At 38.9% G+C, this 115,981-nt stretch overlaps 1 protein-coding gene and 1 pseudogene across 3 annotated transcripts; both read left to right on the forward strand.

Annotated features, from left to right (window-relative positions):
• The first annotated feature begins 4,906 nt into the window (after nucleotides 1-4,906).
• LOC131838881 (beta-galactosidase-1-like protein 2) lies at nucleotides 4,907-79,324 on the forward strand. 3 transcript variants are annotated; one of them, XM_059185654.1, is made up of 18 exons: nucleotides 4,907-5,046; nucleotides 5,206-5,317; nucleotides 6,208-6,300; nucleotides 6,444-6,641; nucleotides 25,990-26,058; nucleotides 28,644-28,739; nucleotides 29,970-30,078; nucleotides 32,928-33,020; nucleotides 39,319-39,400; nucleotides 40,609-40,673; nucleotides 73,030-73,176; nucleotides 75,476-75,547; nucleotides 76,276-76,363; nucleotides 76,695-76,782; nucleotides 77,145-77,256; nucleotides 77,952-78,068; nucleotides 78,179-78,242; nucleotides 78,927-79,324. In XM_059185654.1, exons 3-18 carry the CDS (start codon nucleotides 6,209-6,211, stop codon nucleotides 78,932-78,934), a joined length of 1,500 nt encoding a protein of 499 aa, XP_059041637.1. In that variant the 5' UTR covers nucleotides 4,907-5,046; nucleotides 5,206-5,317; nucleotide 6,208; the 3' UTR covers nucleotides 78,935-79,324. The 3 variants fall into 3 exon arrangements, with proteins under 3 accessions (XP_059041637.1, XP_059041654.1, XP_059041645.1); XM_059185671.1 differs by lacking the exon at nucleotides 75,476-75,547 and having other exon boundaries at nucleotides 4,907-5,317; XM_059185662.1 differs by lacking the exons at nucleotides 4,907-5,046; nucleotides 5,206-5,317 and having other exon boundaries at nucleotides 6,083-6,300.
• On the forward strand, nucleotides 37,238-38,755 carry LOC131838892 (elongation factor 1-alpha 1-like; annotated as a pseudogene).
• Nucleotides 79,325-115,981: the final 36,657 nt, after the last annotated feature.

Here is a 115,981-nt window from a genome sequence, read left to right on the forward strand (position 1 = left end):
ATAACTGAGATGCAGTCCCAAGTAGAAGTCATATAAATGAAGATGAATGAATCAGAAGAGTGAATCAGTGATACAGAAGATAAAATGATGGAAAATAATGAAGCTGAAAAGAAGAGGGAAAGAAAGCTATTAGATCATGAAGGTAGACTTAGGGAACTCATTGATTGCATAAAGCAAAATAATATCCATATTATAGGACTCCCAGAAGAAGAGGAGTGGGAAAAAGGGGCAGAAGGTTTATTTGAACAAATTAAAGCTGAGAACTTCCTTAATCTGGGGAAGGAAACAGGCATTCAAATCCCAGAGGTACAATCAAAATTAAAAAAAAAAAAGTTCACATTTGACATATTATAGTGAAACTTGGAAATTACAAGAGAAAGAAAAAATCCTAAAAGCAGCTGGAGACAAGAGGTCATTAAACTACAAGGGTAGACATACAGGGGTTGGCAGCAGACCTGTCCACAGAGACCAGGTAGGTAAGAAAAGACTGGCGTGATATATTCAATGTGCTAAATGGGAAAAATATGCAGCCAAGAATATTTTTTTCAGCAAAGCTATCATTCAGAATAGAAGGAGAGATAGTTTCCAAAACAAAAACTAAAGGATTTCATGACCACTAAACCATCCCTATGAGAAATATTAAAGGGGGAGCTTTGAGTGGAAAGAGAGCCCAAAAGACCAGAAAGGAACAGAGATGATCTACAAGAACAGTGACTTTACAGGTAATACAATGGCACTAAATTCATACCCTTCAATAATTACTGTGAATGTAAATGGAGTAAATGCATTAATCAACAGACATAGGGTATCAGAATGGATTAAAAAAAAACAAGACCCATTGCCATGTTGCTTCAAGGAGACTCATTTTAGACACAAAGAAACCTCCAGATTAGTAGGGAGATGGAAGAACATTTATCATGCTAATGGACATTGAAAGAAAGCTGGAGTAGCAATCCTTATTAGACAAACTAGATTTTATTTCATTTTTTAAAGGATTATTTATTTGAGAGAGAGTGAGAGAGAGTGTGTGTGCACACACAAACGGAGAGGGAGAATCAGCCTCCCCAATGAGCAGAGAGCCCAATGTGGGGTTTGATCCCAGGATTTTGAGATTTTGACCTGAGCTGGAGGGAGATGCTTAACTGACTGAGCCACCCAGGTGCCGCCAGAGAAACTAGATTTTAAGCCAAAGACTGTGATAAGAGATGAAGAAGGACACTATATCATAATAAAGGGGGTCTATCCAACAAGAAGATCTAGCAATTATAAATATTTATGCCCCCAGATTGGGAGCACCCAAATTTATAAATCAATAATAAAAACAAGAAATGCATTGATAATAATACAATAATACTAGGAAACTTTAACACCCCACTCACAGCAATGTACAGGTCATCTAAGCAGAAGATCAACAGGGAAACAATCGCTTTGAATGGCACACTGGACCAGTTGGACTTCACAGATATATTTGGAACATTTCATCCTTAAAATAAAAGAAGACAAATTCTCCTTGAGTGCAGATGGAACATTCTCCAGAATACATCACATACCGGGTCACCACTTAGGCCTCAATAAGTACAAAAAGATTGAGATCATACCATGCATATTTTCAGACCACAATTCTATGAAACTTGAAATTAAGCACAAGAAAAAAAAAATTGGGGATGATCACAAATACATGGAGATTAAAGAACATGCTACCAGAGAATGAATGAGTCAACCAGGAAATTAAAGAATTAAAAAATTACATGGAAACAAATGAAAATGAAAACAAGACAGTTCAGAACTTTTAGAATGCAGCAAAGGCAGTCCTAACAGGAAAGTATATAGCAATACAGGCCTTCCCCAAGAAGCAAGAAGAAAAGTCTCAAATATGCAACCTAACCTTACACCTAAAGGAACTAGGGGAATAAATAAATAAATAAATAAATAAAGCCTAAATCCAGAAGTAGAGGAGAAATAAAGATTAGAGCAGAGATTGCTGAACTGGAAATTAAACAAACAGAACAGATTAAAAAACAAAACAAAACAAAACAAAAACGAAAAAACCCCTCAGAGCCTGTTTTCTGACAAACTGCAGAAAAAGAGATACTCAAATGTCAGCAGGGAACCCCACTTCCTGTCCTTGTTTCTTGAATTTGACCCAGAAAGAATTCAGAGTCAAACGCTTAGTAAGCAAGCATTTATTAGCAGCCAAAACAAAAGGAAGGTAGAGCAGACTATGAGACAGACAGACACACACACAGAGGTAAGGAGAAAGAGAGAGTGCAGGAGCCCTAAGGTGTCAGCACTTCCATCTTTTTAGCTACATTTTCTTTCTTGTTCCTTTGGTCCCCCCCCTCCCTTCACCCCCCCTTCCCCATTTCTGTATTTAGTCTCCTTAGGGTGAGCCATTTTGATTATTTGCCATCATTTCTTATGAAAATGGGGGTGGGGAGGTGAAGGGTATGGTGTGTGTGTGTGTCTCTGTGTGTGAGAAACTGCAATGTAAATGTATTAAAATGAAGCTGTGGGTCCTTTGAGGACAGTGGTTACAGGGAGTTGCATCTGCATTTCTCTCAGGGATTTCTCCAACTATTTATGCTCTGGAGGTGATTGGTGGGTTCTGGCTTTTTCAACATTTGGAAAAAACCCTTCCCTGCTCATGTCTGGCTAACTGCCTACTCTTTCAAGAAGACTGGAAATTCAAAGATTGATAAGAACAAGTTTGGAAGATACATTGAAAAAATGATTGTAGCCAGAAAGCAGAATTTTAGAATCTTACTTCTTGGTGATGAAATAAATTTTATTGCAAGTGAAATTATATAATTTGGTAGGTGAAACAGTGTGGGTAATGATATGAAAATGTTGGGATTCAGGAGCAAATGGTCCAGAAAGAATTCTTGAGGTGACTTTGGTGCAAAAAAGGTGGTTTTATTAAAGCACGGGGATAGATCCTTGGGCAGAAAGAACTGCACTGGGGTTATGAGGAGTTGGTTACATACTTTCAAGTTGGGAGAGGGTTAGGAATAGCATAAGTCTCTAAGAAATTTGGAAGCAAGGTTCCAGGACCTTGAGGGGCTAGCTATTGTTAGGAAAGGTCATTTACTACTGTCTAATAAAATCTTAGTCATGAGACCCTTCAGGTGTATATTTTCAGGCCCTATGCTTGGGGATGATTACCAATACATATGTTGGGGGGCAGGGATAAACCAAGTTTCCAAAGGAATTTTTATATATTAAAGTAGACTTACAGACTTACAGGTTCTGGGGCGGGGAAGAGGGAAATGTGTGGAGGTCGGACTAGGATTGTCTTTTTTTTTTTTTAAGATTTTATTCATTCACTTGACATACAGAGATCACAAGCAGACAGAGAGGCAGGCAGAGAAAGAGAGGAGGAAGCAGGCTCCCCGCTGAGCAGAGAGCCCAACATGGGACTCGATCCCAGGACCCTGGGATCATGACCCCAGCCTAAGGCAGAGGCTTTAACCCACTGAGCCACCCAGGCGCCTCCTAAGATTGCCTTTTGCCTTTAGCAAAGTACAAACATTCAGGGGCACCGGGGTGGTTCAGTCTGCTCAGGCCGTTAAGCATCTGCCTTTGGCTCAGTCCTGGGATCCTCCTCCCCATTGGGCTCCTTGCTCAGTGGGGAGTCTGCTTCTCCCTCTCTCTCTGCTGCTCTCTCTGCTTATGCTCTCTCTGTGTCAAATAAATAAATAAAAGTTACAAATGTAGTGATCAGAAAGAGGCACCTGCACCCCAAAATTTATAGTAACAATATCCACAACAGCTGAGACTTATCAATGGAGCTTGATCTCCCATCCAGAGGGAGCCAAAAGCTGAAAGAAGGAGCAGCACAACCACACAGGTGCAGTTGCACCGATGAAATTAATTTAGAGCCTCTCCACCTCTACTTCGGACCACCCATTTTGCCTCAGATGTCCTTTTTCCTGTGGAGACAAGGGCGAGGGGTGGAGAGGGAAGCTGTAGACCTGTAGTCCCCAACTTTAGCGTACATTAGTATTGCCCAGAGTTTCAGATTCTGTAGGTCCAAAATGGGACAGAGCATCTGCGAGTTGATAAGGCTCACCCACACCACACTTTGAGCCGCTACTCCCAGCCGAGTTACTAGCAGTAGGGTAGGCAGGGTGAAGGAAAATGGTCCTCCTCCTGCAGGATGTAGATTAGCCTTGTTAGGCGTTCCCTGCAAGGGGAAAGGGATATTCCTTATCTGTGTCCTCAGCACCTAGCACCCGGTGGCGGGGGGGGGGGGGGGGCTGTGGTTAGTGAACGCGCGCTGAAGCGACCCAGAGGGAGGAGCTGTGGTCGCTGTGGAGAGGAGGACACCCCTGTCCCCAACCTGGACGCTCCGGGAATGAATCTCCTGCTGTGACCCAGCGAGTGTGCCAGTGGCTCTGCTGAGCCGGCTTCCCTCCCGCAGCGCCGGGCCTGGGACCGCGCCTAAGTGGGTCCCGCGAAAGAAAAGGGGCGGAGGGGCAGGCGGCCCCGAGTCAGCACTCGGGGTTAGCAGCTCAGGACTTGGGGGAACGGATGGAAAGCCGTCCGCACTCCGCTGACAGCGCTCCTCAACTATTAGCTGTCACAACTGACGGAGTCCCCGAAGGCCAGAGCCGGACTCTGGCTGACCAAGAGGGCACAGAGGGCCCGCTGAGCTCACTACGACGGCCGCACTTCTCTCTGCAGAGTCGGGGCTGCGGCTTATCAACCCCCCGGGCTCGGAGGGCAGGGAGAGTACACGGGGAAGGATGTGCTCGGCTGGGGGGTGGAAGCCGTTCTGCCGTGGAGCGGGGGCGGGTGTGGGGGAGGATCTGCCCGGGGCGGGGTGGGGAGCGGGTCCGCGGAGAGTGAGGCCTGCGCGGGGGGGGGGGGGGTAGGGGGGTGCTAGTCTGAGGTCTGGGAAGGGCGCGGGTGGTGGGAGGTTACTGCCGGCGGAGGCTACCCCGGGAGAGCCCGCAGCCGCTCTTTTCCCGCTCTGTCCCCCGCCTGGCGGCCGCTGCCGACCTAACGCTGCGAAGTTGGGGAAGGAGCAGTCCGGCCCAGGGCAAGGTAGACTCTGGCCCGAGCGCCCACCGGAGCACCCACGCCCGCGACAGCCCCGGGGCCTCTCCGCACCTCCCGCGCGGTGGCCTCTCCCAGCGCTGGGGCCACCGGCAGCGTGTCAACCTAGACAGCCCCTCGGGTTTCCTTTCTGGAATTTTTCTCTAGGCCCTTCGGTCAGGTTCCCTGGAGGTTCTGCTTTGTCCCGTCTGTCTTCTCCCCGGAAATCTCGGAGCGTCGTCTGATCTCAGTCCGTTGCCCCGGACTCTTCACGCCCACAGTAAGGAGTCGAGTGGTGCCCAGGGGGTCTGTCTTCTCTAATCCCTGGGCCCCATTCTCTTTTCCATCCTATTTCCCTACAGAAAACTGTTGCTTTCTACCCTCCCAACTCTGCCTGAGGGAGTCCTCAAGAAGCTCATGATAAAGCTGAAGCCTATGGAAGCGACACAGATGTTTTACCGATTGCGGCGACTCTTGTTCAGAAAACATTAGTTGAGCATTCCTGTAATTCAGGCGCTGCTCCGGGTAGCCAGCACTCAGCCACGCCCCATGCAGAGCGCTTCCCCACGCTGGAAGCTGCGCTGCGCCGGGGCTGGGCTAGGCCGCCCTGGTTCTGCCTACATCGGACCCATAGAACTTTTGATACCTAAGGAAAGAGCATTTGCCCCTGGGTGAGCAGCATGAAGAAGATCAGTAGCCACACGAATGCTGAGTGTATTCTGGGAGCTAATTAGATGGCGTCCTACAGTAGCAGAGAAGTAGAAAATTGGGATGGGGATAGAAATTGGCACCCAGCTACGGCTATGGAGAGAGTGCTACATTCCAGGGAGTGTTCTCTGATAAGCAGGGCTCATTCCTTACTAGTAGAAGGTCTCTCGCATATTTTGGAGAGATTATATTCTATTCTGTGAAATTTACTGGACTGACGCTTGATCTTCTCTAAAATGTAACAGGGGTCAGAAAACCCAGTTACTATCAGGAGGCTCTTCGTTGAAGCTGCAACACCACCCCCCCCCCCCGCCCCCGGGTCTGTCGTGGGTCCTGGTCCTGCCTTCCAGTGAGGCCACTTCTGTGCTGCTCACCCACCTCTGCAGGCAAGGCCTCACTCAGCTCCCACCTTCTTCTCTGCCTCCAGGATGTCTGACTTCAGTTCTGTCCTCTCTTGTTTAGCATGCTGACCTTTTTGTTGAGACCTGTGAGCATCCTGTACCTGTCTTCAGGGTTATTGGTAACAGCTCAGTTTGGAGGAGACTTCTCACCCAGGTATGTTGGAGAAGGGTTGGGAAGTTCTCTTTGCACTGGAGGCATGCCTAGGGCCCTTGAAGGAAAGGCCTTTTGGATTTGCCCAAACTGTGTGCCACATGGTAACATCTTGAGGACTTCATACACCTTCTTTGTCCTTGCAGGATGAATCAAGTTTCCCTGACTCCCTCCCACATAATAAATCGCAATGTGGGTCTGAAAGTTGAAGGCTCAAGCTTCACACTTGATGGCTTTCCTTTCCTGATCATAGCAGGTACTATTCACTATTTCCGGGTGCCCAGGGAGTACTGGAGGGACCGCTTGCTGAAGCTGAAGGCTTGTGGCTTCAACACTGTGACCACGTGAGTGTTGGCATCTAAGTAATTAGTTCAAGAATTTGTAGTCTTAATTTCTAGTTTTGAGACTTTATTAGACCAGTATAAGGGTTGACCCTTTTTGTATTTTCTTCATTATTCTTAGGATGTCTGAGTCTCCACTTGTTATCTCCAGAATATCCATTCTGTGGATAGAGCCTGCTCTGCTTGCTCTGAAAGGGCTCCCTTTAAACAGACTGTGGCCTGCATGTAAAAGTCTAACTTTCAAAGGCATTGGTCAGTACAGATGGATGTAGGTCAGTGGTCCCTAACTACTGAAGGAATTCAGGCACAGAGAAGTCTCTCTCCTCCTTGGATATCTTCACTTGCTATAGGAGTGATGAATCCTAGGATAGAATTCTGTTCCAGAAACCTTGGTCTTTGAGGATAGATTTCACGGAGAATCAGGCATGGCGAGTAACAAAATTATCCTCATTCTACAAGCTGAAATTAACAAAAATTAGTAATTTCTTTCTAGGCTTCAAAGCTTGGAAAGTACTTATCCATTACTGTTTTGATATCAGTTTTAGCTGTATTCTCCTTTTCAGTGTTTTGATTTTTAAGATGTAGGTTTAGAAGAAAAAATATTTGAGTGGAATTTGATTTGGTGAATGATGGAAGTGATATTTATTTATTTTTAAAAAATTTTTTATTTTTTAATAAACATATAATATATTATTAGCCCCAGGGGTACAGGTCTGTGAATCACCAGGTTTACACACTTCACAGCACTCACCACAGCACATACCATAACCCCACCACCCTTTCCCGAACCCCTTCCCCCAGCAACCCTCAGTTTGTTTTGTGAGATTAGGAGTCTCTTATGGTTTGTCTCCCTCCTGATCCCATCTTGCTTCATTTATTCTTTTCCTACCCCCCAAGCCCCCTGCATTGCATCTCCACTTCCTCATATCAGGGAGATCATATGATAGTTGTCTTTCTCCTATTGATTTATTTCGCTAAGCGTAATACCCTCTAGTTCCATCCCCATAGTCCTAAATGGCAGGATTTCATTTCTTTTGATGGCTGCATAGTATTCCATTGTGTATATATGTGTATATATATATATATATATATATATATATATATATCTCACATGGAAGTGATATTTAAAAGCATTTACCCTGGAAAGAACCTAGATGTCAATCATCAAATGAATGTATAAAGAAGATGTGGTATATATACACAATGGAATACTATGCAGCCATCAAAAGAAATGAAATCTTGCCATTTGTGACAACGTGGATGGAACTAGAGCATATCATGCTTAGTGAAATAAGTCAATCGGAGAAAGACAACTATCCTATGATCTCCCTGATATGAGGAAGTGGTGATGCAACATGGGGGCATAAGGAATTAGGAGAAGAATACATGAAACAAGATGGGATTGGGAGAGAGACAAACCATAAGTGACTCTCAATCTCAAAAAACAAACTGAGGGTTGCTGGGGGGAGGGGGGTTGGGAGAAGGGGAGTGGGGTTATGGACATTGGGGAGGGTAGGTGCTTTGGTGAAGTGTGTAAACCTGGCGATTCACAGACCTGTACCCCTGGGGATAAAAATATATTATATGTTTATAAAAAATAAAAAATAAAAAATTTAAAAAAAAGCATTTACCCTCTAAACTGTCATAATGCTTTTTACACATCACATCAAATATTTCTTTTCTTTTCATATATACATTCTTTTTAAAGGGTTTTAGGTTTACAGCAAAATTAAGCATAAAGTGTAGGTTGTTAATTAACAGTGGCCACTGAGAGTTTTTATTATGAATGGTGTTGAATTTTGTCAATACTTGGATCCTGTCTTCATTTCCTATAACATTAATATCGTAATTTTCTTCCTGAAACATACATTTGCCAGATATGGAATTTGTGTGATACTATGTGATATAATGAGAAATATATATTCAGTCTTCATTCCCAGTTCTGCTACACAGCTCCTAGAATACTTGGACTTTCCTGAGTGAAAATGATCAGAAGAGCATTTTTTGTTACTCATAACAAGACTTTTTCAAGCATGTTCGAATTTATGTTAATGAAGTAACTTTTAGAAAGCCTCTCAGGATGAGGAAGAACTGGTTGCCAGGGAACTAAACTGCGTGATTGGAGAGTTTGAACTTTCAGCATCTGCCCCTACCAACTCTGACATCTAGAGAGGGGAGAGGGGCCAAAGGTTGAGTTACCAATAACCAATGATTTAATCAACTATTCCTACATAATGAAGTCTCCATAAAACCCAACTGACAGAGAGATTGGCAAGCTTCCACGTTGGTGAGCACACTGAAGTGCTGGAAGTGTAGTGTGCCCAGAGCAGGCATGGAAGCTCCATTTACCTTTCCTATACTTTTTCCTATGCATCTCTTCTATCTGTTCCTGAGTTGTATCCTTTATAATAAACTGATAAAGCTAAGTGTTGCCCAGAGTTTTTTGAGCAGTTCTAACAAATTATCAAACTCGGAGAGGGGGCCATAGGAACCCCTAATTTGTAGGCTGTTGATCAGAAATACAGGTGATAACCTGGGACTGGTATCTGAAATGGAAGAGTGAGGGGAACATTATGTGGGACTGAGCCCTTAACCTGTGGGGTTGTGCCAACTGAAGGCAATTAGTGTTAGAATTGAGTTAAATTGTAGGACACTTGGTTGGTACTGCTAGGAATTGGAGAATTGCTTGGAGTGGAAAAACCTACATATCTGGTGTCAGAACTATTGTGAGACAAAAATGAGACAAATTTTCCTTGAAACTGGCAATTTTTGTAGCACTTAAAAAAAATATTGTGCCACTTCCTTCTGGCCTCCGTAGAATAGGGTTATATTCCATGTCTCATAATTGACTATACTTCCAAGTGGGATTCCTCCCTAAGTAGAGCATCATTTCTCTCTGTCTGCTTCCAAATTTTTTCTTTTCTTTTTAGTTGTCTGTCTGTCTTCTTTTTTTCTTCCTTCCTTCCTTCCTTCCTTCCTTCCTTCCTTCCTTCCTTCCTTCCTCTCTCTCTCTCTTTCTTTCTTTCTTTCATGTTTCCATTAAAAAAAGACTTTAATTTTTAGAGTAAGTAGTTTTAGGTTCAAACAAAATTAAGAAGAAGGCACAGAGATTTTCCATATCACACCAGCACCTGCCAGTGCCAGGACTTCCCTCATTGTCAAAATCTCTCATCAGAGTGGTCAACAAACCTACACTGACACATCAGCAATCACCCAAAGTCCATGGTTTACAGTGTAGTTTACTTTTGGTGTTACATATTGTATGGGTTTGGACAAATATATAATGACACATATCCACCATTAATAACACCATAGAAAATAGTTTCACTGTCCTAAAAGTCCTGTGCTCCACCGTTCATCTTCCTTCTCCACTAACTCCTGGCCACCATTGATCTTTTTACTGTCTCCATAGTTTTGCTTTTCACAAAATGTCATGTAGTTGGAATCATACAGTATGTGGCCTTTTCAGATTGACTTCTTTCATACAGTAATATGCATTTAATTTTCCTCTTGCATATACTTTCATGGTTTGATCAGTTACTTTTTCAGTGATGAATGATTTTCCATTGTGTGGCTGTATCATGTTTACTTATCCATTTACCTATTGAAGGACATCCTGCTTGCTTCTGAGTTTGGGCAATTATGAATAAAGCTGCGTGTCTATGTGCAGGTTTTTGTGTGGCCATGTTATCAACTCATTTGGGTATATACTTAAGATTATATGATAAAAATAGATTTAGTATTATAAGAAACTGCCAAACTGTCTTCCAAACTGGCTATATCATTTTTCATTTTTAGAAAAGATTTTATTCATTTATTTGACAGACAGAGGTCACAAGTAGGCAGAGAGGCAGGCAGAGAGAAAGGAGGAAGAGGCTCCCCACTGAGCAGGGAGCATGACGCGGGTCTCGATCCCAGGACCCTGGGATCAGGACTTGAGCCAAAGGCTGAGCAGAAGGCAGAGGGTTTAACCCACTGAGCCACCCAGGCACCCCTCATTTTGCATTCTTATTATAAGTGACAGAATACATAAAAAAGAGAGTTCCTATTGCCTCATAGCCTTGGGAGCAATTGGTGGTGTTATTGTTATAGATTTTGGACATTCTAATAGGTGTGTAGTGGTATCCTCATTCTTTTTTTCTTTTTAAAATTTTATTTATTTATTTGACAGAGAGAGATCACAAGTAGACAGAGAGGCAGGCAGAGAGAGAGGGAAGCAGGTGCCCTGCTGAGCAGAGAGCCCGATGCAGGGCTTGATCCCAGGACCTTGAGATCATGACCTGAGCTGAAGGCAGAGGCTTAACCCACTGAGCCACCCAGGCGCCCTGTGGCATTTCATTCCTATTTTAAAATGCGATACCCTAATGAGATAACATGTTGAGCATTTTTTCACATGCCCATTTTCCATTTGTATAGGTTTTTGATGAGTTGTCTGTTCAGATCTTTTATACATTTTACTTGCATGTTATTTTATTGTTGAGCTTCAAGAGTTTTGTATATTTTAGATAATAGATCTTTATGAGATAAATCTTTGGCAAGGGTTTTTCTCCCAGTCTGTGGCTTGTCTTCTTATTGTCTTGACAATGTCTTTTGCATAGCATGTTTTAAATTTTTAACAAGGTTCAACTTAATTATGTCATGCAATGTGCTTTTAGTGTTGTACCTAAAAAGTCATTGCCAAACCCAAGGTTATCTAGATTTTCTTCTATATTATCTTCTAGGAGGTTTATAATTTCATACTTTACATTTAAGTCTATGATCTATTTTTAGTTCATTTTCATGAAGGTTATAAAATCTGTATCTACATCATTTTTTGGTGTGTGCATTTCTTGGTTGTCCTGTTGTTGCAGCACCATTTTTTAAAAAGACTTCTTTTTTCTCTTTACTGTATTGTTTTTGCTCCTTTGTCAAAAATAAGTGGACTGTAATGTTTGGATATATTTCTACACTCACTATTCTGTTTCCCTGATCTACTTGTCTGTTCTTTCATCAGTGCCACACTTTGTAAAAATTTTTTTTTATTTGTATAAACATATATTGTATTTTTATCCCCAGGGGTACAGGTATGTGAATCGCCAGGTTTATACACTTCACAGCACTCAGCATAGCACATACCCTCCCAATGTCCATAACCCCACCCCCCCAAACCCCCTCCCCCCAGCAATCCTCAATTTGTTTTGTGAGATTAAGAGTCACTTATGGTTTGTCGCCCTCCCAATCCCATCTTGTTTCATTCATTCTTCGGCTACCCCCTTAATCCCCCATGTTGCATCTCTACTTCCTCATATCAGGGAGATCATATGATAGTTGTCTTTCTCTGATTGACTTATTTCACGAAACATGATACCCTCTAGTTCCATCCACATCATCGCATATGGCAGGATTTCATTTCTTTTGATGGCTGCATAGTATTCCATTGTGTATATATACCACATCTTCTTTATCCATTTATCTGTTGATGGACATCTAGTTCTTTCCATAGTTTGGCTATTGTGGACATTGCTGCTATAAACATTCGGGTGCACGTGCCCCTTCAGATCACTATGTTTGTATCATTAGGGTAAATACCCAGTAGTGCAACTGCTGGGTTGTAGGGTAGTTCTATTTTCAATATTTTGAGGAACCTTCAAGCTGTTTTCCAGAGTGGTTGCACCAGCTTGCATTCCCACCAACGGTGTAGGAGGGTTCCCCTTTCTCCACATCCTTGCCAGCATCTGTCATTTCCTGACTTGTTATTTTATCCATTCTGACTGGTGTGAGGTGATACCTCATTGTGGTTTTAATTTGTATTTCCTTGATGCCGAGTGATGTGGAGCACTTTTTCATGTGTCTGTTGGCCATCTGGATGTTTTCTTTGCAGAAATGTCTGTTCATGTCTTCTGTCCATTTCTTGATTGGATTATTTGTTCTTTGGGTGTTGAGTTTGCTAAGTTCTTTATAGATTTTGGACACTAGTCCTTTATTTGATATGTCGTTTGCAAATATCTTCTCCCATTCTGTCAGTTGTCTTTTGGTTTTGTTAACCAAAACCTTTTGCTGTGCAAAAGCTTTTGATCTTGATAAAATCCCAATAGTTCATTTTTGTCCTTGCTTTCTTTGCTTTTGGCAATGTTCCTAGGAAGATATTGCTGCAGCTGAGGTCAAAGAGGTAGCTGCCTGTGTTCTCCTCAAGGATTTAGATGGATTCCTTTCTCACATTGAGGTCCTTTATTCATTTTTAGTCTATTTTCATGTGTGGCATAAGGAAATAGTCCAATTTCATTTTTCTGCATGTGGCTGTCTAATTTTCCCAACACCATTTATTGAAGAGGCTGTCTGTTTTCCATTGGACATTCTTTCCTGCTTTGTCGAAGATTAGTTGACCATAGAGTTGAGGGTCTATTTCTGGGCTCTCTATTCTGTTCCATTGATCTATGTGTCTGTTTTTGTGCCAGTACCATGCTGTCTTGATGATGACAGCTTTGTAATAGAGCTTGAAGTCCGGAATTGTGATGCCACCAACTTTGGTTTTCTTTTTCAACATTCCTTTGGCTATTCGAGGTCTTTTCTGGTTCCATATAAATTTTAGGGTTATTTGTTCCATTTCCTTGAAAAAAAAAAAAAGGAAGGTATTTTGATAGGAATTGTATTAAATGTGTAGATTGCTTTAGGTAGCATAGACATTTTCACAATATTTGTTCTTCCAATCCAGGAGCATGGAACATTTTTCCATTTCTTTGTGTCTTCCTCAGTTTCTTTCATGAGTACTTTATATAAGAATCTATAGTTTTCTATAGATTCTTAGCCTCTTTGGCTAGGTTTATTCCTAGGTATCTTATAGTTTTGGGTGCAATTGTAAATGGGATTGACTCCTTAATTTCTCTTTCTTCTGTCTTGTTGTTGGTGTAGCGAAATGCAACTGATTTCTGTGCATTGATTTTATATTCTGACACTTTACTGAATTCCTGTACAAGTTCTAGCAGTTTTGGAGTGGAGTCTTTTGGGTTTTCCGCATATAGTATCATATCATCTGCAAAGAGTGATAGTTTGACTTCTTCTTTGCCAATTTGGATGCCTTTCATTTCCTTTTGTTGTCTAATTGCTGAGGCTAGGACTTCTAGTACTATGTTGAATAGCAGTGGTGATAATGGACATCCCTGCCGCATTCCTGACCTTAGCGGAAAAGCTTTCAGTTTTTCTCCATTGAGAATGATATTTGCGGTGGGTTTTTCATAGATGGCTTTGATGATATTGAGGTATGTGCCCTCTATCCCTTCACTTTGAAGAGTTTTGATCAGGAAGGGATGCTGTACTTTGTCAAATGCTTTTTCAGCATCTATTGAGAGTATCATATGGTTCTTGTTCTTTCTTTTATTAATGTGTTGTATCACATTGATTGATTTGTGGATGTTGAACCAACCTTGCAGCCCTGGAATAAATCCCACTTGGTTGTGGTTAATAATCCTTTTAATGTACTGTTGAATTCCATTGGCCAGTATTTTGGTGAGAATTTTCACATCTGTGTTCATCAGGGATATTGGTCTGTAGTTCTCTTTTTTGGTGGGATCCTTGTCTGGTTTTGGGATCAAGGTGATGCTGGCCTCATAAAATGAGTTTGGAAGTTTTCCTTCCATTTCTATTTTTTGTAACAGTTTCAGGAGAATAGAAATTAGTTCTTCTTTAAATGTTTGGTAGAATTCCCCCGGGAAGCCGTCTGGCCCTGAGCTTTTGTTTGTTTGGAGATTTTTGATGACTGTTTCAATCTCCTTACTGGTTATGGGTCTATTCAGGCTTTCTATTTCTTCCTGGTTCAGTTGTGGTAGTTTATATGTCTCTAGGAATGCATCCATTTTTTCCAGATTGTCAAATTTGTTGGCGTAGAGTTGCTCATAGTATGTTCTTATAATTGTTTGTATTTCTTTGGTGTTCGTTGTGATTTCTCCTCTTTCATTCATGACTTTATTTATTTGGGTCCTTTCTCTTTTGTTTTTGATAAGTCTGGCCAGGGGTTTATCAATCTTATTAATTCTTTCAACGAACCAGCTCCTAGTTTCTATGATTCTGTTCTATTGTTTTTTTGGTTTCTATTTCATTGATTTCTGCTCTGATCTTTATGATTTCTCTTCTCCTGCTGGGTTTAGGGTTTCTTTCTTGTTCTTTCTCCAGCTCCTTTAGGTGTAGGGTTAGGTTGTGTGCTTGAGACCTTTCTTGTTTCTTGAGAAAGGCTTGAACCACTATATATTTTCCTCTCAGGACTGCCTTTGCTGTGTCCCACAGATTTTGAACCGTTGTGTTTTCAATATCATTTGTTTCCATGAATTTTTTAAATTCTTCTTTAATTTCCTGGTTGATCCATTCATTCTTTAGAAGGATGCTATTTAGTCTCCATGTATTTGGGTTCTTTCCAAATTTCCTCTTGTGATTGAGTTCTAGCTTCAGACATTGTGGTCTGAAAATATGCAGGGATTGATCCCAATCTTTTGATATCAGCTGAGACCTGATTTAGGACCCAGGATGTGATCTATTCTGGAGAATGTTCTATGTGCACTGGATAAGAATATGTATTATGTTACTTTGGGATGAAATATTCTGAATATATCTGTGATTTCCATCTGGTCCAATGTGTCATTTAAGGCCTTTTTTTCCTTGTTGATCTTTTGCTTGGATGATGTGTCCATTTCAGTGAGGGGAGTGTTAAAGTCCCCTACTATTATTGTATTATTGTTGATGAGTTTCTTTGATTTTGTTATTAATTGGTTTATATAGTTGTCTGCTCCCACGTTAGGGGCATAGATATTTAAAATTGTTAGATCTTCTTGTTGGACAGATCCTTTGAGTATGATATAATGTCCTTCCTCATCTCTTATTATAGTGTTTGGCTTAAAATCTAATTGATCTAATATAAGGATTGCCACCCCTGCTTTCTTCTGATGTCCATTAGCATGGTAAATTGTTTTTCACCCCCCTCACTTTAAATCTGGAGGTGCTTCGGGTCTGAAATGAGTTTCTTGTAGGCAACATATAGATTTTTTTTTTTTAATCCATTCTGATACCCTGTGTCTTGATTGGGGCATTTAGCCCATTCACATTCTCGGTAACTATTGAGAGATATGAATTAAGTGCCATTGTATTGCCTGTAAGGTGACTGTTACTGTATATTGTCTCTGTTCCTTTCTGATCTACTACTTTTAGGCTCTATCTTTACTTAGAGGACCCCTTTCAATATTTCCTGTAGAGCTGGCTTGGTGTTTGCAAATTCTTTCAGTTTTTGTTTGTCTTGGAAGCTTTTTATCTCTCCTTCGATTTTCAATGATAGCCTAGCTGGATATAGTATTCTTGGCTGCATGTTTTTCTCGTTTAGTGCTCTGAATATATCATGCCAGTTCTTTCTGGCCTGCCAGGTCTCTGTGGATAAGTCTGCTGCCAATCTAATATTTTTACCATTGTATGTTACAGACTTCTTTTCCCGGGCTGCTTTCAGGATTTTCTCTTTGTCACTAAGACTTGTAAATTTTACTATTAGGTGATGGGGTGTGGACCTATTCTTGTTGATTTTGAGGGTGTTCTCTGTGCCTCCTGGATTTTGATGCTTGTTCCCTTTGCCATATTGGGGAAATTCTCCCCAATAATTCTTGCCAATATACCTTCTGCTCCCCTCTGTCTTTCTTCTTCTTCTAGAATCCCAATTATTCTAATGTTGTTTCGTCTTATGGTGTCACTTATCTCTCAAATTCTCCCCTTGTGGTCCAGTAGTTGTTTGTCCCTCTTTTGCTCAGCTTCTTTATTCTCTGTCATTTGGTCTTCTATCACTAATTCTTTCTTCTGCCTCATTTATCCTAGCAGTGAGAGCCTCCGTTTTTGATTGCACCTCATTAATAGCTTTTTAAATTTCAACTTCGTTAGATTTTAGTTCTTTTATTTCTGCAGAAAGGGCTTTTATATCTCGCGAGAGGGTTTCCCTAATATCTTCCATGCCTTTTTCGAGCCCAGCTAGAACCTTGAGAATCGTCAGTCTGAACTCTAGATCTGACATATTACCAATGTCTGTATTGATTAGGTCCCTAGCCTTTGGTGCTGCCTCTTGTTCTTTTTTTTTTTTTTTTGTGGTGAATTTTTCCTCCTTGTCATTTTGTCCAGATAAGAGTATATGTAGGAGCAAGTAAAATACTAAAAAGGGTGTCAAAGACCCAGGAAAATATGCTTTAACCAAATCAGAAGAGACCCGAAATCATGGGCGGGAGAAAGGAGATTAAAAAGAGGTTCGGGAAAAAAAAAAAAAAAGAAACAATTAAAAAAAGAAAACGAATAAAGAAAAATATAAAAAAGAAATATATATATATATATATATATATATATATATATATATATATTAGATAAACTAGGTAAAAATGTTAAAAAAAAGAAAAGGGTAAAAGTTTATAAAAGAAATTTAGCAGAAGAAAAAGAAATTGAAGAAAAAACCCAACACAAATTAAATTAACTGCAAGAGTAATGAATCATGGGGAGAAAGCCATGAGTTCAGTGCTTTGCTTTCTCCTCTGGAATTCCGCTGCTCTTCTTGGTATTGAACCTGCACTCCTTGGTAGGTGAACTAGGTCCTGGCTGGATTTCTTGTTGATCTTCTGGTGGAGGGCCCTGTTGTAGTGATTCGCAAGTGTCTTTGCCCCAGTCAGAATTGCAGTGCTTTTACCATGGGCCAAACTGAGTAATCTGCTCAGGATCGCTTTTGGGAGCCTTTTCCCTGAACACTTTCCATAGAGTTCTGGAGGACGGGAATGAAAATGGTGGCCTCCTAGTCTCCAGCCCAGAGGAGCCGAGAGCTCGGGGCCCCACTCCTCAGTGCACTCTCAGAGATGGGAGTTATTGGGCGCTTTTCTCTGAGAGTGCACTGAGGAGTGGGGCCCCGAGCTCTCTGGCCGCACTCCGAGCTCACCCAGGCTGCAACCGGTTCAAGGTAACCCTGAGCTGAGAGCTCACTCCTCGGCTCTGACTCTGTAGCCAGCTTCCCCATTCTAATACCTGTAAGCTCTGTGACACAGACACCCCTGATCCTTCTGTGACCCTGCGGGACCTGGGGCCACGCTGATCCTGTGTGGGCGTCACCCTGGTTTAGCGTCTAGAGTGATGTCCCTCAGCGGAACAGACTTTTAAAAGTTCCGATTTTGTGCTCCATTGCTCCACCTCTTGCTGGGAGCTGGCAACCCCCCTTCCCTCGGTCTATCTTCCCGTCGCTTTGGATTCGCTTCTCCGCCACTCCTTTCAGAAAGTGGTTGATTTTCTGTTTTTAGAATTGCTGTTCTTCTTCTCTTCGATCTCCCGTTGGATTTATAGGTGTTTGCAATGTTTAGATAAGCTATCTAGCTGATCTCCTGCTACCTGAGGTGGCCTCAGCCTACTATTTCTCCGCCATCTTGACTCCTCCCCTTCAGTGCCACACTATCTTGATTGCTGTAGCTTTATGGTGAGTTTTGAAGTTGAATAGTGTTATCTGTCCAGTGGTTCATTGCTCTTATGTAGGAAAATGATTAACTTTTGTATATTAACCTTGTTTTCTGAAATCTTGCTATTGATCACTTAGTAGTTCCAAGAGGGTTTTTTTTTTCCTTTGGTCTTTTGAATTTTTTTTCAGATATTTTATTTATTTATATATTTGTCAGCGAGAGAGTGAGAGAGAGAGCATGTGCCCAAGCAGGGGAGTGGCAGGCAGAGGAAAAAGGAGACTCCTATTGAGCAAGGAGCTGGATGTAGGACTTGATCCAGAACTCTGGGATCATGATCTGAGCCAGAGACAGCTATTCAACTGACTGAGCCACACAGGCATTCCTCTTTTTAGTTTTTTAATAGACAATGCCACTAGTGAACAAAGAAGCTTTCATGTTTGTCTTCCCAATCTGTATGCTTTTTATCTAATTTCTTATTTTATTGCATTAACTAGGCTTTCTGGTACAATGTTGAAAAGACCAGAGATGGGAGAAACTTCTGTTTTGTTCTTTTTTTTTTTTTAATTTTATTTATTTATTTGACAGAGAGATAGAGATGCCAAGTAGTTGGGGGGGGAGAAGCAGGCTCCACATTGAGCAGAGAGCCAGATGTGGGGCTCGATTCCAGGACCCTGAGACCATGACCTGAGCTGAAGGCAGAGGCTTAACCCACTGAGCCACCCAGGCGCCCAAGCTTCTGGTTTCTTATGATTAAGTTTGTTGTTAGCTATAGGTTTGTTATAGCTATTCTTTATGAAGTTGAGGGAGTTCTCTTTTCCTAGTTTACTGAGAATTTTTTGTCACGAATGGGTGTTGGATTTTCTCTATAGATGCTTTTTGTGCATCTATAGGTAAAATTATGTGAGTATTTTCTTCCTTAGCCTGTTGATGTGATGTATTGTATTAATAATTTTTCAATTTGAGTCTTCAGTTGACTGGATGAGCCCTATCCCATTACAGAGGGCAATCCATGCTACTCAGTCTACCAGTTCAAATGTTAATCTCTTCCAGAAACACTTATATACTGTTTGGCCAAGTGCTGGAGCACCTGATTGCCCAGTCAAGTCAACATGTAGGATTAACCATTACATCAGCTGTCTCTCATTCTAGTTTTTGGGACAGCAGTTTTCCCTGTGACCTGTCTTCTCTGATGGATAAGTGAGTTGTTGCTTTTCAAAGCTTCCAGCTTTTCAGCTTTGTTCTTATTGTGAGGATGGAAGTGACAGCTTTGAAGCTCTTTACCTCTTGGATCAGAAAGCAAAAGTCTTTTTGATGCCTTCTGTAACTTAATGAAAAACTTGCTCACTTTTTCTTGTTTTCCTCATTAAAAGGTTTGGCCGAAATTACCTACTACCTTAATGGTAGTAAATATTCTCAATTCCTTTTTTCCCTGTTCTTCTTCATTTAGTTTTATTTTAAAGTAATATTTGATTAAATCTTAACATTTGGATTATAAGAGTTTAGCTCGATGAATTTTGGTAAAGTGAACATACTTCTGTAACCAACCCCCAAAGCTTTGTAGTACACCAATATCTCAGAAGCTCTACCACTCTCCTTACAGTCATGACCTTCCACCAAAAGATAACTACTACTCATTATTCTTGGCCTGTTTTTGAGTTATTGTACTTTTCTTCTAAGAAAGGGAGCCTGATGCGGGGCTCCATCCCAGGACGCCGGGATCATGACCTGAGCCAAAGGCAGAGGGTTTAACCCACTGAGCCACCCAGGCGCCCCTCTTCTATAATTTCTAATTTAATAAAATTTTATACTTTTATTCAAATAAGCAATTTCTATTTTTTAATAAAATTTTCCATCAACTAGAGTTTGAAATTCCTTTGTAAACAATTTTGGCATTATATTCTAAAAGTTATTTTAATATCTTTTGCCATATTCTATTTCTCTTCAATTTCCAATTTATCATGCATTATTTTCATTATTTTCCTGTTTTATAGATCATTTTTTAGCTTTATTGAGGTATAACTGACAAATTAAATTGTAATTGATAATTAATTAGCTAATTAATTAATTTGAATAGCATAGTGTAATTAATGTTCCCCCTTTTGGCGACAATCTGGAGGTTATCTGGTACTTTGGTATAGAAAGGATTTGGTCCCATATCTTACTGGCTTAAGACACTGAAAGGCAAATAAAGTTGGTAGTTCAGACGTCCGTGGTCTGGAGTGGAGTAGGAGGTGGATAGGGTAATAATTTAAGATAAATGAGCAGAACTTGGATGTGGGCTCCACTTCTTGTTCACAGAGGTAGTTTGTCCTGGGTAGGTGCTGGGGCAGCTGAAGGCACGTTTTACTCCTCAGGCTGGGTAAATGTTGATGGGTGGTTTCATCTGCTCAGTCTGCCAGCTCATTGCTCCAGAACCACAGCTGGAACTTTCTCTGGGTCCTTTCCACAGAGTTTCTGGTGTGGATGACTCTCTTGTTGATGTGGATGATAAAGTCTCCACAGTGGTGCCAGGGGTGGCCTTAACTGAGTTGGTGCGGACCATGTTGGGGCCTTCCTAGATGATGGCATTATAGACCATGATCATTATAGGGCCAAGCTCCTGTAGCTGTGGAGGGCCTGGTAGAAGGGTTCCTCTGCAGACTATAGGTCATAGTAGTACTCAGCAAAGATGCTCTCTGGAACCTGCAGCATCTTTTATTTATTTATTTTTTTAAAGATTTTATTTATTTACTGGAGAGAGAGAGAATGAGCATGAGAGGGGAGAGGGTCAGAAGGAGAAACAGACTCCACACTGAGCAGAGAGCCCGATGTGGGACTCGATCCCAGGACTCCAGGATCATGACCAGGGCGGAAGGCAGTTGCTTAACCAACTGAGCCACCCAGGCGCCCTGGAACCTGCAGCATCTTTATCCCCAGCTTGAAACCTCTCCTCTCAAAGTCCCGGTCCTTTCCCTGATGAGTTACTTTCACACTCCATGTGGCTTCACTCTGACCAAAGTCCACTCTCAGGTCCAGGAGAACCCTCCTGAACTGAGGTGCACGAGTAGGCTCAGCCTGGGCAGTTGCGTCACACATATGCCCCATAGTGGAATGCTCCTGAAGAGGCCACCTTGCCACTGGCTGAACACTGTGAGTAATATTCTTCTTGATGTCAGAGTCCCCCTTCCCCCAAAGGGAGCAACTGTAATATATTTAAAGTATACCAGGTGATGATTTAATATATGTACACATTGTGAAAGAATTCCAACCTATAATCTACTTAACACATCCGTGATTTACATATTTATCTTTGTTTGTTTGTTCTGGTGAGAACACTTAATTCCTACTTCCTTAACAAATTCAGTTGCACAATATAGTATTATCAATTATAGTTACCATGTTATACATTAGATCCACAGACTTTATTCATCTTATAATTGAAAGTTTATATCCTTGTACCAATCTCTCCCCATTTCCCCTTACCCTCAGGCCCTGGAAGGCACCACCATATTTTGTTTCTGTGAGTTAATTTTTTTTAAAAAAGATTTTATTTATTTATTTATTTGTTTATTTAATATTTTCTTTTCTTTCTTTTTTTTTTTTGTGGTCTGTGTATTTTAAAATTTAATTTAATTTATTTTTTTTCAGTGTTCCAAAATTCATTGTTTATACACCACACTCAGTCCATGTAATATGTGCTCCCCTTAATACCCACCACCAGGCTCACCCCATTTTATTTATTTATTTGAGAGAGAGAGAGAGATTGAGAGAATGAGTGGAAGGAGGGGCAGAGGGAGAGGCAGACTCCCTGCTGAGTTTAGACCCCCCCCAACAATGTGGGACTCTATCCCAGGACCCTGGGATCATGATCTGAGCCAAAGGCAGATGCTTAACTGAGTGAGCCACCCAGGTGCCCCTTTTGTTTGTTTGTTTGTTTTTGTTTGCTTTTTAAAGGTTTTTTTTTTTTTTTAAAGATTCCACATATAAGTGATATCATCTAGTATTTGTCCTTTGCTGTCTTTTCTTTCACTTAGCATAATGCCCTCCAGAGTGATTTAAATTGTCACAAGTGACAGGGCTTTCCTTCCTTTTTTTTTTTTAAGGCTAAAACATATTCCTGTATATGTGCATGTGTTTGTGTTTCACATTTTCTCAATCCATTTATCTGTCATCAGACACTTAGGTTGTTTCTATACCTTGGTTAGTGTGAATAATGCCACTATGAGCATGGGAGTACAGATATTTCTTTGAGGTAATGATTTTATTTCCTTTGGCTGTATACCAATTTGAAATAGGATTGAATCATATGATAGTTCTATTTTTAATTTTTGGAGGAAACTCCATACTGTTTTCCATGGTGGCTGAACCAACTTATACTTCCACCAACAGTGCTTTAAGTATTCCTTTTTTTCCACATCCTTACCAACCTTTGTTATATCTTGTCTTTTTGATGATAGACATCCTAATAGCTGTGAGGTAATATCTCATTGTGGTTTTGATTTGCATTTTTCTGATGATTGGGGATGTTGAATATCCTTTCATATACATGTTGTACATTTATACATCTTTGGAAAAAATGCTTACTTATACAGTTTCTTTGTCCATTTTTAAATTGGATTATTTGTTTTTTGCTCTTGAGTTGTGTGGGTTTCTTGTATATTTTGGATGTTAACCTCTAATCAGCTTTTGCAAATTTCATTAGATTTGCAGGTTTGTAAATATATTCTTCCATTCCTTAGATTGCCTTTTCATCCTGTTGCTGGTTTCTATAACTGTGTAGACCTTTTAGTTTGAAGTAGTCCATCTTGTTTATTTTTGGTTTTATTGCCTAGGCTTTTGGAGTCAAATTCAAAAAATCATTGCCAAGATTGATGTCAAGGAGCTTACCTTTGTTTTTTTCCCAGCACTTCTAAACATTTAGGTCTGTAATCTATTTTGAGTTAGTTTTTGTGTGGTGTGAGATAGAGGGCTAGTTCATTAATTTGCATATGGCTCTCTAGCTTTTCCAACACCATTTAAGAGACTCTTCTTACCTCATTGTATATTATTGACTGTTTTGTCATAAATTAATTGACTATATGGGCATGGGTTTATTTCTGGACTCTCTATACTGTTCCATTGACCTATATGTCTGTTTTTATGCCAATTCTATACTGTTGCAATTACTACAGCTTTATAATATAATTTGACATCAGGAATTGTGATGCCTCCAGCTTTGTTCTTTCTCAAGATTACTTTGGCTATTCAGTGTCTTTTGTAGTTTCAAACAAATTTTAGTTTTTTTTTTTTAATTTCTGTGAAAAAAGCTGTTGTAGCTTTGATAGAGATTTCACTGAATCTGTAGATTCTTTTGGTTGGTATGGGCATTTTAACAATATTAATTCTTCCAATCCTAGAGTATGGAATATCTTTCCATTTTTTTTAAAGATTTTATTTATTTATTTGACAAAGAAAGAGATCACAAGTAAGCAGAGAGACAGGCAGAGAGAGAGAAAGGGAAGCAGGCTCCTTGCTGAGTAGAAAGCCCAATGAGGGGCTCAATCCCAGGACCCTGAGATCGTGACCTGAGTCTAAGGCAGCAGCTTAACCCACAGAGCCACCCAGGTGCCCCTATCTTTCCAGATAATCATGTTGTTTAATTTCTACATATTTGTGAATTTTCCAGTTCTTTTTTTCTCAAAATTGATTTCTATTTTTCAGACCATTATGGCAGAAAAGATACTTGGAATGATTTCATTTTTCTTGAATTTATTAAGACTTGGTTTATGGCCTAATATGTGATCTATCCTAGAGAATGCTCCATGTGCACTTGAGAAGAATGTGTGTTCTCTGCTGCTATTGGATAGAGTGTTCTATATTTGTCAAATAGGCTCATTTGGTCTAATGTGTAGTTCAAGTCCAGTGTTTCCTTATTGGTTTTATGTCTGGATGATGTACTTATTGGTTTTATGTCTGGATGATCTACCTGATGATCTACCTGTTGTTGAATTAAATCATTTTTTAAGGATCCTGAATTCATTTCCAAAGTTTTTATATAAAGTTATATATCTAAATTCTTAAATTCCTAATTTGCTCTCTGTTTTTTTTTTAATATATAAAGCTATCACTATAGAGTCTTAAAACTCGTATTTCCATTTTACTCTTCTTACCTTTGTACTATATTGTGTCATAGGTTTTGTTATGAACTACAGAATTCATGATACATTATTATTTTTCTGCTTTGAACAGCTAGTTATATTTGAAAGGAATTTAAAGTGATAAATATCTTTTTTATTTACCACATATTTATCATTTTTAGTGCTCTTCAAGACCTTTGTATAGATTATAATTTCCATGTTGTATTTCCTTCTGTGGAAGGACTTCCTTTGACATTTCTTGTAGTGGAAGTCTGTTAGTAATGAATTCTTTTAGCTTTTGTTTTCTTGAAAGTTGATTTTTTCATCTTCTATTTTGAGGGATAATTTCACTGAGTATAGGTAGAATTCTAGGTTGACATGGTTTAATTTTGTTTTCATTTTTTAAGTTCAGTATCTTAAAATGTTTCTTCATTTTCTCCTGACCTGCACATTATCTGATGACAAATCTGCTTCTTATCACACCTCCCCTTTGTTTGCATTTAAGATTTTCTCTCTTTCTTTGGTTTTTAACAATTTGATTCTAATTTGCTCGGGTGTAGATTTTTTTTCCTAAATTCTGCTTGTGATTCACTGAAATTCTTGAATCATGTAGGTTTATAGATTTCATTAAATGGTAAAATTGTGGCTCTATTTCAACTACTATTTTTGCCTCCCCGCTTTTTTCCCCGGAGTGCAATTCCATGTATGGTAGACTTCTTGGTGAGAAAGTATAGGTCACTGATCCTGTATTCATTTTTATTTTTAGTTTTCCTTTTTTCTACTTTCCATTTTGGATAGTTTCTTTTGTTCTGACCATTTATTCTGTTGTATGTACTCTGTTATTAGTCTCAGCCAATGTGTTTTTAATCTCTGCTATTAATAGTATCAAGTATTTTTTATTGCAGATGCTATTTTTTAAAATTTAGAAGTTCCATGTGAGTCTTTTTAGTATCTTCTATTTTTCTCCTTATCATGGTTATGCATTCCATTACTTATTAAAGGTATGGTACATACTTGTTATACCTTTTTAGTATTTTATTTTTCTGCTCCTTTCATCCTATATGTCCTTTCTGGGATTGTTTCTATTGCTTGATTTTTTTTTTTCTGCTTTGTGTCACATTTTTCCGATTTTGCATTCCTAGTAGTTTTCTTAATGTATCCCAAGTATTGTGAATCTTGTTTTGTTGTTTGCTGGATTTCATTTTATTCATTCAAAAGTTCTATAAACTTTTCAGCTCTTGCTGGTTTCCATTTTATGGCTAATGGGTTTTTCTTTTTTGCTATTATAGATATGGATTTAAATTTTCATATATTTTCATTAGTATTAAAAAAAAGAAATTTGTGGTTCCACCTCAGAGGGTGTTACATATATATTTATCTACCTGAAGTTCAGCATCAAGGAACGCTATTGGTTGCTTGGATCTGCACTGGGGATTTGAAGGATGAAAATTTTTTTTTAAGGTTTTGTTATTTATTTGACAGAGAGAGACACAGTGAGAAAGGGAACACAAACAGGGGGAGTGGAAGAGGAGAAGCAGGCTTCCTGCCGAGCAGGGGTCTCCATGCAGGGCTCAATGTGGGGCTCATCCCAGGACCCTGGGATCATGAACTGAGCAGAAGGCAGATGTTTAATGACTGAGCCACACAGGCTCCCCTGAAGGAGTAAATTTTTAAGCTAATACAAAGTTCACTCACACACAGAGTCTTGGCTATTGAAATCTTCAATTTCCTTCACAGTAGAGATAGGCCAGGTGCTATATTAAAACTGGAGGAATCAATATGGAATAAGGTCAAATAAGGTAAAATATTTTTATATTTCTCTTTTTTCCACTGCAGGCATATTCCCTGGAACCTTCACGAGCCAAGAAAAGGCTGGTTTTATCTTACTGCAAACCTGGATCTCACGTATGTCTTAGTGCTGTGGTTGCTTCTTTCCATGGATTGAAGACAGGGGCTAGACTCTGGGATCAGATGAATAAATGCACCTTACTTTCTGTTTGGGAAATGATCAGGAAGCTCTGATAATTCTTTTCCCTCGTTTGAAGCCCTCTTGAGCAGTGAATCTGTTATTTGCAATAGAGTGTAGAGCTTAGTGTTTTTGGTGTATTTTATTTACAGTGTGGTTTAGGAAGTCTGCATCTTAAGTGCTGCAGTTTTAATCTATTATGAAGAACCTGCTGTCTCAGTTATAAGAGGATATTTCTGGGTGATAGTTTACAAGATTTCTAGTATATAGCACAGAGTATACATGGTCCCCAACTTACAGCGTTTTGACTTACAATGTTTTGACTTTACGATGGTATGAAAGTGATATTCATTTAGTAGAAACTGTACTTCAAATTTTGAAGTTTGGTCTTTTTTCAGGCTAACAATATGTTGTACTATACACTTTTATGATACTGAACAGCACCGGCTAACAATAGTTCCCAGTCAGCCTTGCAATCATGAGGGTAGACAGTGATACACTTACAACCAATCTGTACCTATACAACCATTCTGTTTTTTCATTTTGAGCTTAGTAGTCAGTAAATTATAGGAGATATTCAACACTTAAAAAGGCTTTGTGTTAGATGATTTTGCCCAGCTGTAGGCTAATGTAAATGTTCTGAGCACATTGTAGAGTAAGTTAAACTAAGCTATGATATTCAGCAGGTTAAGTGTATTAAATGCATTTTTTTACTTACAATATTTTCAACTGATGATGGGTTTGTTAGAAAGCAACCCAATAGTAGTAAAATACATGTAGCAAATCTTCAGGAAGATCTATAATTGTTTATTCAAAAATATGTATTAGCTATCTGCTAGAGTTTAGACATTGTCTTTGGTGCAGGGATAGACAGATAATACTCTTTGTACTCTTAAGACTAAAGATTCCCTATAGAGAAGGAGACAAATATTATACTAAAACCACACAACCCAATTTATGGGAACAGATCAGGAAAGGTAACAGTGAAGTTATAGCTAAAGTAATTAAAATGTTGAGTAGGAGATTGCTAGAGGGGACTGAGTGGAATTTTAGGAAGAAGGTCCAGCAAGGGCAAAGTCAGAGATGTGAGAGAACATTTTTAAGTTACTTAAGGTGATGTTAGCTGCTATAACAAGTAAGCTTCAATGTCTTTAACAATAAAGATTTTTTTCATTTAAGTAAAATCTAAAATAGGTATTCCTGGTAAGCATTATGTCTCTTTTCCAAGAAATAATTGAAAGATTCAGGATCTTTCTATATGTGACTTCACCATCTTCTTCATATAGCTTCCAGGCTGCTACACTGCATCAAGTCAGCAGTGGAAGAGAGAGAAGGAAGAATCTTTTTAGGAAATCAGAACACATTGCTTGTGTTCACATTCTGTTGGCTTGAAGTCAGTCACATAGCAACACCACCTCAATGCATGCGAGGCTGGGATATGCAGTTGAGCTGTATGCCCAGGAAGAAAAGGGAATGACTTTGGTGATTAACCTTCTGCCATACATTCTATTTTCTGGGAACTGCAGATAATGCTGTCTGGTTCTCCTATTAGTTTAACTAGAGATAATGCCAAAAAATGAAGCTGAATAGATAGTAGTAGATAGTAGAACACAGCTTGCCTTTATATTTACTATGCTTCACCATTTGGAATCTTTTCTGAAGTCATTGGGAGTCATTTGAAGAATTTTAATTTGGAAAGTTTGTATGTACATTTAGAAAGATTGTACCAGCAGTATTTTAAAGAGGCAGTATAATAATATAGTAGTTGATATTTCATTTCTGGAAGCTCTCTGATTGTACTTTTAGTTCTTCCATTTTCTGAGAATATGACCTGTAGGAAGCTCCAACTTATTTAAGCTTTTATTTCAAGCTTTATTTAAGCTTTTTATTTCATTGTAAAATGGAGATGATATTGATACTTATCTCACTGAACTGTGAAATAAAATAATAGTCTTAAAGAAGGCTATAGTGCCAGATGCTGATACAAGGTAAAAATTAATTTTTACCTTGTATCCTATTTTTGTTGTTGATGATGATTATTGATGGGACTGGAGAAGCACTGGAAGAAGGTAAGAAGAAGGAAGGAAAGCAGTCAGAAAACCACTGTCATAACTCAGGTGTGAAATAATTAGTGCTTTAATAAATGTAGTGGTACTAGAAATTAAGAGGAGTTTCATATTTGAAAACATTAAGTTGGAGGAATAAACATGATTTGGTGACTGACTGAAAGTAGGAGACATAGAAGAAGGAGGAACAAGGTTTGTAAGAATCTGCCTTAGCATGGCTTTCTTGCATGGTGGAGGCAGATGTATGGGGAGGAGTAGTCTTCTGGACTTGTTTTCTAGAAACATAAATGAGCCCCTTTGTAAGTGAGTGTAGGGCTCCATGTCTCTCTGGTTCATGCCACCTACAAAGACTTTTGTAGACCAGGCTGGGAGTTCCACCCATTCTAACCTCAGAAGAGAACTCAGTGATTCCAGTCTCAGCCTGAATAATAAATGATCCTTATTGCTTCGCTTCCCAGGACTTTTATATCCATGGCTTCGGAGGCAGAGCTGTGGGTAATTCTGTGTCCAGGTCCTTATATCGGTAGCGACTTAGACCTTGGAGGCTTACCCAGGTAAGTTCCTCTCTGAGGCCCCTGACCATGACTCCATATGGGCCCCTAGTACATACAAATGCAAGTTAGAGCAAAGGGTTTTGCTGGTTTTCTGTGTACATTTTTAACCTATACTATTTTCCTATTTAATGACATAGAAAATAAACTTCGATTTATTGGGATTTTGTAGTATTTTTTTTTCTATAAACTTCCATCACAATTCTGCAGTGTAAATAAGATAGAGCATTTTTTTAATTTTAGTAAAAACTAGTGGCTGCCACATAAGCAATACCTTTGTAAGTTCTAGTTTTTGTGATGGAGGTACAAGTAGTAAGAAATTGGGTCAATTATCTCTTTTTAAAAAGGGGTATTCCCTCTTGGTAACTTCCAATCATTTTTTATTGTAGTAAAATACACATAACATAAAAACTTACCATTTGAAAGTGTACAGTTTTGTGACAATTAACTACATCAAAAATGTTGAACAACCATCACCACTGTCTAGTGCCAGATTTCTTTGTCACCTGAAAAGGAAGCCCTATGTCCAGTCAACTCCCATTATTCCTTCCCCCAGCCCCTGGCAACCACCAGTTTGCTTTCAGACCCTGTCAGTTTGTCTATTCTGTATATTTCATATAAATTGAATTAGAGAATATGTGACCTTTTGTTACTGGCTTCTTTGCTTAGCATAATGTTCTCAAGGTTCCTCTGTGTTGTAGCAGGTACAGTTCTTCATTCCCATTTTATGGCTAAATAATATTCCATCAAAGAGCATTTTTTAAAAACTTTGAAACAACTTTACAAAAGTCTCACTCCAGACTAGGGGTTTGTAAAACTTTTCTGTAAAAGGCCAGATAATAAATACTTTCGGTTTTGAGAGCCACATACATAGTCTGTTATGACTACTCAATCCTGTTCCTGTAGCATGAACACAGCTGTGACAACATGTAAACAAATGGATCTGGCTGTGTTCCAATAAAACTTTATTTTGGAAATAGACATTGGCTCTGATTTGGCCTATGGGCTGCAGTTTGATTTCGGGGCTCTGGATCATTTCATCAGTACACAACTCTGATGTGGTTAAGGTGCTGAGCTATTTGCAGCTAGAATGCAGATTGCTTTTTTAAAGATGGATTAAGATCTGGCAATACACTGTTCTAGTGTGGCTGTCCTTGTTTTCCAGCCTCATGCTTGAGCATTTCTTATTCCTGTTTCCCACCACAAGAGTAATTCTTACCTTTTCAATCCTAGCTGGTTACTCCGGGATCCAAAAATGAAGCTGCGAACAACTTACAGAGGCTTCACTAAAGCAGTGAATCACTATTTTGATAAGATAATTCCCATGGTAGTACAACTCCAGGTAAATCCAAATTCACCATTCTTATGACCAAGAGAAGTAATTGCTTCAGCTGATTTCCTGGATAAAGTTAGCCCATTTTCTATCACACAGAAGCAGGAAGTGCATATATAGCAGTTCGTTCCAATTCCTTATTTAAGAAATACCAGGTTTTTATTACCTTGCTTTTCTGCCTATTTCCTATCTGCTGCCAACTGGAAGCCTTTTCTCTGGCAGTGGACTTGAAACTGGACTCTGTATATTTTTGTTTTCTCTTTCCCATTGTATCTTTGCCCTCAGTCACCATAAATGGGAAATTAGTGGTAGTCCTCAAAATGTCTAAATATGGCTTCTAAAGGTAACGACTTGTCAGTCCTTCACACATAATAGATTAGATGGGTGACCTTAAGTCAGCGATTTTGTAAAAGTTGAAATTTATTTGTTTTTTAACATCCCTCCACCACAATAAAGCCATGATGCCAAACATAATCATTGTTTAGTGATACTATATTTCTAAAATGGCTGGAAAACAAAACAAAACAAAACAAAAAGGCTATAAACCAGATAGAAAATGAACAAAGGGAGAGAACAAAAATTTAACATCTATTAGGCATCAAGATTTCTGTGAGGCAATCAACAATTACCTAGCATATTTCACTGCCACAGTAATCATTTGAAGGAGATGTTATCATAGATTAAATGGAGGAAATGACAAACTTGTATGTGGGTAGGAGAGGGCTTCACAGAATGTGAATCTGAATTTACTATGGAGAGTTGGTTCTTAACACTGTTCTCAACACTCAGTTGATCAGACTCAAGAAAGCTATTAAAACTACTAAGTGACTAAAGAGAATCTGTGTGCCATTTGGGGAATGTGGAGATAATCCTTCAAAAAGATTAGAGCTATGCTATCCAGTACAGTAGCTATATATATATGCTTTAATTTGATTTAATTAAAATCAAATAAAATTTAAAAATAATTTCCTCTTTTATACTAGACACATTTTTAGTGCTCAGTAGGCATGTGTGGATACCTACCATATTGGGCAATGCAAACACAGAAATATTCATTATCAGAAAGTTCTGCAGGACAGCATTGTACTAGCCCACCCCAAATCAGACTTCTCAGTCTTGCAACTCCTGGAAAACTAAATTAATAATCAGAACTTTGCTTAGTTAACACAAAATCAGGGTCTGAGGCAGTTTGGAGGCCTTAAAAGCATTTTATAATGGTGTTATAAATCAACACTTGCAATGAGTAGCTGCCTTTTAGAACTTCTAGTTGTATTGATCTGGTTCTGGATCTGTCAATTTCTGGATCTTCCCTCTTTATCTATTCTATAACCTGCTATATTCATAATTGGATAGATGGGAAAGGGGAAGAGAGAAGCAGGTTTTGAAAAAGTTTTTCAGTGTTTGTTAGCAGAAGATTACATTTACATTTTTCAATGTTTGTCAGCAGAGGATGACATTTAAAGGTTTGAGAAACACTCTTGTGGGCCTTTTGTCCTCTTTTTTCCCTATCAGGATATAATGCAGTCATTCCTTGCTTGCTAAAGATTCTTCCATTTCAACTCTTTCCACCCAGTTGATCCTCAACCATGATGAACACAGGTTTTGATGTGCAAACACTTCAATGACACTTACACATGGTGCTGGGTGTTGTCCAGATTCTTACTTGCATGGTTGGTGTGGAGTTTAATCCTTATAAATCAACACTATTTCTATTTTTGTATGCTGGGAGGAGTATCTCACGCTTCCCCATGTATCTCCGAGGGTAGGTTGAGGAGTTGCTGAAGTGGGCATGATAAACCTCAACTAAGGTGTGACAGGTGCAAGATATGAAGAGAAAATATATTGGCTAGACTGGTGAGAACTATAAAGATAGGGGATGACTGAATATGTTACCATCAACAGACAGGAATGAGTAGGGATGGGAAATGTGAAGATATTTGCAAGAGGGCATAATTACAAGAACAGAAGGGATGTGACTTAGCACAAAGTTGGGATTAATAAAGAACCATGAGAAACATCAACATTTAAGAGGTGGGTAGGGCAAGAGGAGCTCACAAAAGAAAACTGAAGTGTAGTGACCAGGCCAGAGGCAGGCCAGAAACTAGGAAAGAGCAATAGGAGACCACAGATGAGAGGTTTCAAGAAGGAGAAGGTAGCCAAGGATGCCAAATGTTGCCTAGAGAGATAGTAAATTTGAATTTAAATTTATTGCTTGAACTTAGCAAAGATAAGGTATTGTTAATAACATAGGTGGAATGGAAAGAATGGGAATGAGTAAAAGAGTAAATGAGTAAATGAGAGAAAAAGAAGTCAAGTGTTAGTTCAGGAATATTTCAGAGTTTGTCCATGAAGATGAAGAGGGCAAGATAGTGGGCACTGGAGGGGGAAGTGGTCCAGGCAAGTTATTTTTAACAGAGGACTTTGTGTCAATTTAAATGATAATGGGGAAGGTTTAGTAAAGAGGGAGATGATGATATAGAAGACAGAAGGGTAGTCCAAAAAGAGTGAAGTTCCTGAGAAGTAAGGAGGATGAGAGATATTTGACTCATTTAACTGGTGCTAAGATAGAAAGGATGGAAGTGGAGGTGTGAAGCATCATGCTTAATGCATTGAATTAAGAGGGAAAAGAGTGGGAGTCCATTAATAGGGAGTACTAGAAAAGGTAGGATTCTAGGAGCAGTTGACTGCTGACTGTGGAGTGAGAGAAATTGCCTGAATTATAGTGTAACTTGCAGTTGAGTTTAGGAACGTGTTATTTTTATGGCACTCTAAGTATGTGTGTGCAACAGCAAAATTGAGAAAATCTAGCCTTTCCCACAGTAACTTTACTCTCAAACTCTCATCTCCTTGACCCTCAGTATGGAAATGGAGGCCCCATCATTGCTGTGCAGGTTGAGAATGAATATGGTTCATATCATCGGGATAATCGTTACATGTCTTATATTAAAAAGGTAAGTGCTCCTTTCAATTTCCTCCATGTTCACATATTTTTTTTCCTCATTTTGTTAGTTTGTGGAGCAAACTAACTATCCTGAGTAGCTATAGCTTGCATGATACCATGGAATATAAAGATGAATAAGGTCCAGTTTAATTTTTTTCATGCATTTATGTCCTAAGACGAGAAAAGAAACTACCTATATAACTCTCAAGTTAAGACAGACTGATGTTAAAATATTTTTCTTTTCTGTGAACATCATAGCTCTCTTTTGGTTGGTGTTTGTATAATACATACTTTTCTATCCTCTTACTTTCAATTATTCTGGATTCATATGCTTTTTTTAAAATTTTTTATTTTTTATAAACATATATTTTTATCCCCAGGGGTACAGGTCTGTGAATCGCCAGGTTTACACACTTCCCAGCACTCACCAAAACATATACCCTCCCCAATGTCCATAACCCCACCCCCCTTCTCCCAACCCCCCTCCCCCCAGCAACCCTCAGTTTGTTTTGTGAGATTAAGAGTCACTTATGGTTTGTCTCCCTCCCAATCCCATCTTGTTTCATTGATTCTTCTCCTACCCACTTAAGCCCCCATGTTGCATCACCACTTCCTCATATCAGGGAGATCATATGATAGTTGTCTTTCTCTGCTTGACTTATTTTGCTAAGCATGATACGCTCTAGTTCCATCCATGTTGTCGCAAATGGCAAGATTTCATTTCTTTTGATGGCTGCATAGTATTCCATTGTGTATATATACCACATCTTCTTGATCCATTCATCTGTTGATGGACATCTAGGTTCTTTCCATAGTTTGGCTATTGTGGACATTGCTGCTATAAACATTCGGGTGCACGTGCCCCTTTGGATCACTACGTTTGTATCTTTAGGGTAAATACGCAGTAGTGCAATTGCTGGGTCATAGGGCAGTTCTATTTTCAACATTTTGAGGAACCTCCAAACTGTTTTCCAGAGTGGTTGCACCAGGTTGCACTCCCACCAGCAGTATAGGAGGGTTCCCCTTTCTCCGCATCCTCGCCAGCATCTGTCATTTCCTGACTTGTTGATTTTAGCCATTCTGACTGGTGTGAGGTGATATCTCATTGTGGTTTTGATTTGTATTTCCCTGATGCCGAGTGATATGGAGCACTTTTTCATGTATCTGTTGGCCATCTGGATGTCTTCTTTGCAGAGATGTCTGTTCATGTCCTCTGCCCATTTCTTGATTGGATTATTTGTTCTTTGGGTGTTGAGTTTGCTAAGTTCTTTATAGATTTTGGACACTAGTCCTTTATCTGATATGTCGTTTGCAAATATCTTCTCCCATTGGATTCATATGCTTAAAGAACATACCTTATAAGCAGTATATGATTAGAATTTGTTTTTGTTACTTCATTATGAAAATTCTTATCTTTTAAATGAGTTATTTAGCTAATTTAAATTTAATATAATTACTGACAGTTGCATTTATTTATTTTTTTAAAAAAAATTTATTTATTTATTTGACAGACAGAGACCACACGTAGGCAGACAGGCAGGGAGGAGGAAGAGGATGCGGGGCTTGATCCCAGGACCCCAGGATCATGACATGAGCCAAAGGCAGAGGCTTTAGCCCACTGAGCCACCCAGGCATCCCATTGACAGTTGCATTTAAATATACCATCCTGTTAACTTTCTATTTGCCCTACATGTCTTGTGGTCTTTTCTTTCTCTCTTTTTTTTTTTTTTCCTTTTGGATTGACTGAGTATTTTTTTTTTATTCCATTTTTTCCTGTATTAGCCTGTTAAACACTTTTTACTTTTCTTTTAGTATTGGCCATAGAGACTACTATTTATGCTAGACTGCTGTTTATACTAGACTACTATTTATCCTAGAAATATTATTGTCTAATATAAATTAGTGTGTTTGCTGGTTCCTAGACAAATTAAGTTTAATTGCATTTTCCTCCTTTCTTTCCTCAGTACTATTGTTATTTCTTTTAATGCTAAATATATTTTATGTCCACAAGATATTATTTTTATTATTACATGGAGTAATTTAGATTTATGTACCTAATTTACTTTTTTGTTGCTCTTATCTCCTCTCTGCATCTCTGAGCTTTATCTCTCTTATCATTTCCTCTGCCTAAAGAATACCTATTTGTATTTTCTTTGTTGCAGGTATGCTATTAACAAATTCTCTCACCTTTTGTTTACCTGAAAATGTGCCTAGTTCATCATCCATTTTGAAGGATATTCGTACTGTATGTAGAATTCTAGATTGGCAGTTATTTTCTTTGATGATTCTCTGGCATACAATTTTTTTATTAAGAAGTTAGGTATTGATAATATTATGGTTCCATTGAAGGTAAAATGTATTTTTCTTCTGGCTTCTTTTAAGATTTATTTTTTGGTTTTCCTCAACTTTACTAAGATTTGGCTAGGTGTGGTTTTTATTTTTATTCTGCCTACATTTGTTTGCACCCCTCATTATGTGGCTTGAAGTCTTTAATTGGTTTTGGAAAATCTCCACCAACTGTCAGCTTAATTTTTTCTCTCCTTTCCTCTAGGACTTCTGTTATACAAAACTAGATATTTTCATCATATTTGTTTTGCTCTTTTCTGGCTTACTTTTTTCTAAGATATCTTGTGATTTATGAATTTTCTCTGCAGCTTTGTCTAAATTGATGTTAAACCTAGTTCTTAATTTCACATATAGTGATTTTTAGTTCTAGAATTTTCATTTGATTCTTTTCTGTGGTTTCCTTTTTTTGGCCAAAATTTTTCATTTTTAAAAGATTCCTTGAACACATTAATTATAATTATTTCAAAGCTGTGTTTAAGAAACCTAATGTCTAATTTCCTATCTATCTCTTCTGTTGTCTGTTTTTCTCATGTTTTCAGTAAATAATATCTTTTGGTATGGCTAATAATTTTTCAATCCTATTTATTTATGAAAGCATGACTGAGATCATTTGAAGTTCTTCAGATGGATTTATTTTTGCTTCTAGAAGGTAACAAATGATTTGGAGCTGGGCTTTAATTCTTATGAGAGTAAGTCTAATGCTTGCTCACCTTCTATCCTAGGGGATAGATAATCCTTTGTGACCCAGCTAAAAGTCTAAAATTGTTATGGCACCTCTTCTATTTTGGAAGTCTATAAACTGCAATTTCTTTCCCAACATCCCATAAAATGCTGGGGAATCTAATCAGCTTTTTAGCCTCTCAACTGATGCTTGGGGAATCAATGTCTGAAGGAAAAAGTTTAAAACATGCTAGTTTCACCTCTCTCAGCTGCCTGCCTCTCTGAAAACTTGACTCCTCAAGTCCTTCCTTGGCATATGTTTAGTATTTGTCCAGCTCATCTAGTTGCTATTAGCAGGATGTTTAGTCTGAAACAAAATAGCCCACTGTGCCTAGAAGTGGAACCTATTGCCCTCCCTATCAGTAGTGGTCCATGAATCCCAGTTAGCACCCTTTTCTTTACCAAGTGTTCTAGTTTAGATGAAAAGTTATATTGTCCTCTACCAATTTGCCATATTGCTTGCTGGTCCCCAAATTGGGAAACATTACATCTAATAGGACCTATGGTAGTAGAAGTTTGGCTGTTATTAATATATGACATGCTATCTCCTCTCACTCATTCTGTTCACCTCTCAGCCTTCCCTGTTTTTCAGAAGAGTTCAGGAGAAGCAAACCACCTTCTCATTCCCAACAAGAATAATTGCAGGAATAGTTTCACCTTCAGAATATTGCGATCTACAGGCCCAGGAAGACATACCTTTGGCTTTTCTCAGTATTCATGGCCATAGTCTCAGTATTTGATTTATCAAATAGATAAATTTCTTAGCCTCTTCTCTCTCTCTTTGATTTAGACTATCTTGGATTTATTTCTAGTTGAAGTAGAGACATTAAAGTTTCAGGCAGCAACAAGTGCAACCATAGACTGACTAAATAAAAATTTACCTGTGCATGCCATTGACCAAAGGAAAACCAGCAGTTGTGCGTGTGTTTCCTAATCCACCCCGTGAGCTGGGTCCCGGGCATGTAGATAATTTGCATATGAGTATGGAGGAGAAGTTTGTCTTAAGCTCTCTGATGCACTATACAAAATCTGGGATTCAAGGCCTTAGGGGAAAGCACTGTATTAAGGTGAATGAAAATAGTCTCACTGGCTTTTTCGCAATGGGTTTGCTGCCAGAACACAGGTGTCGCGAAAACCATCGCTCAACCTAAACCAGAATGGGGAAGGAAAAGGCTCTATCTACATTGTTGTCATTGGACACGTAGATTCAGGCAAGTCTACCACTACTGGTCATCTGATCTACAAATGTGGTGGGATCGACAAAAGAACTATCAAATAATTCGAGAAGGAGGCTACTGAGATGGGAAAAGTCTCCTTCAAGTATGCATGGGTCTTGGATAAACTGAAAGCTGAACATGAACGTGATATCACCATTGATATCTCCCTGTGGAAATTCGAGACCAGCAAGTATTATGTGACTATCACTGATACTCCAGGACACAGAGACTTTATCAAAAACATGATTACAGGCACATCTCAGGCTGACTGTGCTGTCCTGATTGTTGCTGCTGGTGTTGGTGAATTTGAAGCCAGTATCTCCAAGAATGGGCAGACCCGTGAGCATGCCCTTCTGGCTTACACACTGGGTGTAAAACAACTAATTGTTGGTGTTAACAAAATGGATTCCACTGAGCCACCCTACAGCCAGAAGAGATATGAGGAAATCTTTAAGGAAGTCAGCATCTACATTAAGAAAATTGGCTACAATCCCAACACAGTAGCATTTGTGCCAATTTCTGGTTGGAATGGTGACAACATGCTGGAGCCAAGTGCTTACATGCCTTGGTTCAAGGGATGGAAAGTCATCCATAAAGATGGGAATGCCAGTGGAACCACACTGCTTGAAGCTCTGGATTGCAACTTGCCACCAGCTCGTCCAACTGACAAGCCCTTGCGTCTGCCTCTCCAGGACGTCTACATTATTGGTGGTATTGGTTCTGCCCCTGTGAGCCGAGTGGAGACTGGTGTTCTTAAACCTGGCATGGTGGTCACCTTTTCTCCAGTCAATGTTACAACTGAAGTCAAGTCTGTTGAAATGCACCATGAAGCTTTGAGTGAGGCTCTTCCTGGGGACAGTGTGGGCTTCAATGTCAAGAACGTATCTGTCAAAGATGTTTGTCGTGGCAATGTGACTGGTTACAGCAAAAATGACCCTCCAATGGAAGCAGTTGTCTTTATAGCTCAGGTGATTATCCTGAACCATCCAGGCCAAATTAATGCTGGATATGCACCTGTGCTGGATTGTCACACAGCTCACATTGCTTGCTTGCAAGTTTGCTGAGCTGAAGGAGAAGATAGATCATCATTCTGGAAAAAAGTTGGAAGATGGTCCCAAGTTCTTGAACTCTGGTGATGCTGCCATTGTTGATATGGTTCCTGGCAAGCCTATGTGTGTTGAGAGCTTCTCTGACTATCCTCCTCTGTGCCATTTTGCTGTTCGTGACAAAAGACAGACAGTTGCTGTGGGTGTCATCAAAGCAGTGGACAAGAAGGCAGCTGGAGCTGGCAAGGTCACCAAGTCTGCCCATAAAGCTCAGAAGCCTCAATGAATATTATCCCCAATACCTGCCACCCCAGTCTTAATCAGTGGTGTTTGTGTCAATTGGCCATTTAAGTTTAATAGTAAAAGACTGGTTAATGATAACAATGCATCGTAAAACCTTTAGAAGGAAAAGAAAATGTTTTGTGGACCATTTTCTTTTTTTGTGTGTGTGTGTGTGTGTGGCAGTTTTAAGTTACTAGTTTTTAAAATCAGTACTTTTTAATGGAAACAACTTGACCAAATATCTGTCACAGAATTCTGAGACCCATTAAAATAAAAGTTTACATTGGGGAGGGTATGTGCTTTGGTGAGTGCTGTGAAGTGTGTAAACCTGGTGATTCACACACCTGTACCCCTGGGGATAAAAATATATGTTTATAAAAAATAAAAAATTAATTAAAAAAAAAACAAAAGTTTAATGAGGGGGAAAAAAAAAGAAAGAAAGAAAATAGTCTCACTGCCTCTTACTTTAGGTCCGATATTTTAATTGTCAGTTTTACCTTTCTGAGTGTGGCTGAGGCAGGGATGATGTTTTTTGGTTCTAATTTACTAACTTACAATAAGTTGGATGAAAGAATTAGGCTTGTTCTCCATTCCTCAGCTTCATTCCAGTATTTTTATCACCATCATTTTTTTTCTAGAGAAAAGCCATTCCATGGGATAAGGGACAGTTCATTTACCTTACTAAATTTCTTCACAGGCTCTGATCGCAAGAGGAATCAAGGTGCTGCTTATGACCGCTGATAATGGAGATGAACTGACAAGAGGCCACTTAAAACGGGGTACAATTTCTCTTTATTCTTTTTCCTGTACTAGTGAAGTCTGAAACAGTACCGCAGTCCTTCTGATGCTTTATTTCTCCCATTTCCCATGGATGCTTTATTTCTCCCCATAGTTTTCTTTTTAAAGATTTTATTTATTTGAGAGAGAGAGAGAGCATGAGAACATGCAAGCCCACAAGTTGGGGGAAGGGCAAAAGAAAAGGGGGAAGGAGAAGCAGATTCCCCACTGAGCATGGAGCCTGACTATGGGGCCTGATCCTCGGGACCCTGAGATCACAACCTGAGCTGAAGTCAGATGCTTAATCAACTAATCCCGAGGCCCCATAGTTTTTTAGGAGAAAGTGGTGGGGTGAGTTAAGGAACAAGTTCTTACCCTACTACCCCACCAGCTGTTACTTACAGAACCAACAATGCAGAACGCTTGCTCGATCCTTTTCAGTCCTTAGTGGTCAGAGTGGGGCCTGGCTGAGACCTGAGTAAAGGCTATCTTTGTCATTGCCAAATGTCTATGACTGAACAATAGGAAGTGGAGGCAGCGTCAGAGAAATCGTACTGTCATGGACCAAGACCCCAAACTCGGAGGATAAATAAGTTTGGGGAATAAATGTATTAGGGAAACATGGAATAGAATTCTAAGGAGGGAATATGGATTGACACTTAAGAAAATGAAAAAAGACGATGTGCAGACAGATTGAATCAGAGAAAACCGCTATCTGCAGTCCTTTCACACACACAGCCTGTCAGGCATGTTCTCTTCTGTTGGCCTTTCTCCCATCTTTTGGTGTCCTTCATCTTGTAGGAGAGGCAGGAGAACATTCTGAATTAGAATTCAGGAGATCTATAGTCAAGTTTTAGGTCTTAGGCTATTCATCTCTTTGGGCTGAGTTTTTTCATTTGACTTTTGTTTATTCATCAGCATAACTTAATTTATTTTAACCAGTCTTGTTGTCTGGGTCATTCATTGTAAATGCTAAATGAAGGGATGTACGTGAAAACACTTTGTATGGAGCAGGTATGGACCCACATGCAGGAACATATCTTTATTATTAACCGCAATCAATAAAGTGTTAATGAGAACTCCCTCTGAGGTGTATGTGCAGAAGTTGTGGAGGCCCACATCTTCATCCTCTGTCTGGGAGTATAGTCTCTCTCTGCTCAACAGTGCTTGTAGGAGGACTTCATACACAGTGTCTCCTTTTCCTCCACAGTACTTTCCACTGTCCACATGAAAAATATAAAGAAAGAAACTTATGATACACTCTTATCAATTCAGGTAAGGATTTTTGAGAGATGAGAGATGTTTTGATTCTGGCTCACTCTGGGACCTCTATTTCATTTGGTGGGGAAATTCTCAGCAGTGATTAGTTCAGTTAAAACCTGGATGTGTTATGCCCTTGAAATGCCTGCTGTAGGTGGTTTGGGGTATAACTAAATCAAGTTCAAATGCTTACAATGTCTGGGCCATAGCCCTTTAGAAGAAACGGAATGAGAAACATAGCATACTAGCAAAGCAGCGTCAGTAGGAATCCTCACAGCAGTCCAGGGGCAGTCCCTACCCCCAGTGACAGCTCAGGTTTTAGGGAATGGGAACCATCCTTGCAGAGAAGCCTCAGTCTCAGTGGGGGAACCAACCAGTATCCTTTTTCACAGCTCTATAGGTATAGATTCCAAGTCTGCCAAAGGGAACTCTCGGTTTCAAGATACACTGCATGCAGGCATCTAGGTCTACACTAGGAACTTGAATATCATTCATAGTTCTCCAGTCCAGATACAATTTGCTAATCAGAGATCATTTTAATCATAGCAATCTACCTGATAACGTGCATAACATTTGACTTTATCTGGTTTTCAGGTAGACCTGAAGTTAGTTTGCATGGGCAAAGAGAGAGGTTTTTGTTAACCCCTTACACATGGCCCCATTCACCTGTAAGTACTTATGATCCAGTGAGAGAGACAAGGAATGTAAATAAACACAAGATAGGAAGTGCTAATTGCAGTAAAACTAGTAATGGGTAACTGGAGATCAGAGGGTGGTATAGATTCCTACCACCAGTTGAGATCCATGGTCATGTGTTTCATTTTGCACAGGACTGAGATATGTGGTATTAGGAGCAAAAGAAGAATATGTTAATTACCATCAATATAAAATAACGTCTGGAACTCTAAGAACCGTTAAATCCCTGATTCTCCTCCCCTATGGTCTGAGATAGCACTTAAGATTTAGAGAAAAGATACAAAGGGAGATGTCCAGCTTTGTAATGACTAGGCCAACATCAGGAAGTGGTACAGGAAGCTCAGAGATGTGCAGGGATTAGGGTCAGTGCATTCCAAGGGAATATGAAGAGGTGCTATAATTCCCATGACAAAGTAAGCACTCAGATAGATGTTAACATTATGATAATGGAAGAAGAATGGGGGGGGGCAATAAAACCAGTGGAATCCAAAGTTAAAAATGATATGCTGTCTATAATTAGCAAAGTTCTGAAAATGAGGTAATTTGTTTATTTATTGAGTAAGTCAGCAAATGTTTTTAACATCTACTGTGTACCAGTTAGGTACTTTTCAAGGCACTGTGTATAAAGCAGTGAATGAAATCTATAAAAGCAGAACTTTTGGAGCTTATATTTTAGTGGTAAGAGGCAGACAATAAACAAAGGCAAATACAGAGTATGAGGTATTAACAAAAGCTAGAAAAACTTGTGATAATATTTAAATACACAACTTTATGTAATCTTCCTATTTTTTTCATGTTTACTTCCTATATTACCATGTTAAAAGCTATTAATCGTACTCTCATTTTGCAGATGAGGAAACCATGACTTAGGTTAAATTACTGATTTGAGATCACAGGTTGATAATCAGACCATGTAATAGAATAACCCAGGCTTAAACTTAAAACTTCTGCTCCCAAATCCCATGCTCTTCTCACTTTCTTATATCATTAACTGTTTAAACTTCTTCTGTGGTAAGAAAATTATTTGATACAATATAGGAGCAATCACAGGAATTAAATAACAAAAATAAGTACCCATAGCTTTAGAAAGTTCATTATAACTTGCTTCTAATACATTTCTTATGTGAGAAATTGAACATGAGAGAAACACAATTCTTAGGACAGATGTAACTAAATATGGGGAGAAAGCGGAGCTTTTGAATCCCTATTTTGTTTTTGTATTCTCTATCAAAAGAGATTCCTCTCCAGACTGGACAAGGTAGAGCATACATAGTTAAGGGGGAGCTAAAGCTTGAAGTGGATGAGAAGTTAGATGTTTCAAATTTAGATCAGAATGAGCACATTATTTTGAGTGGGTATCTTGTGCCAGATCCTGTGCTAGGCTCTGGATATATACTGATGATGAAAAAGAGATCTTCTTTGTCCTTGTGGAGGCTATTTCCAGGATTTTTCAATGAGTATGGGGGCTCTGTTGTTGGTTCTGTTCTGACTGATCCTCTTCTGAGGGAAGATACAGAAGCTGTGCTTGTCAAAGGTCTAGATGAGACAGTGCTGGAAAGGAGTGCTCATACACCAAATGATGGGATCTGCTGTATTAGAGTAGGCTGAAATCAACACAAATAATTATAAAGTCCCTGCATTAAAATTAACAAAACAGCAGCCGCAGAGCTGAAATACCAAAATGCAGAAAGGAAGAGATCCATCCTGCTGGCAGTTTATACGAAAGAGATTTAGAATGCTATCTGATGGCAGCTTTCACTTAAATAAAATCTGTGACATCTACTACCAAGTTTTGAAAACTTGGGTTTTATTACTATGAGTGATATTACCATATTTTTTCATACTGGTTGGAGCACAATTGAAGAATTTGTTTTTGTGTTTTTGTTCAGGCTATTTTGTTTTAGGAGATATTTTAACAAAGTGGAATGCTTCCAGGAAATGTAATTTAGGATTTCTCTGAAAATAAATGAAAGGTACTGGGAGTTCAGTTTGAAGTTGACCAAGATGGTGACAGGAGACTGCTGAGCTCCCTTCCTCCCACACATACCCCAAATATACAGCCACCCACAAGCAATTCCCTCTGAATTAGGTATAGAAACTAGCTGAGTGACTTTACATATTGTGAGAATGAAAAAATATTCACACCAAAATAGGTGGGAAAGGCTGAGACATGTTCTTATCATAAACCTCATCCCCTGATATAGTGTCAAAATTGAGAGGGAATCCTCAGCCCCTAGCTTCTCCCTGAGGAGTGGAGGATTCGGAACCCACATCTAGTGTCCCAACTTTTAAGACTCCCACTGGAGATATGGGCTTCCAAACACCTAGCTCTGAAAGCTGTGCCCATGAAACCCATAAAACTCTCTATAAAAAAGGAAGCAATTGTAATGGCCACATGAGCACTAATCATGACTGCCCCCCCACCCCACAGGGCTCAGCACAGAGGGAAAGGCAAAATCATCTATGTCCCAATCTGTCACCTTTAAAGGTTACTGTTTGAGGGCCAGCCAGGCTTCTAATTTAGCAGGCAGCTAGAAGCTGACTGCAATCTCTCCAGTCCTGGGGAGCCAGCAGACACATTTCATACATTCTTCCAGTTCACTCCAATAATAAAACCAAGTCCCCGAGATCTCTCTGGATGGAGCTTGTGCACATATCTGGTACCTAGCTTGCAGCAGTGACCTGAGGCTGCTGGATCACCTGGTTGTAATAGTCAATAGCACCTCTACTCATGAGCACTACAGTACTATAGCAAAGAGTCCTTAACAAGGACAGAAGCTTCTCCTTCCCAACTGGCTATACATACCTAGGCCCAACACAGAGAAAGCAAGCTAAAATGCCCATCTCCCAGTTTCTCCCTGAAAGGAGCTTAGCAATATATTTCTCGCTGGTGCCTGAGCTTCCAGGCTCTAATCAGTCTGCATCTGGCTGCTGATTGTGATCCTCTCCTTTGGGACAGTGTCAGCTCCTGGCACTTGCTCAACTACTATGAGCCACTAAAAACAAAGAAGACGGCTCAGACAATCTCAAAAGTTTGAGAGACAACTAGGAACCTGGGCTGGGATGATCAACAAGGCTCATCTACATGAGATCATTCTGTCAAGATGGGGAGAGATGATTCTTTGTATATAATACACAGGAGTTAACAGAGAGTAAAAGAAAATGAAAAACAAACAAACTAAAAACCAGAGGAATATGTCCCAAACAAAAGAAAAAGAAACTCCAGAAACAGATCTTAATAAAATGTAAGTAAGTGCTTTGCTTTATAGAGAGTTCAAAATAATATCATAGAGATACTTATTGAGGTCAGGAGCACAACGCATATGCAAAGTGATAATTTCAACAAAGAGATAGAAAATATAAAAAAGTACCAAGCAGAAATCATAGGGCTGAAGAATATAATAGTTGAACTAAAAATCTAATAGAGCGGCTCAACAGTAGAGTTGATGAAGTGGAAATAACAGATCTGCAAACTCAAAGACAGTGTGGTAGAATTTATCCAATCTTAAGAGAAAAAGAAAAAAGAATGAAAAAATAAAAAATGTTCTGAGAGCTTAAGGGATTTATGGGGCACCTTATGGGACAAATCAGAGAATATACACATTATAAAGATCCTGAAGGGAGAAGAGAAAAGGGAACAAAAAATAATGACTGGAAACTTGCCTAGGTTAGGGAATGAAACAGACATCCAGATCCAGGAAGCCTATAAAGTGCCAAATAAAATGAATCCAAGGAGTTTTATACTGGAACATATCAATATAAAGTTGTCAAAAGGTAAAGACAAGGAGAAAATCTTAAAAACAAGAAAGAAGCGACCTGTTACAAATAAGGGAACCTCTATAACGCTATCACAGATTTTTTTAAAAGTTTTTATTTAAATTCAATTTAATTGACATATATTGTATTATTAGAATTCAGGGATTCATCAGTTGCATATAACACCCAGTTCTCATTACTTCAAGTGCTCTCCTTAATGCCCATCACCTAGTTACCTGATCCCCCCATCCACCTCCCCTATAGCAACCCTAGGTTTGTTCCCTATACTTAGAGTCTTTTATAGTTTGCCTCCCTCTTTTATTTTATTTATCCTTCTCTTCCTCTATGTACATTTGTTTTGTTTTTTATATGAGTGAAATCATGTAGTATTTGTCTTTCTCTGACTGACTTACTTTGCTTAGCATAATACCCTTTAGTTCCATCCATGTTGCTGCAAATGGCAAAATTTCATTCTTTTTGATGTTGAGTAATAGTCCATTATAGAAATATAGCACATTTTTATCTGTTCTATGTTGTCTGTTGATGGACTTCTGGGCTCTTTCCATATTTTGGCTATTGTGGACATTGCTGCTATAAACATTGGGGTGCATGTGCCCCTTCGAATCACTGTTTGTATCTTTTGGATAAATACCTTGTAGGGCAATTGCTGGGTCATAGAGTAGCTCTATTTTTAACTTTTTGAGGACCCTCCATACTGTTTTCCAGAGTGGCTGTACCAGTTTATATTTCCACCAACAGTGTAAGAGAGCTCCCTTTTCTCCACATCCTCACCAATATCTGTTGTTCCTGACATGTTAATTTTAGCCATTCTGACCAGTGTGAGGTGGTATCTCATTGTGGTTTTGATTTGCATTTTCTTAATGACAAGTATGGAGCATTTTTTCATGTTTCTGTTGGCCATTTGTATGTCTTCTTTGAGGAAATGTCTGTTCATGTCTTCTATTTCTTGACCAGATTTTTTGTTTTTTTTTTTGGGGGGTGTTGAGTTTGATAAGTTCTTTATAGATTTTGTATACCAGCATTTTATCTGTTAAGATAGTTGCAAATATTTCTCCCACTCTGTAGGTTGTCTTTTGGTTTTGGCAACTGTTTCCTTTGCTGTGCAAAAGCTTTTTATCTTGATGAAGTCCCAAGAATTCATTTTTGTTTTTGTTTCCCTTGACTTTGGGGACATGTATAGCAAGGAGTCGCTGTGGCCAAGGTCAAAGAGATTGCTGCTTGTGTTCTTCTCTAGGATTTTGATGGATTCCTATCTCACATTGAGGTTTTTCATCCATTTTCTTTTTATTTTTATGTATGGTGTAAGAAAATGGTCCAGTTTCATTCTCCTGCATGTTGCTGTCCAGTTTTCCCAACACCATCTACTGAAGAGATTTTTTCCATTTGATGTTCTTTCCTGCTTTGTTGAAGATTAGTTGAGGGTCCATATCTGGATTCTCTATTGTGCTTCATGGAGGTGTGTGTCTGTTTTTGTGCCAGTGCTATATAGTCTTGATGATTACAGCTTCAAATCCAGAATTTTGATGATTCCAGCTTTGTTTTTGTTTTTTTTTTTAACATTCCTTTGGCTATTTGGGGTCTTTTCTGGTTCTGCAGAAATTTTAGGATTGTTTGTTTCAGCTCTATGAAAAAAAGCTGATGGTATTTTGATATGGATTGTATTGAATATATAATTACTTTGGGTGGCACGGATTTTAACAATATTTGTTCTTCCAATCCATGAGCATAGAATGTTTTTTTTATTTCTATGTGTCTTCCTCAACTTCTCTCATAAGTGTTCTATAGTTTTCAGAGCATAGATCTGTACCTCTTTGGTTAAGTTTATTCCTAGGTATTTTATGGGTTTTGGTGCTCTTGTAAGTGGTATCAATTCCTTAATTTCTCTTTCTTCAGCCTCATTGTTAGTGTATAGAAATAAAACTGACTTCTGTGCATTGATATCCTTCCACTTTTCTGAATTCCTGTATCAGTTCCAGCAATTTTTTTGTAGAGCCTTTTGAGTTTTCTACAGAGTATCATATTGTCTGTGATGAGTTAGAGTTTGACTTGCTCTTTGCTGACTTGGGTGCAGTTTATTCCTTTGTGTTGTCTGACTGCTGAGGCTAGGACTTCCAGTACTGTGTTGAACAACACTGGTGATAGTGGACATCTCTGTTGTGTTCCTGACCTTAGGGGAAAAGTTTTCAGTTTTTTCCTATTGAGAATGATATTTACTGGATTTTTTTTTTGTTTTGCTTGTTTGGCTTTTATGATATTGATATTGATATGATATTGAGGTATGTTCCTTCTATCCCTATACTGTGGAGGTTTTAATCAACAAAGGATGCTATATTTTGTCAAATGCTTTTTCTGCATCTGTTGAGAGGATCATGATTCTCACCCTATCTTTTATTAATGTGTTATATCACATGGATTGATTTGCAGATCTTCAACCACCCTTGAAGCCCTGGAATAAATCCCACTTGGTCATGGTCAATAATCCTTTTATTATTGGATTATAATAAATAAATAAATAAGTAAATAATTATTTATTACTGTTGGATCATATTAGCTAGTGGCTTGCTGAGAATTTTTTTTAATCAATGTTCATCAGGAATAGGTCTGTAATTCTCCTTTTCAGTGGGTATCTTTGGTTTTGGGATCAAGGTAGTTCTGGCTTCATAGAATGAGTTTAGAAGTTTTCCTTCCATTTATATTTTTTGGAACAGATTTAGAAGAATAGGTACTGGGACGCCTGGGTGGCTCAGTTGGTTAAGCAGCTGCCTTTGGCTCAGGTCATGATCCCAGCGTCCTGGGATCGAGTCCCACATCGGGCTCCTTGCTCAGCAGGGAGCCTGCTTCTCCCTCTGACTCTGCCTTCCACTCTGTCTGCCTATGCTCGCTCTCGCTAGCTCTCTCTCTGACAAATAAATAAATAAAATCTTTTAAAAAAACCGATATATTAAAAAAAAAAGAAGAATAGGTACTAATTCTTCTTTAAATGTTTGGAAGAATTCTGCTGGGAGGCCATCTGGTCTGGGACTCCTGTTTCTTGGGAGATTTTTAATTACTGATTCAATTTATTTGCTGTTTATGGGTCTTTTCAGATTTTCTATAGCTTCCTATTTCAATTTTGGTAGCTTACATGTTTCTGGGAATTCATCCATTTCTTCCAGATTGCCTAATTTGTCAGCATATAATTGCTCATAAGTCTCTTATAATTGTTAGTATATCTGTGGTATTGGTTGGGATCTATCCTCTTTCATTCATGATTTTATTTATTTGGGTCCTTTCTCTTTTCTTTTTGATAAATCTGGCTAGGCATTTGTTGATCTTACTAATTTTATTACTATTAATTTATTGATCTTATTAATCTTATTAATCCTTACTAATCTTATTAATTCTTTAAAAGAACAAGTTCTTAGTTTCATTGTTCTGTCTTACTGCATTTTTTAAAAAATTTCTATATTTTGATCTCTGCTCTAATCTTTATTATTTCTCTTCTTCTCCTGGATTTTGGCTTTATTTGTTGTTCTTTTCCAGCTCATTTAGGTGTAAGGTTAGGTTATATATTTCTTATTTCTTGAGAAAGGCTTGTATTGCAGTATACCTCTCTCCTACAACTGCCTTTGCTGCATCCCAAAGGTTCTGAACTGTCATGCTTTCATTTCATTTGCTCCTATTTATTTTTTTAAAGTTATTTTTAGTTATTCCTTAATTTCCTAGTTGACCCATTCATTCTTTCTTAGGATGCTCTTTAACCTCTGTGTGTTTGTGGTCCTTCCAAATTTTTTCTTGTAGGTGACTTCAAGTTTTAAAGCACTGTGTTTTGAAAATATGCATGGAATAATCCCAATCTTTTCATACCATTTGAGACCTGATTTGTGACCCAATATGTGGTGTATTCTGAAGAATGCTCCATGTGCACTCAAGAAGAATGTATATTCTGGTGTTTTAGGATGAAATGCTCTGAGCATATCTGTGAAGTCCATATGATCCAGTGTGTAATTCAAAGCCCTTGTTTCCTTGTTGATCTTCTGCTTAGATGATCTTTCCATTGCTATGAGTGGGGCATTAAAGTCCCCTACTATTATTGTATTATTATCAATATGTTTCTCTAATTTTGTTATTAATTGGCTTATATATTTGTGTGCTCCCAAGCTGGGAGCATAAATATTTATAATTGTTAGACCTGGTTGGACAGATCCTTTTATTATTATATAGTGTCCTTCTTCATCTCTTATTACAGTCTTTACTTTAAAATCTAGTTTGTCTGATATAAGGATGGCTACTCCAGTTTTCTTTTGATGTCCTTTGACGTGTTAAATTTTTCTTTGCTCCCTTACTTTCCACTTGGAAGTGTCTTTGGGTCTAAAACGAGTCTTTTGTAAACAGTATATTGATGGGTCCTGGTTTTTTTTTTTTAATTCATTCTGATACCTTGTATCTTTTGATTGGAGCATTTAGTCCATTTATATTCAGAGTAATTATTGAAAGATATGAATTAGTGTCATTGTATTATCTATAAAGTTGCTGTTCCTGTAGATTGTCTCTGTTCCTTTCTGGTCTTTGTTACTTTGGGGCTCTCTCTTCGCTCAAAGTATTCCCTTTAATATTTCTTATAGCGCTGGTTTAGTATTCACAAATTGCTTTAGTTTTTGTTTGTCCTGGAAACTCTAACTCTCTTTCTATTCTGAATGACAGTTTTGTTGGATAGAGTATTCTTGGCTGCCTGTTTTTCCCCTTTAGCATGTTGAATGTATCATGCCAGTCCTATCTGGGCTGCCAGGTCTCTGTGGACAGGTCTACTGCCAGCCTTATGTTTCTACCTTTGCAGCTTAAGGACTTCTTGTCCTGAGCTGCTTTCAGGATTTTCATGTTATCTTTGAAATTTGCAAGTTTCACTATAATATGTCCAGGTGTTGACCTATTTTTGTTGATTTTAAGGGGAGGAGGTTCTCTGTGCCTTCTGTACTCAAATGCCTGTTTCCTTCACCAGATTAGGAAAGTTCTCAGTTATAATTTGTTCAAATGTCCCTCTACCCTGCTCTTCATTTTCTGGAACCCCCATTATCAGGATATTATTTTGCTTTATGGAATCACTGAGTTCTCTAAGTCTTTCTTCATGATCCAATAGTTGTCTTTTTCTTTTCTTTTCAGCTTTTTTATTTTCCATCAATTTGTTTTCTATAATGCTGACTCTCTTCTGCCTTATTTATCCACATTATTAAAGCCTCCATCTGTTACTGCATCTCAGTAACAGCATTTTTAAATTTCAGCCTGATTAGATTTTAGTTCTTTTATTTCTATAGTAAGGGATTCTCTAGTGTCTTCTGTGCTTTTTTCAAGCCCAGCTAGTATCTTTAAAATTGCTCTTTTTAAGTTATAGTTCAAACATTTTTTAAAAAGATTTTATTTATTTATTTGACAGAGAGAGATCACAAGTAGACAGAGAGGCAGGCAGAGAGAAAGGGAAGCAGGCTCCCCGCTGAGCAGAGAGCCCCATGTGGGACTCGATCCCAGGACCTTGAGATCATGACCTGAGCCGAAAGCAGCAGCTTAACTATATTGATTAAATCCCTGGCAATGACTATTACCTTCTGTTTTCTTTTAGGGTGAATTTTTGCCCTCATAAAGATGATCCTGCCAGATGCAGGGTGTCAGGGTTTAGTGTAGGGTACTCCAGCTTCCACTGGAGGTGGAAGTCTGTGCTCGTGGGTGGGAGAGAATGATGTGAAGGAATGAGAATATGGTGTCATCCCCCATCTTGTCTCTGGGAAGCAGAATTCACAGATACCCCTGTTCAGGAGGCCCTGTTAGAAGAGCAAAGAATCTTCTGTGTGCTGGGATTTCATCAGTTCCTTGTCTTTAACCTGTCTGTACCTGAGCCATCAGCATGTCTGGAGCCACAGAACTCCTGGATTTTCACTCTGGTCAGTGGCTTGGATTCAAAACTCCAGGTTTTAAAGGATCTGGTAAGGTGTGGGCCTACTCCTGTCCCTCAGAGGAGAGGCTCATGGTGTGCCCAGCACTGTCCTACCCCTGAAAAGCCATTATATAGTATGCACTCCGACTCTAGAATTTATGTAATGCTCAGCAAAAAGCTGGAGCCAGGTTATTGGCCATCTGCACTTGACTCAGTCCCCTACTTCCTTCTGTCCCAGAGAGACCATCACAGAGGCTTGCATCTATTGTGGCAGACAGTAAGAAGTGGTGGCTAAGTTATCTGCAGTCTGCTCCTTTCTTTACTTTCTGCTTAGTTCTGTTGAAGAAAAGCAGCCACTTGATGTGTGCACAGAGATTTAAACCTATTGTGACTCCTAGCAAAAAGTTAAGAGGCTTTCTGTCCTCTGCATGCACCTCTGACTCTGCTATTGAGCACCACTCAATGTCTCCTGGCTGGCCTTTTGTCCTTGGAGAAGCAAAATATTCTCTTCCAAATGCCCTTTAGGAAGGGAAGTGATCTCTCACTGTGCTACCCAGAGGATATCCTTACCAAGATTTATTGTGCACTCCCGACCCACTGGGTTCTTTCCCACTTTCTCTCTCTTCCTGATTTGCTCCATGCAAAGGGTTTCCTCCCATCAATGACCATGAGGCTTTTCTCGCTCCCAATTCATGATTCCAAACATTGCATCTGCTATGTTCTCTCCCTCCATCTGTGCAGATTTTCTTAATCCTCGGATCATCTTCCTAGTTGTTCAAAATAGTTGAATGTTGATCTAGCTGTATTTGAAGGGAAAGGCAAATTCAGGGTCCCCCTAATACTCCACCATCTTAATTTTGCCCCCTCCTTATGGCTGCCATAGATTTTTCAACAGAAATCTTGTAGGCCAGAAAAAGTGGGGTGATATATTCAAAGTACCAAAAGAAAAAAAACAAACAAACCCACCAACCCAGAATACCCTACCCAGTGAGGTGTCCTTCAGAATTGAAGGAACAGTGGATTTACCAGACAAATAAAGCTAAAGGAGTTCATCACAACAGACTAGCCTCACAAAAAATGTTAAAAAGAGTTCTTTAAGCTGAAAGAAATGGTAAGTTAATTAGTAACAGAAAAAGCTAATTTGTAACAGGAAGACACATGAAAGTATAAAACTCACTGGTAAAAGTAAATGTATAGTTAAATTTAGAAAATAATGTCATGGGTAAATAAATTTAACTCCAGTATGAAAGTTAAAAGACAAAAGTATTAAAAATAATTATAGCTACAATAATTTTTAAATGATCCATTAGGTAAAAAGAGGTAAATTGTGACATTAAAAATATAAAAGGTAAGGAGAAGATTAAATATGTAAAGTATATGTTTGAAGTTAACCTGTTATTAGTAGTATAGACTGCTATGAATATGCGATGTTTTATGTAATCCTCCTGGTAACCACAAAATAAAACCCTGTAGTAGATATACAAAAGATAAAGAAAAAGGAATCAAAGCCTACCAGTACAGAAAAATCATCAAACTACAGAAGAAGAGATAAAGAGAGGAACAAAAGAATTATAAAAAAAATACAACAAACAAGAAAAGCATTAACATAATACCTATCAATAATTACTTTAAATTTAAAATGGGACTAAATCCTCTGATCAAAAGACACAAAGTAAATGAATAGATTAAAAAAAAAAGACCCAACCATCTGTTGGCTATAACAGACTCACCTCAGCTTTGAGAATACACACAGACTGAAATTGAAGGGGTGGAAAAAGATATTCCAAGCAAATAGAAACCAAAACAAATAAAACAAATCAGGAAGTAGCTATACTTATAGCAGACAAAATAGGCTAAGACAAGCTCTCTATCAACAGTTAAAGAATGTCTTTATATGATGACAAAGGGGTCAATTTATCAAAAGAATATAACAATTGTAAATATTATGCTCCCAACATAGGACCCCCATATACATAAGGCAAATATTAACAGTTCTGAACAGAGAAATAGACAGCAATACAATGCCAGCAGGGGTCTTACATTCCTCAGTTCCAACAATGGAGTACTCATCTAGATAGATACTAAATAAAGAAGCATGAGACTTAAATTATATGTTGGACCAGAGGGACCTGCAGAATATATACAGAAATTCCCACCAACAGCAGGAGAATTCACATTTTTCTTAAGCACACATGGAATATTCTCCAGAATAGACCATATATTAGGTCACACAACATGTTTTAATAAACTTAAGAAGTTTGAAATCATACTTTCTGACCATAATGATATGAAACTAGAAATAATTACAAGGAAAAAACTGAATAATTCACAAATATTCACATGTGGAGATTATACAACATGCTCCTGGACAACCAACTGGTCAAATAAATGGAAAAATAAATTTTTAAAAATCTTGAAGCATATGAGAATGGAAACACAACATCTCAAACTTATGAGAAGCAGCAAAAGCAGTTCTAAGAAATAAGTTTATAGTGATAAACACATACATTAAGAAAGAAAAGACCTCAAATCAAAAACACAACTATTTACCTCAAGGAACTAGAAAAAGAACAAATTAAGCTCAAAGTTAGTAGAAAGAAAGAAATAACAAAGATCAGAGGAGAAATAAGTGAAACAGAGATGAGAAAGACAATAGAAAAGATCAATGAAACCATGTTTTTTTAAAAAAGATGAACTTGACAAACTGAACTATACTAAGAAAAAAGAGATCAGATTCAGTACATAAAATTTTAAGCGAAAGAGTGGAATTACAACTGGTACCACAGAAATATAAAGGATCATAGCTTCTACTAGTATGAACATTCATATGCCAAAAAATTAAACCACCTCGGAGAAATAGATAAATTCCTGGAAACATACAGCCTACTAATACTGAATAATGAAGAAAGAGAAAATCTGAACAGACCAACCAAGTATTAGTAAGAAGACAGAATCAGTAATCAAAACCTCCCCAACAAAGGAAAAGCCAAGACCAGATAGTTTCACTGCTTATTTCTACCAAACATTTAAAGCAAAACTAGCACCAATCCTTCTCAAACTCTTCTACAAATAGAAAGGAGAAAATGCTTCCAAACTCATTTTATGAGACCAGCATTACTCTGAGACCAAAGCCAGACAAGGACACTATAAGAAAAGAAAATTACAGGCCAAGATCTATGATAAGCATAGATGCATAAATCTTCAATAAAATATTATCAACCAAATTCAACAATACATTAAAAGGATCACACACCATGATCAAGTGAGATTTCCTCTGGGGAGAGGAGGTGTTGGGAAAACTGGATATCCACATGCAAAAGAATGAAACTAACTTCCATCTTATCATGCACAAAAATCAACCCAAAATGGATTAGAGAGTTGAACATAGGATCTGAAACCACAAAACTCCCAGAAGAAAAGATAGGCATAAGCTTCTTGATATTGATCTTGGTAGTAGTGTTTTGCATTTGACATCAAAAGCAGAAGTAAACAACTGGGACTATATCAGAGTAAAATGTTTCTGCACAGCAAAGGAAATCATCAATAAAATGAAAAGGAAACTTATGGAAATGGGGTAAAATATTTGCAAATCACATATCTGATAACAGGTTAATATCCAAAATATATAATATCTTGTACAACTCAATAGCAAAATAAGAAATCCCAAGTAACCTAACCAAAACTGAGCAAAGGGCCTGCATTATGCATTTTTCTAAAGAAGACCTGTAGATGTCCAAAGGGTACATGAAAAGCTGCTCAGTATCCCTAATAATTAGGAAAAGGCAAATCAAAACACAATAAGACATCCCCTCACTCCTGTTAGGATGTTAGGATACAACAAATGCTGGCAAGGATGTGGAGAAAAGAAAACTCTCATATACTGTTGGTAGAGATATAAACTGGTACAACCACTATGGAAAATAGTATAGAGGTTAATAAAGAAATTAAAAATAAAACTGCCATATGATCTAGAAGTCTTATTTCTGGGTATATATGCTAAAGGAAATGAAATAACTATCCTGAAGAGATATCTGTACTCCTATGTTCATAGCAGTATTATTCATAATAGCCAAAGTATGGAAACAGCCTAAGTACATGATAATCAATGAACAGATAAAGAAAATGTGATTGTTTCATATGTATATAATGTATATGTGTTTCAATAGTGTATATATAAAAACGTGATTATTTTATAATTACATGTGATATTCCATGGTGTGTCTAAACTCATATATATATGTTCATATATATATTCATATATATTCATATATATATTAAATCTTGCCATTTACAACAACATGGATAGATCTAGAGAGTGTAATGCTAAGTGAAATAAGTCAGAGAAAGGCACTGATATGACTCGTGTGGAATTTAAGAAATAAAATAAATGAACAAACAAATAAAAAAAGAGACAACAAACTTAAATACTGTTTTTTTCAATCCACAGTCGCCAGGGTGGTGACTGGGGGTGATGGGTGAAATAGATGAAGGGAACTAAGTATACAGGATAAGAAGTGAGAAATGTACAGAATTGTTGATTATTATATTGTACACCTAAAACTATTAGAACGCTGTGTGTTATTTATACTTGAATAAAAACAAAACACAATTCTGAGACTCAGGGATTCTTATTTAATGGGATTCAATATTTTTAGCATTCATTTATTGAATATTTTTAGTGCTTCCCCTGAGCAAGATGCTTCTATACTAGACCTCTAATCTGGTCACTAAAGGGAATGAAGAGATTCTACTGTTCCAGAAAGGAAAATGTGGCAATAGCAGTTGCTTTTACCAAAGCCTGAGGAATAAGTCCATTGAAACTCCAAAAGGAATAATAAGACCAGGGAAATGACCTGAGAATGAAGAGTAGAACTCAGGGTTTGTGAGCGGTGAGGGGATGCTCCTAATTATACAGGAGCTTTGTGAGAACTGGACCTCACAATGCTCTCCTAAGCAATTCAGGGCTTCTAAACTGTACCGAACTTTACTAAATTGACATTTCATTTTTCTCAGGGTCGTAGCCCTATAATGATGACGGTGTATACAGCAAGTTCTTTGGATGGATGGGGCACTGCCCCCCATTCTGTGAATTCACATTGTGAGTACTTCTTAGATCCTTTCTCAGGAGAATAGATAACAGAGATGACACTGGCCTGTTTCTTTTTTTTTTTCCCTGCTTGTTAGAGTACTTTGAATATCAGATTTAGGGGGCTAGGCTGAATGGAAACCCCAGAGTGAGTTGAAACTAAAATTTTAGCAGTGTTTCCACTCCGCTTATATTTTGTGGAGGCTATTAAACATTAGAGTGAGTCGTTCTAACAGATAGGGCAATTCAGTGAAAGCGTATTGGGTGGAAGTAGTGTGTTCTCTGGTCCGAGACTATCTGCCACAACCTTCCAGGAGAGTTGATGAAGATCAAATCTGGTTTGAAGTAAATGTTTCTGGTGCCATGATTTTAGGTTACTAAAGAAGTTACCTAGAATTTACTGAAAAGTTACTAAGTGCTCCAGAAACACTGAGCTTGACATCTATTTACCTGAGACTAAGACATAAACAAATATTTAATGCGTACAGTTTGAACATCCCACAAAGGTCTATTAATTCTCCCAAACTTTGTTTTCTCCCCCATTTCTCCTTTTCATCCTATCTATGTGCAGTGTTAATGAGAGATGTGCATGAAATGTTCAATGCTAGTTTCTCCCTCAACTTCTATATGTTCCATGGTGGCACCAACTTTGGCTTTATGGGTGGATCTGCATCTTTGGACCAGTACCTCCCTATGGTCACAAGCTATGGCAAGTACTTGACCCCCACAGCTGTCTCCAACCTAGGCCACCTGCCATTTGAGCCTGGAGCTTCCTAGGGTGGGTCTCTGGGAACAATCTCTGGGCCTGTTCATATGTTTTGCCTTTAACAAGTGCTGGTGATTGAAGGTTTGATGTTTATTCCTCTTGATGGTACTAGAATTTATCCACCACTAGAATCTGGGCTGTCTGAGACTTTGCAGGCAGAGGCCTTGGTAGCTTAATCTTATCTATCCACTGTGCAGGCCCTTATTCTTAGAAGTTCACTGTGAAACCAGTTACTCTGGATCTCTTGATAACACTAGGGCTTTTGTTAATGGGTCTTCCCCAGTCTATAACTCCACTGAGAGATCAGGTGACAAGTCAAGGGTGAAAGAGAGATAGAAAGGAAGAAGGAAAGAAAGAAAGAAAGAAAGAAAGAAAGAAAGAAAGAAAGAAAGAAAGAAAGAAAGAAAGAAACTTAATTAGAAATTAAATAGAAAGTAGAAACCACTGGATTGGAGGATTGGAGTCGCCTTGGGCTCTCAGCCAGGACTTACTAGATACCAGTTGAAAGCCCTGCAAAGTACAGCAGATGGCTCCTGGTTTGGATTAACTGGGATGTGGTATTTTCTTATTTAATGCCCCAAATCTTTCCTTCCTAAGCTTCTGTATTAAGGATCCTTTTGCTCACTACTAAACTCACATGTCTTCCTTTACTGAAGTTGAAGATTTCTTGGGGGAAAGTGACAAATTTCTTTATATTTTTCAGACTATGGGGCACTGCTGACAGAGAACGGAGAACGTACAACTGAGTACCTTGCATATCAAGAGTTCTTTAGCTCTTCTTTGGGTACCAACAACAATCTCAATCTGAATAGTAACTCAGATGAGAACAGTAACAGTAACTCAGCATCTCAATTGGTCTCTGTCCTATGAAGAGGGGATTGAGGGAATGGATAAAGGTGTACTTTTGGGGAGATATCCAGTTTGTTCCAGTTTATTTTATCATAAGGCACCAGGGATTCAAATATGCCCCAATACAGGGCCCACCCTCTAGGTTCTCAGCACCTAAGGCCATGTGTATCATGGGCTGTGCATCAGAATCCTCTGTGGAACTTGTAAAAACCAGAGATGCCAGGTCTATCCCAGAGCTATTAGAAAGTATTTCTTGGTTGAAATGGGGAGGAAGGGGCAGAAACTGAGCATATGTATTTCCTCATTGGACTTTAGGAGATTCTAATGAGTGACCAGGGTTGAGAACTAATTACTGGTACAGCAGTGGCATTGATGTGCCACCTTCTTTTCCTGGACAGCAGGGCCTCCTGCCTCAGAGCCTATAGATATGGAAGGAATCCCACTCACTCTCTTCCTATTATGATTCTTCCTGGAATTGGGAAGGCATGTCCTGTGATGGCCTGGGCCCTTCATCCTTGGTGGTTTGGGGTGGTGCCATTGAAGGGGGTTGGAGTAGGATCTCATAATGGTCCAATCTCCTGTTTTTCATTGCAGGGATTCACAAGCCTCCCAACCTAGATTCTATACCTATAGCTGTATATAAGTCAGTGATAACAGAATACTACATGTCACTGTGGGATGTCATGCCCTACTTGGGGGAGGTAAGCATCTCCTGGGAGTAAAAGCATGGGATAGGCTTTGGACAGAAGAGAGAAGGGAAAGGCTTAGCTCAGAAAATAGGATGTAAATTAGTGGGGAGCCAAAAGCAATTCTTTGTTGTGATGACTTTTGGGTTTTGTTTTGTTTTGTTTTTGTTTTGGGGTTTTTGTTTTTGTTGTTAGTTTCAGAGGCAGAATTTAGTGATTCATCAGTTGCATATAACATCCAGTACTCACCACATCAAATGCCCTCCTAATGCTCATCACCCAATTATCCCTTCCCCCACCGTTCTTCCCTCCAGCAACCCTCAGTTTGTTTCCTAGAGTTCAACATCTCTTATGATGTGCCTCTTTCTCATTTTTCATCTTATTTTTCCTTCTCTTCGCTTATGTTCGTTTGTTTTATTTCTTAAATTCCATATGAGAGAAATCATATGGTATTTGTCTTTCTCTGACTTATTTCACTTAGCACAATACCCTCTAGTTCCAACCATGTTGCTGCAAATGGCAAGATTTCATTCTTTTTGATGGCTGAGTAATATTCCATTGAAAAATATATATCTATATATACATATATGTATGTTCGTGTGTGTGTGTATATACACACACACACACACACATACCATCTCTTCTATATCCACTCATCTGTCAATGGATATCTGGGCTTTTTCCAGAGTTTGGCTGTTGTGGTTATTGTTGCTATAAATATTAGGGTGCATGTGCCCCAAACTGGCTGCACCAGTTTGCATTCCCACCAACAGTGTAAGAGTGTTCCCCTTTCTCCACATTCTCACCAATATCTGTTTCCTGACTTTCCTCCATTCTGACTGGTGTGAGGTAGTAGCTTATTGTAGTTTTGATTTGTATTTCCCTGGTGCCAAGAGATATTGAACATGTTTCCATGTGTCTTTTAGCCACTTGTATGTCTTCTTTGGAGAAATGTCTGTTCATGTTGTCTGTCCATTTCTTGACTGGATTATTTGGATTTTTGGGGGTGTTGAGTTTGATAAGTTCTTTTTAGATTTTGGGTACTAGCCCTTTAGTGGATAAGACATTTGCAAATATCTTCTCCCATTCCAGAGGTTTTACAATTCAGAATAATAAACCTGGAATAAGAATTCAGGAATATTCAGAAGATTTAAATGTAAAGAAACAGTGTAAACATTCCAGGATACTGGGAAAATCTCCTTTCAATAACATAGCCAAGAAGATATCCCTTGCCTTCTGAAGATGGTTAGAATGAAGGCACGCTGACTAGATCTAGGACAATGATTTTGAAACTTTTGATTTAGTAGAATGACTCTTCCTTTAAACTTACTTCAAGTGTTCAGTACATAAAACATGCACTAGTTAATCGGGGGGCTGGTTCTGAGGCTCTGTACTTGCATTGTAAAGGTCAGTCATCCTTTCTTTAGGGTTGCACATATTAGAATGACCCATATGCCACTTCTGACTTACTTGTAAGATTTAAAGGAACATAGTTTGAAAACCACTGGTATAGAGGAAAACCTGCATAGTTATTCACACAATACTCAGTAAACATTAATTTTTGGGGGAATAGTATTATCAAGGTGTTGTTTGGGGGGAACTTCCAGTCTAATGGGAAGGAGAGGTGAATAGAGATTAGGGGGTTGTAGGTCCCATGGTAGAGGAACGAAGGCAGCACAGCATTGTCAAGGGAACATAGTATTGTGCTAAAGAGTATAAGTTCTGGAGTCGAGTGGGTTTGAATCTTTACTCCAATATTTACCTTGGGGTGGTCATTTAGCCTCATTATAAGTTTCCATATCTAGAAAATGAGGCTAATAATTGCACTAACCTCATAGGATTGTAGTGTGGATTAAACCCATACTATTTGAACCTGACACATGGAAGTGCTAGCTGCTGTTTCCTTATTTAGAGATATGTTCAGCATGCAGGACTGTCATAAAATCTAATATTATATCCCAGGTGAGATGATTTTGAGATCCAATGGATGAATAAGAGCTTAATGAGATAAACTGTGGGGTAGAATGAGGGAGGGAAAGGAATGTGAGGCATAGTGGAAACCATTTGTAAGGACATGAAAGGAAGTGCATGTTTAGGGAACTGCAAATATGACTGCAATGAAAAGTGTTTGTGGGTTAGTGCCAAGTGAGGGACAAGGCACCACGTGTCAGAGGACCTTTGTGGTTTTGTTTTAAGTGTTTTCTGATGGAATTTGGAAGACACAAACAAATGGCACAGAGAAAAGTAGTGAACCCCTATGTGCTCAACATGCAGCCTCAATTTATTAACATATGGCTAATACCCTTTCATTTATACCCATACCTTCTCTTCCTCTACTCTTTCTAAGATTATTTCAGAGCAGATCCCAGACATCATATAATTTTAGCTATAAATGGTTTAATATGTATCTGAAAAGATAAGAACTCCTTAAAAACACAACTACAAAATCATTATTGTCCTTGATGATGATGATGATGATGATGATAGTAATAATAATAATCCTTTAAGTCAGTGATTTCCTGGGAAATACTTAGTAATAGGCTCTCTAGAAGAAAAAACTCTGTTAGTAGTGCTTGCCAATTCCTGTGGCATAAGTACTCCCACAATGTCTAATTCCAAGCCTCTGGCATGACAATACTGAATACAGAGACAAAATACAGGGTTGGGTATAGATGTGCACAGCTGGCACTAATGAACTGGCACAGACTGGCTATGTGTGTGTTTCACCACTGCTAAAAATCATAAAATATCCAGATTTTCAGATTTTCTCAACTATCTCATGACTTTCTTTAGCACTGATTTATTTATTTATTTTAAATTTTCTTTGCATTTATTTATTTATTTATTTATTTATTTATTATTATTTTAAATTTATTTATTTTTTTCAGCAGTATTCATTGTTTTTGCACCACACCCAGTGCTCCATGCAATCTGTGCCCTCCATAATACCCACCACCTGGTTCCCCCAACGTCCCACCCCCCACCACTTCAAACCCCTCAGATTGTTTTTTAGAGTCCATAGTCTCCCATGGTTCACCTCCCCTTCCAATTTCCCTCAACTCCCTTCTCCTCTCCATTTCCCCTTGTCCTCCATGCTATTTGTTATGTTCCACAAATAAGGGAAACCATATGATAATTGACTCTCTCTGCTTGACTTATTTCACTCAGCATAATCTCTTCCAGTCCTGTTCATGTTGCTACAAAAGTTGGGTATTCATCCTTTCTGATGGAGGCATAATACTTCATAGTGTATATGGACCACATCTTCCTTATCCATTCGTCCATTGAAGGGCATTTTGGTTCTTTCCACAGTTTGGCGACCGTGGCCATTGCTGCTATAAACATTGGGGTACATATGGCCTTTCTTTTCACTACATCTGTATCTTTGGGGTAAATACTCAGTAGTGCAATTGCAGGGTCATAGGGAAGATCTATTTTTAATTTCTTGAGGGATCTCCACACTGTTTTTCCAAAGTGGCTGCACCAACTTGCATTCCCACCAACAATGTAGGAGGGTTCCCCTTTCTCCACATCCTCTCCAACACATGTTGTTTCCTGTCCTGTTAATTTTGGCCATTCTAACTGGTGTAAGGTGGTATCTCAATCTGGTTTTAATTTGAATCTCCCTGATGATATATTTTTTATGCATTATATCTCAGATACATAGTGGCTGGTCATTTCTGTTTTCATAATTGATCAGTGGGTTCCGGAGCCTTTAACTCAGTCTATCCATTATCCATTTTCCCATCAGCCTTTTACTTAATGGCTTTAGCAATTATTACCTATATCCAATACTTATACCAATTACCTATGTCCAATATTTCATTAAGGCTTTCAAAATAGTATCATTCTTATTCTGTAATTCCTTCTTCATTTATTTTACAATTGAATTATTCTATGTAGAAGAGCTTTCCTTTACTATTGTCTTGTCACCTTAATGTACTGTTTATAAAGAAAAGTTAGGACAAATTTTCAAGTATTTTCTTTTATCCGATAATGAATTTATTCCTGGATATCCTCCAAAGGTGGCCAGTGAGTTGTTTTGCTGCTGTTGTCTTTATTTGATTATAAACTTATAATTTAAAAAATTTTGTTTTCAATTACAGTTGATATACAATACTATATAAGTTTCAGGTATACAAGATACTGATTTGAAAATTATACACATTACAAAATACTCAGCACAATAAGCTGTGTCTGTCACCATACAAAGTTATTACAGTATTTCTGACTGTAGTTTCCAGGCTGTACTTTTTATCCCCATGACTTGTTTATTTTATACTTGGAATTTTGTACCTCTTCATGACTTTCATCTATTTTCCTCAACACCTCTCACCCTGTGCCATCTGACAATTGCCAATTTGTTCTCTGTATTTATGAGTCTGTCTTTGTTTGTTTACTTTGTTTTTAGATTCCATATATGAATGAAATCACCTGATATTTGTTTCTCTGACTCATTTCCCTTAGTATAATGCTCTCTAGGTCCATCCATATAGTTGTGAATGACAAGATTTTATTCTTTTTATGGCTGAGTAATATTCCAATATACACCCCCCCACATTTATTTATATATCTCCCATCTTTTTTATTTTTTATTTTTTAAAATTTTTCAGTGTACCAGAATTTATTTTTTAAATTTCTTTTCAGTGTACCAGAGTTCATTGTTTATGCACCACACCCAGTGCTCCATGCAATACGTGCCCTCCATAATACCCACCACCAGGCTCACCCAACCTCTCACCCCCCACCCCTTCAATACCCTCAGATTGTTTTTCAGAGTCCATAGTCTCTCGTGGTTTGTCTCCCTCTCCAATTTCCCTCAACTCCCTTCTCCTCTCCATCTTCCCATGTCCTCCATGTTATTTCTTATGCTCCACAAATAAGTGAAACCGTATTATATATCCCATCTTCTTTAGTCACTCATATATCAGTAAACACTTATGTAGTTTCCATATCTTAACTATTATAAATAATGTTATGGTAAATTTAGGGACACATGTATCTTTTCAAAGTAGTATTTTTATTTCCTTCGGGTAAATATTTACCCTTCGGGTAAATACCCAGTGGTGGAATTACTGGGTCGTATGGTATTTCTATTTTTAATTTTTTGAGGAACCTCCATACTGTTTTCCACATTGGCTGCACAAATCACATTCCTACTAACAGTGCACGAGGGTTCCTTTTTCACCACATGCTCACCAACACTTAGTATTTATCTTTTTGGTATTAGCCATTCTGACTACTGTGAGGTGACACCTCAGGGTGGTTTTCATTTACACTTCCCTGGTGATTAAAGACATTTAACATCTTTTCATGTGTGTATTGGCCATCTGTGTTTCTGCTTTGTGAAAAATGTCCGTTTAGATCTTCTACCCATTTTTAGATTGAATTATTTGGTTTTGATAATGATTGCACAAGTTCTTTGTATTTTTGGATGTTAACCCTTTATCAGATATATCATTTGCAAATATCTTCTCCCAATCAGTGGGTTGTTTTCTCATTTTGTTAAGGGTTTCCTTTTCTATATAGAAGCTTTTTAGTTTGATATAGTTTCCATTGTTTATTTTTCCTTTTGCTTCCCTTGCCTGGAGAGATAGATCCAGAGAAATATTGCTAAGGCTGATGTCCAAGAGTTTACTGCCTATGTTTCCTTTTAGGAGTGTTATAGTTTCATGTTTTACATTTAGGTATTTAATCAATACAATTTGAGTTTATTTTCATGTGTGATGTAAGAGTGGTCCAGTTTCATTCTTTTCCATGTAGCTGTCTGGTTTCCTCAACACTATTTATTGAAGAGACTCCTCCTTCTTGTATAGTCTTGACTCTTTTGTCCTAGATTAGTTGTAAGACTGGCTCTCTCCTCCCCAGGCAAGGAATTGCTTTAGAGGGGCACTGGTATAGGCCAGGGCTGCCCAGCAGGGGTGGAAGCCAACTGTCACTCTGAGGGGACTCTGATCTCTGGACTCTGGCTGTAGTGGGAAGGGTGCCTACTAGATCTGGTCTGTAGGAGAATTCCAGGGTGGGTCAAGCCATGCTAGCAAGGTCGATGGATAATGTTAGAAATGGCTCCACAAGAATAGGACTATCTAGGCTATAGGAGGACCAGAAAAATGGCTTCTACCTGCTCTTCTATTCTAGGAGAAACTTCTACAGATCCTTACCCCTCAGGCATATGTTCTAAAATCAGACAGTAAATCTTTATGTATAACCCAGGTGCTTTTCAAACTGCTGCCTCTGTGCTAGGTCTTGGACCAACTGATACCAACATTCTGCCTCTACATGGGTAGACACTTGGTTTCCTATTGACCTTTGATTTTCCTGATATTAGGTCCTGCTGATTTTCAAAGCCAGAGTTCTTCTTGGTACAGGTCTCTGGGATCAAGGGTGTCTGATAGAGGGCTTGATCCCCTCCACTCCTCAGGGATGACCTCCATGCCTGGAATCCTCTCCCTGCTTGTGAGTTGCTATGCCAGGGATTTGATTCCATTGCTTCTTGCCCCTTCCACCTCTCTCAGTGTGGCCTTCTTTTTATGTCTCTAACTGTGGAACATCAGTTATGCCAGTCTTCATATCATTTTCAGAGTGAGGTGCACAATGTGCAGCTATAGCCTTGATATGTCTGTGGAAGGAGGTGAGGTCAGAATCTTTCTGACACCATCTCCCCAAGATCATTCTGAAAACTTACACTTAAAACAAACAAACAAAAAAAAAAAAACAAAAAATAACCAAAAAAAAAAAAAAAAACCAAAAACAAAAACCAGAGAGGAGTCAAGATGGCAGAGAAGTAGCAGGCTGAGACTACTCCAGCTAGCAGGAGATCATCTAGATAGCTTATCTAAACATTGCAAACACTAATCCAAAAGGAGATTGAAGAGAAGAAGAACAGCAATTCTAGAAACAAAATCAACCCCTTTCTGAAAGGTAGGACTGGCGGAGAAGTGAATCCAAAGCAACGGGAAGATAGACTGCGGGGGAGGGGCCGGCTCCCAGCAAGCGGCGGAGCAACGGAGCACAAAATCAGGACTTTTAAAAGTCTGTTCCACTGAGGGACATCGCTCCAAAGGCTAAACCAGGGTGAAGCCCACGCAGAGTCAGCGTGGCCTCAGGTCCCGCAGGGTCACAGAAGGATCGGTGGTGTCTGAGTGTCGCAGAGCTTACAGGTATTAGAACAGGGAAGCCGGCTACAGAGACAGAGCTGAGGAGGGAGCTCTCAGCTCGGGGTTACCTTGAACCATTCGCAGGCTCGGTGAGCTTGGAGTGCGGCTAGAGGCCAGGGAGACGGGAATAATTGGGTGCTGTTCTCTGTGGGCGCACTAAGGAGTGGGACTCTGGGCTCTCAGCCCCTCCAGGCCAGAGACTAGGAGGTTGCCATTTTCATTTCAGTCCTCCTGAACTCTATGGAAAGCGCTCAGGGGACAAAAGCCACCGAAGCAAACCTGAGCAGATTACTCAACCTGGCCCCTGGTAAGGGCGGAGCAATTCCGCCTGGGGCAAAGACTCTTGCGAATCACTACAACGGCCCCACCCCCAGAAGATCAACAAGAAATCCAGCCAGGACCAAGTTCACCTACCAAGGAGTGCAGTTTCAATACCAAGGACAACAGTGGAATTCCAGAGGAGGAGAAAGCAAAGCACGAATTCACTAAATTCATATCTCTCATGGCTTTCTCGCCATGATCCTTTAGTCTTGCAGTTAATTTAATTTTTTCTTCTTTTTCAATTTTTTCCCTTCTTCTGCAAAATTTTTAAAAACTTTTACCCTTTTCTTTTTTTTAGAAAAGGGTAAAAGTTTTTAAAAATTTTGCAGAAGAAGGGAAAAAATTGAAAAAGAAGAAAAAATTAAATTAACTGCAAGACTAAAGGATCATGGCGAGAAAGCCATGAGAGATATGAATTTAGTGAATTCGTGCTTTTTTTTAACGTTTTTTTAAACTAGTTTATCTAATATATATATATATATATATATTTTTTTTCTTTATTCATTTTCTTTTTTTAATTGTTTCTTTTCTTTTTCTTTTTTCTTTTTTCTTTCTGAACCTCTTTTAATCCCCTTTCTTCCCCCTCACAATTTGGGATCTCTTCTGATTTGGTTAAAGCATATTTTCCTGGGGTTTCTGCCACCCTTTTAGTATTTTACTTGCTCCTTCATATACTCTTATCTGAACAAAATGACAAGGAGGAAAAATTCACCACACACACACAACAAAAAGAACAAGAGGCAGTACCGAAGGCTAGGGACCTAATCAATACAGACATTGGTAATATGTCAGATCTAGAGTTCAGAATGACGATTCTCAAGGTTCTAGCCGGGCTCGAAAAAGGCATGGAAGATATTAGGGAAACCCTCTCGCGAGATAGAAAAGCCCTTTCTGCAGAAATAAAAGAACTAAAATCTAACCAAGTTGAAATAAAAAAAGCTATTAATGAGGTGCAATCAAAAATGGAACCTCTCACTGCTAGGATAAATGAGGCAGAAGAAAGAATTAGTGATATAGAAGACCAAATGACAGAGAATAAAGAAGCTGAGCAAAAGAGGGACAAACAACTACTGGACCATGAGGGGGGAATTCAAGAGATAAGGGACACCATAAGACGAAACAACATTAGAATAATTGAAATTCTAGAAGAAGAAGAAAGAGAGAGGGGAGCAGAGGTATATTGGAGAGAATTACTGGAGAGAATTTCCCCAATATGGCAAAGGAAACAAGCATCAAAATCCAGGAGGTGCAGAGAACACCCTCAAAATCAACAAGAATAGGCCCATACCCTGTCACCTAATAGTAAAATTTACAAGTCTTAGTGACAAAGAGAAAATCCTAAAAGCAGCCCGGGAAAAGAAGTCTGTAACATAAATGGTAAAAATATTAGATTGGCAGCAGACTTATCCACAGAGACCTGGCAAGCCAGAAAAAACTGGCATGATATATTCAGAGCACTAAATGAGAAAAACATGCAGCCAAGAATACTATATCCAGCTAGACTATCATTGAAAATAGAAGGAGAGATTAAAAGCTTCCAGGACAAACAAAAACTGAAAGAATTTGCAAACACCAAACCAACTCTACAGGAAATATTGAAGGAAGTCTTCTAAGCAAAGATAGAGCCTAAAAGTAGTAGATCCTAAAGGAACAGAGACAATATACAGTAACAGTCACCTTACAGGCAATACAATGGCACTAAATTCATATCTCTCAATAGTTACCCTGAATGTTAATGGGCTAAATGCCCCAATCAAAAGACACAGGGTATCAGAATGGATAAAAAAACAAAACCCATCTATATGTTGTCTACAAGAAACTTATTTTAAACCCGAAGACACGTCCAGATTTAAAATGAGGAGGTGGAAAAGAGTTTACCATGCTAATGGACATCAGAAGAAAGCAGGAGTGGCAATCCTTATATTAGATCAATAGATTTTAAGCCAAAGACTATAATAAGAGATGAGGAAGGACACTATATCATACTCAAAGGATCTGTCCAAGAAGACCTAACAATTTTAAGTATCTATGCCCTTAACATGGGAGCAGCCAACTATATAAACCAATTAATAACAAAATCAAAGAAACTCATCAACAATAATACAATAATAGTAGGGGACTTTAACACTCCCCTCACGAAATAAGACAGATTATCCAAGCAAAAAATCAACAAGGAAATAAAGGCCTTAAATGACACACTGGACCAGATGGACATCAAGGATATATTTAGAACATTTCTGAATAGAGAAGAATAACATTCTTCTCTAATGCACGTGGAACATTCTCCAGAATAGATCACATCCTCGGTTCTAAATCAGGCCTCAACCGGTATCAAAAGATTGGGATCGTTCCCTGCATATTTTCAGACCACAATGCTCTGAAGCTAGAACTCAATCACAAGAGGAAATTTGGAAAGAACCCAAATACATGGAGACTAAACAGCGTCCTTCTAAAGAATGAATGGGTCAACCAGGAAATTAAAGAATTGAAAAAATTCATGGAAACAAATGATATTGAAAACACAATGGTTCAAAATCTGTGGGACACAGCAAAGGCAGTCCTGAGAGGAAAATATATAGTGGTTCAAGCCTTTTTCAAGAAAAAAGAAAGGTCTCAGGTACACAACCTAACCCTACACCTAAAGGAGCTGGAGAAAGAACAAGAAAGAAACCCTAAACCCAGCAGGAGAAGAGAAAACATAAAGATCAGAGCAGAAATCAATGAAATAGAAACCAAAAAACCAATAGAACAAATAAACGAAACTAGGAGCTGGTTCTTTGAAAGAATTAATAAGATTGATATCCCCCTGGCCAGACTTATCAAAAAGAAAAGAGAAAGGACCCAAATAAATAAAAACATGGATGAAAGAGGAGAAATCCTAGCTAACACCAAAGAAATACAAACAATTATAAGAACATACTATGAACAACTCTATGCCAATAAATTTGACAATCTGGAAGAAATGGATGCATTCCTAGAGACATATAAACTACCACAACTGAACCAGGAAGAAATAGAAAGCCTGAATAGACCCATAACCAGTAAGGAGATTGAAACAGTCATCAAAAATCTCCAAACAAACAAAAGCCCAGGGCCAGACGGCTTCCCAGGAGAATTCTACCAAACATTTAAAGAAGAACTAATTCCTATTCTCCTGAAACTGTTCCAAAAAATAGAAATGGAAGGAAAACTTCCAAACTCATTTTATGAGGCCAGCATCACCTTGATCCCAAAACCAGACAAGGATCCCACCAAAAAAGAGAACTACAGACCAATATCCTTGATGAACAGAGATGCAAAAATTCTCACTAAATACTAGCCAATAGGATCCAACAGTACATTAAAAGGATTATTCACCACGACCAAGTGGGATTAATTCCAGGGCTGCAAGGTTGGTTCAACATCCACAAATCAATCAATGTGATACAAAACATTAATAAAAGAAAGAATAAGAACCATATGATACTCTCAATAGATGCTGAAAAAGAATTTGACAAAGTACAGCATCCATTCCTGATCAAAACTCTTCAAAGTGCAGGGATAGAGGGCACATACCTCAATATCATCAAAGCCATGTATGAAAAACTCACCGCAAATATCATTCTCAATGGAGAAAAACTGAAAGCTTTTCCGCTAAGGTCAGGAATGCGGCAGGGATGTCCATTATCACCACTGCTATTCAACATAGTACTAGAGGTCCTAGCCTCAGCAATCAGACAACAAAAGGAAATGAAAGGCATCCAAATTGGCAAAGAAGAAGTCAAACTATCACTCTTTGCAGATGATATGATACTATATGTGGAAAACCCAAAAGACTCCAGTCCAAAACTGCTAGAACTTGTACAGGAATTCAGTAAAGTGTCAGAATATAAAATCAATGCACAGAAATCAGTTGCATTTCTCTACACCAACAGCAAGACAGAAGAAAGAGAAATTAAGGAGTCAATCCCATTTACAATTGCACCCCAAACCATAAGATACCTAGGAATAAACCTAGCCAAAGAGGCTAAGAATCTATACTCAGAAAACTATAAAGTACTCATGAAAGAAACTGAGGAAGACACAAAGAAATGGAAAAATGTTCCATGCTCCTGGATTGGAAGAACAAATATTGTGAAAATGTCTATGCTACCTAAAGCAATCTACACATTTAATGCAATTCCTATCAAAATACCATCCATTTTTTCCAAAAAAAAAAAGGAACAAATAACCCTAAAATTTATATGGAATAGGAAAGACCTCGAATAGCCAAAGGAATGTTGAAAAAAAAAAAAAAAGCCAAAGTTGGTGGCATCACAATTCCGGACTTCAAGCTCTATTACAAAGCTGTCATCAAGACAGCATGGTACTGGCACAAAAACAGACACATAGATCAATGGAACAGAATAGAGAGCCCAGAAATAGACCCTCAGCTCTATGGTCAACTAATCTTTGAGAAAGCAGGAAAGAATGTCCAGTGGAAAAAAACCAGTCTCTTCAATAAATGGTGTTGGGAAAATTAGACAGCCACATGCAGAAAAATGAAATTGGACCATTTCCTTACACCACACACGAAAATAGACTCAAAATGGATGAAGGACCTCAATGTGAGAAAGGAATCCATCAAAATCCTTGAGGAGAATACAGGCAGCAACCTCTTCGACCTCAGCTGCAGCAATGTCTTCCTAGGAACATCACCAAAGGCAAGGGAAGCAAGAACAAAAATGAACTATTGGGATTTTATCAAGATCAAAAGCCTTTGTGCAGCAAAGGAAACAGTTAACAAAACCAAAAGACAACTGATAGAATGGAGAAGATATTTGAAACGACATATCATATAAAGGGCTAGTATCCAAAATTTATAAAGAACTTATCAAACTCAACATCCAAAGAACAAATAATCCAATCAAGAAATGGACAGAAGCCATGAACAGACATTTCTGCAAAGAAGACATCCAGATGGCCAACAGACACATGGAAAAGGGCTCCATATCACTCGGCATCAGGGAAATACAAATCAAAACCACAATGAGGTATCACCTCACACCAGTCAGAATGGATAAAATTAATAAGTCAGGAAATGACAGATTCTGGCAAGGATGTGGAGAAAGGGGAACCCTCCTATACTGCTTGTGGAAATGCAAGCTGGTGCAACCACTCTGGAAAACAGCATGGAGGTTCCTCAAAATCTGAAGTTAGAACTACCCTATGATCCAGCGATTGCACTACTGGGTATTTACCCTAAAGATTCAAATGTATTGATCCGAAGGGGCATGTGCACCCAAATGTTTATAGCAGCAATGTCTACAATAGCCAAACTATGGAAAGAACTAGATGTCCATCAACAGATGAATGGATCAAGAAGATGTGGTATATATACACAATGGAATACTATGCAGCCATAAAAAGAAATGAAATCTTGCCATTTGTGACAACGAGGATGGAAGTAGAGGGTATCATGCTTAGCGAAATAAGTCAATCGGAGAAAGACAACTATCATATTATCTCTCTGATATGAGGAAGTGGAGATGCAATATGGGTGCTTAAGTGGTTAGGAGAAGAATCAATGAAACAAGATGGGATTGGGAGGGAGACAAACCATAAGTGACTCTTAATCTCACAAAACAAACTGTGGGTTGCTTGGGGGAGGGGGGTTAGGAGAAGGGGGATGGGGTTATGGACATTGGGGAGGGTATGTGCTATGGTGAGTGCTGTGAAGTGTGTAAACCTGGCGATTCACAGACCTGTACCCCTGGGGATAAAAATATATTATATGTTTATTAAACACACACACACACACACACATACACACATTTAACATGCTTTGATCCTGTTGCAGTCATTCCTTTTGATATTCAAATTGTCCTATCTCCTTTAAGTTGGCCCCTGTTGCCCTCTTGTCAGACATGAGTCTGGTAGCTTCTTGATGTCTTCTTTGTCCTTCCAGAATGTTTCAGGCCATGCGGCTCCACAGACTAGGATCATGTATTTCTCATGAAAAGCCGTGTGTGTGTGTGTGTGTTTGTGTTTATGTGTCTCTGTGTGTGTGTGTTTAGAGATTTTACTTATTTATTTGAGAGAGAGAGAGAGAGGAGGAGGGCAAGCATAGTTGAAGGGAGGGGCAGAGGGAGAAGCAGGCTTCCTGCTGAGCTGGGAGCCTGATGGAGGGCTCCATCCCAGGACCTTGGGACCATGACCTGAACCAAGGCAGATACTTAACTGACTGAGCCATCCAGGCACCCCAACCCATGTTTTTATGCTAAGAAATTTGAACATTTCCCTGAAAGTTATGGAAGCTATTTTAAGACATGGGAATTAGATGACCAATTTTGCATCAGAAAGATTCCTTTGGTAGCTGAATAGGGGATGGAGTAGAGTGGGACCATGCTAGAACACTGAAAATGAATAAAACGCTACTGAAGTTGAGCTTAGATAATGAAGGTGAAGAAGGATTAGTGAAACAGAGATTTAGAGTCAGACTCTAAAGGAGGTGATGACTGGTTGATTGGGGATATTGAGGAAAAGGAAGAGACATTGTACATACTTTTTACCTTTTTGACTGGATGGTTGGTGTTGCTCTGGACAGGAAAAAGTGTAGGATGGGGAAATGTGGTAAATACAGTTTGGCAGATACTACATTGGAATCATTTAGGGATCTTCATCCCTAAATGAAGGATGAATCATTTTCCTTCTGTTAGAAGGAAAAATCTAACAGACACGGGGTTTAACAAATATTGAGTGCTTTAGGTCACTGTTAGATAGGCAGATCCATGGATAGTCACAGTTAGACCGTGGGTTAGGATGATTTCTTTTACTATATGAAGGAACAAGAAGAGATGACCAATGATAGCGTATGGCGCAGCTGGCATGGAGTTCCTGAAATCAGGAGTCTAGTCCAGGCTTTATCATAAATTGATGAGCAAGGTAGAGAAATATAAAGGTGGTTAGGAAAACTTTTAGTTTTTAAAAAGGACATTAATATGTGACACTTAAGCATGATTATCATTATATATTCCTTTTTTATACATTTGTCTTCAAGACTCTTTGGGGGCAGTTCCACTGGAGAAGTGGGCTTTGGGTTTTGGTTTTGAAATTTGTCTCTCTAAGCCTGAATGTTCAGCCTGGTTTTTGTTCCTGTTTCTGTCTCAGCCCATCAGCTCTGTCAAGCCGATTTGCATGGAGGAGCTATCTGTGAACCAGGGGAATGGTCAGTCTTATGGATACATACTTTATGAGACTGTGATCACCACCAGTGGCCTCCTTATCACAAAGAATCATGTTAAAGACCGAGGTCAGGTAAGGGACAGTGGATGGGTCCCAGTGGCACTTCTCTGCTAGTAAAACCCGGTTGTGTTGCTGAGGTGAATATCTACATGACAGTCAAATCTTTTTTACTTTCAAAAATTCATCACTGTTTCTTAACCCTTGTCTTGTTTGTTCAAACATTTGTAAAATGTTTGATATGTGAGCTACTGTTGTCATAGGTCAGAGGTTTCTGTTAGTTCCCAGGGAGGGAGCATATTCATTGAATCCTTATGGGAGTTGATGGAGTTCTTTAAAGGAGACTCCAGAGGAGCTTCAGGAGTCCCTGTACTTAACTGCACAGCAATCCCTACATTTACACAGCACATTACAATGTGCTGCTCTCATTTAATTCTCAAAACACCCATCTAAGATATTTGTGACAAATGAGAAAATCTCAGAGAAGTTAAATGACTTTCAGAGGATATTTGACTAGAAAACAACAGAGCCAAGGGTAAAGACTTCACCATCTCACTCCAAGTTAAGAGCTAGCAGAGTTTCCTCAGGTCTTGGTGAAATTCTCCTGCAAAAAGCCCTCTCTGTGCTACCTGTGTCATCTTCTCCCAAAGTTTCAGGCACTTCCGGTGGTAACTCCAACCCTCCCCTCATTATCCTGAGCTGCAGACCCAGATTCCTTGAGAATTCCTTGCTGAACATTTTTCTTTGCTTAGATATGTGTTCTGCTGGTTCCTCGTACTCATCATGTTCAAAACCAAATTCATCACCCTCCTAAATAACCCTCATCCTGTACTCCTCATATCAATCATGGACTTGCAGCCTCCCCACCTGAAAATGCTGTTCCCCTCATCCTCTCTCTACACCTTATTCTCAGCTGGCACATGCTTGCTGCAGTATGACTCACTGGGTTTTCTCTCAAACTCCATGCCACAATGGCTTTAGAAGTCTCTTTGAATCTTGCCTCTACTACTATTAGAGTCTCATAACCAATCTTCCTTTTTCAGATAGCTCACTTTTCCCCTCCTCTTTGTCAAATCCCTCCCTCACAGTGGCACCAGTTTCCTTCCCAAGGTAAAATTCTCAGCATGACTCTTCCCCTGTCTACAGTCTTCCATTGATTTTCCCAGTCCCCTATCATCATTTTCACCAAATAGCCTGGACTTGGCTGTGGGTCAGGACTTGTCACTTTCTTCCCTGTGCTTCCGTGGCATTCTTCCTACAGTTCCATGTTAGCTATTTTGGAGTATCCTAAAAATTTATTTGTGTCACTCTCTGAGTTCCTCAATGGCTAGTGTTAAGCTTGGTGATGCTTTGCTCCAGCCAGTAGGTGTTCAACAAATGATTATAGTGTATTTAATCCTTGTATAGTGTATTTAAACCTTGTGATTAGACTCTAAATAGCTTAAAATATAAATTCTGCGTTTTGTATAGTATTAATATTTGTGTTTATAATATCTGTGGATTTTAGGGGTGCCTGGGTGGCTCAGTGGGTTAATCCTCTGCCTTCAGCTCAGGTTATGATCTCAGGGTTCTGGGATCGAGCCCCACATGGGGCTCTCTGCTCAGCAGGGAACCTGCTTCCTCTTCTCTCTCTGCCTGCTTGTGATCTCTATCTGTCAAATAAATAAATAAAATCTTTTTTAAAATCTGTGGATTTTAATTTTTATAGTTTCCTAGTCAAACTTCATTTGAAAATTATGACCTGACTCAAATAATCTAAGGGGCAAATTTTATCCTTCTGTGGTCCTGCATGGCTAGGGCAGATTCTTCTGGGTGACGTTATCTGAGCCTGAAGCAGTATAATAGATAACAGGGGGGAAAAAGGATTTATGTCCAGGTCATTCTTAAAATGAGAAACAGTGGTGGCAGCAGCCTCTTCAGATAAGGGTCGGGGGAAACCTGGAAGACTGTATCCATTATGAGAGTGAACCTAGGCAGGCAAGGCCGGCAGATTCCTGCATCTGGAGTCCCATCTTCCCTGTGATCATCACTTCTTTCACAAGATCCATTCAATCACAAGACTCATTCTCTACCTTCCTTTTCCCCTCATTCCCTGCAGGTTTTTTTAAATTTTTGTTCCTTCTCTCCTTGCCCTATAGTACAGCAAGGCCCAGATTTGGTATTGGAACATCCTTCTCCAGACTTTGCCTCACACATCTCGCAACTGTACTGCTTTGAATATGTTGTATTTTTATCAACTCATAGTCCGCTTGTAATATTCTATGAGACAGAGTTAATCCTTCTCCTAGAACTTGCCTTTTCTTTGCTTTCCTATGGACCATTTTAATCCCTTTCCTTATGAAGACCTAATGGTGCTCTCCTCTTTCTTTGGCAGGTGTTTTTGGATGAGAACTTTTTAGGCATCTTCGACCGTTCTACTGATCAGCTTACTATTCCCAAGAAAATGGTATATAATCTAGTGTTGATGAACTAATACTTCAGCACCCTGGCTTAATTGTAAACGTGGCCTGACCTCGTGATAGCTTATTTTCTCCTCCACGGTTCTTTGAAATGTTCCCAGCATAAGAGCCCAGCAGAGATGCAGGAGACCTGTATGTGTTTCTTTTTCTTTTTCTTTTTTTTTTTAAGATTTTATTTATTTATTTGACAGAGAGAGATCACAAGTAGGCAGAGAGGCAGGCAGAGAGAGAGAGAGGAGGAAACAGGCTCCCTGCTGAGCTGAGCAGAGAGCCCGATGCGGGACTCGATCCCAGGACCCTGAGATCATGACCCGAGCCGAAGGCAGCGGCCCAACCCACTGAGCCACCCAGGCGCCCCTGGATGTGTTTCTAAAGTACAAGTGTATATGCTTTGGGTGAGGAGAACTTCAACCTGTTGGATATTTGCTGCTCAGAAGTTCTAGGTTTGTCACCTGCCTCAATAATCTCTAGTGAAATGTTCGAGTGACTGTTTTCTGAAAGGCCTAGTATGGGGGTGAGGGTGAGGATGGAGTAAGTAGGAAGGGCAAGAACCTAAGGGTTTACTTGACCCAGGGCTGGAGTTCTGCAGGCTTTTGAGGCCTGCTGTCTGTCAGTCACCCTGCTTACAATCTCATCTGAGTTTCAGAGAAGACTTAAGAGGTCTACAGAAAAGTTCTCTGAGTGGTACTCACTGTGGCTCGTCTATCTTGGACAGGTCTACAACGATAACCCAACACTGAGGATCCTGGTGGAGAATCAAGGCCGCCTTGCCTATGGGGAGGACATCAATAAGGAGAGAAAAGGTAGGCTTCCTTCCTTCCAAGGGTGGAGAAGTTTGAGACCTTGAGGCATCAAATTCCTGTTGCTCTTATTGTAAGCTGGACAGTCATGGCCAGGTGTATGATTTAGTGGACAGCAGTATCTCTGCTGTATGTTGGACGTAGAGGCATGCTCTAAGAAGTGTACATGTATAACAGAAGGAAGAACTTATGTAAGATTTTGCAGAAACCTACCATTTGATAAAGGCAGGAAAACATCTTCCTTCAGGGGGAGACCTGGCCACAACCTGTTTACATCTCTGTGTTCACATCCCTTCTTGCCTTCTTCATGTTCCTTTTATTCCCTCTTTTGTAGGTTTAATTGGGGATATCTACCTGAACAAATCTCCTTTAAGAAATTTTAAAATCCATAGCCTGGATATGAAAACTAAATTTATACAAAGGTGGGTGCCAGACCATCAACTCAAGGTGATTGATCAAAGATGGTTCTGATTTAGAGATGGAAAGAAGCTCAGAGACCAAGCAGATTAACCTCCTTTGTTTTCAGATAGGAGAGATGAGACCCACAGTGTTGAAGGAAATGACCCCAAGTTTCATAGTTGTCTGGGGCAGAGTGATGAACATTCCCTCCTTCATGCAACTCCTGGTCTGCTGATCTTTTTGTTTGTTTGTTTTTTCTGCATCATATTCCCTTAGAGGCAAAGAGGAATGCCAGGCTTGGGCACAAAGGGGACTTACCTCAAAAATCACAGCTGACATACAAAGAAGGGCATGACCTTTCCATTGGTGTTTGATTTCCTCTTAGGGACCTTCCTAACATCTGGAAACCAGCTGTATTCAAACATCAGGGCCCTGCCTTCTTCCTTGGTATCCTGAGAATTGGTAATGACCCCAGAGACACCTTCATAAAAATGGAGGTTAGTGATATTTCTCCTCTGCCTATTCCCCTCACCCCCATCTGAAAAGGATCTTTGAGATAAAGCTCCTTAGTACATGGGCCCTATCCTGTGAAAGGACATCAGCCACTCCACAGCATTCTGGAGGCTGTCCCTTCCCTGGTGTTGACAAAAATGAGGAGTAGATGCTTAACAAATGCAACAGAGGCATAAGTAGTATGTTCTAGTGCAGAAGCTGTAAAATCTACTACATGAAGAATTTAGTGAGTGTGGTTCACTAAATGTCCAGACATAACCCAAGACATTGAGACCCTCAACCCCTTAGAACACACATCCAATCTGTGGTGGGGATGTTGAGATTCTAATGCATATGTACAGCCACCCCAAAATTCTAGAATTCAAACTTTGTTTGGGGCTCAGCATGTTTTGGTAAATGCCTGATGGTCAATGGAAGGACCCTTCCCTGACTTGGGACAGACGAGTTAGAAAACAGTACCTTTTTTCTTGAGGCCTAGTTGTTGAGCCAACCCCAGGCCAGGGGCAATAACATAGACCTCTCCAGGTAACCTTCCATTTAAGGCCATGTGTGGTAATCCACTCCATCTATGTGTATCTATGACTGTGATAAGATGTGTTTATGGGTTGTGTGTGTCTTCATCCTAGTGTCATTACATCTAGAACTCAGGTCTTGAATCCTTCATTCCAATCTTTTTCAGGGCTGGACAAAAGGTGTAATATTCGTCAATGGAAAGAATCTGGGACGCTACTGGAATATAGGTCCCCAGGAGACTTTTTACCTTCCAGGACCCTGGCTTCGTCCTGGATCAAATGAGGTAAGGTCCCCCCTACACCTCCCTCATCCCAGTCCACTTTGTTTGGCCTTTGCCTTGCAACGAGTTAGAACTTGAATCTCATGGCCACCCCACCTCCTTTCTCTTCACAGATCATTGTGTTTGAGGAGTTTAAACCTGGCCTGGAGATCCAATTCACAAACATATCTCGTCTAGGTATGATATTCAGGAGGGTAAATTTGCAGCATCTGAGTCAATCCTTCTGGGTCTTTCTAGCTGAGCTAGAGATAAAGAAGTCAGAATGTACTATCTCCCAGGAACTTGAGCACTTCCTCACTGCCTTTGCTTGATAGCTAGGTTTTCTCTTTTACCTTGTATAGCTATATTCATCACCTCCCATTTCCAAGTGACCTGACTAGCTCACTCCTCTAACAGCCTTAACCCAGCTCCCTGGGGGCCTCCCTTCCTTCCAGATGTTTCCAATGTGCTGTCTGGATCCCTCCTTCATTGTAAACCAAGGTCCCAACATTTTTCACTTCTTGCTTTTTCTGAAATATACTTCCTACTGCTCTCTCTTGTGCTGCCATGTATGGTCATTCCTAGGCACTTTTCCTGGTACCATTTCTTAGGTTGCCAAAGGGAGGACTGCATGGCCCAGTCACCACAGGTGAGAAGGTTGCAGAGTGTCTGTGCCTGCCCATTTGTGTCTTACGCCCAGCTTTCCTGATCCTTATGTTGGTAGCAGGATCCAGAGGTCTTTTTGGAGAATCACGCTTGTTCCCTTCATTAGAGACTTTGTGGGACTGATAATCACACTGCCCTTTCTTCTAACCTGCAAGTGTCCTTCCCTGCCAGGTGGGCATGTGACATACAGTAGATTAATCAGACTTTCTTTTTCAGGATATTGAATCTTGAGTGTTGTGACATAATGTATGAAATTGATTGAGATGAATCACTTCAACAGTGGGGCTGTGAGTAACCTACCCATCCTGATAACTCGGTTGCAGAAACTACCCTGGCTTCTCCACTTACCCAGTCCCTGCTTTGGGCCTACCATCCTCTTCCTAATTTGCCAGTACGTTCCTCTTTTGGCATAGGTTAGCTAACCTTTTTCTGATGCTCATTACAAAATAGACCTACTTAGTGCATACCCTTTATCATACTGCTACAATAAAGGCTGTTTGACCACCAAATAAAATGCTGAAAAAATGAGATGCTCAGAATACTTGATCCCACAAATGTAAATTTGAAGCAAAAGTGATCTTTTGAAGAAATCAAATAAAATGTAAACATTAATGCAGTTCACATACACTCTGTGTTTTCAATGTATTTTTTTAAAAAAGATATTTTCCTTTTACCCTCCAGTTCTTATTCCACACCATACCACTGGCTTTTCTATAGTCAAGGGGAAAGCCCTGCTTCTTTGAGACTCATGACACCAACTGCCTGGTCTGGTGCCTCCTTGTCACCTTATTATTCTTTACCCACCACCTGACTACCATCTTTGGTACCTGATATGCTACTCTTCTTGAGTCCATGTTTTACTCCCAGTCCTCTGGGTGCTGCAGACCGTCTGAGCCATAGTGAGAGCACAGGGAGCTACTTAAGTGTTGGAGATGCATCGACTGTCTGGACAGGCAAAGGGGAGATCTGTGGAGCTTTACTTTCTACTGTGGCAAATTTCAGCAGGGTATAAACTGGCCCTGGGGTTAGCTGACAGGCTTCTGGGAAGCTTGGGAGAGTGGGTGACGATGAAGGTGAGTTGTCATTGCATCAAGGGCTGTCGAGACTTCCAAGCCAAGACCATAAGGAATCACAGCCAGATTTCAGTTGTGCAAGAGGCTGCATTCCTCCCAGAATCAAGATCCTGAGTCCACTCTTTGCATCTTCAAAAGCCAGGGGACCAGCAGTATCCATGTGGACCAGAACTTCCATAGCCCAAGGAGGTTGGAGAGCGTGATCTCCCTGATTGATGCTTCCTTCACTTTCCATCCCACCGCCACATCCCTCAGTTCAAACCTGCCAAGGAGGAAAGAGCAAGCTGGCAACAGGGCTTCTTCCTCTATCTCTTGTTTCTCCTCTCACCATAACCCAGATCTGGAAAGTATCAGTGGTCCTGTATCATTGCTTCTGACTTCCATAGAGCACAAGCCTTAGTGTGGGCATCACCTGGAGGGCTTGTTAAAACACAGATTGCTGGTCTCCTTTCCCAGAATTTCTAGTTCAGTTGTTCTTAGGGGGGGGGGGTCTGAGGATTTGCATTTTTACCAAGTTCCTAGGTGATGGCAATAATGCTGGTCTGAGGACCACACTTTGAGCATCTTAGTCATAGAGCAGGATCTCAGCCTGTCTCAAGACTGTTACTCTTTTGGGCCAGATAAGTCTGTGTGGCAGGGGCTGCCTGACTATTGCAGGATGTTGAACAGCATCCCTGGTCTCTATGCACTACATGCTGGTAGCACAACCCTCTTAGTTACGACAACCAAAATGTGTGCAGATATTACCCAGATTTCCTCTAGAGGCAAAAATCCCTCTAGGAGAGAAACACTCCTATAGAGCATACCAGGTTCTCCTAGTCAGAAGTGGTGCTTTCCCTACCTCACAGGAAAGAGCTAGAAGTTGGGGATTAAACTTTTGTAAATAAAAGGCAACGATGACAGAATCTGGGAAATCTTCCTTCAAGATAATAGTCTATGACTCTGTTTTTCTTCTGCATAATCCTAGTTCTGAATGACAGAAACAGCTTATTCTTTCTTTTTTGTACTACTTTTGAAATAAATTCTAATATCCTCATAGATTAATGGATTCATAGTGTAAACTGGGGTTAAAGTCCTAGAGGGGATAGACTAAAAAGAAAAATCACATGACATTTTTACTAATATTATCCCTTTACCTCTATAAATAAGCACAATATGGTGTGTTGCTATAAGAGGCACAGCGCATTACTGGTGTCTGGTCTTCATGATTCCTTAAGATCCCAGGTAATATAGACAACACTTAGGCCAGTCAAATATTCTTACCTAGTCTATGCTATCTTACTGGAAGAAGCTTTAAGGGTGATTTAATGTTATTTTCCCCCGCAGATAACCAGCAGTTAGTGCCTTGGGTGAAATACCAGGTTAATTAATAGCCTAAACGCAATTTCTCTATCCAAGTGAATTGCTGTGTGAATATTTGTCCTTCTTTAATTGTTGTATTTTATGGTCTATCAGTGTTAAACACGGAGATACTCAAGCAAAATTTAGTGACACTGAATATTTTCATCTAGATTCTGTCAAAAAGCTCAAACAGGAACACTAAGTGCCTGTTCTGTTCTTCTAGGGGCAGGTTGAAGAGGTTGAGGACTGACAGAGAAGTCTGTCCTCTCCTATATAATACAGATGTCTTTGTATAGTAGGCAATATTTCTGTCCATAAGCTTCCTACACGTCTAGCCTTAGGAACACAAATCTGTCTGGGAAGGGAGTGGAGCACCTGAAACCGTTCTGTAATCTGCTAAACACTTAGCTGGTTTCTAGATGTCCTTTCTCTCTCTCTTTCTCTCAGCAACCTAAATTTATGCATGAATACAAGCTCTGCTCAGTTTTTGACAAATCCGTGGAAGGAGAGAAAGTTAACCAACATGGGGCCCGGAAAGCCTTTATGCTTGTTACCCTCTGTAAACTTGCTGTCCCTCAGGCGATAGCTCTCCATTGCTATGCCAGTGTAACATCATCAAGATCACGCCATCTGCAGCCAGGCCCAGCCTCTCCCTGACACCTGAAATCTACCTGATAACAGACTCCCATCCCTGGCTTACTAACATTTGGATGAACAAAGGTATCATGGGTTTGACAAACTAGGAGAAATCCTGAGTGGCAGTCATCCAAATTCTAAAGATACAACAAAACCAACCCAATAGAGAACTTTGTATTCTGGAGACAGGTGTGGTAGATTCATTTGTCACCTAACCATCAGAGCACCATCCTCTGAGTTCACTTTAGTAGCTCTTGCCCCTAGACTTGGCGACAGACCCTCCATGACTGTGCAGCACAGACTGGAAGGGAGGCTCCTCAGGGAGACAGGATAAGCAGCAGTCCCCGCAGGAGCTGGGGTGCATTTCTGCTTGATTACACCACTTGCAGTAAGAGTCCTTTCAGTCAAAGCAGGGCATTTCCTCTTGATATTTTGCTTACTGAAACCCATGAAAAGGAAGAGTGAACCCACATCTTCTGGAAAGAAGACATTACGTCAAATAACAGGTCCAGGATCCAAATAGAGTTAAGAAAGGGACCTAATGCTCTTGACCTGTATGATAGTGGTTCTTCACTCTTGGTGTGTATCAGCTCACCTGGAGAACTAATAAAAAATATAGTGGTCCAGGCTTACTGAAGTAGCATGAAGCCGTCAACTCATAGTCTTACCAAGTTCCCCAGGTGATGTTGATAAACACCAAAACTTGAGAACATTGCTCTAGGGCACTAGTTCTAAACTTGTCTATACATTGGAATAATCTGGGGAAGTTTATAAAAATAATGTTCATACATTGGAATAATCTGGGGAAGTTTATAAAAATAATGTTCAGGTTCCACCTCCAAAGGATTTGATTTGATAAGTATGGAATATAGTGTAGATATCAAGTTTTAAAAATAATATTTATTTATTAATTCACTTAAAAATAAATTCAATAAACTCATTTTTTATTAAAAAAATTTTAAAGTATACTTTAAAAGTTCAGTGAGAAATATATCATTGTTTTACATTTTGGCTAATGTCTTTAGGCTAAATAGATGATACCTGGATTCTCATATGTGCTTCTAGATTCAATCCACTGCATTATGTTGTTTTTGTTGAAGCATATGAAGAAAATCCAGCTTAACACAGATACGTAACTGGAAAAAGGAGAAGTATTTTAACAGTCTTCACAGGAAATTATTTTGGATATTCTTTGGTGTTACACCAAAATGTTACAAGAAGTAGTTTCTTAAAGATTAGTAGAGATGTGGAATCTAAAATCTTATAAACGTCTTGAACTCAGTTACATTAAAATCCATTGTCTGACTTGGCATGGATCTTTCACTCAGGCATGATCTGGTAAGTTTTGATTTGTACTTCCCTAAAGATATGATGATAATGAATGACAGTGTGGAGCATTTTTCATGGTTATTGGCCATTTGTTTACATGCTTTGGAGGAATGTCTATTCAAATCTTTTGACATACCCTTAATCTTTTAAAAAATTTGGTTTACTTTTTAATTGATGCATTATGAGTTTGTATATTTTAGATACAAGTCCTTTTTCAGATATATGATTTATAAATATTTACTCTTGTTCTGGGGGTTTCTTTCATTTTCTTTTTCTTTCTTTCTTCTTCTTCTTCTTCTTTTTTTGAAAAATATTTTATTTATTTACCTGACAAAGATCAAAAGTAGGCAGAGATGCAGGCAGAGAGAGATAGGGGGAAGCAGGTTCCCTGATGAGCAGATAGCCCAATGTGGGGCTTGAACCCATGACCCTGGGATCACGACCTGAGCCAAAGGCAGAGGCTTATCCCACTGAGCCACCCAGGTGCCCCCTTTCTTCTTCTTTAAAAAAGATTTATTTATTTATTTAGGACAGAGAGAGTGTGCATACTTGTGCACCTGGGGAGGGAGGTGGAAGGAAGAGGGAAAGAATCCCAAGGAGTCTCAGTGCATAGCATGAGTTCAATGTAGGACTCGATCTCACGACTGGTAAGAAACCCAAAGTCAGACATTCAACTGACTGAGCCACCTAGGTGCTCTTTCATTTTCTTGATAGTATCTGAAGCACCACACGTTTTAAGTTTAATAGAGCCCAACATATCTATTTTTTCTTTTGTTGTTCATGCTTAATGTCATTTATATCTAAGAAACTACTGCCTGACTCAAGGTTATAAAGAATTTAATTCTATGTTTTCTAAGAGTTTTGCAGTTTGAACTCTTAAATTTAGATCTCTAATAAATTTTGAATTAATTTTGGGGGTCCAATTTTATTATTTCGCACAAGAATATCCATGTGTCTTGGATATGTTGAAATGACTCACCATTTGTTGAAATGACTGTTTTTCATCAAATTCTCTTGTAACCTTTGCCAAAAATTAATTGACCATGAATGTATGAATTTATTGCTGGACTGTCAATTTTATTCCATTCACTTTTGTGTCTATTTTTAGGCCAGTACTGCACTATCTTGATCACTGTAGCTTTCTGTTAAATTTTTAAAATCAGGAAACTTGAGCCTTCTAATTTTGTTATTTTTCCAAACTTGTTTTAGATATTCTGGTGGACACAAGAGTTTTTTAAATGCTTTCTAGATGATTCCGTTTTACAGCTAGGTTTGAGAGTCATTGTTTCTAGTAGATACAAATTGCCTAGATATCTGTGCCACCTTCCTAAAACTCCTCACTTGTAAGTTTGTCAATTGTCCTTTAAATGTTTTATCTGCAAATTCTGATGGTTTCTGTCTACATTTTAACATCTTAATCTTATTTTCCTTTTTTTTTTTTTTTGGTATTATTTATTGGTTTGGCTATAATGACAGCAAAATTATTGTCTATTCAATAGTCTCTTCCCTTTCTTCCTTGCTAACAGAACATGATTTAGTTGGAAGGCAAAGGGCCTCAGGTCATCAGATTTAACTTTCATCAGGTTGACAATCAATATTATCTACAGATCTTCTACCAAATATATTATGGAGAAATAGCCACATTAAATTCTGGAGAAATATAGGAGCTCCACTATTACCATTTATCAACATTCTGTTGGCAGTCCTAGCCAACAGACAACAACGACAAAAATAATACATAGAAAGAAGCACTGAAATATAAAATGCAGAACTGTAATTGATCTTTATATAAAACTCGAGAGACTCCATTGACAAACTCTGAGAAATTAATAAGTTACTAGACTCAAGGTTGAAATATAAGAACTAATCGAGAGCCCATGTACCAGCAAGCACGAATTATAGCATGTTATTAAAAAAAAAAAGATACTGTTCATGTAAGGGCTTACTTAGCCAGAGCAATTTCATCTTGGTTAAACAGTGATTTTGTTGTTTATGCGGTAAAACTTAAACTGACCTTGCCTGCCCTCCCCACCCCCCAAGGGGAACTTACTTAAAAGCAAGTCCGGGAAACCAGTAAAATATGGTCGACCAGTCCCTGATAACAGAGCCCAAATACAAGGGTGGGTCAGTTCAGATGGAGATAATAGCCCAAATGCAAGGATGAGTCGGACCAGATGGAGACATCCAATCAGTGGAGTGCGCATATGCCTCCCTAGCTACCAAGGAGTGTGGGCCCCGCCTTTTGGGCGCCAGTTCTGACCAACGTGATAGGTTAGTTCAAGTAGCTACTATGGGGTGAATTGTAATTCAGTTGGCCACCCGTGTGTGACCTAGCATGACTGTGCAGCTTTCTCTGTGCGTTACAACCTCACTGGCCACCTGTGTGTGGCCAGGCCCAACCACATGGCCTTTGCTCTATAAAAGTTAGTATGTGAGGCAGGGAGGGGTCACCCTCTCTGTAAGAGGCGGCCCCGACCAATCTGTTTGATTCTCCATGCTTGGTGCGAAATAAAGCTTTGCTTGACCTTCGCTTTGTATCAGTCTCGCTCCTTTGATCATGGACCTAACATTCATGATAGCAACAAAAACTATAAACTTTCTGGAAATAACCCTAACATAATGTGCAAGACTATTATAGAGAAAAATACAAACTTCAATTGAAATACATAAAAGAAGACCTTAATGAATAGGAATATATACCATGTTTTTAGATTGGAAGACTTAATATTATTAAAATTTAATTAATGTACACTCTAATGTAATTCCGACTAAAATCTCAAGAATTCATGGCATTTATCAGAGTAATTCTAAAATTCATGTGGTCCAGTAAGAAAGCAAGTTTCATTCTGGCACTTATTAAAATACATAGCAATAATTGCAAATGTTTGTACAGTGTTCATTAAATGCTAGGTACTGTCCTAAGAGCTTTATACTTAAGATATTCACTAATAGGATCAGTCCCCAGAAATGGACCTATGTTGTAAGCGTGTTAATCCCTAACAGAACTCATGTCCAGAAGCTTTGAATGAGTTCCAGAGCAAGAGAAGGCTGCATGGCACCTGGGAGGTTAACAATCTGCATCAGAAAAACAGTGGCTGACTCAGTGCAACCCTGGAACATCAAGGGACCACCACATTAAACTGCTATTATAAAATGCTACATTTGAAACCTTTTCTCCTAAAATAAATTTGTGAAAAACAGCTCCCACTGTTTTCTTAACTCCAGTTTCAAAAATGTAGCAATAAGCTGGAGCAGTAAGGGAAAAAGGAATCCCCAGGCAGATGTTCTCCTCTGCCCCATTCACCACTCCATCCTTAAAGGCTGATACTTGTCTTACTATCACTGATCCACTGTTTCCTTCCACACCAGGCCAGCTAACTTGGTCATTACATCTGCATATTTTTGGGCTAGGCTGGAAGACTTGCTAGTCTAGATCTTACCAGGAAACAGGAGTCAGGAACTGCCATATTTTTCTTTATTTTAATAATTTTTAAAAAGAAGATGCACAAAAAGTAGAATTTTTTATTTCAAAGTTTAATGCATATGCAAAAGACATTGCAATTAATGATTCTGTATGCATGTGTGAAAAACAAATATCAGGAGAGAGAAGAGTGTGGGGTTGTTACAATTCCAAAATAAGTACTTAATTGTATTTAGCTCCTTGTAAACATGTAATCAAGGTCTCCTATTTCTGGCCAAGACACAACATAAGAGATTCCCAGGAAGGGGAAGGAACAGAACATCTCACAGACATATTGATGGTGACAAAAGTTATGCTAGAGTTTTAACTTTTATTATGCTAAGGAGAAATTTTGTTTATAAAGAATCCTAGAGAGACAGCAAATAATGAAAAACCCCAAGGCCCACAAACGCAAGAGAGTTATTACTTGGCATATGCTTCCATTTGGACTAAAGTTTCTGGTGTTCCACTTTAAAAAGCTATGCAGGGCGGGCATCAGGAAACCCCTAACATAATTTAAAATGTAGAAAGTGAAGGGAAAGAGAAACTTCTTTAAGTGGTTCAGATTTTGAGTGAGCTGTTATTTTAGTCTTAAAATGGAAATGCATCCTGGGGCACCTGGGTGGCTCAGTGGGTTAAGCTGCTGCCTTCAGCTCAGGTCATGATCCCAGAGTCCTAGGATTGAGCCCCTCATCAGACTCTCTACTCAGCAGGGAGCCTGCTTCCTCCTCTCTCTCTGCCTGCCTCTATACCTACTTGTGATCTCTCTTTCTGTGTCAAATAAATAAATAAAATGGAAATGCATCCCTTTTGCTTTAAGAACTCTGAGAACAGAGGCATTCAAGCCTGTCATAGGAGCTTAAAATGTGGAACAAATGCTACCCAAGTATTAAAGATTATGCAAAACTGGTCTGAGCAGGCTCAGGCAGACTTGTTTTCCCATATATCCCACAACCTGTCCCAGTGCACTCTGTGCCTTAAAGCTGCAACATCCTGACCTAAGGACTGATCTGAAAACAGATAATCAGAAAGCAAAGAAAAGGAAGCTGCACTGTAGGCGAGTATACGTACAGGCCAGTAAGATAAATGAATGGAGTGTCTTTTGGATTTGCCCATTTGGGGCAGTGGCCATTGAGGGAGCGGGGGAACAAAGATAGGCTTTCTATTTTTGGTCCTTAAGAAAGCATACTTCAGAGGAACATGGGTGGCTCAGAAGGTTAAGCTTCTGCCTTCAGTTCAGGTCATGATCTCAGGGTCCTAAAATCGAGCCCCGCATCAGGCTCTCTGCTCAGTGGGGAGCCTGTTTCCCCCTCTCTCTCTCTGCCTGCTTCTCTGCCTACTTGTGATCTCTCTCTCTGTGTCAAATAAATAAATAAAATCTTAAAAAAAAAGAAAGCATTCTTCATTATCACATTCCACAAACATTACATGGCACCCAAGCACAGCTGATTGAGAAAGAATGGGGATTGAATGAAGACAAAATCCAAGACCCAACTTCTTAAGCAATCATCTTAGGTAAAATCTTTGGGCTGTAGCCTGAAGAAAAATTCTACACCCAATTAAAGATAAAAGATTAAAGTAGTCCTTTAGCCACTAACTACAGAGAAAAAAGCCTAGCACTTGATTGGTCTCTTTGAAAAATTCTAGACAATATATCTCACATTAGGGAATTTCCTTAATGCAACTATCATCAGTCACTAGACAGACGGCCAAATTTCACTGGGACTCCCTACAGCCTTTTAAGTAATCTGGGAGAGAGTAATCCAACCCTGCCCCAGATCGCCTATCTCTCCACAGAATTAGTATTTGTGGCCACTTCAGAGTCAATTGGAACCTTTGAAATAAGGCTCCAGTGGCATCATCAGTCTCTATGCTTTGGGGTTTGAGAACTTCCTCTTTCTGAGAAGCTACGGAAGACAGATTGCCTCATAGAACAGTCATGACTATCTGACCCAGCATTTTCATCTAGAAATTGATCCTCTCATGGGGCACATGGGTGGCTTAATCAGTTAAGCATCTGCCTTTGTCTCAGGTCACAGTCCCAGTATCCAGGGATGAAGTCCCAGGTCAGGCTCCCTGCTCAGTGGGGAGTCTGCTTCTCCCTCTATCTCTGCCCCTCCCCCTACTTGTGCTCTCTTTCTCCATCTCAAATAAATAAATAAAATCTTTTAAAAAAAGAAAATGGTCCTCTCATCACTAGATTTCCTTTTTTTAAAAAAATTGAATTCAATTAGCCATCATATAGTACAACATTAGTTTCAGATGTAGTGTTCAATAATCCATCAATTTTATATAATCTCAGTGCTCATCACATCATGTACCCTCTTTAACGCTTATCACCTAGTTACCCCGTCCTACCACCCATCTCCCCTTAAGCAACCCTCAGTTTGTTTCCCAGAGTCAAGAGTCTCTCATGGTTTGTCTCCCTCTCTGATTTCTACCCATTCAGTTTTCCTTCCTTTCCCCTATGATCCTCTGCACTATTTCTTATATTCCACACATGAATGAAACCATATGATAATTGTCTTCCTGTGATTGACATATTTTTCTTAGCATAATATCCTTCAGTTCCATCCATGTCCATATCAATGGTAAGTATTATCCTTTCTGCTGGCTAAGTAATATTCCATTGTATATATAAACCGCATCTTCTGTATTCACTCATCTGTTACAGGACATCTCGGCTCCCTCCACAGTTTGGCTATTCCACAAACATTGCTGCTATGAACATTGGAGTGCAGATCCCCTTCATTTCCCTACATCTGTACCTTTGGGGTAAATACCCAGTAGTGCAATTGCTGGATCATAGGATATCTCTATTTTTGACTTACTGAGGAACCTCTATACTGTTTTCCAGAGTGGCTGTATCACTGTTGCATTCCCACCAACAGTGTAGGAGGGTTCAACATTTCCTGCATCCTTGCCAACATCTGTTGTTTCCTGTCTTGTTAATTTTAGCCATTCTGACTGGTATGAAGTGGTATCTCATTGTGGTTTTGGTTTGTATTTGATTTGTATTTCCCTGATGACAAGTGATGTGGAGCATGTTTTTCATGTCTGTTGGTCATTTGTATGTCTCTTTGGAGATATGGCTGTTCGTGTCTTCTGCCCATTTCTTTACTGGATTATTTTGTTTTCTGGGTGTTGAATTTGATAAGTTCTTTATAGATCTTAGATACTAGCCCTTTATCTGTTATGTCATTTGCAAATACCTTCTTCCTTTGCATAGGTTACCGTTTAGTTTTGTTGACTGTTTCCTTTGCTGTGCAGAAGCTTTTTATTGTGATGAAGTCCCAAGAGTTCATTTTTGGTTTTGTTTCCTTTGCCTTTGGAGACATGTCTAGCAAGAAGTTGAAGAGGTCGAAGAGGTTGCTGTCTATGTTCTCTTCTAGGATTTTGATGGATTCCTGTCTCTCATTTCAGACTTTCATACACTTTGAATTTATCTTTGTGTGTGGTGTTAGAAAATGATCCAGTTTCATTCTTCAGCATGTGGCTGCCCAATTTTCCCAGCACCATTTATTGAAGAAACTGTCATTTATCCATTGGATAGTTATTCCTGCTTTGTCAAAGATTAGCTGACCATAAAGTTTAAGGGCCATTTGGGGTTCTCTATTCTGCTTCACTGAGCTATATGTCTGTTTTTGTGCCAGTTACCATGCTGTCTTGATGATCATATCTTTGTAATGTAGCCTGAAGTCAGGCATTCTGATGCCCCCCAATTTGGTTTTCTTTTTCAACATTCCTCTGCCTATTCAGGGTCTTTTCTGGTTCCAGCCCTGTGAAAAATGCCCATGGTATTTTGATAGGGATTGCATTGAATGTGTAGATTGCTGGGTAGCACATACATTTTAACAATACTTATTCTTCCAATCCATGAGCATGGAATGTTTTTCCATCTCTTTGTGTCTTCCTCAATCTCTTTCCTAAGTGCTCTGTAGTTTTTAGAGTACAGATCCTTTACTCTTTGGTTAGGTTTATTCCTAGGTATCTTGTGATTTTTTTGGTACAATTGTAGATGGGATCAATTCCTTAATTTCTCTTTCTTTAGTCACATTGTTGTGTATAGACATGCAAGTGATTTCTATGGATTGATTTTTATATCCTGCCACTTTGCTGAATTATTGTATGAGTTCTAAAAATTTTGGGGCTCAGTCTTTTGGATTTTCCACATAAAGTGTCATGTCATCTGCGAAGAGTGAGAGTTTGACTTTTTTGCCAAAATGAATGCATTTTATTTTTTGTTGTTGTTCTTTGATTGTTGAGGCTAGGACTTCTAGTAGTATACTGAACAACAGTGGTGAGAATGGGCATCCCTGTCATGTTCCTGACTTTAGGGGAAAAGTTCTCAGTTTTTCACCCCTGAGAATGATATTCACTGTGGGCTTCTCTATATTAAGGTATGCTCCCTACACTTCAAAGAGTTTTAATCAAGGAAGGATGCTGTATTTTGTCAAATGCTTTCTCTGCATCAATTGAGAGATCATATAGTTCTTGTCCTTTCTTTTATTAAGGTGATCTATCATGTTGATTGCTTTGTGAATGTTAAACCACCCTTGCAGCCCAGGAATAAATCTCACTTGGTTGTGGTGAATGATCCTTTTAATGTACTGTTGGATCCTATTGCCTAGTATTTTGGTGAGTATTTTGGAACCCATATTCATCAGGAATATTGGTCTGTAATTCTCCTTTTTAATGGGGTCTTTGTCTGGTTTTGAGATCAAGGTAATGCTGGCCTTACAGAATGAGTTTGGAAGTTTTCTCTACCCTTTCTATTTTTTGAAACATCATCAGTAGAATAGGTATTATTTCTTCCTTAAATGTTTGGTAGAATTCCCCTGGGAAGCCATCTAGCCCTGGGCTCTTGTGTTTTGAAAAATTTTTGATTACTGTTTCCTTGCTGTATTTATAATTTCTTTGATGGTTATTGGTCTGTTCAGATTTTCTATTTCTTTTAGTTTCAGTTTTGGTAGTTCATACTTCTCCAGAATGCATTCATTTCTTCCAGATTGCTTGATTTCTTGGTATATAGTTGCTCATAATATGTTCTTAAAATTGTATTTCCTCGGTGTTGGTCCGGGACTCTCCCTTTTCATTCATGATTTTGTTAATTCAAGACCTTTCTTTTTTTGACAAGTCTGGCTAAAGGTTTATTGATCTTATTAATTCTTTCAAAGAAGCAGTTTCTAGTTTTGTTGATCTGTTTTACTATTCTTCTGGTTTCTACTTTATTGGTTTCTGCTCTAATCTTTATTATTTCTCTTCTCCTGCTTGGTTTAGGCTTTATTTGCTGTTCTTTCCCTGGATCCCTTAGGTGTAAGGTTAGCTTGTGTATTTGAGATTTTTCTAATTTTTGGAGAGAGGCTTGTATTGCAATGACTTCCTTACAGCAAAGGCTGTATCCCAAAGGTTTTGAATGGATCTGTTTTCACTTTCATTAGTTTCCATGAATTTTAAAACTCTTTGATTTCCTGGTTGACCCATTTAGTAGGATGTTCTTTAACTTTCAAGTGTTTGCTTTCCTTCCAAATTTCTTCTTGTGATCGAGTTTAAGTTTTAAAGCACCGTGGTCTAAATATATGCAGGGAATAATCCCAGTCTTTTGGTATCTGTTGATACCTGATTTGTGACCCATTATGTGATCTATCCTGGAGAAAGTTTTATGTGCACTCAAGAAGAATTAGTGTTCTGTTGCTTTAGGATGGAATGTTCTGTATCTATCTGTGAAGTCCATCTGGTCTAGTGTGTCATTCAAAACCCTTGTTTCTTTGTTGATTGTTGCTTAGATTATATGTCCATTGTAGTGAGTAGTAGTTCCCTACTATTAATGTATTATTATCAATGTGTTTCTTTACTTTGGTTATTAATTGGTTTATATAATTGGCTGCTCCTGTGTTGGGGGCATATATATTCACAATTGTTAGATTTTCTTATTGGATAGACCCTGTAAGTATGATATAGTGTCCCTCTTCATTCTTTTTTTTTTTTTTTAAGATTTTATTTATTTGACAAAGAGAGATCACAAGTAGGCAGAGAGGCAAGCAGAGAGAGAGCGAGGAGGAAGCAGGCTCCCCGCTGAGCAGAGATCTTTATGCGTGACTCTATCCCAGGACCCTGAGATCATGATCTGACCTGAAGGCAGAGGCCTAACCCACTGAGCCACCCAGTCACCCCCATCTTCATTCTTATTACAATGGTTGTTTAAAATCGAATTCATCTGATAATAAGATTTCTTTTGAGGTCCATTAACATGGTAAATGGTTCTCCACCCCATCACTTTCAGCCTGGAGGTGTCATTAGGTCTAAAATTAGTCTCTTCTAGACAGCATATGCATGGGGCTTGCTTTTTATTTTTTTTTTTTATCCAATCTGATACCCTGTTTCTTTTGATTGGAGCATTTAGCCCATTTATATTCTAATTAACTATTGAAAGATATGAATTTAGTGTGATTGTTTTGGTTGTAAAGTCCCTGTTTCTGTAGATTGTCTCTTTTTCTTTCTGGTCTATGTTACTCTTGGGCTCTTTCTTTGGTTACAGGATCTCCTTTATATTTTTTGCAGGGCTGGTTTGGTGGTCACATATTCTTTCAGTTTTTGTCTGTCCTGGAAGCTCTTTATCTCTCCTTCCATTCTGAATGACAGCCTTGATGGATAAAGTATTCTTGGCTGTATATTCTTCCCATTTAGTACCCTGAATATATCATTCCAGTCCTTTCTGGCCTGCCAGGTTTCTGTGGATAGGTCTGATGTTAGTCTGATGTTCTAATAGCAGATGTTCCTCCCTCTGTAGGTTAGCCTCTTGTCTTGAGGTGTTCTCAGGATTCTCTTTTTCTCTGAAATTTGCAAGTTTCACTATTAAATGTCAGGATATTGCTCTATCTTTATTTATTTTGGGAGGGGTCATCTCTACCTCTTGGACATAAATACTTGTTTCTTTCCCCAGATCAGGGATGTTCTCAGCTATGATTTGTTCAAATAACCCTTCTGGCCCTCTCTCTATTGCTTCACCCTCAGACACCCCAATAATTCTGACACAGGTACATTTCATGGCACCACTGATACCTCAAATCTCTCTTCATGGGTTATTAGTTGTTCTCTCTTTTCGTCAACCTCCTTTCCATCAACCTGTCTTCTAGATCACTACCTCTCTTCTGCTTCTCACCCTAGCTCTTAGAGCATCCAATTTAGACTGCATCTCAGTTATAGATTTTTCATTTTGGCCTGATTAGATTCTCTAGTTTCTTTTATGCTTTTTTTTTTTTTTAAAGCCCAGCTATTAACTTTATAATTGTTATCTTGAATTCCATCTCTGACATGTTACTTATAACCTTGTTGATTAGATCTGTGGCAGAGAACATTACCTCTGGTTCTTTCTTTTGTTGTGAATTCTTCCTTGTAATGATTTTTTCAAGAGAAAAATGGGTGAGTGAGTGAGCAGAATCAAAAATATCAACTATGATCTAAGCAAAATACACATTATACAAATCTGAAGAGATCAGGAACCAAAACAGAAAAGCCAACAAAAACAAAACAAAATGCGGGGCTGAGGGTTAAGAAAGAATGTAATGTCACAGGGTGACATTACAGGGTGTCACAGGGTGGACAAAACAGGATGATCCACTTGTGCCTGAGTGAATTTTGGTCTGTTTGTTAAAAGACACTAAATCCCAAAATTGCAAAGAGAGCAAAACTTATATATATACAAAAAGAAAATTGAATAGAATGAAAAAAGGCCCATCAAATGAAGATGTAAAAAATAAAACTTAAAAAGCGACTTGAAAACAAAGAGTTGAAAAAAATAAATAAACTAGTTGTAAAGGGAAAAAAGAAAAAAAAAGAAATAGAAAATTTTAGTCTGAAAGATAAATGAATCAAGAGAAACGTCCTTGAGTTTTATATACTACTTCACCCTAGCACAGAAGTTTTAAAGTCTTGTGCTGCATCTCAGGTGTCTTTGCCTAGGTGCTGTTGCACCATCCCTTGCCAGGAGGCTGGGCTCAGTGTAAGCTGGCTCTTTCTATGGCTTTTGTTCCCTGAAGTCTTTCTGTGCTTCTGAGGATCAAAATTAAAATGCCCATATCCTGATCTCCAGCCCCAGAACTGTAAGATTGTTCAGTAACCCTGCTGGGACAGTTTGTGTGTTTCAAACTCCACAGACTCCTGCCAGTGCATGCCCACAGCAATCCTCCCATAGGAGTTTGAGGGTCCTGAGTTACTGCCCTTTGTAAGGCCCCAGGGCTGAGCGCAGTCACAGAATCATGTGCATATCCATTCCGCTGCTCCGAAGGGAATGGTGGATGGTCCCCGAGTTCCAGTCCACCGCTGTATGCCCAGGCAGAGAGCAGTCACCTGATTTGGCCAGCTTGAAGTTTCTGACAACCTGAGCTGAGATCCCCTTCCTGGACTTCCTGGTGATAACCAGTTTTCCCACTCCACTGCTTTAGCATTCTACCAGCTCAGGCATCCCTGTTAGTTCTGACTCCTGAGATCCTGAGACCATGCTGACGCACCTAGAATTCTGCCCATTTCATCTCCTGAGCCTCCTTCACTGAGGCAGATTTCTAAGAGTACTGATTTTGTCCTCCGGGGTTACATCACTTTCTGGTAGCCAGCTTATGGAGGATCTTCCCCACCCCCTTCACCTTCTGATACCTCCCCTCAGATTCACTTCTTTGCACTTCCTACCTAGCAAAAAAGCAGTTGCTTTTCTACTTGTAGAGTTCCAGATATTTTGTTCTTACATCTCAGGCTGATTTCATGGGTGTTCAGAATGGTTTGATAGCTATCTACCTAAATTCAAGAGACCAGATGAAATGAGGTTCCCTACTCTTCCACCATCCTGCCTCCTCCTCATAACTAAATTTCCATCTGGTAAAAAAAAAAAAAATTCCAAAAAGTTCCATTGTGATATGAAATTGAAACATCTTATTATGAGCTACACTTGGCCCCAATGACCAGTATCACCTTCATATACAGTTCTTCTCCTCACCCCAAGTTACCCTTGCTAATTATATTACTGGATCAGGGCCTTGTCTATAAGATTTAACACCTGGAAAGACAGCCTGGTTCACAGGTGAAATAGTTTGTCCCTAGGTGGAAATATCCAATATAATTTGCAGCCATCTAACCTAGAGGTGATGAATTGCTAATAGCCTCACTGCACTGAATGCTTTCACAGTAGGCTGAGTTTCAAATGGTATTCTTGGCTATAGAGCAAAGACTAAATACCTTTACACAGACTGGTGGATCAATAATAATGCCTTAGGACTAGATTATGAAATACCTCTCTATGGAAACAGATACAATTTACTAGGTACTGGCTTTATGATACATGTGCATACAACAATGCACATGTGCATGAAGCAACTCCATCTAAAGAAAGGCATCTGGTGATTCAAAGGGGCACATGCACCCCAATGTTTATAGAAGCAATGTCCACAATGGCCGAAACATGTAAAGATTTCCATCAACAGATGAATGGATAAAGGATATGTGCTGTATGTACACAATGGAATATTACACAGAAAGGAAGAAATCTTGACATTTGCAACCATGTGGATGAAGCTAGAGGGTATTATGCTAAGGAAAATAAGTCAGAGAAAGACAAATACCATACAACTTCACTCATATGTGGAATTTAAGAAACAAAACAGATGAGCATAGGGGAAGGGAAGGAAAAATAAAATAAGATAAAAATTGAGAGGGTAGAAAACTGTAAGAGACACCGAACTCTAGGAAACAAACTGAGGGTTGCTGGAGGTGAGGTGAGAGTGAGTAAGAGATAATTGGGTAATGGACACTAAAGAGGACATTTGATGTAATGTGCACTGGGTGTTATATGCAACTGATGGGTCCCTAAATTTTACCTTTGAAACTAATAAAAAAAGAAAGGATGTTATCTGGATTGGAAAAAAAACAATCAAACATGTAAAATCATCATCTCAATGAATGAAACCACTATAGAAGACTGGGATCCCCAAAAACAGGTCTTTTAACATGTATGGGAGCAACCATTCTCTCCAAAGACAGTCTCCATGGAATCAGCTCACGTGGCTCTTATCAGTCATTTATGTGTCCCACACAGCCATACCTCTTTATTCTTGGCTCAGCAACTAGGTACCCAGAACTCATGAGCTGGGGAAATAGGAGAATTTGAGGAAGAACGGAACAGAACATTTCTTTCCCTTTTTTTTTTTTTTATGGCATAATACCACCTCTTTTTATGTGTGTGTGTGTGTCTGTTTGGTCTCAACAGACAGATGGATACAGATCACACTGTGCTTTCTTTGAATTCAGTGGATGGTCTCACAGTTCATATTGGTCAGAACTAAGACCAACTTTGAAAAACTTGAACTTGGACATTGACTGCCCCAGGTGCCTCTCACCACCTCCTTTGGCTTCTTCGGCCACTTGTAATAACAGCATGACAAGAGTGGAACTCATTGCTCTGGGGGGGAAAATTAGCTTATTTTTAAGAGGGGATAGTAAGCTTTAATTGGTTGTGCTTATGTAAATCAGAACTTGAACAGTGGGATGGGACAAAGTGGAGTAGAAATCTCTTTTTCCCTATTACAGAAATGGACTAAGAGCCCCAAGTAGCCTTCATTTCTAGGCAGTAACTCATCATGAGAACACTTCATGATGTTTGTTCATCTGCCCGGACCATGGGATGTTATTGGCGTCTCATTCTATTTTTTTTTTAAGATTTTATTTATTTATTTGAGAGACAGAGACCATAAGTAGGCAGAGAGAGAGAGGAGGAAGCAGGCTCCCCGCTGAGCAGAGAGCTTGATGCGGGGCTGGGTCCCAGAACCCCAGGATCATGACCTGAGCCGAAGGCAGAGGCTTTAACCCGCTGAGCCACCCAGGCGCCCCTGACGTCTCATTCTTAGACAGACTTGTGGAAACCACTATCAATGAGAAATAGTAGTGATAGAGATAGTAACTATATTTAATGAGCCCTCAACGACATGGCAGTGGATTTATAGGTGATAAATCTGAATGGCCCAGGAGTTTCTTGTTCTTCTAATGTGTCATTAGCTTAGCAGAAATCTGGCTTAACAGGTCTGAGTTAGTTCAACAGAAGGCTGATACGAGCTTATATCAGCCAGAGGTTTTTTTTTTTTTTAAGATCACTTCTTCAAGCAGAGAACCTCCATTATTGTGTAAACATGTAGATGTTTCCTGCCCTCTGACCTATAAATATGGAGGACATTATAGGTTGGGGCCATGATGCACAGCGGCCGCTTGGCTTAAGCACTGGGATGATTGGAGCTGAGGGGAGGGAGAAATTTATATACTCTACTACTTTACTGCTTGTACGTTTGTCCCCAATAATGCTTCTTGTGCGTATGTATCCTGTGGTGGTAATAGTGTGTGTTTGAGATTCCTTTGTACAACATTTCTGAATATCCATTCTTCCTGGTATACAAAACTTAAGCTTTGCTGTGGGATCTACACCTTGGTAAGGATAACCCTAATTGCTGGTAGAGCTCAATTCTAATGATCAAAGGCTGGTAATCCTGTTGCGTTTATCAGTGATTGGTTTGGAGGTGGGCCTATGCTCCTATAATGAATCATGAGACATAAGGGAAGTCTGCTGGAAAACTTCATCACTTTTAAAAGAGATATACAGATGGGGGCACCTGGGTGGCTTAGTTGGTTGATCATCTGCCTTCAGCTCAGGTCATGATCCCAGGATCCTGGGATCGAGCCTCACATCGGACTCCCTGCTCAGCCTGCTTCTCCCTCTCCTTCTGCCTGCCACTCCCCCTGCTTGTGCTCTTTCTCTGTCAAATAAATGAATAAAATCTTAAACAAATAGAAATAAGAAGAGATATACAAATAGATGTCAACACTGATGTGTCTGAGTCTGCATTCGATGCCTGAAGCCATTGCAGTACTGGCCACCATCTGGCCGGCATCTGGGCAGTTTGGGTCTCAAAGGGCAGCAGGAAAGATGAGAAAAGGTGAGATGAGTGTGTCACTGAAATAACAGACCCTAGAGTCATTCTCATACAAAATTCTTGTTTGGAGAAAAAACAAAATATTATTGTAAGATAGTTGAATAAAAACTTTCTGTACTGATGTAGTACCTTTTATGTAAAAAATTGCCACTCCTAGTTTTCTGAAACTATTATTTTTAATTTTATTTGTGTGTTGAGTGCTTTTCTGCATCCATTGAGATGATTAAATGGCATTTTTCTTAATTGGTAAATAACACAGATTTTTTTCCCCATGTTGGAAATGAGCAGTTACTTTGCTCAGATAAACCCAACTTTATTATTATTGTTTTGGCTTGGATTTCCTATATGTACTTAGAATTTTTACATCTATTTTTATTAGTCATTTAATATTATCTCACTTTATTATTATTCATTATTATTTCACTATATTATTTACTATGATTTTCTTTCTTTTCCTACATACCCCTTGTTTAGCTGGTTTCTTGCATAAAATGGACTTAGTAGATTTCTTTTCCTATTATCTGGAGTGACTTGCATGAGATATAGTTCATCTATTTTTGTAAACATCTCCTGTAACCTTGTTTGGGCTTGTAGTCTTGCTGCCACTGAGACAGACACCGGCGGTGTGTTGGGCATTTATCAGGAGTGCTTGGGCAGGCAGCAGTGGAAAACTGCAGGACTTCTGTCCTCCCAGAATGCAGAGAAAAGCAGGGAATATTCACTTCCCATGTGTGGTCTGGCTCCATAAAGCTCCAAATGTTGATGTGTAGCACACCCAATTTCATTCAGTTCTACATATTTAAAAATATGTATTCTAATTTCTTTTTTTAATCCATGGATTATTTTACTGTATGATTTTCATTTCCAAATGCATGGTTCTTAAATATTTCTTGGAATACAAATAAAAGTTTATTGTACAAAATTGAGGCTTGTATTTTACTTAGTTCATTAAGGCTAACCAAAGACCTGGTGTTTTTTCTTTAATAATTCATAAAAATTTCTTTCTTTCCCCTTCAACTATTAAAATGGCCTGACCAAATGTTATCAAAACAAACATTAAACATGACACCAAGCCCTTTAAAGACACCTATCCCATAGGCTGTATCTTGGCATAGGTGATCTTCATGGCATAGGATGTATGATTTTAAATTCCTGTAAAGCATCCCTAGCAGTTCCGGCCTTTCCATCATTTTCAAATTCAACGAAAGCAATGTCATGACTTGCAGGTACCAAATACTGCACCATATGGCCAAACTGAGAAAACAGGGCATTAGGGATCTCTTCAATTCTTCTTTATTAACTTTGTCATTTATATTGTTGATATAAACTGTACGATTTGGTCTGACGTCCATGTTTTGGGTTGAACTGTTCAAATAGCCTGAGTCCTACACTGGTCTGGTATGTTATTTTTTTGTTTCTTTGTTTATTTCAAGTTTTTATTTAAATTCATGTTTGTTAACATCTAGCGTAGTATTGGTTTCAGAAGAATTTAGTGACTCATTATTTACATATAATACCCAGTGCTCCATGATGTGATGAGCACTGGGTGTTATATGCAACTGATGAGTCGTTGAACACTACGTCTGACACTAACGATATACCATATGTTGGCTAATCAAATTTAAATTAAAAGAAATAAAATGAAACAAGATGGGATCCGTAGGGAGACAAACCATAAGAGACTCTTAATCTCACAAAACAAACTGAGGGTTGCTGGGAGGTGGGGGAGTAGGGAAAGGGTCACTGGTGATGGACATTGGGAAGAGTATGTGCTATGGTGAGTGCTGTAAATTGTGTGAGCCTGATGATTCACAGACCAGTACCCCTGGGGCAAATAATACATTATATGTTAATAAAATAATTTTAAAAGATAAATTAATTAAAAGGAATACCCAGTGCTCAATGCAATGAGTGGCCTCCTTATTGCCATCACGAATTAGCCCACACCACCATCTACCTCCCCTCCAACAACCCTCAGTTTGTTTTCAATAGCTAAGAGTCTCTTATGGTTTGCCTCCCTCTGTTTTCTATTTTATTACATTTTTCCTTCCTTTCTCCTATGTTCATCTGTTTTATTTCTTAAATTCCACATATGCCTGAAATCATATGGTATTTGTCTTTCTCTGACTGACTTATTTCACTGAGCATTATACACTGTAGTTCCATGCTGTTTGCAGATGGCAAGATTTCATTCTTTTTGATGGCTGAAAATATTCCATTGTATATATACATCTTCTTTATTCATTCATCAGTTGATGGACACGTGGGATCTTTCCATAATTTGCCTTTTGTTGATAGCGTTGCTATAAACATATGGGTACACATACCCCTTCAAATCAGGATTTTTGTATCCTGTGGATAAATACCTAGGACTGCATTTGCTGGGTTGTAGGGTAGCTCCATTCTTAACTTTTGGGGACCCTCCATACTGTTTTCCAGAGTGGCTGCACCAGTCTGTATTCCCACCAACAGTGTAAGCCCCTTTCTCCACATCCTCACCAACATGTTATTTCCTGAGTTGGTAGTCTGTTTTTTTTTTTTTTTTTTTTAAATATTTTTGATCCTGATTCCCAATTTGGTGTTTATTTATTTTTTAATGTTTTTGTTTATTTGTTTGTTTTTGTTTTTTAAGGATTTTATTTATTTGACAGACAGAGATCACAAGTAGGCAGAGAGGCAGGCAGAGAGAGGGGTGAGGGCTCCCTGCTGAGCAGGGACTCCATTCCAGGGGCTCCATCCCAGGATCCTGGGATCGAGATCTGAGCCGAAGCAGAGGCTTAACCCACTGAGCCACCCAAGTGCCCCCAATTTGGTGTTTATGTATGGAAAATACTTTTCATAAAATGTCAATTACTCAAAATTTTCTGACACATTGTTGGAACCTAATAATATATAGTCAAATGTGGAAAAAATTTGTATGTGTTTGTTGTACCTATAAGAGACTCTATATATCCCTTAGCTTAAGCTTATTAAAAACATTATTCAATGAATTAATTTTTGTCTGATTGGGCTAAGGGTTTTGTCTGATTGAGCTAAGGGTTTTCAGTATGTATGTATGACATATACATACATACACTCAGTATGTATGTATGATAAAGTCCCCTATTTAACATTGAATTTGTCAGTTTCTCTTTGTAATTATGTTACTTTCTACTTTATGTATTTTGAGGTTACATTGTTAAATTTATATGTGATCAGGATTGCTAGGTTTTCTATGCAGATTCCATTTTCCTCACTTAAGTACTATCATTCCTTAATGTTATTAAATCTGTTTGCCTTAAATGCTATTTTGTCATTTATTAAGTGTTACTCTACCCATTATCATCTGCATCTATCTCTTTAAAAATTTTTTCCTGAGATCAAATCCTTTTAGTGAATTGTCTGTTCTAATTTTATATTTTTGTCCCTCTTAGCCTGGCTTAACACCCTTAGAACCAAATCCCATATGTGATCCCTAGACTCCTGTTGATACCAGCTGATAAACTCTTGACACTCTTAAATCTATAGCCCATTTTCTCCTGGACCAGGCCTTGTACTCTGCTAGTGGGCCATGGTGGGATGGGGGATGGTTGATTTAAGGTTGGAAGGATTTATTCTCAGCTGCATTTGTGTCTGTCTGCTGGTGCCATGACTGAGTCCACTCAGACTGTGCCAAACTCCATCAAAGGCTTTCTTATTTTCTTCCCTTTCCCTGAATTGGAAATTGAGAGCTTTTAAGTTGTCTTCTCTCTTCTTTCCTGGGCTGTGCGTACATCCTGTGTACTTCACAGTCTTTGTTGCCATAGGAAGCAGTGCCCAGCCCCTTGATCTCCTAGTGCCCGCCTTCCGTCTGCACTCTACCCCATGCCTGTCATAGTGACAATTTGAGTAATCATGCCACCAACCAACACCAAAGACATCTCATTTCCCTCCACCAAGAAAGTTACCTATGGGTTTACTAAACATCTTTGTAACCTCATTTTAAGGGTTTATTATTTGAGGCTACTTCTGCTATCAATTACTCTACCAGTTAGGTTTCCAGCAGGGAAGAAGGGTACATTCAGAAGGGGTATGACTGAGGTAAGCTTTGTTAGGGGTGAATTTAAAGAAAACCAGAATTTAAAGAAAACGCCCTTCTTTTGTAGGTACAAGTCCTCATCATCGCCATTCTAAGTGGCTATCCTCTCTTACATAATCCTATTTGCTTTCTGTTTTTATGGGATTCAAGTTTTCTGAAATCCCTTGCTTTTGAGTTTAGTTGTATTCGCTTATTTGAAAATTGAAGTCTGTCTTCTTGATCATTTCCACCATTTGGTACAAGGGAGGAAGATTGCAGATATGTCCACTTAACTAACTTGAAACTAGAACTCTATGTACATTGCAATAATAATATTAAAATTTTCAACTTTATAATCCCTTATCCGTAATTCTGTCATTTACAAAATTTTGTGAAACCTTGCATTTTCCCCCCAAGTCGTTTGGCATCTTGATGCAATGTGAATTAACTTAACAAAATTAATTAATAAAACCTGTTTTGAATTGCCCTGACACTTTTTGATTGTCTTTATTTATCCTCCCTAATATGAATGTTCAGATGTATAACTGCAGAAATATTAATATATTTCCCATAACTTCTGTAGATTTATTCTGTTAAAATAAATCTACAGATTTATGGTACAGGTGGAGGAGTTGAGCAGGTGCACTCAGTACTTTGTAGATCCAGTTCTGGACTCTCTGACTTTGGGCAAGTTGTTCAGACAAAGCCTGCATTCTGCAGATAGAAAATGCAGATCATATTTGCACTGGTATCAGTTGGTTACTATGAGGCATAAGTGAGATAACAGCATATTTTGTCTATTATTGAGCACAATGCTTGAAGCACAGTGAGCTCTCAAAACTTAGAAGCTATTACTGTTACGATGATCTTTTTAGCAAGCAACTCATATGAATGGGACTGTACTCTGCATAATACTCTGTAACTTGCTTTTTAAATTAAACAGTATTGTGACCTGGTTTCCATGTCATTAATTTGATCTCTGCGTTTTAATGGTTTTATAGTGTAACCTCTACTGACCCCTGCAGTTGAGTTCCTTCTGCTACTACCCAGAAGTGCTTGCTGAAATATGAATTTGAGTACATGTCTCTCTGTTCCAAACCTTAACTGACTCCTCTTTCCTTAAAGTGTCAAGTCTAAACTCCTAGTGTAGTCTGAACACTGCTTCTGTAACCTTAGCTGCCAAGCTGCTTTAGGAATTCCAAGGACCTGTATTTCTCTACTTCTGGAAAATCCTTTGTAATTTCTTGGCATTCTATTTTTACACATTTTGTTATGGCCCAAAAGAGAACAGAGAGAACTTCTCCCATTTCAAGAGCCTGATCAAGTGAATAAACCCTTTCCTGTCTGAATGAATCCCTTTCTCCTCGTAGTGCCTGCATAGGCATTGCAGGGCTGTGTAGGGCTCTCTCCACCGTGGTGCTTAATATTGTCCAGAGACTTGCACATCTCTTTATAGGATTGTCACCTCATCAAGGCTCAAACAATCTGAAGGGAGGAAACATATCATTGTTATCATATTGTATCATATCTTTGAGTCTAGCACAGTATCACCTCGGAGATACACACACATATTTCCAGACAAATAAAAAAATTTGATCATTTCTATATGTAGCACATCCTTTTCTAATTCTCAGTTTCAGGAAGTAAGGTGATTTCTTTGAAACATTATCTGCATCCTCTGGTTAAAGGTAATCTTGTGGAGGATCTGTGCCAGATCTCATTTGTTACTGCTTCCTTGTATTGTCTTGTATAGGACCTAACACAACAATGGACAGTGGCAAAGTAGCAAATAGGACTAAATTTAACCACGAGGATGAACATCTCAGAGAATTAAATACATTTTCTAAAGTTGTACATTTAGCCAGTTGAGGAGCTGAGGTCAGAATTCCGGTTTTCACATTCTGAGGATGTACTTTTTCTTCTCTTTGCAAATATCTTTTCTTCAGTTCCCAACTCTGTGCTGACCAGTTGATGTGCTTCTAGTCTGTCACCTAAAGATACTCAGTTCTTTATGTATCCTCACATAAAGCATCAAAAGGGACTTTGTTTCTCTCTTTCTAGTCAACACAAATTTCTCAGATCAGGTTGTTTTCTAGGGTTTATTGTTTTGTAGTAGTCACATCAAAGAGCTTTGGTAACATCTCTGTACTTGCTCGTAATTAGAAAAAACAGCCATAGCAAACTTGCAACACAATCTAGAGTCTTCTACTGGATTTATGCTCACTATGGAGTCCGACTTCCACATGGTCAGGGACTGCTCTAAAGGTTCCCAGGTGGCCTGTGAAGAAAACAGTGAGGGATATGAATCTCCTTTGGTTTGTCTTTTCTTTGTTTTCTCTGGATAAATTGAAACTAGGAGGGGGGATCGTTAAAGGATGGGCAGGGGAGAGTTCCCTCCATCTTCATTTTCTGCCTTTCTTCAAAGGAACCCTATGTTTGGGCTGTCTTTGTCACAATCCCCAGGGGATTTCTCTTCTCTCCCACTCGATTTTACCACCCACACACTTCTAGCATCCCTTTGACTTGTCTCTCTTATCTGGCTCCACCTTACCTCAGTGAAACTTGAGATGAGTTATATATATATATATATATATATATATATATATATATATATATATAATCTCCTCACCCTTTAATTTATTTTGCCTCTTGGCTGTATCATATATCACTTTTTTAAAAGGCTATTTATTTATTTATTTGGGAGAGAGAGCAATCATGAGCAGGGGGAGGGGCAGAGGGAGAGGGAGATCTTTTTTTTTTTCCTATTTTTGGTTAAATTTTTTTTTAACATCTTAATTTTATTTTATTTTTTTCAGTGTTCCGAGATTCATTGTTTCTGCACCACAACCAGTGCTCTATGCAATGCCCTCCTTAATACCCACCACCAGGCTTAAGCAGACTCCCTACTGAGGTCAGACCCAAATGCAGGGCTCAGTCTCATGACCCTAAGATCATGATCTGAGCTGAAAGCAAGAGTCGGATGTTTAACTGACTGAGCCACCTAGGCTGCCCTCACTTTTTTTTTTTTTTTTAAGCCAAAGGGAACTTTCTAGACCCCAATCCTACAGCTGTTCTACTTGAAAGGCTTCTTGGTGGAAAATCAAACTACTCTTTTTCACTTATCAGGCTTTTTAGGGTCTATTGTTTAGGTCTTTCCTTGTATTGGAGTGATGTGTCTCTAGCTAGCACAGTTTCCAATCTATCGTCGGTTAAGATTCTTTCGCAGAGTGACTAAACAAGAAACTGCTTCATTGAGGACAGCCATCAGACATGCTCTTAACTTTGGATGCCTCTTTCTTATATTACTGGAAAGCCAGGTCATGCTTAAAAATATATATACTCAACTCTTCAGTGACAGCATCTGGTCCTGAATCCTGTTCCTACCCTGGCCACAGACTCTTTTATGGGTTTTCCTGGGCTACACTCCCCACTCCTGATAATATGGATGCCAGTCCCATTTGTGGGAACAGCAGGTGTCTACTGGCTCCCACTGAGTTAAGTTTGCATTTTAAAATGCACTAACTTCAGATCACAGAATTAGTTATGGAGACACATGAACTCATGCTTCTTTGTTTTATAGGTATTTTTATTAATTTTGCACTCCCTAGTAAAATTAGAGTACACACTCATTTCAGTGGAAAGACTATTGGAAAACCAAGACAACTTTGACGACTCTGTTCTAGTAGTATTCCTATTAAGTTATGCATGTTTTTTCCTAGTGGAAGCATAGTTAACTAGTTTCACAAAGACCGATGACTTGTCTTTTTATCTCAAAGGATGGCCAGTCCTGTGCTCTTGCTTCTTGTTTCTAAAACTCATTCCCAAGACTCCAGAGGCTTCCCTCCTTCTGAGCCTGTACTTCACACCTCAGGCTGGCATTTCTTTCATATTTGGAACACCCAACCCTCTTCCTGCAGTTGTCTAAATCATTTATGTAGTCAATAAGCACTTGTTGAAGGTTTGTTACATGCCAGGAAGTTTTTATCGGTGTTAGGCTCCAATAGTGAATTGGACAGTCACAGTCTCTGCCCTCATAAAGCAGAAATTTGTGGTATTGAAAGAGACACAACAGATCAAAAATGGAGTCACTTGGTTGCTAAGCTCATGTAACCAAACCAAAACTTAATACTTAATCTAATTGCAGTTTCAACCTCTCCCAGGAAGGTAATCTTAAACCAAAAATCTGGAATTTTCTGGTCAGCACTAGTGAGTTAATTCATTCCACAAACCCCTACCATTCCCAAAAGAAAAATGAATTAATCTGCTCTTTCCTTGCCCCTCCCCGCTTATGTGTACAAAAGTCACCTGCTCTGTTCAGCTCTTCAGACCTTCTTTCCATCATCTGCTAGATGGGATGCTGCCTGCATCATGAATCATTGAATAAAGTCCATTACATCTTGAACTTTATTCAGTTGAATTTTGTTTTTTAATAGTGGGGATTGGGTACCTTTTTTTTTTTTTTTTTTTTAAAGAGATAGCATGATTTTATCGAAATGTTTTAGCACAAGATTGGGGAATCTTAAAATCCTATATTCTAAGCCAATGTGAGCATTGTAAATAACATATTCCTGAATTTAGCTGGCATCATATCTGAGTAAAGTTATAATATGAAAGTAGTACTAATAAACTAATATAATTTAAATTGGAGGCTAAATAATTTTGGCATATTCACATTTCTCTGGTTGACCTTTATGACTAGACATACTCCAAGTCTACCTTCTTTCAACTGAGTTGGACAGGACCAAAATATTTAGTGGTCTCACTTAAAAGTCTTCACACCACTAGTAGCAAGGAATAGGAAAGTTCTGGCATTAAGATACAGTCAATGTGTATCACGCAATTACTTTACCAGGTTACAATGTCATTCTTTCTCAAAAGCCATTTTAAGATTCAGCAAAATGCCACCCTCTGCAACAATTAAATGATAATTCTAACTTTCATCCAAACTGTGATGCGGTAAAATTTGAAGTTTTAAGAATTGTTGTTCAGTGGGGCGCCTGGGTGGCTCAGTTGTTAAGTGTCTGCCTTTGGCTCAGGTCATGAATGATCCCAGGTCCTGGGACCAAGTTCTGCATTGGGCAGAATCTCTGCTCAGCGGGAAGTTCTCTCCGCTCAGCGGGAAGCTTGCTTCTCCCTCTCCTGCTCTCCCTGCTTCTGGTCCCTCTCTCGCTGTGTCTCTCTCAGTCAAATAAATAAATTTTTTTTTTAAATTTTTTATTTTTTATAAACATATATTTTTATCCCCAGGGATACAGGTCTATGAATCACCAGGTTTACACACTTCACAGCACTCACCAAAGCACATACCCTCCCCATAAAATCTTTAAAAAAAAAAAAATAGTTGTTCAAGTTTGTTAATGGCTTAAATAGACTTGATTTTTCACCCACAGCATTTAGATCAAAGAATTTATTCTCTAAAAGTTTTAAGATTTGACAGAAGGGTGAGATTGTTGTTGGTTACCAGCCCTCCTCTTTTGGGGCTGAAGAAATCAGTTGGTTGTCTACCAAAGCACACAGAGTAAAATTCACAGAGTCAGGGCATGACTTATGCCACAGTGAGGTACTTCACTTAGGAGAATGCTGTCCAGAGTCATCTCACAAATAATGACTACTCAGTGAACTTCTCCTCCATGGCACTTTTGGGGCCACTTTTTATTTTTTTTTATTTTTTTTTTATTTTTTAAAGATTTTATTTATTTATTTGACAGAGAGAGATCACAAGTATGCAGAGAGGAAAGCAGAGAGAGAGAGGAGGAAGCAGGCTCCCTGCTGAGCAGAGAGCCCGATGTGGGACTCGATCCCAGGACCTTGAGATCATGACCTGAGCTGAAGGCAGCGGCTTAACCCACTGAGCCACCCAGGCGCCCTTGGGGCCACTTTTTAAAAATTATCTTACTAGAGCAACTAAAGTTTAATTATTTGTATTTTTTCCACAGGCCTCTCCTACCCACATTTTTCATGTAACTGCTTTAGTTAAAATAATCAGTTGCCTTGAGTCTTGCTACTTCGGATTACAAAAAGCAAAAACACAACCAAAATGAACAAATGTTTAAATATGCATTCAGTGGCGCTCATAAAAATTTGCCTTTTTATTTATGTTAAAAGCAAAATAATGATCATCAGACTGGTAAATTTGACGAGATTTATAGGAGCCTTTATCATGATGAAAATCCAAAATATGAAATTATATTGGGAAAAAAATGCAAAGTAAAAGCTATGGTTAAAAATGCAATGTAAAAGGGCAAGACCTGAGCTACACTAAAGAACCATCCATCTGGGATGGAGAGAGGGGAGTATCAGTGTGACAGTGACTTTGGAGACTGTATCTCAAAATACTTTGTCGATCAGATCTTTGGCCAAGCAGAACTTTGGAATTTTAGCACACAGCATTTCAGGCAATAGCTATGTAACCAAACCCAAGTTCATCTGTCTGATGTGCAGTAAAGCCAATCACTGAGACACAGAAGAGGATGCAAGGAAAAGGGTTCATGGTAGAGGCAGCCAAATGAGAAAACAGGAGACTAGCTTAAATCCAGCTCCCCAGCTGAGGTTAGAACCAGGTCTTAATAACCACAAGGGTTGGGATTACACACGTACTAATGAAATGACAGGGAAAGTTATGATCATTCATGAGGAAAGATGGAACATATGCATTGAACAAACACGTAGGTAACATATTGTGTGTTCACTGTGGGGTGGAGATTTAACACTAAAATTAGGCAGATTTGGCCACTGACATCAGAAGGTCTTCAGGACAAGGAGAGGAGTTGTGTGTGAGCTCAGAGAGCTGATATAAACCGGATCGGGTCTTGGGCTCCTTATCTCTGGTAAGGTATGCAGGGCCTTGCATGTTCACAGGCTGGAATCATATCAGTGACCTTCAGTAGTGTCAGCTCAGGCCTCTGTGGAGACAGCTAGTGCATTTGTTGGTGGGCCATTTTTATACATCCTCCTTCAGGAACCATGACATGGGGTGTTAAAAGATAAACTTAGCCATATTAAATTTTTTTTAAGTTTATTGGAGCAAAACTTCAAGTTGGCCAGCATCCAGTCTTGCAGAGAGAAAGAAACTCTGAGGAGCCATACAAAATGAAAGACTTTTAAAAGGTTGAAATGAGGGGGTTTAAGAAAATTATACTAGCATAAGAGTGGGTTGCTTTATGCAAAGTTACTTTCCTTTAGAGGATGGCAGGGGTGTATTATGCAGCTTATCTCACTAGTGCTGATCAGGTAATTGACTGGTTTAAGATTCCACTTCTGGGGGCACCTGGCTGGCTCAGTGGGTTAAAGCCTCTGCCTTTGGCTCTCAGGTCATGATCTCAGGGTACTAGGATGAGCTCCTTATCTGGCTCTCTGCTCCTCGGGGAGCCTGCTTCCCCCTCTCTCTCTGCCTGCCTCTCTGTCTACTTGTGATCTCTATCTGCCAAATAAATAAAATTAAAAAAAAAAAAAAAAGATTCCATTTCTGGGAGAGCTGAAAATATAATTCTCAGTTTAGTGACATGAGGCTTCACTTACGTGACTCCATTTTGGGCCTGTTGTCTTGTTTGATATCTTTTATTTTCAAAGAATATGCATATTTGCATTTTTCTTTCATTCCCTTGTCGATTTGGGGTTATTTCCAAGAGGATAAGGGGAAACTACAGCCTTTGCTCTACCATTTAAACAATGGAAATTCTCTTTATTCATTCATCCAATATTTGCAATTGTTCTTTTCTTTTGGCATTTAGATTGACTTACGCATTCAGCAGGTTCTTGGGAAAGACAATGAGAAACCTCTTTCTAAACAATTTCATTCACAAAAATGAGCATCTTTTTAGTGTTACCAGACAGGAGCACTTGGATATCCAAATTCGCTGTTTACTGCCCTAAGTTTTATTTTGAGTGAATTCTTCATTTAAGGAGCTCAGATTCTAGAAGGGGAAAGGATAAAAGGCAGATTTCGAACATGTTTTCTGCCTTCAAAGGCTTACAATTTAATAGGGAAATTATAAGACATTCAGCTACAATGTTAGTTCATGATTCATCCACGTTAGAGGGAGAAAGCCTTTCAAACCAGAATTATTTGAAAAGAATGGATTCAAGAGGGGGACACAGAATTCATAGACATAAGTCTCTGAATACACAGAATGTCTGAAGTGAATGGGCAAAGTGGATCCCAGCTGGAACAGAGGTGGGAAGACGTGGGAGGACAGCTGCAATGTGCATTTGAGGAGGCGGCTTCTTTTTCAGCTTATGGTGGTCTGGGGAGAGAATGGGTAGGAAAGTCCAATAAAATTGGAAAGGTATATTGAGCTTGAATTTAGAGGGTCATACACACCAGGTAAAGAAGTTTGAATTTTACTTGATCAGCAAAATACACAAGATATTTTTAATCAGGAGAAATGCTGAGGGTAATGCCTTTAAAGGAGAGTTTGAAGAATGGCTATGAATGGGGGTGGGTAAGGTGTGAACTAGACTAACACAATCAGGAGGTGATGGTCATAGTCAAATGTGTAGTAATTGAGTTTCAATATGACTGCAAGTGAGAAAGGGCAGATGTGAGGGACAAGGGGGCTGGTGTTGAAAATGTCTTGCACTGTGACTACCTTTGGGGGTTCATATGCTGAGAGGTCTTACACAGAACTAAGGGATTCACAGATGTTATATTTTCTCTTTCATGGATTCTCTCTTCTTTAAGGACATTTGGTGAAATTATAGCATTATTAAATGGACATTTGTCACAAACACTCTCAATTTTGTTTTCTGAGTGTAACTATAATAACTATCTTAACATCCTTTTCTGCTAGTTCCTTCACTTGTGAATATGTTTCTACTGATTAATTTTTCTCCTGGTTATGCACCACACTTTCCCTGGTAATTTTTTAAAAGATTTATTTATTTATTTGAGAGAGAGAGAGCATGAGCAGAGAGAGGGATAGAGAGAATCCTCAAGCCCACTCCCCACTGAGCACAGAGCCTGTTGCAGGGCTCTATCCCAGGCCCCTGAGATCATGAGCTGAGCTGAAATCAAGAGTTGGCCACTCAGCTGACCGAGCCAGCCAGGTGCCCCTAGCTGGTAATTTTTGATTATATGCTGGGCATTGTAAATTTTATGTTGTTTGATGGATTTGCTGTAATTCTTTATGTATTTCAGAATGGGATGTCACTATGTCACTTGGAATTAATTTGATCATTTGAAGGATTATTTATAAGCTTTGTTAGAAAGAGAATATATTCCAAATCATTATTAGGACTCTACTGGGTTCTCCACACATTAAGATATCATCTTCCCACTCTGGGTGGTGAGATGTGAACAATTCCCAACCCTGTGCAACCCTGAGGATTTTTTTCTGCTTAATCCTTTTTAGTCATTTTTTTCCCCCTGGCCTTGGTAGTTTTCTCACATGCATGCCCAGTTCAGAACTCAGACAAAGATTCATGGGAACCTCTCTGCAGAACTCCAGAGCTCCCTGTGCAGATTTCTTTTGGGCACTTTGTTCTACAAAGTAGCTATCTTGATACAATTTAGCTATCTTGGTCCCCCTGCATTTGGATCTCTTATTTGGATTCCTTTACTGTGCTATACCCTGGAAGCTGCATGCAAACACTAAGCTCATGCAATAATAGGGCTTATCTTGTTGGCAACTCTTATCTCAAGAATCACAGTCCTGTGCTGCCTTCTGTCCATGTCTGGAAATCATTGTTTTAAATATTTCTGTATGGTCTGGTTTTCTAGCTGTTTAAGGCAAGAGGGTAAATCTGTTCTGTGTTTTAAATGTTACATATTACACCTTGGTTGGATCAAGTTCTCTCTCTAGATTTTAGGATTATGGAAACTGCTCTAATTTTCATTTTATTTAAATGCCTAAATTTAATGAATGGTAAATGTGAGAAGCTGAGTAAAATACATACACTTTGTTATAGTAGGGATAATTAATAATGAGTGTTGGGTTAATTTATAAGAAAGTTTCAGAAATTGGAAAAAATATATAAATATGAAAACCAGGTAAGAACCCTGAAGTTTTTTAGCAAATTAAGTAATAACTTATAAGTTATTTGATCAACATAATCAATAAAACTTATCTACTGTACTATAATATAATTTCTTAGCTATGATTTTGATATTTCACATAGCAATGTATTTTTACCCACAAAAAAGATTCTTTATTATATTTAATTTTTTTCCTTGAAGGTATTAGAAGCAAGTGAGAGAACTATGTCCTAGATTAATATATTTATTGTGTTGTAATATCTTTCCACTAATACAAAAGCATTTGGCACATTTTCTATTACAGATTATTTTAACCTGTATTTCTTAAGATCATTATAGCATTTTCTTCCTTCCATCTAACTTTTCCTCCTGAATACAATCCAAATAAGCTAAAAACCTCCTTTGTTTTTACAACCAAATACATGAATTTCAATTTTGAGGTATTCCAGATGATATGACCTGTTCTAACAGTTATGGCTTTAAATATTTTTATTATCCTTGTTTATATCTTAGTGTAAGTACTTTTTAATTTCTATGTGTAGGACAGTTCTTCTAAGCTGAAAGTGTGATAGATTGTGTACACATTTCTTTTAGGCTTAGGTTTCAGTACTAATACTTCAAAAAAATACCAGGTTGTCATTTAGAATATGGACTCCCTTTCCCCAGTCAGTGACACCAAGGCAGGCACAATAGGAAGAGCTCCCAGCAATAGCAGGGGCCACTCTGGGGAATCTCTCTGTCTTTGCAATCCTGAGACACTCCTTGGTGTCTAAAGACACCAGGGTAGTAAGGGACATAATCACAGCGGGGGATAGAGGGAAAGATCCAAGAACTTGAGAATTATAGAATTCCCAATCTGAACAACAGAGAGCAAATAGGCCAGATCATCACCATCATCATCACCATCATCACCATCAGAAATTCAGGACCTTGTGGGAAAGTAACAAATAATAAAACACATCTAACATTTATATTATTGGAGTCTGATAAGAAGAGGAAAAAGAAAGTTGGGATGAAATAATTTTTGAAGAAATAATGGTTACTCACTGCAAGGAAGATACCCCACAGGTCAAGGGCTCAAACTCACATGACTGTCTCCTACTAACCCCATTTGATACCAGTTGCAGGATGTCACTTGTATTTCTGATTGGCTACAAATCAATTTTTCATAACTCCTTCTGCATGTTTGATATTTGCTAGAACTGCTCACAGAACTTTGGGAACACTTAGGTTTACCAATTGATTATAATATTATAAAGGATGCAATTCAAAGGAGCCAGGTGGAAGAGATGCATAGAGCCAGATATGAGGAAGGAGCATGGAGCTTCCATATCTTCTCTGGACTTACCACCCTCCCAGCACCTCACCATATGTCTATCAACGTGGAAGCTCTCTGAACCCCTTCAGTTAGGGTTTTCATGGAGGCTTCATTATATGGGTACAATTGATTAAATCACTGGCCATTGGTAATTAACTTGACCTTTGGCCCCTCTCCTGTCCCCAGAGGTCAGAGTTGGGGAGGGAGGAGCAGATGCTGAAAGTTTCAACTCTCTAATCACATGGTTCAGTCCCTGGAAACCAGTTCCTCCTCATCCTGAGGGGCTTTCCAAAAGTTACCTCATTAATATAAATTCAGACAAGCTTGAAAAAGGCTTGTTATGAATAACAAAAAATGCTCTTCTGCTCTCTTTCACTCTGGAAATTCAAAATATTTTAGGAGCTGTATAGCAGGAACTGGGAATGAAGACCAAATATATATTTCTTATTATATCACATAATATTACATACCTGCAAATTCTGTATCTGGCAAAAATATGTTTCAGGAAGAAAATTAGGATAGTAATGCTGTAAAAAATGAAGACAGGATCCAAGTATTCGACAAAATTCAACACCATTCATAATAAAAACTCTCAGCAAATTAGGAATAGAGAAAACTACTTCAACTTGATAAACAAGATATACACAGCCCCACACATAACATCATACTTAATGGTGAAAGACTGAACATTTTTTTAATCTAAGTCTAGGAACAAAGTAAGGATTGAGCTCTTACTACTCTTATTCAACATAGCACCAGAAATTCTAGCTGCACAATTAGATAACAGAAAGAAATAAAACTGTATTTGTAGATGACATGATCCCAAGGAATTGGATTTTTAATTCCTAAAACAACTGCCTAGAATTAATCAGTGAGTTTACCACGGTCACAGAATCCAACATCAATACAAGAAACCTAATGGCATTTCCAGATGCTAAGACTGAACATACTGAAATCAAACTTAAAAATATAATAACATTCAAAATCACAAAAAGGAAATTGCAACACTGAGGTATAAATATGCATAGGATCTGTGTGAAAAAAAAATCACAAAATTCTGGTTTAAAAAAGTGGAAGAAGACCAAAAGAAATAAAAACACATAGCATGTTCATGGATTTGAAGAGTCAACATTGTAAAGATGTCAAGTCTCCACAATTGGATCTGTAGGTCGATTGCAATTCCTATCCAAATTTTAGCATGGCTTTCTGTAGAAAGAGACAAGCTTATCCTACATTTTATATGGAAAGGCACCAGCCCTAGAATAGTTTTTAAAATCTTGGCAAAGAAGAATAAAGGTTTGTAGCTGTTAAAACCAAATTTATAAAACGGTATATTCAAAGAAGAAAAATATGCTTCTGTGTAACATGTATAAAGACCCAAAAGTCCATTGCTTCCAACCTAAGAATGAGAAAAGAGATGGATAATCTACAGAATATATATATACATATATATATAGATATATATGTATATATATACCTGTAATGAATGAGACAAGAGAAGAAAACTCATCATATTTTCTGAAAACTATAGTCCTAATTTCAACCTGATGCCACAGGCTTTCTTCACTCAAATGGGAGAGAAAAAGCAAGGAGACTTCTCTTCATTACAGGGACTTCAAACCCAGCACATTCCAAGATGGGTTCATCAGTGTTCTGTCTATTCAAACCTCTGTCACTTTCTGTGTTTCTCATCTCAATAAATGTCACCACCATCTACCCCAGTCACTTAGGCTGAAACAGTGTCGTCCCAGACTCCTCTCTCTGTATCGCCTGCCTCATCCAATCACTTATCAAAAGCTACCAGTTTTACCTCCCCAAGTTTTCTTAAATCAACTCTGTCCTCTTGCTTAATATTAAACACCATGAGAACAATTCCAGCCCTTATCCTGGGATCACCAGGTCTATTGGGATGACTTGTCTGTCTCCCATCTAGCCTACACCTTACAGGCTCCTCATCTCCAGAAAATTACTTAGTTTCTGCTTGAAATCTCTGGAAAGAGGCTGAACTAAAGCAGTTCATTGCCTTCACACCCCTCCCTGGCCTGCCTCCTCCTGATCTGATCTCTCCAGCCCCATCTCTTGCTACTTTGTAACCAAAGAATTCCAAACTGTACTTCTTGCGTATCCTAGGTGAATACT

The sequence above is a fragment of the Mustela lutreola genome, chromosome 1 (genome assembly GCF_030435805.1).
Source record: "Mustela lutreola isolate mMusLut2 chromosome 1, mMusLut2.pri, whole genome shotgun sequence".
Taxonomy (NCBI): domain Eukaryota; kingdom Metazoa; phylum Chordata; class Mammalia; order Carnivora; family Mustelidae; genus Mustela; species Mustela lutreola.

Coding starts and splice junctions, on each gene's coding strand:
- LOC131838881 (XM_059185654.1), top strand. CDS start 6,209: ATGCTGACCTTTTTGTTGAGACCTGTGAGCATCCTGTACCTGTCTTCA. Junction 73,177..75,475: donor ATGTTAAAGACCGAGGTCAG/GTAAGGGACAGT, acceptor TTTCTTTGGCAG/GTGTTTTTGGATGAGAACTT. Junction 76,783..77,144: donor AAAACTAAATTTATACAAAG/GTGGGTGCCAGA, acceptor ATTTCCTCTTAG/GGACCTTCCTAACATCTGGA.